This window comes from Drosophila miranda (genome assembly GCF_003369915.1).
Source record: "Drosophila miranda strain MSH22 chromosome Y unlocalized genomic scaffold, D.miranda_PacBio2.1 Contig_Y3_pilon, whole genome shotgun sequence".
NCBI classification, from domain to species: domain Eukaryota; kingdom Metazoa; phylum Arthropoda; class Insecta; order Diptera; family Drosophilidae; genus Drosophila; species Drosophila miranda.
The window spans coordinates 1,923,444-2,043,496 of record NW_022881625.1 but is presented as its reverse complement, the minus strand read 5'-3'; the positions used below and the strand labels follow the sequence as shown (position 1 = coordinate 2,043,496).

Here is a 120,053-nt window from a genome sequence, read left to right as displayed (position 1 = left end):
ACTTTACAAACATATAATACTGCAGCAACGAAACACTTGTAACCTCGAAATAGGCCCGCAGCCAGCAGGGTGGGGGGGGGGGGGGGGGGGGGAGAAAGGGAAAAAGAGAGAGACACAAAATATTCGGCACTTTGACGGAGGGACTAAACTAAACCTCGAACACGTCTCGACTCCACAACGTTCACGACACGACTTTTCCTTTGGACAGAGACCCAGACTCGAGACCAATCCACGATCGGGGCAAAAGGCTCCAAAAGTACGAATTGTCAAGAGGGGGGAGGGGGGACTCGTCAAGTGTGTGTAATAGTGTGTCAAGTGTGTGTGCCTGCTGAGGGCAGACGACTAGGAATGTAGCATGTACATGTGGGCGGGCAGTTTATAGGGGGCGTAATTGTTTTATGCGAAGACTAGCATTTTTGGCTCAATTTAGGCCGTAGTGATGGTGGTGTGGCGGCAACTGATGCTGATTTGAAAGTCGATTTGAAACCGATAATCAATTGTCAGCACCGTTGCCGCCGAAGATTTTTATCACAGATTGTAATATTTTTGTAGTGGGGTGTCGGAGAACCGCACTAATTACGAAAATAACAATGGGGGGGGAAGAAGGGGTTAAAGAAATGAGATCGAAAATTCAGAAAGTGCAGTGTTGCAACACGTAGTCAATTGAGGAATAGATAAAGAGAAAAGGTAAACAATGCAGGTGCTTTGCGTGGAAAATAAAAAAAAAGAGACAAGCACTTGCAGAAATAACAATACAGATAAGTAGTAGACTGGAGTGAAGACGACGGAAAAACAGGTAAAACAGGTAATAAAAGAGATACTACACTGGAACAAAGACGAGACAAAACAGGTACAATTGATTTACGTTTACAATTTTACAATAAACATAACAATTTAAAATAATGTCTATATCTTTTTTTTCTATAATTACAGGGAAGACAAGAAACAGCGGAGCATCGGCCGGCATAGCAAAACACAATGCTTGTAAAGACATTGCGTTGCATACCGGCCGACCCCGTCGTCCCCCCTGGTCGTCGAAATTGGCGTCATCCGAAGTCGTCAGAAGTAGGTGCAATTAGCACCTCGTCGTCGTCGTTGTGGCTGTGGCTGCCCTCTTGGAGAACCAGTGGCACTGGTCCGGCCACCAGCTGGGAGCCAGGAGTAGACGGCACACATATTACTGTGGCGACACGGGTCCGGCCGCCAAAGTGAAATGGATGTGAGTGTGTGTGTGCGTCGGCAATTGTGGCCCTAATGTAGAGCGAGTGGCACTGGTCCGGCCACCAGCTGGGAGCCAGGAGTAGATGGCACACATTTTACTGTGGCGACACGGGTCCGGCCGCCAAAGTGAAATGGATGTGAGTGTGTGTGTGCGTCGGCAATTGTGGCCCTAATGTAGAGCGAGTGGCACTGGTCCGGCCACCAGCTGGGAGCCAGGAGTAGATGGCACACATTTTACTGTGGCGACACGGGTCCGGCCGCCAAAGTGAAATGGATGTGAGTGTGTGTGTGCGTCGGCAATTGTGGCCCTAATGTAGAGCGAGTGGCACTGGTCCGGCCACCAGGTGTGGGCAATGGCGGACAACGACACACATAACTCGAACGGCACAGGTCCGGCCGCCCAAGTGTTTGTGTGTGTGTGTCTGAATGGCTGGCGGTAAGTATTTTGAGAGCCCTTTTTTTTCGTATGTGTGGCTGATGGATTTTTTTCCTTTTCCAGGACCATAGGGCACTCTGAATGCCATGGCACTGGATCCGGCCACCAACTAAGGACGATGGCGGACACGACACACATAACTCGAACGGCACAGGTCCGGCCGCCCAAGTGTAATGGATGTTTGTGTGTGTGTGTGTATTTCCATTCCAGGTACACATGGCACTCTGAATGCTTTGATGGCGGCAGCGTCCGTTGTTCATTTTTGTTGTGGCATGCGAGTGATATGCATTTGTCATTTAATCCAATGCAGTGGCAGAGATGTGTCCAATTAGTACACAGCGTTCCAGGATATCTGGTGGTACCTCATGTCATCCATGGAGTCGTCATCTGTCCACATCTCATCGTCATCATTTTCTTCATCCATTTCAGGATCCGTCTCTGGAATGGCGGCTGGCGTTGGCCCTAACGTTTTTTGTGGTGGCTGTGATCGTGGTGGTTTCTTTGACCGCCTGGCTGCTGGAGCTGGGGCAACCACTGTTGCTGCTGCCATTGTTGGTGGATTTTCCGATGTAACTGCAACTGCTGGAGTTGCCGTCACTGCCTGGGATTGGATGAGCGAGGTGAGTAGTGACATCGTCACTTCCAGCCTCTTTTCCAATCGCGTCATCCTCTGCGTATTCTCCAACAGTGCCTGGCTGCAGGATCCCTCGAAAGATTGGCGTTTCGGCTGCATCTTCTGCCGGGAGCGGTTGTTGGCAAACTGCTGCTGCTGCTGCTGTCGCTGTTGTTGTTCGCGCTGCGGCTGCTGTTGCAGCTGCTGTAGCTGCTGCTGTTGTGGTGCCTGGGAACGGCTCAATGGCTGCTCTGGACGTCGTCGCCCAGTGCGTGGGCCAGAGGCAGCAGGCGTCTGTTTTTTTTTTTTTGAGGTAATTTTGATGCAAGTGCACGCCTACGTTGCGCACACTCGCCCGCCAGTTTTGCTACTGACGGAGTTTATTTACAGCTTTTTCTTATTACCTAGGACATGGCAATTTACATTTAAGCTTAACTTACAACAATAATGCGATTTTAAAATTGGCGGGCTGTTAACATTAACATTACATTGACATTAGCATTACATTAACATTAACATTGTAGCATGAAACTAATGATCTGGCAGCCCTTATGTGTCAATCACAGGATTCACGTACATAAATCAGCAAGTGGTCACAAACAGATAAGTATTGACAATATTTGAACAATTATTTAGATTTTAATCTAATTTAATTATATTTTATTTCTATTTGCAGGTACTGGATCATCGTCGTCGTCTGGAGCAGTGTGTTTGGCACGGTGCGCAACCGTACGGCGCTGGATGAGCGCGTGTGTAAGGTGCGGCAGGAGACGTGGACAAAGCACAGCGCCGTGCAGAGTGGATGGAGCTATCGCCGTGGTCCTCCAGGTGGCCCGGGATTCGGCCAAATTTGTGTGGCGATGGTTGCCAGCAGCCATGAAGTGCAGGAAAACCACCCCTGCGTGGATTCGGATGCGCCATGTATGCAGCGCAAGCGTGTCCAAATTTGCATTCATGGCCAACCAGCAGCCGTGATGACTCTCGTCCGCGGAGCCCTTCTGGAGGCCGGATGCCGTGGTGACGCCCATGAGGAAGGATCAGAGGAGCAACTAGGGGTGTCGCCCGGTGTCGCAAGCGTGTTTGTACACGCTTCAGGTGAATTTTGTGCCGTTTTAAATTGCTCTGTGGAGGGGATAATTTTGCAAATTTTAATGTCATTTTTACATTTACCAGGTACAACGACAATGTCCACCACAGGAATATTGGACTTGCTGCGGCCGGATTGCGGCGTCCCAATAATCGGCGACTTGCTGCACCAAAGTGCGGAGTGACTGTGGCGGTGTGTGCAATGTGCCGGCCGGCATCATCGTCGTTGTTGTGGTCGTCGTCATCTGAGATGGATTGGACATCGGTGATGATTTGGACATCGTCGTCGTCGTCATCGGTAATGATTTGGACGTCGTCGTCGTCGTCGTCGTCGACCACCCGTTCAAGGCGCCGTCGGACTTGCTCCAGTCCGTGGTCCAGAAGTGCCTCTTGCGGATTGCGTCGATGGCTGTCGTCCAGGGTGCGTGAGCTGCTGCTTGCAGCCCGTGTCTGGCAACGATAATCTGCTGCTGGGTATGCTGCTGCGTCACTGGATCGGGATCCCCCTCGTAATCTGGCAGGATTATCCTTTGGACAGATAGTGGCTGGCCAAAGATAAGAGCCACTATTCTTTCTCGGGGAGTTTGGCCGCTGAGGTATCGTTTCCTGAAGCAATTTATCATCGAACCGTTGAACCTTTCGGGGTTCGGATTGATGATATTTTGTTGTTGGATTCTTCTTAATTGCCTGGCGTCTGATTCCTCCTGTCTCTTTCTTTTCAGCTCCTCCTCTTCGAGACGGACCAGCGCTGGAAGCGATTCCTCGGAGATGGCCGGATCTGGATGTTGTTGTTGATGGCTGCTCCGATCCTGATTTTGAGGCTGCAGCGGGCGGAAGTGTTGGAGCAGCTGTTGCAGATATCGTGGCCTCTGCAATCGCTGTGGCTCATACGGCTGCAGTAATAGTTTCCGAGCCTCCGGATTGACATGGCAAGCCAAGGAGTTGGCGAAGCGCCCACTTGCCGCATGGAACACTTCGTCAATTGTGTCTAGATTGTGAGTCTGCCTTATGGCATCGTTCCTGGTGAACCTTGTCGCCTTCATTGCCCGTCTAATGATTTTATTTTGTAGGCTTTGCACCCGTCGCAGCTGGGAATCGGATGTAAGTGCGCCCCAAACCGGAAGACCATATTGCCAAATGGGCATGATGAGCTGCTTGATGACGATAGCCTTGATTTCGTTAGGCAGCCGGCTTTTTGGGCCAGCAAGCCACTCCAGTTTGGCCGCTCTTGATCGGAGTTTTGTGCAGTGCGTCGTGATGTGTGAGCTTAGGGTGATTTTTTTGTCAATTTTTATGCCCAGATATGTGTGTGATTTGTCAAGTGGCACAGCCTGTCCATTTATAGTCGGCGTTTGCCTTAAGTCCGTTGATCTAATTGTCCTCAGTGTGAATATTACATGTCCGGTTTTTTTTGCATTTATGTTAATGCACCACTTCTTGGCCCATATAGAGAAGTGTTGTAGGTACCGCTGGTTATTTTTGACTGCCACATTTGGGATTGCAGATGCGCTCATTATCACCGTGTCGTCGGCATACGTGGACAGCAGCATTGATTCCCGTTCTGGATGTCCGAGGCATAGATCGTGTATAGTATTGGCCCAAGTACACTACCCTGCGGGACTCCAGCTGATATTTTTCCGATTCTTGACAGATCATCGTCTCCGCAGCTCACGCAAAAAGTGCGTTCAGCCAGGTAGCTCTCCAGAATGCAGTACAAATTTAAAGGCAGCAGCTTCTTCAACTTGTACAGCAGCCCTTCATGCCATACTCGGTCAAAAGCTTCGGATATGTCCAGAAAAATTGCCGAGCAAACTTGTTTTTTCTCATACGCCTTGAGGATATATTGTGTGACTCGAGCCAGCTGCTGCTCAGTGCCATGCTCCCGCCGAAATCCAAATTGGTAATTGGGTACGGCCTTGGCAAAATTCTCCACCTCAAACAATCTCGCCATCAGCAATTTTTCAAAGATCTTTGAAAGGCCAGATAATAGACTGATTGGCCGGTAGGAACACATGTCGGCTGTGTTTTTGCCCGGCTTTAAAATCATTTTAATGTGGGCATGTTTCCACTGACTTGGAAAGTGGCCCAGTCTGAAAATGGAGTTATAAATTAATATTAAATATAATAGCGCTTTTTTTGGCAAATTTTTAATCAGTTTGTTATTGATTTTGTCGCCCCCAGGTGATTTGGACAGCTCCAATGCATCAACAATCTGCATCAGCTCAGTCAGTGTGACTGGTCTGAAGGGAATCCTGATTTCCTGGTCTGGTTGTAGCTGCTTCTGCCGTTTTGACTGCTCACGCTCTCTGTTGATTGCGGTCCGCTCTTCATCTGAATTGGATAGTATCGGGCTGAATCTCTCCTCCAGGTGAGTAGCAAAGGCATCGGCTGTCTCGGCTGTTGACTTTGTCCACGAGACACTTGCCTTGCCTCCAGTCATAGTTGGCAGCCTCAGTGGCCAGTTTGGCTCCGGCTGTCTTTTGATTGTGCTGGTCAGTTTCCAAAGTTTCTGCATTTGATAGCGGTCTTTGTTGTCAATCCCTGTGAACAGTTTGTTGATATTTTTGTTTTTCAGGATTGTGAGCCCCTTATTAAGACGATTTTGCGCCGCCCTGTAGTTTCGTCTGGCTTCGATGGTGCGAGTCGCCAGCCAGATCCTCTTGCACTGCTGTTTGTTGGAAAGCAGCTCGTGCCGGTGATGTTGCTGTGACCGCGGCTGATGTTGATGCTGTCGCTGCTGTGGCCATCTTCGATGTGAGTTTGGATGCTGCTGTTGATGTTGTGTTGTTGCTGCTGCTGCTGCTACCCGTATATTGTCCAAAAAAAAGTCAACGACGTCATCAATGTCCTGCGCTATTCTAATCTCGGTGTTGAGATTGATCAACCGTTCCAGCGACTTTTGAAACAGGCTGATATTGGCACGTGCTGGGACCAGATGTTTCCTGGCTGTGGGCGTAGGATGTCTACGTCCACCGCTGCCGATCGTCAACTCCACCCTGAGTTTTGGCCTCATCTGGCCGGCGATCTCTCATCTGGCTGCGGGCCTAGTCGAGGTTACAAGTGTTTCGTTGCTGCAGATTATATGTTTGTAAATTAATGTGCCATCAAATGTACTAGTGTGTGTTTGAGTGTCGTTTAAAGTTGAATTGTAAAACAAACACAAAAATGTACATAAATTAAATTAAGACATATACTGCCCACAAATATTAATAAAGCAACGCGCTTGGTTGCTGGCGGCTCACACCCCAGCCTCTCAGCACTGAGAGCCCTCAACCCAAAGAGGCTCGTTGCTCGTTGCTCGTTTGAGAAGTCGAAAGGTTTACCCAGGAGACGGAAAAGCCGGAAAAAGATACGAGAAATGCCTGCAAAGAAAAAACTTGAAGGCAAAGCTAAAGGTAAAGGAAGTACTCGGTTCTGCGGCCATCGGACAGTCGTAACTCATTTCTCATTTCGTCTCATTTCAGCCGGGAGTATACTGGGGGATACAGGATCTGTGGCAACCGCGACTATGGTTCGGCGCCAAATGCCGCCGCGCGCCTGCAAGAGCAAGAGCCAGAGCGCCGCCAGGCCCAGCCGCCTGGCCAAGAAGCCCAGCCTGACGCCGACCACCGGTTCTCAGGCGCCATCGCAGACCATCGCAAAGTCGAGGCCCACCGGTCTCGAGACGATTTTTGAACGGCCCGGCAATGAGGACGACGGGCCCACCAGCAGCCATGCCGTGGCATTCGGCGAGTGCCAGCGCCGCGTCCTCGCCCTGGGTACGGGCGAAAAAAAAAGAACCCTGTCGCAGAAGAGCTGCCTGAAGGTGCGCAACACCTTGGGCGAACGCAGCACCCGGCACATGATGACACTGCGGGCGTCCCTCACTACTTTGGACAGCGTAATGCTCGGGGGCTCGGACGATGAAGGCGAGTCGGTCGGAGTCGCTCCCGCAGTCGCTCCCGTAGCTGCTCCCGAAGTCGTTCCCGCTGGAGGAAATGCCGGTACAAATCAGCCGGCACCATTCGTGCTGCGCACCAGCAGGAGGCTCAAGAGTCTGCCTCCGTTTTAGATTGTTGCACCTTCCACCCTCCAAATGAAAGAAAAAGAATAAAGAAAAGAAAAGCAAAGAAAAGAAAAACCCTCTACAGAATGTCTCTTTTGCTCTCATTGTAAATTGAAGCGCCTCTTTCGGCGGAACCTACCCCAAGAGCGGAAAGCGGAGATCAATTAGAATTGTGAACCCCAAAGCGAGCGATTGATACGATACACTCACGAGTACTCATGTCCAAGCCCGAGTACTCTGTTCAGCATCCACATCGGGGAATCAACATAAATGGGTGGCTCCGCGGACGGTGTTCCAGCAGTCGCGCTTGGGCGGTCCGAGTGAGCAGTAACGGATCTTCTGCAGAAATCAGTGCATAGATACAGTATCTGAAGGATCAAAGTGTTGAAAATCAATTAAAAGGTGATCATCCATCCCACGACAAGGAGAGGGGGCAGGGGGCGAATGGCGCCACACAGATTTCTGTACGGGCCTCTGAAAGGGAATCGAATCGAATCGCTCCAAATAGGCGTTGGAATGTCCAATAATAAACGGTAGATTCTATTACTCGTTAACCCCGCGGGTCAATGAGAGAGAACTATGGCAAAAGATACAAAGTAGCTGCTGTACCCTTGCCACAGCCACAGATACAGATACATGCCTCTGAGAGTGTGGCAGTAATTGAATTAACCTTTGCGTGCCGTCTGTCTCTGTCCGTGTCTGTGAATAAATCGCGGGTCTTGGCTCGAGTAACACTATTCCTCCGTCCTTCGTCGTACCGATAGATGGACGAGGCTTCTGGCACGACGACAACCGATGGCAAGTCCCTGGATGAGGCGCCGGTGGCCGCAGGACTGGAGCCCACACAGCCGATCGGCTTCCTGCAGCTCTTCCGCTTCTCCACCTGCGGGGAGATCGCGTGGCTCTTCTTTGGGTTCCTCATGTGCTGCGTCAAGGCGTTGACCCTGCCCGCAGTGGTCATCATTTACAGCGAGCTCACAGCAGTGAGTACCGGGCACAGATACTCCCGCAGATGCAGATTCAGATACTCCAACCACAATCTCTCTCCCTTCGATTCTCGATTCCGTAGCCCTCTCCGCTGCCACGAACATCACCACGCTGTCGTTTCCCTTCACGATGGCCAACAGCAGCGGCGGCGGGTACACCATTCCCACGGGGACCCTGAGCATCCTTCCCATCGCGGCGAACGCCCAGCTGCCGACCATCACGACAACGGCCAGTGGCTACGAGCCCAATGACGTCATCACCACGATCCCCGTCTCGCTCTCCATTCAGCGCTTCCCCTCGTCCCTGTCCATCGTGGACCTGGCCCAGGAGCAGGACGGCTACAGCAAAAGTGGATCCAGCAACGGCATGACCGTGGGGCCGGGTGCGGGCGGCGGCGGCGGCATCACCACCACGGCCCTCCTGTCCGTGAAGCCCCTGAACGGCAGCGTCAACGGCAACATTTCGCGGAACAACAGCTTCAGTCTGAGCTTCAACCTGCAGGACCCCACAGTGCGCTCCTCGGTGCGTTCGGCAGGAGCCCCCACAGTGGATACAGTGGACAACTCTTCATCCGGTGGCACGATCGCCCTGCCCCAGAGCGGCGCCACGGCAACGGCAACGGCTACCTACCCCGAGTGCTACCTCAACCCTCGCCAAACACAGTCCCGAGGCCAAGACAGGAGAGGTCTATGTCTGAGCGGAGGAACAGGACACCTATTCCGACCCATCCACTGGATTATAGCTTTCGTCGTAGGTTTAAGCACCCCCTTCCAGAACCACTGATACGATATTATCATCTAGGAAAGAGAACAAAACAAGAGTAATCCTCTCTTCGGATTGTACATACATATGCACACATCAATATACATACATATATAGCCCACAGACGATATCATATCGTAATGGGTCGTATCGTACGGCACACGCGAGTCTTTCTCGATAGTTGGACGAATAAATTACGAATAAAATCTTTACCAAGAGAATCTCCATTATATTACCCGTGCAAACATTGGACCGTGTAAATACTTTGGAACCCTCCCCCTATGTGATATGCGATTATTGTATGTGTTTTTTTTTTTTTTGTTCAAGCTATAAAATTTGTGCATCTTTAGGATTAATGTGGAACCAATCCATGTAGAGGATGGTAGAAGAACACAGATCTAAGAAATTCTAGGCTCCTTTGTACAGATACAGAAACAGTTACAGATGATCGACGAGGCAGATGAAGCGGTGTGACACGTCGGGCGACTAACGAGCCCCTTAACTTGTTTGCCGCCCAACTAAACTGTTAAAAATTCTTAATTAACGCCAATAAGGAATACATTAAAATGCCGACGCCAAGCCAAGCAGCCATTTTCCCAACTCGCCCCACACACATTCACATTCCCCTTCCAAACCACTACCGACAAGCTTAATTTCCTCTTTCTCGCCAATGTAAATTAAAATTCTGTGCGCCACTAGCACCTCGTCGTCGTCGTTGTGGCTGTGGCTGCCCTCTTGGAGAACCAGTGGCACTGGTCCGGCCACCAGCTGGGAGCCAGGAGTAGACGGCACACATATTACTGTGGCGACACAGGTCCGGCCGCCAGAGTGAAATGGATGTGAGTGTGTGTGTGCGTCGGCAATTGTGGCCCTAATGTAGAGCGAGTGGCACTGGTCCGGCCGGCACAGGTCCGGCCGCCCAAGTGTTTGTGTGTGTGTGTCTGAATGGCTGGCGGTAAGTATTTTGAGAGCCCTTATTTTTCGTATGTGTGGCTGATGGATTTTTTTCCTTTTCCAGGACCATAGGGCACTCTGAATGCCATGGCACTGGATCCGGCCACCAACTAAGGACGATGGCGGACACGACACACATAACTCGAACGGCACAGGTCCGGCCGCCCAAGTGAAATGGATGTTTGTGTGTGTGTGTGTATTTCCATTCCAGGTACACATGGCACTCTGAATGCTTTGATGGCGGCAGCGTCCGTTGTTCATTTTTGTTGTGGCATGCGAGTGATATGCATTTGTCATTTAATCCAATGCAGTGGCAGAGATGTGTCCAATTAGTACACAGCGTTCCAGGATATCTGGTTGTCAAGATGGTACCTCATGTTGCGGGCGTAGGCCTTAATGTCATCCATGGAGTCGTCATCTGTCCACATCTCATCGTCATCATTTTCTTCATCCATTTCAGGATCCGTCTCTGGAATGGCGGCTGGCGTTGGCCCTAACGTTTTTTGTGGTGGCTGTGATCGTGGTGGGGCAACCACTGTTGCTGCTGCCATTGTTGGTGGATTTTCCGATGTTTCTGGAACTGCTGGAGTTGCCGTCACTGCCTGGGATTGGATGAGCGAGGTGAGTAGTGACATCATCACTTCCAGCCTCTTTTCCAATCGCGTCATCCTCTGCGTATTCTCCAACAGTGCCTGGCTGCAGGATCCCTCGAAAGATTGGCGTTTCGGCTGCATCTTCTGCCGGGAGCGGTTGTTGGCAAACTGCTGCTGCTGCTGTCGCTGTTGTTGTTCGCGCTGCGGCTGCTGTTGCAGCTGCTGTAGCTGCTGCTGTTGTGCCTGAGAACGGCTCAATGGCTGCTCTGGACGTCGTCGCCCAGTGCGTGGGCCAGAGGCAGCAGGCGTCTGTTTTTTTGTATGTATTGGCTGCTGCTGCTTCTGCTTCTGCTGATGTTCTTGTTGTTGTCCTCTTCGTCGCCCAGGAGAGGAGACATTGAGTGGCGTCCATGCTGCCTGCTGCTGCTGCTGTCCGCGCCAGGGATTGGCTGGCGTTTGAGCTGGCTGTTGCTGCTGCTGCTGTCGGCGCCCTGGATGTGCTGGTGTTGTTTTTGCTGGTGGCTGCTGCTCTGGCAATGGCTGCAGAAGCGAGCTGCGCTTGCGACGCAACTCCTGCATGGCCACTCGGTGCGACAGAAGGCGGCCCCTTGCTGCCTTGAATGCCGGACATCCCTTGTAGGCGCTGATGTGGGCGCCCTGGCAAATGGCGCATTTAGGGGCGTCTGCCCTTGGCTTGGCACATGCCGTGGACGCGTGGGCACCCGCACACTTCATACAGACGAATGAACGCCTGCAGTAGGTGCGGGTGTGCCCAAAAGCCTGACATCTGTGGCACTGGGCTGGGTCCACTGGCTTGGCCTGCCTCTCAACGATCACCAACTGGTTGCCCAGCTGGGTTAATTGGAGGACATCGTGGTGGCTTTCATCCGGCTTGGGGGCTATCTCCAACTCGAACTGGTCGAGTGGCTGTCCATCGGATCTCGCTTTAATGGCTCTAATAAATTTAACTGAATAGCCCAGTTCGGCCATCTGATTTGTTATTAGTTGGGTGCTTGTGGAGTGGTGGAGATCTCGCACGACGATCCGTAGCCCACGGTCACTCTTGTGCTAGTGTGTGTAGTGGCCAGTCATCGCCTCGCTGCCGCCGCCATCGCCCAGGATTGCCATGATGGCATCCCTGGTAGCCATGTCGCGGGCCTGGATACGGACACCATTGCGGCTGATGAGCTTGGTGTGATAGCTACTGTTGCCCACCCTCGGGTCATTCTGCAGCTTGTCCAGAATGGGCATAATGTCGGGGACAGCTGGCAGAATGATGGGGGGGAAATAATTGTCGTTGGTTGGTGCTGTCGCTGCAGCATCCGAATTTGTCTGGCATTGGGCATACTCAGGGAGGGCAGCTGGAGCAGCCCAACGCCGCCGCCGCTGCTGCTGCTGTGGGTTCCTGTGCCGCAACTACTAGTTGCATTTGCAGGTGAGTGAGGTAGAGCTAGTGGAGCATTGGCAGTGGCAGTGGCAGTGGCAGGGGCAGGGGCAGGGGCGGGGGCAGGGGCATTTTGTGTAATTGTCCGCTGATGTTGTTGCTGGTTTGATTGTTGGTGATGATGGGGATGGTTTTGAATTTGGGGGATATGGGATTTGCTTGCCTGTTTGTTGGTATCGGTGGACATCACTGTCATCATCGTCATCATCATCATCCACCTCGGCGCGGACGCGCTTCAGTGGCGAACGGGCCGCTGCTGCAGCAGAGGTGGATGGTATATCATCGGTATTGGCTGTGTTTGTTGCCGTTGGCTGATGTTGTTGTTGTTGATGTTGATGTGTTTGCTGCTGCTGATGTTCCTCTGGCGGCGGTGGTGGGGGGGGGGTCCGCCTGTTAACATTGCTGTTAACAGGCATCGTCGTCTGGCTGCCGACGTAACTGTAGTTGTCGTTTTTGTGTTTGATGTCGCTGTTTGTGTGCTGATGTATGTCATCATTGTATTTGTGGTTGTGGTATTGGCTGTGTGCATTGCATTTGGAACCGAGTTCGAACTCGCTCCCGAACGGGCACTCGAACACGAATCTTTTGTTGGCTGCTGTTCGTGCAGAGGCTGCTCGAGTGCCCTCTCGTACTGTCGCTGGTACGAGGTCGTTACCCACTCTCTCTTTGCGCCTTCTCTCGCTCCTTGCTGTTTCCGGCTCTCTCCACACGATGCATCGGCATACGGTGCATCGATACGTGTCTGTGGGTGTTGGAGTGTGGGAAGCGGAATTATTGGCGCGCTTGGTACCGCTTGGCTTGGCTTGGCTTGACATTGCGGTGCTTTGGCTGACGCCGCTGCCGCTGCCGACGCCGCCAATGCCTCAAGCCGGCGACTACCGCTGCTGCTGCTGATGGTCTGCTGCTGCTGCTGCTGCTGCTGGCGTTCCTGGGTATGGACCGCCTCCACCCAGTCGCCGATCTGGAACTGCTCCTGGCTGGTGAGATTGGGAATGGCCGCCCAGCTGTTGGGGCAGGGCAGGTCGGGGTCGGGGGTGTTGCTTGTGGCCGGAGTGGCCGTGATGGTGGTGTCGGCATGGTGTGTGGTCCTCACATACCCGGTAATGGTGGCTGGAGCCGGTCCAGGAAAGGGACAAAAAAGAGAGACACAAAATAGTCGGCACTTTGACGGAGGGACTAAACTAAACCTCGAACACGTCTCGACTCCACAACGTTCACGACACGACTTTTCCTTTGGACAGAGACCCATACTCGAGACCAATCCACGATCGGGGCAAAAGGCTCCAAAAGTACGAATTGTCAAGAGTGGGGAGGGGGGACTCGTCAAGTGTGTGTAATAGTGTGTCAAGTGTGTGTGTGTGTGTGTGTGGTGTGAGTCAAGAAAGTAAAGTGGGGCCACGCTCAAAAGTATGCTGTCTCTTCCCTTTGTAATTCCCCCTAACTTATAAATTTGATTTGCAATCCCCTGTGAGTTCGTCAACTTGATGTTTTGTTGGCTGTAATGCGGTGTGTGGTCTTCAGTCCCCTCTACTCCCCTTGCCGCCTGCTGAGGGCAGACGACTAGGAATGTATCATGTACATGTGGGCGGGCAGTTTATAGGGGGCGTAATTGTTTTATGCGAAGACTAGCATTTTTGGCTCAATTTAGGCCGTAGTGGTGGTGGTGTGGCGGCAACTGATGCTGATTTGAAAGTCGATTTGAAACCGATAATCAATTGTCAGCACCGTTGCCGCCGAAGATTTTTATCACAGATTGTAATAATTTTGTAGTGGGGTGTCGGAGAACCGCACTAATTACGAAAATAACAATGGGGGGGGAAGAAGGGGTTAAAGAAATGAGATCGAAAATTCAGAAAATGCAGTGTTGCAACACGTAGTCAATTGAGGAATAGATAAAGAGAAAAGGTAAACAATGCAGGTGCTTTGCGTGGAAAATATAAAAAAAAGAGACAAGCACTTGCAGAAATAACAATACAGATAAGTAGTAGACTGGAGTGAAGACGACGGAAAAACAGGTAAAACACGTAATAAAAGAGATACTACACTGGAACAAAGACGAGACAAAACAGGTACAATTGATTTACGTTTACAATATTACAATAAACATAACAATTTAAAATAATGTCTATATCTTTTTCTATAATTACAGGGAAGACAAGAAACAGCGGAGCATCGGCCGGCATAGCAAAACACAATGCTTGTAAAGACATTGCGTTGCATACCGGCCGACCCCGTCGTCCCCCCTGGTCGTCGAAATTGGCGTCGTCCGAAGTCGTCAGAAGTAGGTGCAATTAGCACCTCGTCGTCGTTGTGGCTGTGGCTGCCCTCTTGGAGAACCAGTGGCACTGGTCCGGCCACCAGCTGGGAGCCAGGAGTAGACGGCACACATATTACTGTGGCGACACGGGTCCGGCCGCCAAAGTGAAATGGATGTGAGTGTGTGTGTGCGTCGGCAATTGTGGCCCTAATGTAGAGCGAGTGGCACTGGTCCGGCCACCAGCTGGGAGCCAGGAGTAGATGGCACACATTTTACTGTGGCGACACGGGTCCGGCCGCCAAAGTGAAATGGATGTGAGTGTGTGTGTGCGTCGGCAATTGTGGCCCTAATGTAGAGCGAGTGGCACTGGTCCGGCCACCAGCTGTGGGCAATGGCGGACAACGACACACCTACTCGAACGGCACAGGTCCAGCCGCCCAAGTGTAATGGATGTTTGTGTGTGTGTGCGTCGGCAATTGTGGCCCTAATGTAGAGCGAGTGGCACTGGTCCGGCCACCAGCTGTGGGCAATGGCGGACAACGACACACATAACTCGAACGGCACAGGTCCGGCCGCCCAAGTGTTTGTGTGTGGGTGTCTGAATGGCTGGCGGTAAGTATTTTGAGAGCCCTTTTTTTCGTATGTGTGGCTGATGGATTTTGTTCCTTTTCCAGGACCATAGGGCACTCTGAATGCCATGGCACTGGATCCGGCCACCAACTAAGGACGATGGCGGACACGACACACATAACTCGAACGGCACAGGTCCGGCCGCCCAAGTGTAATGGATGTTTGTGTGTGTGTGTGTATTTCCATTCCAGGTATACATGGCACTCTGAATGCTTTGATGGCGGCAGCGTCCGTTGTTCATTTTTGTTGTGGCATGCGAGTGATATGCATTTGTCATTTAATCCAATGCAGTGGCAGAGATGTGTCCAATTAGTACACAGCGTTCCAGGATATCTGGTTGTCAAGATGGTACCTCATGTTGCGGGCGTAGGCCTTAATGTCATCCATGGAGTCGTCATCTGTCCACATCTCATCGTCATCATTTTCTTCATCCATTTCAGGATCCGTCTCTGGAATGGCGGCTGGCGTTGGCCCTAACGTTTTTTGTGGTGGCTGTGATCGTGGTGGGGCAACCACTGTTGCTGCTGCCATTGTTGGTGGATTTTCCGATGTTTCTGGAACTGCTGGAGTTGCCGTCACTGCCTGGGATTGGATGAGCGAGGTGAGTAGTGACATCATCCCTTCCAGCCTCTTTTCCAATCGCGTCATCCTCTGCGTATTCTCCAACAGTGCCTGGCTGCAGGATCCCTCGAAAGATTGGCGTTTCGGCTGCATCTTCTGCCGGGAGCGGTTGTTGGCAAACTGCTGCTGCTGCTGTCGCTGTTGTTGTTCGCGATGCGGCTGCTGTTGCAGCTGCTGCTGTTGTGCCTGAGAACGGCTCAATGGCTGCTCTGGACGTCGTCGCCCAGTGCGTGGGCCAGAGGCAGCAGGCGTCTGTTTTTTTGTATGTATTGGCTGCTGCTGCTTCTGCTTCTGCTGATGTTCTTGTTGTTGTCCTCTTCGTCGCCCAGGAGAGGAGACATTGAGTGGCGTCCATGCTGCCTGCTGCTGCTGCTGTCCGCGCCAGGGATTGGCTGGCGTTTGAGCTGGCTGTTGCTGCTGCTGCTGTCGGCGCCCTGGATGTGCTGGTGTTGTTTTTGCTGGTGGCTGCTGCTCTGGCAATGGCTGCAGAAGCGAGCTGCGCTTGCGACGCAACTCCTGCATGGCCACTCGGTGCGACAGAAGGCGGCCCCTTGCTGCCTTGAATGCCGGACATCCCTTGTAGGCGCTGATGTGGGTGCCCTGGCAAATGGCGCATTTAGGGGCGTCTGCCCTTGGCTTGGCACATGCCGTGGACGCGTGGGCACCCGCACACTTCATACAGACGAATGAACGCCTGCAGTAGGTGCGGGTGTGCCCAAAAGCCTGACATCTGTGGCACTGGGCTGGGTCCACTGGCTTGGCCTGCCTCTCAACGATCACCAACTGGTTGCCCAGCTGGGACATCGTGGTGGCTTTCATCCGGCTTGGGGGCTATCTCCAACTCGAACTGGTCGAGTGGCTGTCCATCGGATCTCGCTTTAATGGCTCTAATAAATTTAACTGAATAGCCCAGTTCGGCCATCTGATTTGTTATTAGTTGGGTGCTTGTGGAGTGGTGGAGATCTCGCACGACGATCCATATCCCACGGTCACTCTTGTGCTAGTGTGTGTAGTGGCCAGTCATCGCCTCGCTGCCGCCGCCATCGCCCAGGATTGCCATGATGGCATCCCTGGTAGCCATGTCGCGGGCCTGGATACGGACACCATTGCGGCTGATGAGCTTGGTGTGATAGCTACTGTTGCCCACCCTCGGGTCATTCTGCAGCTTGTCCAGAATGGGCATAATGTCGGGGACAGCTGGCAGAATGATGGGGGGGAAATAATTGTCGTTGGTTGGTGCTGTCGCTGCAGCATCCGAATTTGTCTGGCATTGGGCATACTCAGGGAGGGCAGCTGGAGCAGCCCAACGCCGCCGCCGCTGCTGCTGCTGTGGGTTCCTGTGCCGCAACTACTAGTTGCATTTGCAGGTGAGTGAGGTAGAGCTAGTGGAGCATTGGCAGTGGCAGTGGCAGTGGCAGGGCCAGGGGCAGGGGCGGGGGCAGGGGCATTTTGTGTAATTGTCCGCTGATGTTGTTGCTGGTTTGATTGTTGGTGATGATGGGGATGGTTTTGAATTTGGGGGATATGGGATTTGCTTGCCTGTTTGTTGGTATCGGTGGACATCACTGTCATCATCGTCATCATCATCATCCACCTCGGCGCGGACGCGCTTCAGTGGCTAACGGGCCGCTGCTGCAGCAGAGGTGGATGGGATATCATCGGTATTGGCTGTGTTTGTTGCCGTTGGCTGATGTTGTTGTTGTTGATGTTGATGTGTTTGCTGCTGCTGATGTTCCTCTGGCGGCGGTGGTGGGGGGGGGGGGGGGGGGGTCCGCCTGTTAACATTGCTGTTAACAGGCATCGTCTTCTGGCTGCCGACGTAACTGTAGTTGTCGTTTTTGTGTTTGATGTCGCTGTTTGTGTGCTGATGTATGTCATCATTGTATTTGTGGTTGTGGTTGTGGTATTGGCTGTGTGCATTGCATTTGGAACCGAGTTCGAACTCGCTCCCGAACGGGCACTCGAACACGAATCTTTTGTTGGCTGCTGTTCGTGCAGAGGCTGCTCGAGTGCCCTCTCGTACTGTCGCTGGTACGAGGTCGTTACCCACTCTCTCTTTGCGCCTTCTCTCGCTCCTTGCTGTTTCCGGCTCTCTCCACACGATGCATCGGCATACGGTGCATCGATACGTGTCTGTGTGTGTTGGAGTGTGGGAAGCGGAATTATTGGCGCGCTTGGTACCGCTTGGCTTGGCTTGGCTTGACATTGCGGTGCTTTGGCTGACGCCGCTGCCGCTGCCGACGCCGCCAATGCCTCAAGCCGGCGACTACCGCTGCTGCTGCTGATGGTCTGCTGCTGCTGCTGCTGCTGCTGGCGTTCCTGGGTATGGACCGCCTCCACCGATCTGGAACTGCTCCTGGCTGGTGAGATTGGGAATGGCCGCCCAGCTGTTGGGGCAGGGCAGGTCGGGGTCGGGGGTGGGGCTTGTGGCCGGAGTGGCCGTGATGGTGGTGTCGGCATGGTGTGTGGTCCTCACATACCCGGTAATGGTGGCTGGAGCCAGTCCAGGAATTGGAGGAAGTGCCTCCACCCAGGTGGCGGAGTCGGTGGATTGGCGTCTCAGTATCGCTGCGTTTGCCACGGTGACGGTCGCTGCGCTGTCAGCGCTGGCTTCGCCGTCGGCGGCGCTGTCGGAGCTGGCAGTGGAAATGGCTGATTTGGGGCGATCCCTGGCTGTGACGCCGTGTGGTCCTCGTCGTCGTCGTCCTCTTCTGGCAGTGGAGCCGCGTGGCATAGCTGCGCTGGATTGGCTTTGGTTGGATTTGGTAATAAATTTTTCGACCGACGCGAGTGGAGTTTTTGTCAAGCCAAATTATTCACACAGTTTTTTATTGGATTTTTTTCAATATATACCCGCTTTGGGTTGAGGGCTCTCAGTGCTCCAACAGGGGAGGGGCTGAGAGGCTGGGGTGTGAGCCGCCAGCAACCAAGCGCGTTGCTTTATTAATATTTTTTTGGGCAGTATATGTCTTAATTTAATTTATGTACATTTTTTGTGTTTGTTTTACAATTAAACTTTAAACGACACTTCAAACACACACTAGTACATTTGATGGCACAATAAACTTTACAAACATATAATACTGCAGCAACGAAACACTTGTAACCTCGAAATAGGCCCGCAGCCAGCAGGGTGGGTGGGGTGGGGGGGGGGGGAAAGGGACAAAAAAGAGAGACACAAAATATTCGGCACTTTGACGGAGGGACTAAACTAAACCTCGAACACGTCTCGACTCCACAACGTTCACGACTCGAGACCAATCCACGATCGGGGCAAAAGGCTCCAAAAGTACGAATTGTCAAGAGGGGGGAGGGGGGGCTCGTCAAGTGTGTGTAATAGTGTGTCAAGTGTGTGTGTGTGTGTGTGTGGTGTGAGTCAAGAAAGTAAAGTGGGGCCACGCTCAAAAGTATGCTGTGTCTTCCCTTTGTAATTCCCCCTAACTTATAAATTTGATTTGCAATCCCCTGTGAGTTCGTCAACTTGATGTTTTGTTGGCTGTAATGCGGTGTGTGGTCTTCAGTCCCCTCTACTACCCTTGCCGCCTGCTGAGGGCAGACGACTAGGAATGTATCATGTACATGTGGGCGGGCAGTTTATAGGGGGCGTAATTGTTTTATGCGAAGACTAGCATTTTTGGCTCCATTTAGGCCGTAGTGGTGGTGGTGTGGCGGCAACTGATGCTGATTTGAAAGTCGATTTGAAACCGATAATCAATTGTCAGCACCGTTGCCGCCGAAGATTTTTATCACAGATTGTAATAATTTTGTAGTGGGGTGTCGGAGAACCGCACTAATTACGAAAATAACAATGGGGGGGGTGGGGGGGGAAGAAGGGGTTAAAGAAATGAGATCGAAAATTCAGAAAATGCAGTGTTGCAACACGTAGTCAATTGAGGAATAGATAAAGAGAAAAGGTAAACAATGCAGGTGCTTTGCGTGGAAAATATAAAAAAAAGAGACAAGCACTTGCAGAAATAACAATACAGATAAGTAGTAGACTGGAGTGAAGACGACGGAAAAACAGGTAAAACACGTAATAAAAGAGATACTACACTGGAACAAAGACGAGACAAAACAGGTACAATTGATTTACGTTTACAATATTACAATAAACATAACAATTTAAAACAATGTCTATATCTTTTTCAATAATTACAGGGAAGACAAGAAACAGCGGAGCATCGGCCGGCATAGCAAAACACAATGCTTGTAAAGACATTGCGTTGCATACCGGCCGACCCCGTCGTCCTCCCTGGTCGTCGAAATTGGCGTCGTCCGAAGTCGTCAGAAGAAGGGGCAATTAGCACCTCGTCGTCGTTGTGGCTGTGGCTGCCCTCTTGGAGAACCAGTGGCACTGGTCCGGCCACCAGCTGGGAGCCAGGAGTAGACGGCACACATATTACTGTGGCGACACGGGTCCGGCCGCCAAAGTGAAATGGATGTGAGTGTGTGTGTGCGTCGGCAATTGTGGCCCTAATGTAGAGCGAGTGGCACTGGTCCGGCCACCAGCTGGGAGCCAGGAGTAGATGGCACACATTTTACTGTGGCGACACGGGTCCGGCCGCCAAAGTGAAATGGATGTGAGTGTGTGTGTGCGTCGGCAATTGTGGCCCTAATGTAGAGCGAGTGGCACTGGTCCGGCCACCAGCTGGGAGCCAGGAGTAGATGGCACACATTTTACTGTGGCGACACGGGTCCGGCCGCCAAAGTGAAATGGATGTGAGTGTGTGTGTGCGTCGGCAATTGTGGCCCTAATGTAGAGCGAGTGGCACTGGTCCGGCCACCAGCTGTGGGCAATGGCGGACAACGACACACATAACTCGAACGGCACAGGTCCGGCCGCCCAAGTGTTTGTGTGTGTGTGTCTGAATGGCTGGCGGTAAGTATTTTGAGAGCCCTTTTTTTTCGTATGTGTGGCTGATGGATTTTGTTCCTTTTCCAGGACCATAGGGCACTCTGAATGCCATGGCACTGGATCCGGCCACCAACTAAGGACGATGGCGGACACGACACACATAACTCGAACGGCACAGGTCCGGCCGCCCAAGTGTAATGGATGTTTGTGTGTGTGTGTGTGTATTTCCATTCCAGGTACACATGGCACTCTGAATGCTTTGATGGCGGCAGCGTCCGTTGTTCATTTTTGTTGTGGCATGCGAGAGATATGCATTTGTCATTTAATCCAATGCAGTGGCAGAGATGTGTCCAATTAGTACACAGCGTTCCAGGATATCTGGTTGTCAAGATGGTACCTCATGTTGCGGGCGTAGGCCTTAATGTCATCCATGGAGTCGTCATCTGTCCACATCTCATCGTCATCATTTTCTTCATCCATTTCAGGATCCGTCTCTGGAATGGCGGCTGGCGTTGGCCCTAACGTTTTTTGTGGTGGCTGTGATCGTGGTGGTTTCTTTGACCGCCTGGCTGCTGGAGCTGGGGCAACCACTGTTGCTGCTGCCATTGTTGGTGGATTTTCCGATGTAACTGCAACTGCTGGAGTTGCCGTCACTGCCTGGGATTGGATGAGCGAGGTGAGTAGTGACATCGTCACTTCCAGCCTCTTTTCCAATCGCGTCATCCTCTGCGTATTCTCCAACAGTGCCTGGCTGCAGGATCCCTCGAAAGATTGGCGTTTCGGCTGCATCTTCTGCCGGGAGCGGTTGTTGGCAAACTGCTGCTGCTGCTGCTGTCGCTGTTGTTGTTCGCGCTGCGGCTGCTGTTGCAGCTGCTGTAGCTGCTGCTGTTGTGGTGCCTGGGAACGGCTCAATGGCTGCTCTGGACGTCGTCGCCCAGTGCGTGGGCCAGAGGCAGCACGCCTACGTTGCGCACACTCGCACGCCAGTTTTGCTACTGACGGAGTTTATTTACAGCTTTTTCTTATTACCTAGGACATGGCAATTTACATTTAAGCTTAACTTACAACAATAATGCGATTTTAAAATTGGCGGGCTGTTAACATTAACATTACATTGACATTAGCATTACATTAACATTAACATTATAGCATGAAACTAATGATCTGGCAGCCCTTATGTGTCAATCACAGGATTCACGTACATAAATCAGCAAGTGGTCACAAACAGATAAGTATTGACAATATTTGAACAATTATTTACATTTTAATCTAATTTAATTATATTTTATTTCTATTTGCAGGTACTGGATCATCGTCGTCGTCTGGAGCAGTGTGTTTGGCACGGTGCGCAACCGTACGGCGCTGGATGAGCGCGTGTGTAAGGTGCGGCAGGAGACGTGGACAAAGCACAGCGCCGTGCAGAGTGGATGGAGCTATCGCCGTGGTCCTCCAGGTGGCCCGGGATTCGGCCAAATTTGTGTGGCGATGGTTGCCAGCAGCCATGAAGTGCAGGAAAACCACCCCTGCGTGGATTCGGATGCGCCATGTGTGCAGCGCAAGCGTGTCCAAATTTGCATTCATGGCCAACCAGCAGCCGTGATGACTCTCGTCCGCGGAGCCCTTCTGGAGGCCGGATGCCGTGGTGACGCCCATGAGGAAGGATCAGAGGAGCAACTAGGGGTGTCGCCCGGTGTCGCAAGCGTGTTTGTACACGCTTCAGGTGAATTTTGTGCCGTTTTAAATTGCTCTGTGGAGGGGATAATTTTGCAAATTTTAATGTCATTTTTACATTTACCAGGTACAACGACAATGTCCACCACAGGAATATTGGACTTGCTGCGGCCGGATTGCGGCGTCCCAATAATCGGCGACTTGCTGCACCAAAGTGCGGAGTGACTGTGGCGGTGTGTGCAATGTGCCGGCCGGCATCATCGTCGTTGTTGTGGTCGTCGTCATCTGAGATGGATTGGACATCGGTGATGATTTGGACATCGTCGTCGTCGTCATCGGTAATGATTTGGACGTCGTCGTCGTCGTCGTCGTCGACCACCCGTTCAAGGCGCCGTCGGACTTGCTCCAGTCCGTGGTCCAGAAGTGCCTCTTGCGGATTGCGTCGATGGCTGTCGTCCAGGGTGCGTGAGCTGCTGCTTGCAGCCCGTGTCTGGCAACGATAATGTGACGTCTGCAGGTTGCTGCTCGCCAGAATTTGCTGTGTCTGCTGCTGGGTCCGCTGCTGTGTCTGATGCTGGGTCCGCTGCTGCGTCTGCTGCTGCCTGTTGCTGAGTCTGCTGCTGCGTCTGTTGCTGAGTCTGCTGCTGGGTATGCTGCTGCGTCACTGGATCGGGATCCCCCTCGTAATCTGGCAGGATTATCCTTTGGACAGATAGTGGCTGGCCAAAGATAAGAGCCACTATTCTTTCTCGGGGAGTTTGGCCGCTGAGGTATCGTTTCCTGAAGCAATTTATCATCGAACCGTTGAACCTTTCGGGGTTCGGATTGATGATATTTTGTTGTTGGATTCTTCTTAATTGCCTGGCGTCTGATTCCTCCTGTCTCTTTCTTTTCAGCTCCTCCTCTTCGAGACGGACCAGCGCTGGAAGCGATTCCTCGGAGATGGCCGGATCTGGATGTTGTTGTTGATGGCTGCTCCGATCCTGATTTTGAGGCTGCAGCGGGCGGAAGTGTTGGAGCAGCTGTTGCAGATATCGTGGCCTCTGCAATCGCTGTGGCTCATACGGCTGCAGTAATAGTTTCCGAGCCTCCGGATTGACATGGCAAGCCAAGGAGTTGGCGAAGCGCCCACTTGCCGCATGGAACACTTCGTCAATTGTGTCTAGATTGTGAGTCTGCCTTATGGCATCGTTCCTGGTGAACCTTGTCGCCTTCATTGCCCGTCTAATGATTTTATTTTGTAGGCTTTGCACCCGTCGCAGCTGGGAATCGGATGTAAGTGCGCCCCAAACCGGAAGACCATATTGCCAAATGGGCATGATGAGCTGCTTGATGACGATAGCCTTGATTTCGTTAGGCAGCCGGCTTTTTGGGCCAGCAAGCCACTCCAGTTTGGCCGCTCTTGATCGGAGTTTTGTGCAGAGCGTCGTGATGTGTGAGCTTAGGGTGAGTTTTTTGTCCATTTTTATGCCCAGATATGTGTGTGATTTGTCAAGTGGCACAGCCTGTCCATTTATAGTCGGCGTTTGCCTTAAGTCCGTTGATCTAATTGTCCTCAGTGTGAATATTACATGTCCGGTTTTTTTTGCATTTATGTTAATGCACCACTTCTTGGCCCATATAGAGAAGTGTTGTAGGTACCGCTGGTTATTTTTGACTGCCACATTTGGGATTGCAGATGCGCTCATTATCACCGTGTCGTCGGCATACGTGGACAGCAGCATTGATTCCCGTTCTGGATGGAAGCCAGTGCTGTCAGGGATGAGGTGAGGCATGGGTATGTCCGAGGCATAGATCGTGTATAGTATTGGCCCAAGTCCACTACCCTGCGGGCCTCCAGCTGATATTTTTCCGATTCTTGACAGATCATCGTCTCCGCAGCTCACGCAAAAAGTGCGTTCAGCCAGGTAGCTCTCCAGAATGCAGTACAAATTTAAAGGCAGCAGCTTCTTCAACTTGTACAGCAGCCCTTCATGCCATACTCGGTCAAAAGCTTCGGATATGTCCAGAAAAATTGCCGAGCAAACTTGTTTTTTCTCATACGCCTTGAGGATATATTGTGTGACTCGAGCCAGCTGCTGCTCAGTGCCATGCTCCCGCCGAAATCCAAATTGGTAATTGGGTACGGCCTTGGCAAAATTCTCCACCTCAAACAATCTCGCCATCAGCAATTTTTCAAAGATCTTTGAAAGGCCAGATAATAGACTGATTGGCCGGTAGGAACACATGTCGGCTGTGTTTTTGCCCGGCTTTAAAATCATTTTAATGTGGGCATGTTTCCACTGACTTGGAAAGTGGCCCAGTCTGAAAATGGAGTTATAAATTAATATTAAATATAATAGCGCTTTTTTTGGCAAATTTTTAATCAGTTTGTTATTGATTTTGTCGCCCCCAGTTGATTTGGACAGCTCCAATGCATCAACAATCTGCATCAGCTCAGGCAGTGTGACTGGTCTGAAGGGAATCCTGATTTCCTGGTCTGGTTGTAGCTGCTTCTGCCGTTTTGACTGCTCACGCTCTCTGTTGATTGCGGTCCGCTCTTCATCTGAATTGGATAGTATCGGGCTGAATCTCTCCTCCAGGTGAGTAGCAAAGGCATCGGCTGTCTCGGCTGTTGACTTTGTCCACGAGACACTTGCCTTGCCTCCAGTCATAGTTGGCAGCCTCAGTGGCCAGTTTGGCTGCGGCTGTCTTTTGATTGTGCTGGTCAGTTTCCAAAGTTTCTGCATTTGATAGCGGTCTTTGTTGTCAATCCCTGTGAACAGTTTGTTGATATTTTTGTTTTTCAGGATTGTGAGCCCCTTATTAAGACGATTTTGCGCCGCCCTGTAGTTTCGTCTGGCTTCGATGGTGCGAGTCGCCAGCCAGATCCTCTTGCACTGCTGTTTGTTGGAAAGCAGCTCTCTAGTAGCCACGTCCAGCTTAAGGTGATGGTGCCGGTGATGTTGCTGTGACCGCTGCTGATGTTGATGCTGTCGCTGCTGTGGCCATCTTCGATGTGAGTTTGGATGCTGCTGTTGATGTTGTGTTGTTGCTGCTGCTGCTGCTACCCGTATATTGTCCAAAAACAAGTCAACGACGTCATCAATGTCCTGCGCTATTCTAATCTCGGTGTTGAGATTGATCAACCGTTCCAGCGACTTTTGAAACAGGCTGATATTGGCACGTGCTGGGAGCAGATGTTTCCTGGCTGTGGGCGTAGGATGTCTACGTCCACCGCTGCCGATCGTCAACTCCACCCTGAGTATTGGCCTCATCTGGCCGGCGATCTCTCATCTGGCTGCGGGCCTAGTCGAGGTTACAAGTGTTTCGTTGCTGCAGATTATATGTTTGTAAATTAATGTGCCATCAAATGTACTAGTGTGTGTTTGAGTGTCGTTTAAAGTTGAATTGTAAAACAAACACAAAAATGTACATAAATTAAATTAAGACATATACTGCCCACAAATATTAATAAAGCAACGCGCTTTGTTGCTGGCGGCTCACACCCCAGCCTCTCAGCCCCTCCCCTGTGGAGCACTGAGAGCCCTCAACCCAAAGAGGCTCGTTGCTCGTTGCTCGTTTGAGAAGTCGAAAGGTTTACCCAGGAGACGGAAAAGCCGGAAAAAGATACGAGAAATGCCTGCAAAGGAAAAACTTGAAGGCAAAGCTAAAAGTAAAGGTACTCGGACAGTCGTAACTCATTTCTCATTTCGTCTCATTTCAGCCAGGAGTATACTGGGGGATACAGGATCTGTGGCAACCGCGACTATGGTTCGGCGCCAAATGCCGCCGCGCGCCTGCAAGAGCAAGAGCCAGAGCGCCGCCAGGCCCAGTCTTAGTCCCAGCCGCCTGGCCAAGTCCCAGCCTGACGCCGACCACCGGTTCTCAGGCGCCATCGCAGACCATCGCAAAGTCGAGGCCCACCGGTCTCGAGACGATTTTTGAACGGCCCGGCAATGAGGACGACGGGCCCACCAGCAGCCATGCCGTGGCATTCGGCGAGTGCCAGCGCCGCGTCCTCGCCCTGGGTACGGGCAGAAGAGCTGCCCTGTCGCAGAAGAGCTGCCTGAAGGTGCGCAACACCTTGGGCGAACGCAGCACCCGGCACATGATGACACTGCGGGCGTCCCGCACTACTTTGGACAGCGTAATGCTCGGGGGCTCGGACGATGAAGGCGAGTCGGTCGGAGTCGCTTCCGCAGTCGCTCCCGTAGCTGCTCCCGAAGTCGTTCCCGCTGGAGGAAATGCCGGTACAAATCAGCCGGCACCATTCGTGCTACGCACCAGCAGGAGGCTCAAGAGTCTGCCTCCGTTTTAGATTGTTGCACCTTCCACCCTCCAAATGAAAGAAAAAGAATAAAGAAAAGAAAAGCAAAGAAAAGAAAAACCCTCTACAGAATGTCTCTTTTGCTCTCATTGTAAATTGAAGCGCCTCTTTCGGCGGAACCTACCCCAAGAGCGGAAAGCGGAGATCAATTAGAATTGTGAACCCCAAAGCGAGCGATTGATACGATACACTCACGAGTACTCATGCCCAAGCCCGAGTACTCTGTCCAGCATCCACATCGGGGAATCAACATAAATGGGTGGCTCCGCGGACGGTGTTCCAGCAGTCGCGCTTGGGCGGTCCGAGTGAGCAGTTACGGAACAGAAATCAGTGCATAGATACAGTATCTGAAGGATCAAAGTGTTGAAAATCAATTAAAAGGTGATCATCCATCCCACGACAAGGAGAGGGGGCAGGGGGCGAATGGCGCCACACAGATTTCTGTACGGGCCTCTGAAAGGGCATCGAATCGAATCGCTCCAAATTGGCGTTGGAATGTCCAATAATAAACGGTAGATTCTACTACTCGTTAACCCCGCGGGTCAATGAGAGAGAACTATGGCAAAAGATACAAAGTAGCTGCTGTACCCTTGCCACAGCCACAGATACAGATACATGCCTCTGAGAGTGTGGCAGTAATTGAATTAACCTTTGCGTGCCGTCTGTCTCTGTCCGTGTCTGTGAATAAATCGCGGGTCTTGGCTCGAGTAACACTATTCCTCCGTCCTTCGTCGTACCGATAGATGGACGAGGCTTCTGGCACGACGACAACCGATGGCAAGTCCCTGGATGAGGCGCCGGTGGCCGCAGGACTGGAGCCCACACAGCCGATCGGCTTCCTGCAGCTCTTCCGCTTCTCCACCTGCGGGGAGATCGCGTGGCTCTTCTTTGGGTTCCTCATGTGCTGCGTCAAGGCGTTGACCCTGCCCGCAGTGGTCATCATTTACAGCGAGCTCACAGCAGTGAGTACCGGGCACAGATACTCCCGCAGATGCAGATTCAGATACTTCAGATATTCAGGCCATATATGGTTGGAGAACCACAATCTCTCTCCCTTCGATTCTCGATCCCGTAGCCCTCTCCAATGCCACAAACATAAACACGCTGTCGTTTCCCTTCACGATGGCCAACAGCAGCGGCGGCGGGTACACCATTCCCACGGGGACCCTGAGCATCCTTCCCATCGCGGCGAACGCCCAGCTGCCGACCATCACGACAACGGCCAGTGGCTACGAGCCCAATGACGTCATCACCACGATCCCCGTCTCGCTCTCCATTCAGCGCTTCCCCTCGTCCCTGTCCATCGTGGACCTGGCCCAGGAGCAGGACGGCTACAGCAACAGTGGCTCCAGCAACGGCATGACCGTGGGGCCGGGTGCGGGCGGCGGCGGCGGCATCACCACCACGGCCCTCCTGTCCGTGAAGCCCCTGAACGGCAGCGGCAACGGCAACATTTCGCGGAACAACAGCTTCAGTCTGAGCTTCAACCTGCAGGACCCCACAGTGCGCTCCTCGGTGCGTTCGGCAGGAGCCCCCACAGTGGATTCAGTGGACAACTCTTCATCCGGTGGCACGATCGCCCTGCCCCAGAGCAGCGCCACGGCAAAGGCAACGGCCACGAGTGCTACCTCAACCCTCGCCAAACACAGTCCCGAGGCCAAGACAGGAGAGGTCTATGTCTGAGCGGAGGAACAGGACACCTATTCCGACCCATCCACTGGATTATAGCTTTCGTCGTAGTTTTAAGCACCCGCTTCCAGAACCACTGATACGATATTATCATCTAGGAAAGAGAACAAAACAAGAGTAATCCTCTCTTCGGATTGTACATACATATGCACACATCAATATACATACATATATAGCCCACAGACGATATCGTATCGTAATGGATCGTATCGTACGGCACACGCGAGTCTTTCTCGATAGTTGGGCGAATAAATTACGAATCGTTAACAAGAGAATCCCCCTTATATTACCCGTGCAAACATTGGACCGTGTAAATACTTTGGAACCCTCCCCCTCCCCCTCCCACTCTCCACAAAAAACATAATATGTGATATGCGATTATTGTATGTGTTTTTTTTTTTTTGTTCAAGCTATAAAATTTGTGCATCTTTAGGATTAATGTGGAACCAATCCATGTAGAGGATGGTAGAAGAACACAGATCTAAGAAATTCTAGGCTCCTTTGTACAGATACAGATACAGTTACAGATGATCGACGAGGCAGATGAAGCGGTGTGACACGTCGGGCGACTAACGAGCCCCTTAACTTGTTTGCCGCCCAACTAAACTGTTAAAAATTCTTAATTAACGCCAATAAGGAATGCATTAAAATGCCGACGCCAAGGCAAGCAGCCATTTTCCCAACTCGCCCCACACACATTCACATTCCCCTTCCCAACCACTACCGACAAGCTTTATTTCCTCTTTCTCGCCAATGTAAATTAAAATTCTGTGCGCCACTAAACATATATTCAAATCACAAACCACAAAGAGAATCATAAAACACAAAGATTTCTTAAACCACACACAACTACTGTCAACGCGGCTTCGCCTGTGTAAAGTGCGGTGGTTTCGTCCACCGCACCCAGCTAAATGCGAAAATTGCGGCGGTTTAACAACTTCTGTCAACGCGGCTTCGTCTGTGTAAAGTGCGGTGGTTTCGTCCACCGCACCCAGCTAAATGCCAAAGTTGCGGCGGTTTAACAACTTCTGTCAACGCGGCTTCGTCTGTGTAAAGTGCGGTGGTTTCGTCCACCGCACCCAGCTAAATGCCAAAGTTGCGGCGGTACGCACCCAGCCAACTACAGGGCCTATGCTGATGCTGATATGAGGATCAGCCTTGCGCCGCCACTTATATGAAGCCCGCTCCGAGGACGGGAACGGACTGAAAAGACGCAATCCATTGTAAAAGAAAACACATGTTAATGTTAAGTCTAGTGTTACCTTAACTTTTGTAAGGAAGCGATCCTGGGCTGGGGTACATATCTCAGTCTACTCCAGGGTCGAAATTACAGCAATATTTATAATTTGCCGGGACTCCGTATTTCGGACCGACGATGGGGGACGGGGCCGCAGTCCCGCGGACGGGGGCGATCGTAGCGTGGGACGGAGCAGTTGGTTTCACCGAGAACACTCCGGTTATCGCCGAATAGCGCCTTCAGGGCCCCACCGAACTCAGAATCAATACGGAGGTCTTTACTATGTGATAATACCGACAGGTGTCGCCGAGAGTACCTAGGCTATCGCCGGACAGTACTTACGGGACCCCGCCGGCCTGAGAGTTACTACGAAGTGGAAAGGGGGACTATGCTATGCGGGAATACCGACAAGTAACGCCGAGAGTACCTAGGCTATCGCCGGACGGTACTTACGGGACCCTGTCGGCCTAAGAATTACTACGACGCGGAAAGGAGATTTTGCTATGCGGAAATACCGGCAAGTATCGCCGAGAGTACCTAGGCTATCGCCGGACGGTACTCACGGGACCCTGTCAGCCTAAGAATTACTACGACGCGGAAAGGGGAACTTTGCTATGCGGGAATACCGACAAGTATCGCCGAGAGTACCTAGGCTATCGCCGGACGGTACTTACGGGACCCTGTCGGCCTAAAAATTACTACGACAAGGAAAGGGGACTTTGCTATGCGGAAATACCGGCAAGTATCGCCGAGAGTACCTAGGCTATCGCCGGACGGGAATCACGGGACCCTGTCGGCCTAAGAATTACTACGACGCGGAAAGGGGAACTTTGCTATGCGGAAATACCGACAAGTATCGCCGAGAATGCCTAGGCAATCGCCGGATAGCACTAACGGGACGCCGCCGAACTAAGAATTACTACGGGGGTCGGGGATATCGACAGGCATCGCCGAGAATGCCTAGGCAATCGCCGGATATCACTTACGGGACGCTGTCGAACTAAGAATTACTACGGAGGTCGGGGGTACCGACGCGTATCGCCGAGAGCGCTTAGGCAATCGCCGGATAGCACTCACGGGACACTATCGGGCTAAACATTACGGCGAAAATCTTTATCATACGGGGCAGGTATGCATATCACTCGCATGCCACAACAAAAATGAACAACGGACGCTGCCGCCATCAAAGCCATTAAATAAAACATAAACGAATAAAAATGCTGCCATACACACTTGCAAAACATACGGCCTGACAAATTCAAATCGAATGCAGTGCGTTGGTGATTGCTAGAATAGCCAAAAACAGACACACATGTAGCGGGCCTGAAGCGACGTAGAAGAAGTCGATAGGTTTGGCGGGAAGGATTAATCGGCTAAGATTTGAAAGAAAAATTGAAAGTCAAGACCATGATATCGATCTCGAGGCCAGGGATGCATGCTGCCACCCTTTGACAGGCACAGGGTTACTTTGACCTGTTAACAGGCGCAGGGTTACTTTGACCTGTTAACGCGCAGAGATGCTTTGGACATCTGACAGGCCATGTCAAATTCCTTTTCCGGTTAAAGATCTCGTCGAGAACGGGTGTGCGCGCAAACGAATCTTTTGTAAGAAGTGCCATCATAGGAAAATTCCATTGTGAAACAACTCGACACGGTACGGAAAAGACATACCTTTCGGTTGATCGCGATATTTTGGGTGAGTGCGATTGGAAAAATCCACAGAACAGGTTTTCATCTGATTTTCTGCAGCTCACGCAACCGCTGATTCCCTTGCTCGTACAAGTGGAGTGACGGGGCACGAGAGTCTCGCGACAGATCCTGCTCGGAGGAAAGACGCCACAGCTTCAAAGATCGGACGGTCTTTCGCTTATTGCGTGGGGCAGCGACCCACGCTATTTAAACGCACCCCATCGTCCAGTCGCCGGCTAAGTAAGCCGCAGAGCGCAGTCAGCCGGGGGCTGGAATAAGCAAACGCCTTCCCGCTTGGGACCCTTCGCCTGCGAGGAGCACCCTAGACAGGGTTAAACAGCAGCGCGCGCCAAGGCGCGTGAAGAAGAAGCAGGAGCAAATCAGGGATGCTGCAATGCTAAAGCCACCTGCGGCCTTCGTTTTCTCGGTTGCCCGAGCGCAGACCATGCTGCAGTGATGAAGCCAACTGCGGCCATCGTCTTCCTGGTTGCCCAATCGTCGGCCAAACAGAGGCAGAATTCTCCGCCTTCGGCTGTCCTCTTCGCCCCGACTCTGTCCAGGATTCCTCTTCCAGCAGCTTCAGGGAGCACAGTTCACCAAATCATAGGGTTCAGCGGAGGCTAGCCTCGTCTATTACCATCCTAATGTTTAAAGTATAAAAATCTCACAAAATTTGTATATTCATGAAGAATAATTATCAGCCAACCTCATTAACGTTCAAGTTCCCCCTGGGAGTTCGGGAAATGTGTTCAGAATTTGCAGTTATAAGTATTGTTAAGACATCGCTAGTTTAATTCATTTTCGTTACACATTCGTTAAACTCATATCATGCTTAAGCAATCTTTACAAATATTCACAAGCTATTGTTGTCAGTTAAGTTCGGATTGAATTGTCAGGGAGAAAATTCCCCCAAAAGTTCTGTGGCTCCACATACAAGGAGTAGGTCGAAGTTGGGAATTCTGAGTTGTAGCAAGAGATAGAGTCTTCGTACTGTAAACCACCTTTCCGAATTAACGCTTGTTTTCAGCCTACGCCGGAAGATCGATCTTTCGTCGTTGGAAATTGAACAGTGAGTGAGTAAGCATACCTTCCAAAAGTTGAAATGTACGTAGTTTTGAAAACCAACTGATCCTTGCCCAACCTCGCGAACAGTGAGTGAGTAAGCATACCTTCCAAAAGTTGAAATGTACGTAGTTTTGAAAACCAACTGATCCTTGCCCAACCTCGCGAATTTGAAACCTCTGGCGCCTGGCTATTGAGGCTTTGCCTTGAGCGATCTGATCGTTGGCTAATTAGAGATGCCATCTGCATCCAGTCATCGACTGAACTCCGCATAGGAGATCACGTTTTGTCAGCCAGACCGCCTCTTTGATTTTCGACGCATTCCGAAGTTAAAAGATTTAATGATTTTTCCACATTTGTGCGAAAAGCGAAAGTAACGAACTTAAAGTATTCAATGATTTTCCCATGTTATGCGAAAAGCGAAATTTATGAATATAATTAGAATTTAACTCGAATTACAGTCTTATTATATATTTACTCAATACATTATCAAATATCTTTATATACCCAACCATTACGAATCACCTATTTTTAGTAGTTATTAAGATCATTTACTATGTTGCCATATCGGATTTAATTTTTGTGTTGAGGAAATAATGTTGAAGTTTAGATAAAAGAACAAAATGGACTCAATGCTAGCTCGCGCGTTTTCGTAAAAGGTCAAAAGGGGTCATCGAAGAACGGCTATTCCGTGAGGATGACCAATGGCAGGGTGGGTTCAGACTCCGCATAACATCTGCGGACATATACACCGATGTCTCTCCGTTTTCCTTGGTTCTCACTTCCCTTTCCTCTTTATCCTTCTTTCCTTTCGCTTCCCTCTCTCTTCCTGTTCTCTATCCTCTTTAGCTTCGTATCTTCTTCTCGTCAAATCTACCGTTCTAGCACAAGTCGCAGCACGCTAAATTCTGGCAATATTATTGGTAATTGAAGCCTCGAGTCTGGGTTGATCTGAGGGAGCAACAACTCCAACCCCAAAGCCGACGAGCTAGAGCCGGATGATTATTAGCGTGCCCAGCTCTCTCAAATCGTAACGCCCGTTTTCGAACAGGACTCGTTGCACGTTACAGTTATAATTATTAATAATTTTAAAAGTGGCGCCCAACGTGGGGCCCCAGTGGGTACTTCGAAATATTCCACGAGGACTCCTGGATGATTATATAGATTCTTTCATTTTTTCCCTTTTCTAAATTTTCCGCTTTTATTTTCCGGAGGAGTTATTGCCGTGTTAGAGTCCGCTTGGAAGACAGATAGAGAGAATACCCGTATTCCCTTCTGACCGCGGATTACTGGTTCGGTGACGATTTTTCCAAATATGCAAGCGACGTTAGGCCACTTTAAGCAGAGGAATTGCAGGACGAGATCGACTCCGGTTGACCACCTGACCCTGTAGAGAGTGCCGCGTCATTGGCTTATTGGTGTTCAATGTTAGATTGGTTCTTTTACGCTGCCGCGTCGGAAAATAAATAGACAGCTTTCGAGAGTCTCTTTATCCACGGTCGCTGGAGAAAATCTTCGGTTGATTTTTCTGAAGAAGCATTAGAGGTAGCCATCGAAAGCTGGAAAACCGACAAACCGTTGTTGAACAGTTGTCTGTCCGCTGCGGTGTGAGCTGCTGACGGGAACATCGTTCGTTTTGAGGAATAAGTCTGGAGATTCCTGACTGCCCACGACCAAGCGATTTACTTGAGAGTAGTAACTCTAATCTTTTTCCGTGGTGAGGGAGATATCGGTTGTATGATTAGGACCTTACGATTCGCTGCGTAGCTGCATTGAGTTCAAGCTAGTCCAAGTTAGTTAAAGTTAGTTAAAGTGAGTTCAAGTTAGTCAATTGAGTTCATCATTGGTATTAAAGTTATTATCGGAATTGTAGGTGAATACAACAAAGTTAGGAAGAATTATAGGCACGACTTTGAGTATAGTATTTCTGGCCATGGGTTTGGACAGATCTCCCGGAAAGGAAGCCCAAGGGGCAGGTGAAGGCGTCAGCCCGCTGTGCGCGCTGTGCCAGAAAGCCATACTGACCACGGATGAGGTATTCCGATCGGTTTGCGAGCACGTGTTCCATCTTCCCTGTATGACCACCCATTTAAAGACTAGCAATGTTTGCCCAGTATGTAAAGGCAGGTGTAGAACTGTAAGCGGGGCGGTGCCGAAGGTAGTAGCGCAAAATACTCGCGCTCAGTCTAAGGAACGTGCCAAAGGGGGAGAAGAAGCGAGTTCTTCTAAAAATATAGATCTGGTGGCAATGGAACAGAGATTGCTCACTTCACTAAGCAAACGAATGGCAGAACTGATTCAAAGCTCGGTAGTTGATTCAATGCAACAGTTAACCCGAACCTCAAGTCAGTCCACTGTCACCGCAGCTTTAGACCGTTCTTCAACGCCGTTGTCCGAGCAGTTGCAAGCAACCAACTATGGTGAGGGAACTAGTCCTGGCCATAGACTAGAACCCCAAAGCATAGCTCATCCGTCACTATTGAGAAGCGGTTTTTCTGATTTATCCCAGAGACCGGACAAAGTAGTCCATATACTTAATGGCTGGAAAATTAAGTTCTCGGGAGTCGGAGTATCGATAGATAACTTCATATATAGAGTAGAGGCATTGACCCATCAAACTTTGGAAGGAAATTTTTCCGTGCTTTGCCGGAATGTGAGTGTTTTGTTTGAAGGCAAAGCTAACGAGTTCTACTGGCGACATCACAAGGCCGTAGTTGAAGTTCAATGGAATACTTTATGTGCTGCCTTACGACTTCAGTTTCGCCAAGAAAAAGATGACGTCGACATCGAAGAGCTGATCCGAAACCGAAAGCAAAGGGCAAGCGAGACTTTCGATAGTTTTTACGATACCATCTCTAACTTGACCGATCAGTTGGAAGTACCCTGGACCATTCGGAAGTTGGTCCGTGTATTAAAGAACAACCTGCGTCCGGAAATTTGCCATGAGCTGTTGAATATCGATTTAAAAAGTGTACAGGAGCTCAGGGAAGTGTGCCGCAGGCGGGAGATGTTTTTAGAAGACGTCAAAAGTACGAATGGGTATACCAAAGCTGTTCCATTTCGACGTGAAGTATCAGAACTACTGCTAGATCGGGAGCTACGAGAAGACTCAGACACCGAGAGGGAGTTGGCGGTAGAAGCCATCTCGTTAATCTGCTGGAACTGTCATCAGACCGGTCACAGATATCAAGATTGCGTTTCAGAACGAAAAGTTTTTTGTTACGGCTGTGGAGCCGCGAACACTTATAAACCAAGTTGCGAAAAGTGTACAAAAAACTCCAAGTCCAGCACGCCGAAGTCGCAGTACAAACTGAAGACTTCGAGTGTGCTTCGCCATCAAGGCACAAACACCGATAAACTTCGGAGCCAACAACAGTGACATCACTGATGATTACACCGGACTTTCAAAAAAGCAACAATGATTTAGCGTTGGATTGCAAACTCGGATCAAAAAAAATTTTAACTGGCTGTGAATTACCAGAGACCGTAGGGAAGAATAAATCTCGGGGAAAGAAGCGAATGATTCGATTCTGGCAAGAAGTAAAGAAGAGTAAATCAGGTGTGGCGTATCTAAGCGCTCTCTCTGAAATGGCTAGAGATCCTCGTCCGTTTTTACCGATTCAACTGTTAGACCGCACAGTATACGGTTTGCTGGATTCAGGAGCGTCCATCAGCTGTATAGGAGGTAACTTAGCGAGCGAAGTGATGTGTGGAAACATTCCTTACAAGAGAATCACGGAAAAGGCTAATGGAAGAGCACAACGGATAGCAGGGAAAATGAGGATAGACATCGAATACGGAGGTGATAAAAAGTCACTAGAGATTTATTTGATTCCTTCATTGAAACATGACCTATATCTCGGAATTGATTTCTGGAATTTATACGATTTACTGCCTAGTAGGTTGCGGGTATCAGAAATAGACGCTCCGCCAACGAAAGATAGTGAGGAACAACATTCGTTAACCAGAACCCAAAAGGACCAACTGTCCAAGGTCATAGACGCTTATCCCTCGTTCGCTGTAAATGGCTTAGGTAAAACGAACTTAATCACACACGTGATCGACGTAGGAAATGCCAAGCCAGTAAAACAAAGGCATTTTCCTGTTTCGCCAGCCGTTGAAAAGGCCATGTATACCGAAATAGACCGGATGTTACAGTTAGGTGTGATTGAGGAATCGGACAGTCCGTGGTCCTCACCGATAGTAATGGTTACTAAGCCCGGAAAGGTTCGGATCTGCTTAGATTGTCGAAAGGTAAACGGTTTCACAGAAAAGGACGCTTATCCTTTGCCTCAGATTAGTGGCATTCTTAGCTGACTGCCGAAGCCAGAATACATCACGAGTCTCGATTTGAAGGAGGCCTACTGGCAAGTACCGTTACAGCTCAAGTCTCGTGATAAGACCGCGTTTACGGTTCCGGGTAGGCCTCTGTACCAATTCAAGGTAATGCCGTTTGGATTGTGTAATGCCACCAGCACCATGTCTCGCTTAATGGATAAAGTAGTTCCAGCCCGGTTGCGGAACGAAGTATTCGTTTATTTAGACGATTTATTAGTTGTTTCCTCGAATTTTGAAAAGCACCTAGAGGTTTTGTCAGAGATATCTAGGCATCTGAAACAAGCAGGATTGACGATCAATATTGCTAAAAGTCATTTTTGCATGCGACGAGTGCGTTACCTAGGTCATGTCATAGGAGATGGGGGTATCCGGACAGATCCCGAGAAGATCAAGGCGATCACCAGTTATCCCTTACCCAAAACTCTAAAGGGACTGAGAAGTTTTATGGGTTTATGTGGATGGTATCGTAAATTCGTACCAAATTTCGCTTCGCTCTCTGCTCCATTAACGGACGTCATGACCACCAAACGGAAATTCACTTTGACGGATGAAGCGGTAAAAGCTTTTGACGCCTTGAAGCAATGTCTCTGTGAAGCCCCGGTACTGAGAAGTCCAGATTTTACAAAACCTTTCTACATTCATTGCGACGCCAGCAAAACAGGAGTGGGAGGAGTATTAGTACAGTTGTCCAAAGAGGGAGACGAATGCCCTATTGCCTTCGTTTCAAAGAAGTTGAACAGAGCGCAATGTAATTACACTGTGACGGAGCAGGAATGCTTGGCGGCAATAGTATCTTTGAAGAACTTCAGAGCATACGTGGAAGGTCATGAGTTCACGATCATAACCGAACACGCCTCGTTAAAATGGCTTATGTCCAACACAGATATAAGTTCCCGGTTAGCTCGTTGGGCCATTGCTCTGCAGAGGTATCGATTCAAGATCGAACATCGTAAAGGTGCGCAGAACGTAGTACCCGATTTTTTGTCCCGGGTCAACGAAGCTGAAGTAGCAGCTTTGGATTCACCTGATGGGTCGTTGGTCGATTTATCTTCTAAACACTTCTTATCGTCCGAATATACGGATTTAGTACAGAAGGTCCAGGCTAACCAGGACCAGCTGCCTGACTTAAAAACGGATAAGGGATTTGTGTACCGTCGCGCTGAACATCTGACCGGAGAACAAGTTCACGACGAGTACGCTTGGAAGCTGTGGATACCAAAGATAATGGTTCCCGACGTGCTTGCGCGCGCTCACGACAATTCGTTAGCGTCCCACGGAGGAATCCACAAGACTATTGAACGCATAAGGCGACATTATTTCTGGCCTGGTCTAGTATCCGACGTAAAAGCACACGTCAATGCTTGTCTCGTGTGTAAGACGACCAAAGCCCCGAATTATGTTCTTCGACCTCCGTTAGGGAAAGCGCCGGAGAGTCAGCGGTTCTTTCAAAGACTGTTCGTGGATTTCCTGGGACCTTATCCCAGGTCGAGAGGCGGAAACATAGGCATTTTTATCGTACTGGACCACTTCTCGAAATACATCTTCCTGAAGCCCGTCAAGAAAATAAGCGCTGACGTGGTGGTTAAGTATCTCGTTTGGTGTTCCCGAAACAATCGTATCTGATAATGGATCCCAGCTCCGATCCGAAACGTTTCGAAAGCTTTTAAGTCGGTTTGAAATAACACACACTTTAACGGCCGTGCATTCACCGCAAGCGAACGCCTCTGAGCGTGTGAACCGGTCAGTGATTAGCGGGATCAGGGCGTACCTACGAACCGATCAGAAGGATTGGGACAAGCACCTAAGTCGCATTTCATGTGCGCTAAGATCCGCGTCTCATGCTAGTATAGGGACTACCCCGTACTACATGGTGTTTGGCCAGCATATGGTCACCGCCGTGTAGTGGTCGCTTGTCGGGCGGATAGGAAAGCATATTTGTGTTCTTCGCCTGAAAGTATGCCCGATGGTATTTGTACAATTTATATATTTATGTACATAATATATATATAAATATATTTATATATATTATATTATTTATACAAGTATATATCACACCTCACCGAGATACTTATTAATTATTAAGTTTAGTCCCCATAGTTAGTGTATAGTTAGGTTGGCTTAATTTCTTGTTGTGGTGTTACATGTTAAATGTTCCTGGTCGTGTGAGGGCTAGCGCCATCTAGGGTTGACATTAAGAATATGCTTAAAAACGAACAAAAATCTCCCCACCATGTCCATAACCATTCAAGGTGAATGGCGAAGGATCGTGCAAAGGCAGATCCGGAGAACAAAATTTTTGTTGGTCAGTAGATCCGCCCAAATCTTTCTTTCTCCTCGTGGCCGTACAAGCATTCAGTTGCGCGGTGAGAAAAAAAAAATAATAAAAATAAAATTAAACCGCCGTAAATAACCGTGGTGTGAAACCAAAGTGCACTCGATCGGGAAAAAAGAACCCAAGAAAGCATATTGGGCTCTAATCGAAAACGTGAGTACCGGCCTTCGACAGTGCTAGGAGCCTCGAAGTTAGATTTTCCGACTTTCTCTGTAGATTCCGCTTTGAGGTGAGCAGCCCCAACACAAAAAAAAAAAAAAACACCTGGAGAAAGAAGGAATTAGCACCTCAACCCCATCCCCCTATTTTCGCAGTGCCAGTTCCAACCGGGTAAATATGTGCATGGAGTAACTGTTAGAAAAAGTAGCCTGATCAGTATTTTCAAATTCCTCATTAGAATCGGCACTTAGTTTGGGAATTATCCAAAAGCTGCAGCCCGAGCTTTAAGCCCCCGCACTACGAACCAGCTGATCCACCAAGTCGCGGGCAGTGAACTTTGGCTGCGCGAGACGAGGACAGCCGTCTGAACGGGCTTAGTGCGGCGAAGTGGCGTAACCGTTTCGCATTCAAAACCGGGCCAAGAAACGGAAACCGGTGCTTGCAGTCAGCGTAGGCCCGAAGCCGCTTAAATGTTCCTACCGGGCGGGAAAAAATAGTGCACCACGTGTGTACATAACCTCCCGGCGACCCCTAGTGGTATCGCCTCTCTTGTTCTTCTCGTGATTCGGCCTTACTGTTCCAAACGTTTATTTAAAGTGCAGTGGAGGCCAGCTTTTGTCTTATGTGCACGTTAGTGTCATTATGTAGGCTGAATGAAAACTGTAAGAGATGTGCTCACATACATATGTATACACCGCCCACTGAAAGCCACTGAGGCCAGTAAGATCCCACCGTGACTCGCATTCCCTTGACCCTCGCAGTCCGTTGATATGTCTGTTTTTGTGTAGTTGGATATACTTAGTGTTAATTGTAACAGAAAAAAAAAAACCAGAAAAAAACCCACCAACACATGGAAAGTTTGAAAATGCATTTGATAAAAGCTTAAAAGTTTGAGCTTAAAAGCGTCCGCTCGGCCGGGTCCCCTCCGCGAGCTTATGCCATGCAGCACGCGCTGTACGATTTTGTTTTTGGTTTGCAGGTAAAAGTTTAATGCACCCACACACAGCCACACGCCCAGCTACGAAAGATCTTTCGCCGCGGGAACACAAACAAGAACTGAGTGAGCTTTATAATATACCAACAACATTACATTTTATTGCCTCCCAAAATTCCGCGAGCGTGGCAAAAGCTTCGTTCTTTTTTGCTAGAGCTGTTTGTCGGTCGTTGACCTCACACTTTTAAAGTAGTCACAGCTGATTGGCCTTCTGCCTTTACAATACGCTTGGTAGAACGAATAGTATGTCCAACTACTCCCTGAAGCCGATGTGCTGGGACATGTGTACCTATATTGCGCTATAGTATTATCTTTCTATCTAAGGAAAAATCATTAGTTTATATCGCACTATAAAATATCGTATATGCACTTATAACTATTTACACTTATCGTATTTATTTATCTAAATATTCCCTAGTAATAATAGCTATATCTCTTGTGACGCTTTTCGTTCCTCCTTTTGTCCATTTAGCCTTGTCTTGGAGTTCTCGGTTAGTGTTTCTTTTTTCTTGTAACATGAATATAGTATCTGAATATAGTTTCTAATAAAATGATTGTTAAGATGAATATGTGCTAGACGTTACCGCATTTGGGGGAACCATGCCGCTCGTGAGCGAAATAGGATGACCAATACCGGACACTCCAGGGATCCTGATATTATTATTGGCTCTTTCAGGATCATGGTAGGGTGGGCGTGGCACGACTCCGTGCCAGCAAAACAGAGATGTCCGCCGCGGTGGTAGATCCCTACTCCTTCTCTGCACTATCTTTGCCCCACTATACTTTCCGTACCCCTAACGATCCTTTCCTTGTCTGTCCCCCTCCCATTACCAAAAAGAGTACGCGAATTTTAATAAAATAATACCAGCAGGAGCGAAGCAACCTAACTGGAGGGTTACCCCAAAGAACCCATCCCCATTTCCGACCAGAGATCAGCCGTGGAAGCGAGCGCGTACTCCTTCTCAGTTAGCCGACCACCAGCTTCATCGTGCGAAGATTCTCTTCGTTACTCGTTACAGTAATATTTATTTTATTTGGCGCCCAACGTGGGGCCGAAAGGCCTGAAGGTCAGGTTTGACGTAATTGTAAACGTTACAAAGCGGAGTTACATTAACTTATATGGTTGTGTGTGACCCCAGCCAAACTTGACCCCGAAGCAGAAAAATTGTTGAGAAAGTCCATAACACCTGCGAGCAGTGCATAGTCATGCACTGGCTTAAGACTTTTGTTCCCTGTTTCCCACCCCCCTTCCTTAAAGCCTTCCTTTTGTCCTGGAATTGGATCCTGTGATAGTGGATGCTTATTAGTTTCCGATAACGGTTAGCCCGCATCGGAGTATGATCCATAACCCTTGCTCGATGGTAAGCTGCTCTGGAATCGATAATAGCTTCACCATAGCTTTATTGCCGAGCAGTATATGCCATAGCAGTGAAATCTAGATGGATTCACTGGTATGTGGAAGTTGGCTGGACACAGGGTTATTAGTGGAGTAAATCTACGACCTGCCGCTATACAGAAGCATATTAGTGAATACATTCGCCCGTATCCCTTGGAAATTGACAGGTACCTTGGGTAGCTTTGGTTCAGTTGTCACCGGAGTCAGCTAGAAGAATCAAAATTATTTTTTGTTGCCGCTCAACTCGAATCGGAGTTATTAGGGTGCCTCCGTCTTTTGTTTCTCTCTCTACTTTCTAGTGATTGGTCTATTCGTGCGCCGTTTTATACAGCAGGTTATCGCCGGCCGAACGTGGTACCCCTGGTGCTGGTGCGTTTCTTCGTGCTACGTTTCCGGCCCGGACCGATAATGGCTGCGAAAAAGGTATAGGTCGTAGCACGCAGAGACTATTACAAACTCCCCGTAACCGCTTCGGTAATGTTTCTTCGATGGGCGGCTGGCGAACACCGTCGTGATCCTGGTATGGGCACGCGGGCAAGAACGTCGTCCGTCCCTATGTTTAGGCGTTCGCCGCAGACAGGAAGGGGCCTAGAGCTACTACTTGGGTCACGATTGCCGAAGATACCTTTTCTTTATTTCCCCCTTTTTCGCTCTACCACGCATAGTTATTGGCAACCTTTCGGAGGGAAAGGGTTGCATGGTTTCCCCCAAAATCTCTATCAAAGATCGTTTTTTTTGCTTTCCCCGTTATTATTGTTTCTTTTTTTGTTAATATTTGTCTGAACTAGATTTATAGGAACGTGCTTAAAGCTAGTTAATATATAGGATAACTTTACAATGCCGGTAGACCGAAGCCCGGATTATAGGATTCAGCCAAAAGAGAGCGAAACCTTTTGCTGTGTATGCACGCAAGAAGTCGAATACCCAGGCCAACTATTAGCTACCAGCTGTAACCATTATTTCCATCACACCTGCTTTAGTGCACGTTCAGGAAATAAGAATGTCTGTCCAGTGTGCAGAACTGCGCTGAGCAAATCGACCCTTAATTTGGCAGAAGAACTAGAAGCAGCTCAAGCCTCGGGCAGCCAACCAGGGGCAGTTGCAGTGACCAGATCCCGTTCGAAAACACTTAAATCACAGCAAAACCAATTATCCGCTGCCAATATGCAGAGTGGGGTCCGAAGTGTTAGCCAACCCGAAGGGCCTAGCGTGTCCGGTCCAATGGCCGCTCCAGATCGTCCTAGAGGCCAACCGCCAAACTCTGCGGCAGCAGTGGTGTCAGCTTCAGCAGCTCGAACGGGTCTGCCAGCCACGGATGGTAGCTTGCAACAGACCATTGCGGACGCAGTGTCAGCCGCACTAGCACAGCACACTCAAATGCTAGCTAACGCGATTGAAGCGGGGTTTCAAAGATTGTCGCTCCAGAATGCAGCTCCAGTTCCAACGGAAAGGGTACACCCAGCCCATAGGCAGTCCTCTCCCGTTAGGTCAAATCAATCCTTTGAGCAACTCTTTAGGTTATCCGCCAGGGAAAACGCAGCATTGCCAAACTCAGCGTCCGAGCGACCGACTAACTTGTCAGCCCCACCCGAGTCGCAGCAATCACATCAGTTGCGCGCGGATCGGATTAGCCAGATAATCGCGAACTGGAAGTTGAGATTCTCAGTGCGCTCTTCTATGTCAATAGATGATTTTTTGTATCGCGTCGAAGCTCTGACCAGCCAGACATTAGATAGCAATTTTGAATTGTTATCTCGCTACGCGAGCAACCTGTTCGAAGGAAGCGCGGGTGAATGGTACTGGAGGTATCATAAAAGCGTACCAAGAGTGCGCCGGATTGATCTCTGTATTGCTCTGAGATCGCAGTTTTCGGACGGCAGAACAGATTTAGAAATCAGAACCGCGATCACCCAGAGGAAGCAGAAAGTCTACGAACCGTTTGACAGTTTTTATGAGGCCATAGTGGCGCTTGCAGACAAGCTCGTGCAGCCGATGACCGAGCAGTCCTTGTTAGAGGTGTTGCGAGCAAATCTGCTCAATGAGATACAACATGAGATTTTATATGTGCCCATACCGAACATTGTGCAGTTGCGACAAGTGGTCCGCAAGCGTGAAAGGTTCATCGAAAATACTGCTAAGCCAATCCCGGCTACTCGACGATTTGTTCCTCGCAATCAGGTGAACGAAATGTCCCTCCATACAGAAGGTCTGGCAGAAGCCGATTCGGAAGAAGCTGACACTTTTGATATCGACGCGATGACGCTTTCTTGCTGGAATTGCAATAAACAAGGCCACCGATATCAAGAGTGCGAAGCAGAGCGTAAAGTATTCTGTTATGGATGTGGTAAGCGGGACACATATAAACCATCGTGCCAAAAATGTAGCTCGTCAAAAAACGAGTTGGCTCGTGCACCGATATCGAGTGCACGCAAGTTAGTGTCGAAGGCAACGAATACGGAGTAACCGGGGCTACGTCAAGCTCACTCCCGCTACCTCCTGACATGATAACGACCACTATGATACCAGTACAGGACGACGATCAGGAAACGACCCCTGCGCCTAGCAAAACTCGAGACCGTAAGCGTAGGAAGCTGTTCCGCACGCAGAGTAAAAATGCGCGCAGAGCATTATTAGCCTCTGTTATTAGTAATATCACTGACCTACGACCCTACGCCAATGTCACTCTGTTTGGCAAGACGATAAGTGGATTAATGGACACAGGCGCCTCAATCAGCTGCCTTGGGGGTAAATTTGCAGAAGAGTTATCTCGAACAAACCCTGAGGTCAAGCCGATGAAGTCAGCCGTGCGAACCGCAGATGGGAAAAAGCAAGTTATTCTAGGTAGGATCTCCACACTCATTTGCTTTCGTGGAAATTCCAAACGACAACCCGATGCAAATACCTTTGTCGGAATTACAGCAGAAGGAACTAGTAGCGATAGTACAGATGTTCCCTTCGTTTGCCGAAAAAGGATTAGGAAAGACAAACTGGCTTACACATGACATAGAAATTTCCGAGACTCGGCCCATAAAACAACGCCACTACGCAGTGTCGCCTGCAGTCGAAAAATGTATATACGAAGAGTTGGACCGAATGTTAGGCCTTGGGGTGATTGAAGAATCAGATAGCCCGTGGTCTTCCCCGGTAGTAATTGTGCGTAAGCCAGGTAAGGTTCGCCTTTGCCTTGATAGCCGGAAAGTTAACGGAGTAACAGTCAAAAATGCTTACCCTATGCCCCTCATTGATGGCATTTTAAGTAGACTTCCAAAAGCGCAGTTCATTTCAAGCATCGATCTTAAAGATGCTTACTGGCAGCTTCCGCTTACTCCAAGGGCTCGGGAGAAGACGGCTTTTGCTGTGCCTGGGAGGCCGCTATATCAATTCACGGTGATGCCGTTTGGTTTATGCAATGCCCCACAGACCATGTCCAAACTGATGGATAAAGTTATCCCACCATCTTTGCGAAATGAGATTTTCATTTATCTCGACGACTTATTGGTGATTTCGGAGTCCTTCGAGAAGCACATGTCCGTGTTGAAAGCGCTGGCCGACCGACTGTCTCAAGCTGGACTGACGATAAACGTAGAGAAGAGCAAATTTTGCCTGAAGGAAGTGAAATACCTGGGCCACGTGATAGGGTATGGGATGATACAAACGGATCCCGAAAAAGTTGCTGCTATTCGGGAGTTTCCAGTGCCACGATCGGTGATGTCACAATCGGACCTAAGTTCTAGATTGGCAAGATGGGCTCTCAAATTGCAGGGGTTCAACTTCAAAATTTTCCACCGCAAAGGTAGCCAAAATGTTGTCCCAGATGCTCTGTCGCGGGTGCACACCGAAGATCTATCGGCATTCAGCTGCGATGGATTGGTAGACCTGCAGTCTGATTGCTTCAAGTCGGCAGAATATTTGGAACTAATTCGAAAAATTAAAGGCAACCAGACACAGATGCCAGACATTAAGGTGATCGATAATCTCATATATCGGCGAGCAGAACACGCGGCTGCTGATCAGATCGCTGACGACCTGTGTTGGAAGCTGTGGGTTCCAACGGAGCTGGTGTCCGATGTACTAAAACAGAGTCACGAACAGTCGCTAGCAGCTCATAGCGGCATTAATAAAACGTTGGAGAGAGTTCGACGTTATTATTATTGGCCAAGTTTAGTAACCGATGTGAGAGCGTTCATAAACAGCTGTTCGGTCTGCAAGTGCACCAAGTACCCGAATCGTTCGTTACGACCCCCATTAGCTCCAGTGAAGGAAGCTCAACGAGTGTTTCAGAAGTTGTTTGTGGATTTCCTGGGTCCGTATCCACGAAGCAAATCCGGAAATATCGGTATCTTCGTTGTTTTGGACCTTATTTCAAAATATCCGTTTTTAAAACCCGTAAAGAAATTTACAGCGGAGGCGATAACTCGATTCATGGAAGAGGACCTATTCCATTGCTTCGGGGTACCCGAAGTGGTTGTGTCCGACAATGGAGTACAATTTAAGTCCCATCACTTCAATTCGCTGTTGAAAAAGTACAATGTGCAGCATTTTTATACGGCTGTGTACGCACCTCAAGCCAACGCATCGGAACGCGTTAACAGATCCGTTATTGCCGCCATTAAAGCTTACATCAAGCCAGATCAAACTAATTGGGATGAGCAGCTTAGTTCTATTAGTTGTGCCTTACGATCTAGTCTGCATTCAGCCCTAAACGACAGCCCCTATCGGGTTGCATTTGGACAGCACATGATCACCAATGGAGACACCTATCAGCTCTTACGAAATTTGCAGGTTTTAGAAGATCGTACCGTGAGTTTTGGTCGGGAAGATTCGTTTGATGTGATTCGAAAAACAGCCCAACGAACAATACAAAAACAACACCAACGAAACGAACAGCAGTACAACCTTCGAAGTCGTGAAGTGGCGTTCAAAGTTGGCCAGGAGGTCTACAGACGCAACTTTCAGCAGAGCAATTTCGTTAAAGGTTTCAGCGCAAAATTAGCTCCTACTTTTGTAAAAGCTAGAATAAAACGTAGGCTTGGTCACAGTTATTACGAGTTGGAAGATCCCCAAGGTAGACTTATTGGAAAATACCACGCTAAAGACATAAAGCAGTGACCATCCTAATACAGGTTAACGGTTTTCCTCCAAGCGTCTATCACCCTTTGATGTGATTAACACCAAAGTGTGATCTTGGCCGGGGGGATTTGTAGTGGTCGCTTGTCGGGCGGATAGGAAAGCATATTTGTGTTCTTCGCCTGAAAGTATGCCCGATGGTATTTGTACAATTTATATATTTATGTACATAATATATATATAAATATATTTATATATATTATATTATTTATACAAGTATATATCACACCTCACCGAGATACTTATTAATTATTAAGTTTAGTCCCCATAGTTAGTGTATAGTTAGGTTGGCTTAATTTCTTGTTGTGGTGTTACATGTTAAATGTTCCTGGTCGTGTGAGGGCTAGCGCCATCTAGGGTTGACATTAAGAATATGCTTAAAAACGAACAAAAATCTCCCCACCATGTCCATAACCATTCAAGGTGAATGGCGAAGGATCGTGCAAAGGCAGATCCGGAGAACAAAATTTTTGTTGGTCAGTAGATCCGCCCAAATCTTTCTTTCTCCTCGTGGCCGTACAAGCATTCAGTTGCGCGGTGAGAAAAAAAAAATAATAAAAATAAAATTAAACCGCCGTAAATAACCGTGGTGTGAAACCAAAGTGCACTCGATCGGGAAAAAAGAACCCAAGAAAGCAGATTGGGCTCTAATCGAAAACGTGAGTACCGGCCTTCGACAGTGCTAGGAGCCTCGAAGTTAGATTTTCCGACTTTCTCTGTAGTTTCCGCTTGGAGGTGAGCAGCCCAACACAAAAAAAAAAAAAAAACACTGGAGAAAGAAGGAATTAGCACCTCAACCCCATCCCCCTATTTTCGCAGTGCCAGTTCCAACCGGGTAAATATGTGCATGGAGTAACTGTTAGAAAAAGTAGCCTGATCAGTATTTTCAAATTCCACATTAGAATCGGCACTTAGTTTGGGAATTATCCAAAAGCTGCAGTCCGAGCTTTAAGCCCCCGCACTACGAACCAGCTGATCCACCAAGTCGCGGGCAGTGAACTTTGGCTGCGCGAGACGAGGACAGCCGTCTGAACGGGCTTAGTGCGGCGAAGTGGCGTAACCGTTTCGCATTCAAAACCGGGCCAAGAAACGGAAACCGGTGCTTGCAGTCAGCGTAGGCCCGAAGCCGCTTAAATGTTCCTACCGGGCGGGAAAAAATAGTGCACCACGTGTGTACATAACCTCCCGGCGACCCCTAGTGGTATCGCCTCTCTTGTTCTTCTCGTGATTCGGCCTTACTGTTCCAAACGTTTATTTAAAGTGCAGTGGAGGCCAGCTTTTGTCTTATGTGCACGTTAGTGTCATTATGTAGGCTGAATGAAAACTGTAAGAGATGTGCTCACATACATATGTATACACCGCCCACTGAAAGCCACTGAGGCCAGTAAGATCCCACCGTGACTCGCATTCCCTTGAACCTCGCAGTCCGTTGATATGTCTGTTTTTGTGTAGTTGGATATACTTAGTGTTAATTGTAACAGAAAAAAAAAAACCAGAAAAAAAACCCACCAACACATGGAAACTTTGAAAATGCATTTGATAAAAGCTTAAAAGTTTGAGCTTAAAAGCGTCCGCTCGGCCGGGTCCCCTCCGCGAGCTTATGCCATGCAGCACGCGCTGTACGATTTTGTTTTTGGTTTGCAGGTAAAAGTTTAATGCACCCACACACAGCCACACGCCCAGCTACGAAAGATCTTTCGCCGCGGGAACACAAACAAGAACTGAGTGAGCTTTATAATATACCAACAACATTACATTTTATTGCCTCCCAAAATTCCGCGAGCGTGGCAAAAGCTTCGTTCTTTTTTGCTAGAGCTGTTTGTCGGTCGTTGACCTCACACTTTTAAAGTAGTCACAGCTGATTGGCCTTCTGCCTTTACAATACGCTTGGTAGAACGAATAGTATGTCCAACTACTCCCTGAAGCCGATGTGCTGGGACATGTGTACCTATATTGCGCTATAGTATTATCTTTCTATCTAAGGAAAAATCATTAGTTTATATCGCACTATAAAATATCGTATATGCACTTATAACTATTTACACTTATCGTATTTATTTATCTAAATATTCCCTAGTAATAATAGCTATATCTCTTGTGACGCTTTTCGTTCCTCCTTTTGTCCATTTAGCCTTGTCTTGGAGTTCTCGGTTAGTGTTTCTTTTTTCTTGTAACATGAATATAGTATCTGAATATAGTTTCTAATAAAATGATTGTTAAGATGAATATGTGCTAGACGTTACCGCATTTGGGGGAACCATGCCGCTCGTGAGCGAAATAGGATGACCAATACCGGACACTCCAGGGATCCTGATATTATGAGGGGCGGCTTCAGGATCATGGTAGGGTGGGCGTGGCACGACTCCGTGCCAGCAAAACAGAGATGTCCGCCGCGGTGGTAGATCCCTACTCCTTCTCTGCACTATCTTTGCCCCACTATACTTTCCGTACCCCTAACGATCCTTTCCTTGTCTGTCCCCCTCCCATTACCAAAAAGAGTACGCGAATTTTAATAAAATAATACCAGCAGGAGCGAAGCAACCTAACTGGAGGGTTACCCCAAAGAACCCATCCCCATTTCCGACCAGAGATCAGCCGTGGAAGCGAGCGCGTACTCCTTCTCAGTTAGCCGACCACCAGCTTCATCGTGCGAAGATTCTCTTCGTTACTCGTTACAGCCGGGTCGACATATTCGCTACTCAGGAAATTAAAGTTACTAGACGATCGATCCTTGGTATTCAACAGACCCGACTCGCTTGAAATCATACGCAAGGGCGCCTGTGTACAAATGCAGAAGATGCACGATCAAAACGAGAAGTGATACAACCTGCGCTCAAGACAAGTAGATTTCGCCGTAGGTCAGGAAGTGTTCCGGAGGAACTTCAAGCAAAGCTGCTTCCAAACAGGGTACAGTGCCAAATTCGGACAAGCGTTTGTGAAGGCTCGAGTTCGAAGAAAGCTTGGCGGTGCGTATTATGAATTGGAAGACTTGCAAGGACGATCTTTGGGGAACTACCACGCAAAGGACATACGACAATGATAAGTCGCTTCATGCGGTATCAGCCTAGGAGATGTAACCACCCCTAGTCTGATCTGGTGGGGGGGCTTTGTAGCGGGCCTGAAGCGACGTAGAAGAAGTCGATAGGTTTGGCGGGAAGGATTAATCGGCTAAGATTTGAAAGAAAAATTGAAAGGTAAGACCATGATATCGATCTCGGGGCCAGGGATGCATGCTGCCACCCTTTGACAGGCACAGGGTTACTTTGACCTGTTAACAGGCGCAGGGTTACTTTGACCTGTTAACGCGCAGAGATGCTTTGGACATCTGACAGGCCATGTCAAATTCCTTTTCCGGTTAAAGATCTCGTCGAGATTTTGTAAGAAGTGCCATCATAGGAAAATTCCATTGTGAAACAACTCGACACGGTACGGAAAAGACATACCTTTCGGTTGATCGCGATATTTTGGGTGAGTGCGATTGGAAAAATCCACAGAACAGGTTTTCATCTGATTTTCTGCAGCTCACGCAACCGCTGATTCCCTTGCTCGTACAAGTGGAGTGACGGGGCACGGGAGTCTCGCGACAGATCCTGCTCGGAGGAAAGACGCCACAGCTTCAAAGACCGGACGGTCTTTCGCTTATTGCGTGGGGCAGCGACCCACGCTATTTAAACGCACCCCATCGTCCAGTCGCCGGCTAAGTAAGCCGCAGAGCGCAGTCAGCCGGGGGCTGGAATAAGCAAACGCCTTTCCGCTTGGGACCCTTCGCCTGCGAGGAGCACCCTAGACAGGGTTAAACAGCAGCGCGCGCCAAGGCGCGTGAAGAAGAAGCAGGAGCAAATCAGGGATGCTGCAATGCTAAAGCCACCTGCGGCCTTCGTTTTCTCGGTTGCCCGAGCGCAGACCATGCTGCAGTGATGAAGCCAACTGCGGCCATCGTCTTCCTGGTTGCCCAATCGTCGGCCAAACAGAGGCAGAATTCTGCGCCTTCGGCTGTCCTCTTCGCCCCGACTCTGTCCAGGATTCCTCTTCCAGCAGCTTCAGGGAGCACAGTTCACCAAATCATAGGGTTCAGCGGGGGCTAGCCTCGTCTATTACCATCCTAATGTTTAAAGTATAAAAATCTCACAAAATTTGTATATTCATGAAGAATAATTATCAGCCAACCTCATTAACGTTCAAGTTCCCCCTGGGAGTTCGGGAAATGTGTTCAGAATTTGCAGTTATAAGTATTGTTAAGACATCGCTAGTTTAATTCATTTTCGTTACACATTCGTTAAACTCATATCATGCTTAAGCAATCTTTACAAATATTCACAAGCTATTGTTGTCAGTTAAGTTCGGATTGAATTGTCAGGGAGAAAATTCCCCCAAAAGTTCTGTGGCTCCACATACAAGGAGTAGGTCGAAGTTGGGAATTCTGAGTTGTAGCAAGAGATAGAGTCTTCGTACTGTAAACCACCTTTCCGAATTAACGCTTGTTTTCAGCCTACGCCGGAAGATCAATCTTTCGTCGTTGGAAATTGAACAGTGAGTGAGTAAGCATACCTTCCAAAAGTTGAAATGTACGTAGTTTTGAAAACCAAATGATCCTTGCCCAACCTCGCGAATTTGAAACCTCTGGCCCCTGCCTATTGAGGCTTTGCCTTGAGCGATCTGATCGTTGGCTAATTAGAGATGCCATCTGCATCCAGTCATCGACTGAACTCCGCATAGGAGATCACGTTTTGTCAGCCAGACCGCCTCTTTGATTTTCGACGCATTCCGAAGTTAAAAGATTTAATGATTTTTCCACATTTGTGCGAAAAGCGAAAGTAACGAACTTAAAGTATTCAATGATTTTCCCATGTTATGCGAAAAGCGAAATTTATGAATATAATTAGAATTTAACTCGAATTACAGTCTTATTATATATATACTCAATACATTATCAAATATCTTTATATACCCAACCATTACGAATCACCTATTTTTAGTAGTTATTAAGATCATTTACTATGTTGCCATATCGGATTTAATTTTTGTGTTGAGGAAATAATGTTGAAGTTTAGATAAAAGAACAAAATGGACTCAATGCTATCTCGCGCGTTTTCGTAAAAGGTCAAAAGGGGTCATCGAAGAACGGCTATTCCGTGAGGATGACCAAAGGCAGGGTGGGTTCAGACTCCGCATAACAACTGCGGACATATACACCGATGTCTCTCCGTTTTCCTTGGTTCTCACTTCCCTTTCCTCTTTATCCTTCTTTCCTTTCGCTTCCCTCTCTCTTCCTGTTCTCTATCCTCTTTAGCTTCGTATCTTCTTCTCGTCAAATCTACCGTTCTAGCACAAGTCGCAGCACGCTAAATTCTGGCAATATTATTGGTAATTGAAGCCTCGAGTCTGGGTTGATCTGAGGGAGCAACAACTCCACCCCCAAAGCCGACGAGCTAGAGCCGGATGATTATTAGCGTGCCCAGCTCTCTCAAATCGTAACGCCCGTTTTCGAACAGGACTCGTTGCACGTTACACACACACACAAACACCCATTGCACTTGGGCGGCCGGACCTGTGCCGTTCGAGTTATGTGTGTCGTGTCCGCCATCGTCCTTAGTTGGTGGCCGGATCATCTGCCATGGCATTCAGAGTGCCCTATGGTCCTGGAAAAGGAAAAATCCATCAGCCACACATACGATTAAAAAGGGCTCTCAAAATACTAACCGCCAGCCATTCAGACACACACACACAAACATCCATTACACTTGGGCGGCCGGACCTGTGCCGTTCGAGTTATGTGTGTCGTGTCCGCCATCGTCCTTAGTTGGTGGCCGGACCAGTGCCACTCGCTCTACATTAGGGCCACAATTGCCGACGCACACACACACTCACATCCATTTAACTTTGGCGGCCGGACCCGTGTCGCCACAGTAATATGTGTGCCGTCTACTCCTGGCTCCCAGCTGGTGGCCGGACCAGTGCCACTGGTTCTCCAAGAGGGCAGCCACAGCCACAACGACGACGAGGTGCTAATTGCACCTACTTCTGACGACTTCGGACGACGCCAATTTCGACGACCAGGGGGGACGACGGGGTCGGCCGGTATGCAACGCAATGTCTTTACAAGCATTGTGCTTTGCTATGCCGGCCGATGCTCCGCTGTTTCTTGTCTTCCCTGTAATTATAGAAAAAGATATAGACATTATTTTAAATTGTTATGTTTATTGTAATATTGTAAACGTAAATCAATTGTACCTGGTTTGTCTCGTCTTTGTTCCAGTGTAGTATCTCTTTTATTACCTGTTTTTCCGTCGTCTTCACTCCAGTCTACTACTTAGCTGTATTGTTAATTCTGCAAGTGCTTGTCTCTTTTTATTTAGTATATTTCCTCTTATTTTCCACGCAAAGCACCTGCATTGTTCACCTTTTCTCTTTATCTATTCCTCAATTGACTACGTGTTGCAACACTGCACTTTCTGAATTTTCGATCTCATTTCTTTAACCCCTTCTTCACCCCCCCCCCCCCCCCCCCCCATTGTTATTTTCGTAATTAGTGCGGTTCTCCGACACCCCACTACAAAATTATTACAATCTGTGATAAATCTTCGGCGGCAACGGTGCTGACAATTGATTATCGGTTTCAAATCGACTTTCAAATCAGCATCAGTTGCCGCCACACCACCACTACGGCCTAAATTGAGCCAAAAATGCTAGTCTTCGCATAAAAAAACTACGCCCCTATAAACTGCCCGCCCACATGTACATGCTACATTCCTAGTCGTCTGCCCTCAGCAGGCGGCAAGGGTAGTAGAGGGGACTGAAGACCACATACCGCATTACAGCCAACAAAACATCAAGTTGACGAACTCACAGGGGATTGCAAATCAAATTTTAAGTTAGGGAGAATTAAAAAGAAGAGACACCATACTTTTGAGCGTGGCCCCTTTTCACTTTCTTGACTCACACCACACACACACACACACACTTGCAAATGGAAAGTCGTGTCGTGAACGTTGTGGAGTCGAGACGTGTCTGAGGTTTAGTCCCTCCGTCAAAGTGCCGAATATTTTGTGGAGCACTGAGAGCCCTCAACCCAAAGAGGCTCGTTGCTCGTTGCTCGTTGCTCGTTGCTCCCAGCCGCCTGGCCAAGAAGCCCAGCCTGACGCCGACCACCGGTTCTCAGGCGCCATCGCAGACCATCGCAAAGTCGAGGCCCACCGGTCTCGAGACGATTTTTGAACGGTCCGGCAATGAGGACGACGGGCCCACCAGCAGCCATGCCGTGGCATTCGGCGAGTGCCAGCGCCGCGTACTCGCCCTGGGTACGGGCGAAAAAAAAAGAACCCTGTCGCAGAAGAGCTGCCTGAAGGTGCGCAACACCTTGGGCGAACGCAGCACCCGGCACATGATGACACTGCGGGCGTCCCGCACTACTTTGGACAGCGTAATGCTCGGGGGCTCGGACGATGAAGGCGAGTCGGTTGGAGTCGCTCCCGTAGCTGCTCCCGAAGTCGTTCCCGCTGGAGGAAATGCCGGTACAAATCAGCCGGCACCATTCGTGCTGCGCACCAGCAGGAGGCTCAAGAGTCTGCCTCCGTTTTAGATTGTTGCACCTTCCACCCTCCAAATGAAAGAAAAAAGAATAAAGAAAAGAAAAGCAAAGAAAAGAAAAACCCTCTACAGAATGTCTCTTTTGCTCTCATTGTAAATTGAAGCGCCTCTTTCGGCGGAACCTACCCCAAGAGCGGAAAGCGGAGATCAATTAGAATTGTGAACCCCAAAGCGAGCGATTGATACGATACACTCACGAGTACTCATGCCCAAGCCCGAGTACTCTGTCCAGCATCCACATCGGGGAATCAACATAAATGGGTGGCTCCGCGGACGGTGTTCCAGCAGTCGCGCTTGGGCGGTCCGAGTGAGCAGTAACGGATCTTCTGCAGAAATCAGTGCATAGATACAGTATCTGAAGGATCAAAGTGTTGAAAATCAATTAAAAGGTGATCATCCATCCCACGACAAGGAGAGGGGGCAGGGGGCGAATGGCGCCACACAGATTTCTGTACGGGCCTCTGAAAGGGAATCGAATCGAATCGCTCCAAATTGGCGTTGGAATGTCCAATAATAAACGGTAGATTCTATTACTCGTTAACCCCGCGGGTCAATGAGAGAGAACTATGGCAAAAGATACAAAGTAGCTGCTGTACCCTTGCCACAGCCACAGATACAGATACATGCCTCTGAGAGTGTGGCAGTAATTGAATTAACCTTTGGGTGCCGTCTGTCTCTGTCCGTGTCTGTGAATAAATCGCGGGTCTTGGCTCGAGTAACACTATTCCTCCGTCCTTCGTCGTACCGATAAATGGACGAGGCTTCTGGCACGACGACAACCGATGGCAAGTCCCTGGATGAGGCGCCGGTGGCCGCAGGACTGGAGCCCAAACAGCCGATCGGCTTCCTGCAGCTCTTCCGCTTCTCCACCTGCGGGGAGATCGCGTGGCTCTTCTTTGGGTTCCTCATGTGCTGCGTCAAGGCGTTAACCCTGCCCGCAGTGGTCATCATTTACAGCGATTTCACAGCAGTGAGTACCGGGCACAGATACTCCCGCAGATGCAGATTCAGATACTCCAACCACAATCTCTCTCCCATCGCGGCGAACGCCCAGCTGCCGACCATCACGACAACGGCCAGTGGCTACGAGCCCAATGACGTCATCACCACGATCCCCGTCTCGCTCTCCATTCAGCGCTTCCCCTCGTCCCTGTCCATCGTGGACCTGGCCCAGGAGCAGGACGGCTACAGCAACAGTGGCTCCAGCAACGGCATGACCGTGGGGCCGGGTGCGGGCGGCGGCGGCGGCATCACCACCACGGCCCTCCTGTCCGTGAAGCCCCTGAACGGCAGCGGCAACGGCAACATTTCGCGGAACAACAGCTTCAGTCTGAGCTTCAACCTGCAGGACCCCACAGTGCGCTCCTCGGTGCGTTCGGCAGGAGCCCCCACAGTGGATACAGTGGACAACTCTTCATCCGGTGGCACGACCGCCCTGCCCCAGAGCGGCGCCAAGGCAACGGCAACGGCCACGAGTGCTACCTCAACCCTCGCCAAACACCGTCCCGAGGCCAAGACAGGAGAGGTCTATGTCTGAGCGGAGGAACAGGACACCTATTCCGACCCATCCACTGGATTATAGCTTTCGTCGTAGGTTTAAGCCCCCCCTTCCAGAACCACTGATACGATATTATCATCTAGGAAAGAGACCAAAACAAGAGTAATCCTCTCTTCGGATTGTACATACATATGCACACATCAATATACATACATATATAGCCCACAGACGATATCGTATCGTAATGGATCGTATCGTACGGCACACGCGAGTCTTTCTCGATAGTTGGGCGAATAAATTACGAATCTTTACCAAGAGAATCTCCATTATATTACCCGTGCAAACATTGGACCGTGTAAATACTTTGGAACCGTCCCCCTCCCCCTCCCACTCTCCACAAAAAACATAATATGTGATATGCGATTATTGTATGTGTTTTTTTTTTTTTGTTCAAGCTATAAAATTTTTGCATCTTTAGGATTAATGTGGAACCAATCCATGTAGAGGATGGTAGAAGAACACAGATCTAAGAAATTCTAGGCTCCTTTGTACAGATACAGATACAGTTACAGATGATCGACGAGGCAGATGAAGCGGTTTGACACGTCGGGCGACTAACGAGCCCCTTAACTTGTTTGCCGCCCAACTAAACTGTTAAAAATTCTTAATTAACGCCAATAAGGAATACATTAAAATGCCGACGCCAAGCCAAGCAGCCATTTTCCCAACTCGCCCCACACACATTCACATTCCCCTTCCCAACCACTACCGACAAGCTTTATTTCCTCTTTCTCGCCAATGTAAATTAAAATTCTGTGCGCCACTAAACATATATTCAAATCACAAACCACAAAGAGAATCATAAAACACAAAGATTTCTTAAACCACACACCACAATGCTAGGCTCTTTTGTACAGATACAGATACAGTTACAGACGATCGACGAGGCAGATGAAGCGGTGTGACACGTCGGGCGACTAACGAGCCCCTTAACTTGTTTGCCGCCCAACTAAACTGTTAAAAATTCTTAATTAACGCCAATAAGGAATACATTAAAATGCCAACTCGCCCCACACACATTCACATTCCCCTTCCCAACCACTACCGACAAGCTTTATTTCCTCTTTCTCGCCAATGTAAATTAAAATTCTGTGCGCCACTAAACATATATTCAAATCACAAACCACAAAAGAGAATCATAAAACACAAAGATTTCTTAAACCACACACAACTACTGCCAACGCGGCTTCGCCTGTGTAAAGTGCGGTGGTTTCGTCCACCGCACCCAGCTAAATGCGAAAATTGCGGCGGTTTAACAACTTCTGTCAACGCGGCTTCGTTTGTGTAAAGTGCGGTGGTTTCGTCCACCGCAACCAGCTAAATGCCAAAGTTGCGGCGGTTTAACAACTTCTGTCAACGCGGCTTCGTATGTGCAAAGTGCGGTGGTTTCGTCCACCGCACCCAGCTAAATGCCAAAGTTGCGGCGGTACGCACCCATCCAACTACAGGGCCTATGCTGATACTGATATGAGGATCAGCCTTGCGCCGCCACTTATATGAAGCCCGCTCTGAGGACGGGAACGGACTGAAAAGACGCAATCCATTGTAAAAGAAAACACATGTTAATGGTAAGTCTAGTGTTACCTTAACTTCCTTTACTCAAAATACTTGCATAAAAAAATACCGAATACCTACCACTACTGTAACTAGTGTTACCTTCCCATTGTTCAGCCAAAAACACTGCAACTACATGTAAAATGTAAAATATGGCATGTTTTATTTGAATTTAGTACATATACAAATAAGTAGATGGCGTATAGGAGCGGTGGCGCTGGAGTTCCTCGGCTGCTGTTTCCCCTCCTTGTAGCGTGGGTATTGGGATCGCTCTCGGCTACCATTTCCCCTTCGTGTGACAAAGGTATGGGATCGCTCCAGCCCTGGCTCTCTCTTGGCTGCGATTTCCCCTTCGTGTGACGTCGGTATTAATGCTAGTGATGCTCGTCGTGGTTCCTGTGGGATCTGGTTCCGGTGTTGCTCCCCCCATTGTTTTAAATGAAAAACTCTCTCTCAGTTTCGCGACGGCGGCCTCTCTCTCGGTCTCCCTTGTAGGCGTTGGCTTCGGGCTGGCCGGGGAGAGTTGTTGATCACATCGGCGTCACTGGTCGGAGTGGGAGAGATCCGACTATTCCCCTCTTCGTGGCTCTTGTTCTGGCTGCTGCTTCTCCTTCGTGTAGCGTGGGTATTGGGATCGCTCTCTCTCTCGGCTGCTGTTTCCACTCCTTGTAGCGTGGGTATTGAGACTCAATAGTTGAATTGTAAAACAAACACAAAAATGTACATAAATTAAATTAAGACATATACTGCCCACAAATATTAATAAAGCAACGCGCTTGGTTGCTGGCGGCTCACACCCCAGCCTCTCAGCCCCTCCCCTGTGGAGCACTGAGAGCCCTCAACCCAAAGAGGCTCGTTGCTCGTTGCTCGTTTGAGAAGTCGAAAGGTTTACCCAGGAGACGGAAAAGCCGGAAAAAGATACGAGAAATGCCTGCAAAGAAAAAACTTGAAGGCAAAGCTAAAGGTAAAGGAAGTACTCGGTTCTGCGGCCATCGGACAGTCGTAACTCATTTCTCATTTCAGCCGGGAGTATACCGGGGGATACAGGATCTGTGGCAACCGCGACTATGGTTCGGCGCCAAATGCCGCCGCGCGCCTGCAAGAGCAAGAGCCAGAGCGCCGCCAGGCCCAGTCTTAGTCCCAGCCGCCTGGCCAAGAAGCCCAGCCTGACGCCGACCACCGGTTCTCAGGCGCCATCGCAGACCATCGCAAAGTCGAGGCCTACCGGTCTCGAGACGATTTTTGAACGGCAATGAGGACGACGGGCCCACCAGCAGCCATGCCGTGGCATTCGGCGAGTGCCAGCGCCGCGTCCTCGCCCTGGGTACGGGCGAAAAAAAAAGAACCCTGTCGCAGAAGAGCTGCCTGAAGGTGCGCAACACCTTGGGCGAACGCAGCACCCGGCACATGATGACACTGCGGGCGTCCCGCACTTCTTTGGACAGCGTAATGCTCGGGGGCTCGGACGATGAAGGCGAGTCGGACGGAGTCGCTCCCGTAGCTGCTCCCGAAGTCGTTCCCGCTGGAGAAAATGCCGGTACAAATCAGCCGGCACCATTCGTGCTGCGCACCAGCAGGAGGCTCAAGAGTCTGCCTCCGTTTTAGATTGTTGCACCTTCCACCCTCCAAATGAAAGAAAAAGAATAAAGAAAAGAAAAGCAAAGAAAAGAAAAACCCTCCACAGAATGTCTCTTTTGCTCTCATTGTAAATTGAAGCGCCTCTTTCGGCGGAACCTACCCCAAGAGCGGAAAGCGGAGATCAATTAGAATTGTGAACCCCAAAGCGAGCGATTGATACGATACACTCACGAGTACTCATGCCCAAGCCCGAGTACTCTGTCCAGCATCCACATCGGGGAATCAACATAAATGGCTGGCTCCGCGGACGGTGTTCCAGCAGTCGCGCTTGGGCGGTCCGAGTGAGCAGTAACGGATCTTCTGCAGAAATCAGTGCATAGATACAGTATCTGAAGGATCAAAGTGTTGAAAATCAATTAAAAGGTGATCATCCATTCCACGACAAGGAGAGGGGGCAGGGGGCGAATGGCGCCACACAGATTTCTGTACGGGCCTCTGAAAGGGAATCGAATCGAATCGCTCCAAATTGGCGTTGGAATGTCCAATAATAAACGGTAGATTCTATTACTCGTTAACCCCGCGGGTCAATGAGAGAGAACTATGGCAAAAGATACAAAGTAGCTGCTGTACCCTTGCCACAGCCACAGATACAGATACATGCCTCTGAGAGTGTGGCAGTAATTGAATTAACCTTTGCGTGCCGTCTGTCTCTGTCCGTGTCTGTGAATAAATCGCGGGTCTTGGCTCGAGTAACACTATTCCTCCGTCCTTCGTCGTACCGATAGATGGACGAGGCTTCTGGCACGACGACAACCGATGGCAAGTCCCTGGATGAGGCGCCGGTGGCCGCAGGACTGGAGCCCACACAGCCGATCGGCTTCCTGCAGCTCTTCCGCTTCTCCACCTGCGGGGAGATCGCGTGGCTCTTCTTTGGGTTCCTCATGTGCTGCGTCAAGGCGTTGACCCTGCCCGCAGTGGTCATCATTTACAGCGAGTTCACAGCAGTGAGTACCGGGCACAGATACTCCCGCAGATGCAGATTCAGATACTCCAACCACAATCTCTCTCCCTTCGATTCTCGATTCCGTAGCCCTCTCCGCTGCCACGAACATCACCACGCTGTCGTTTCCCTTCACGATGGCCAACAGCAGCGGCGGCGGGTACACCATTCCCACGGGGACCCTGAGCATCCTTCCCATCGCGGCGAACGCCCAGCTGCCGACCATCACGACAACGGCCAGTGGCTACGAGCCCAATGACGTCATCACCACGATCCCCGTCTCGCTCTCCATTCAGCGCTTCCCCTCGTCCCTGTCCATCGTGGACCTGGCCCAGGAGCAGGACGGCTACAGCAACAGTGGCTCCAGCAACGGCATGACCGTGGGGCCGGGAGCGGGAGGCGGCGGCGGCATCACCACCACGGCCCTCCTGTCCGTGAAGCCCCTGAACGGCAGCGGCAACGGCAACATTTCGCGGAACCATTTATAGCTTTCGTCGTAGGTTTAAGCACCCCCTTCCAGAACCACTGATACGATATTATCATCTAGGAAAGAGAACAAAACAAGAGTAATCCTCTCTTCGGATTGTACATACATATGCACACATCAATATACATACATATATAGCCCACAGACGATATCGTATCGTAATGGATCGTATCGTACGGCACACGCGAGTCTTTCTCGATAGTTGGGCGAATAAATTACGAACAAAATCTTTACCAAGAGAATCTCCATTATATTACCCGTGCAAACATTGGACCGTGTAAATACTTTGGAACCCTCCCCCTCCCCCTCTCCACAAAAAACATAATATGTAATATGCGATTATTGTATGCGTTTTTTTTTTTTTTTTGTTCAAGCTATAAAATTTGTGCATCTTTAGGATTAATGTGGAACCAATCCATGTAGAGGATGGTAGAAGAACACAGATCTAAGAAATTCTAGGCTCCTTTGTACAGATACAGATACAGTTACAGATGATCGACGAGGCAGATGAAGCGGTTTGACACGTCGGGCGACTAACGAGCCCCTTAACTTGTTTGCCGCCCAACTAAACTGTTAAAAATTCTTAATTAACGCCAATAAGGAATACATTAAAATGCCGACGCCAAGCCAAGCAGCCATTTTCCCAACTCGCCCCACACACATTCACATTCCCCTTCCCAACCACCACCGACAAGCTTTATTTCCTCTTTCTCGCCAATGTAAATTAAAATTCTGTGCGCCACTAAACATATATTCAAATCACAAACCACAAAGAGAATCACAAAACACAAAGATTTCTTAAACCACACACCACAATGCTAGGCTCTTTTGTACAGATACAGCTACAGTTACAGACGATCGACGAGGCAGATGAAGCGGTGTGACACGTCGGGCGACTAACGAGCCCTTAACTTGTTTGCCGCCCAACTAAACTGTTAAAAATTCTTAATTAACGCCAATAAGGAATACATTAAAATGCCAACTCGCCCCACACACATTCACATTCCCCTTCCCAACCACTACCGACAAGCTTTATTTCCTCTTTCTCGCCAATGTAAATTAAAATTCTGTGCGCCACTAAACATATATTCAAATCACAAACCACAAAGAGAATCATAAAACACAAAGATTTCTTAAACCACACACAACTACTGCCAACGCGGCTTCGCCTGTGTAAAGTGCGGTGGTTTCGTCCACCGCACCCAGCTAAATGCGAAAATTGCGGCGGTTTAACAACTTCTGTCAACGCGGCTTCGTTTGTGTAAAGTGCGGTGGTTTCGTCCACCGCAACCAGCTAAATGCCAAAGTTGCGGCGGTTTAACAACTTCTGTCAACGCGGCTTCGTATGTGCAAAGTGCGGTGGTTTCGTCCACCGCACCCAGCTAAATGCCAAAGTTGCGGCGGTACGCACCCATCCAACTACAGGGCCTGTGCTGATACTGATATGAGGATCAGCCTTGCGCCGCCACTTATATGAAGCCCGCTCTGAGGACGGGAACGGACTGAAAAGACGCAATCCATTGTAAAAGAAAACACATGTTAATGGTAAGTCTAGTGTTACCTTAACTTCCTTTACTCAAAATACTTGCATAAAAAAATACCGAATACCTACCACTACTGTAACTAGTGTTACCTTCCCATTGTTCAGCCAAAAACACTGCAACTACATGTAAAATATGGCATGTTTTATTTGAATTTAGTACATATACAAATAAGTAGATGGCGTATAGGAGCGGTGGCGCTGGAGTTCCTCGGCTGCTGTTTCCCCTCCTTGTAGCGTGGGTATTGGGATCGCTCTCGGCTACCATTTCCCCTTCGTGTGACAAAGGTATGGGATCGCTCCAGCCCTGGCTCTCTCTTGGCTGCGATTTCCCCTTCGTGTGACGTCGGTATTAATGCTAGTGATGCTCGTCGTGGTTCCTGTGGGATCTGGTTCCGGTGTTGCTCCCCCCATTGTTTTAAATGAAAAACTCTCTCTCAGTTTCGCGACGGCGGCCTCTCTCTCGGTCTCCCTTGTAGGCGTTGGCTTCGGGCTGGCCGGGGAGAGTTGTTGATCACATCGGCGTCACTGGTCGGAGTGGGAGAGATCCGACTATTCCCCTCTTCGTGGCTCTTGTTCTGGCTGCTGCTTCTCCTTCGTGTAGCGTGGGTATTGGGATCGCTCTCTCTCTCGGCTGCTGTTTCCACTCCTTGTAGCGTGGGTATTGAGACTCAATAGTTGAATTGTAAAACAAACACAAAAATGTACATAAATTAAATTAAGACATATACTGCCCACAAATATTAATAAAGCAACGCGCTTGGTTGCTGGCGGCTCACACCCCAGCCTCTCAGCCCCTCCCCTGTGGAGCACTGAGAGCCCTCAACCCAAAGAGGCTCGTTGCTCGTTGCTCGTTTGAGAAGTCGAAAGGTTTACCCAGGAGACGGAAAAAGATACGAGAAATGCCTGCAAAGAAAAAACTTGAAGGCAAAGCTAAAGGTAAAGGAAGTACTCGGTTCTGCGGCCATCGGACAGTCGTAACTCATTTCTTATTTCGTCTCATTTCAGCCGGGAGTATACCGGGGGATACAGGATCTGTGGCAACCGCGACTATGGTTCGGCGCCAAATGCCGCCGCGCGCCTGCAAGAGCAAGAGCCAGAGCGCCGCCAGGCCCAGTCTTAGTCCCAGCCGCCTGGCCAAGAAGCCCAGCCTGACGCCGACCACCGGTTCTCAGGCGCCATCGCAGACCATCGCAAAGTCGAGGCCCACCGGTCTCGAGACGATTTTTGAACGGCCCGGCAATGAGGACGACGGGCCCACCAGCAGCCATGCCGTGGCATTCGGCGAGTGCCAGCGCCGCGTCCTCGCCCTGGGTACGGGCGAAAAAAAAAGAACCCTGTCGCAGAAGAGCTGCCTGAAGGTGCGCAGCACCTTGGGCGAACGCAGCACCCGGCACATGATGACACTGCGGGCGTCCCGCACTACTTTGGACAGCGTAATGCTCGGGGGCTCGGACGATGAAGGCGAGTCGGTGGGAGTCGCTCCCGCAGTCGCTCCCGTAGCTGCTCCCGAAGTCGTTCCCGCTGGAGGAAATGCCGGTACAAATCAGCCGGCACCATTCGTGCTGCGCACCAGCAGGAGGCTCAAGAGTCTGCCTCCGTTTTAGATTGTTGCACCTTCCACCCTCCAAATGAAAGAAAAAGAATAAAGAAAAGAAAAGCAAAGAAAAGAAAAACCCTCTACAAAATGTCTTTTTTGCTCTCATTGTAAATTGAAGCGCCTCTTTCGGCGGAACCTACCCCAAGAGCGGAAAGCGGAGATCAATTAGAATTGTGAACCCCAAAGCGAGCGATTGATACGATACACTCACGAGTACTCATGCCCAAGCCCGAGTACTCTGTCCAGCATCCACGTCGGGGAATCAACATAAATGGGTGGCTCCGCGGACGGTGTTCCAGCAGTCGCGCTTGGGCGGTCCGAGTGAGCAGTAACGGATCTTCTGCAGAAATCAGTGCATAGATACAGTATCTGAAGGATCAAAGTGTTGAAAATCAATTAAAAGGTGATAATCCATCCCACGACAAGGAGAGGGGGCAGGGGCGAATGGCGCCACACAGATTTCTGAAAGGGAATCGAATCGAATCGCTCCAAATTGGCGTTGGAATGTCCAATAATAAACGGTAGATTCTATTACTCGTTAACCCCGCGGGTCAATGAGAGAGAACTATGGCAAAAGATACAAAGTAGCTGCTGTACCCTTGCCACAGCCACAGATACAGATACATGCCTCTGAGAGTGTGGCAGTAATTGAATTAACCTTTGCGTGCCGTCTGTCTCTGTCCGTGTCTGTGAATAAATCGCGGGTCTTGGCTCGAGTAACACTATTCCTCCGTCCTTCGTCGTACCGATAGATGGACGAGGCTTCTTGCACGACGACAACCGATGGCAAGTCCCTGGATGAGGCGCCGGTCGCCGCAGGACTGGAGCGCACACAGCCGATCGGCTTCCTGCAGCTCTTCCGCTTCTCCACCTGCGGGGAGATCGCGTGGCTCTTCTTTGGGTTCCTCATGTGCTGCGTCAAGGCGTTGACCCTGCCCGCAGTGGTCATCATTTACAGCGAGTTCACAGCAGTGAGTACCGGGCACAGATACTCCCGCAGATGCAGATTCAGATACTCCAACCACAATCTCTCTCCCTTCGATTCTCGATTCCGTAGCCCTCTCCGCTGCCACGAACATCACCACGCTGTCGTTTCCCTTCACGATGGCCAACAGCAGCGGCGGCGGGTACACCATTCCCACGGGGACCCTGAGCATCCTTCCCATCGCGGCGAACGCCCAGCTGCCGACCATCACGACAACGGCCAGTGGCTACGAGCCCAATGACGTCATCACCACGATCCCCGTCTCGCTCTCCATTCAGCGCTTCCCCTCGTCCCTGTCCATCGTGGACCTGGCCCAGGAGCAGGACGGCTACAGCAACAGTGGCTCCAGCAACGGCATGACCGTGGGGCCGGGTGCGGGCGGCGGCGGCGGCATCACCACCACGGCCCTCCTGTCCGTGAAGCCCCTGAACGGCAGCGGCAACGGCAACATTTCGCGGAACAACAGCTTCAGTCTGAGCTTCAACCTGCAGGACCCCACAGTGCGCTCCTCGGTGCGTTCGGCAGGAGCCCCCACAGTGGATACAGTGGACAACTCTTCATCCAGTGGCACGATCGCCCTGCCCCAGAGCGGCGCCACGGCAACGGCAACGGCCACGAGTGCTACCTCAACCCTCGCCAAACACAGTCCCGAGGCCAAGACAGGAGAGGGCTATGTCTGAGCGGAGGAACAGGACACCTATTCCGACCCATCCACTGGATTATAGCGTTCGTCGTAGGTTTAAGCACCCCCTTCCAGAACCACTGATACGATATTATCATCTAGGAAAGAGAACAAAACAAGAGTAATCCTCTCTTCGGATTGTACATACATATGCACACATCAATATACATACATATATAGCCCACAGACGATATCGTATCGTAATGGAACGTATCGTACGGCACACGCGAGTCTTTCTCGATAGTTGGGCGAATAAATTACGAACAAAATCTTTACCAAGAGAATCTCCATTATATTACCCGTGCAAACATTGGACCGTGTAAATACTTTGGAACCCTCCCCTCCCCCTCCCCTCTCCACAAAAAACATAATATGTGATATGCGATTATTGTATGTGTTTTTTTTTTTTTTGTTCAAGCTATAAAATTTGTGCATCTTTAGGATTAATGTGGAACCAATCCATGTAGAGGATGGTAGAAGAACACAGATCTAAGAAATTCTAGGCTCCTTTGTACAGATACAGATACAGTTACAGATGATCGACGAGGCAGATGAAGCGGTGTGACACGTCGGGCGACTAACGAGCCCCTTAACTTGTTTGCCGCCCAACTAAACTGTTAAAAATTCTTAATTAACGCCAATAAGGAATACATTAAAATGCCGACGCCAAGCCAAGCAGCCATTTTCCCAACTCGCCCCACACACATTCCCTTCCCAACCACTACCGACAAGCTTTATTTCCTTTTTCTCGCCAATGTAAATTAAAATTCTGTGCGCCACTAAACATATATTCAAATCACAAACCACAAAGAGAATCATAAAACACAAAGATTTCTTGAACCACACACAACTACTGTCAACGCGGCTTCGCCTGTGTAAAGTGCGGTGGTTTCGTCCACCGCACCCAGCTAAATGCGAAAATTGCGGCGGTTTAACAACTTCTGTCAACGCGGCTTCGTCTGTGTAAAGTGCGGTGGTTTCGTCCACCGCACCCAGCTAAATGCCAAAGTTGCGGCGGTACGCACCCATCCAACTACAGGGCCTATGCTGATACTGATATGAGGATCAGCCTTGCGCCGCCACTTATATGAAGCCCGCTCCGAGGACGGGAACGGACTGAAAAGACGCAATCCATTGTAAAAGAAAACACATGTTAATGGTAAGTCTAGTGTTACCTTAACTTTCTTTACTCAAAATACTTGCATAAAAAAATACCGAATACCTACCACTACTGTAACTAGTGTTACCTTCCCATTGTTCAGCGAAAAACACTGCAACTACATGTAAAATATGGCATGTATTATTTGAATTTAGTACATATACAAATAAGTAGATGGCGTATAGGAGCGGTGGCGCTGGAGTTCCTCGGCTGCTGTTTCCCCTCCTTGTAGCGTGGGTATTGGGATCGCTCTCGGCTACCATTTCCCCTTCGTGTGACAAAGGTATGGGATCGCTCCAGCCCTGGCTCTCTCTTGGCTGCGATTTCCCCTTCGTGTGACGTCGGTATTAATGCTAGTGATGCTCGTCGTGGTTCCTGTGGGATCTGGTTTCGGTGTTGCTCCCCCCATTGTTTTAAATGAAAAACTCTCTCTCAGTTTCGCGACGGCGGCCTCTCTCTCGGTCTCCCTTGTAGGCGTTGGCTTCGGGCTGGCCGGGGAGAGTTGTTGATCACATCGGCGTCACTGGTCGGAGTGGGAGAGATCCTACTATTCCCCTCTTCGTGGCTCTTGTTCTGGCTGCTGCTTCTCCTTCGTGTAGCGTGGGTATTGGGATCGCTCTCTCTCTCTCGGCTGCTGTTTCCACTCCTTGTAGCGTGGGTATTGAGACTCAATAGTTGAATTGTAAAACAAACACAAAAATGTACATAAATTAAATTAAGACATATACTGCCCACAAATATTAATAAAGCAACGCGCTTGGTTGCTGGCGGCTCACACCCCAGCCTCTCAGCCCCTCCCCTGTGGAGCACTGAGAGCCCTCAACCCAAAGAGGCTCGTTGCTCGTTGCTCGTTTGAGAAGTCGAAAGGTTTACCCAGGAGACGGAAAAAGATACGAGAAATGCCTGCAAAGAAAAAACTTGAAGGCAAAGCTAAAGGTAAGGGAAGTACTCGGTTCTGCGGCCATCGGACAGTCGTAACTCATTTCTCATTTCGTCTCATTTCAGCCGGGAGTATACCGGGGGATACAGGATCTGTGGCAACCGCGACTATGGTTCGGCGCCAAATGCCGCCGCGCGCCTGCAAGAGCAAGAGCCAGAGCGCCGCCAGGCCCAGTCTTAGTCCCAGCCGCCTGGCCAAGAAGCCCAGCCTGACGCCGACCACCGGTTCTCAGGCGCCATCGCAGACCATCGCAAAGTCGAGGCCCACCGGTCTCGAGACGATTTTTGAACGGCCCGGCAATGAGGACGACGGGCCCACCAGCAGCCATGCCGTGGCATTCGGCGAGTGCCAGCGCCGCGTCCTCGCCCTGGGTACGGGCGAAAAAAAAAGAACCCTGTCGCAGAAGAGCTGCCTGAAGGTGCGCAACACCTTGGGCGAACGCAGCACCCGGCACATGATGACACTGCGGGCGTCCCGCACTACTTTGGACAGCGTAATGCTCGGGGGCTCGGGCGATGAAGGCGAGTCGGTCGGAGTCGCTCCCGTAGCTGCTCCCGAAGTCGTTCCCGCTGGAGGAAATGCCGGTACAAATCAGCCGGCACCATTCGTGCTGCGCACCAGCAGGAGGCTCAAGAGTCTGCCTCCGTTTTAGATTGTTGCACCTTCCACCCTCCAAATGAAAGAAAAAGAATAAAGAAAAGAAAAGCAAAGAAAAGAAAAACCCTCTACAGAATGTCTCTTTTGCTCTCATTGTAAATTGAAGCGCCTCTTTCGGCGGAACCTACCCCAAGAGCGGAAAGCGGAGATCAATTAGAATATTGAACCCCAAAGCGAGCGATTGATACGATACACGGGCAGGGGGCGAATGGCGCCACACAGATTTCTGTACGGGCCTCTGAAAGGGAATCGAATCGAATCGCTCCAAATTGGCGTTGGAATGTCCAATAATAAACGGTAGATTCTATTACTCGTTAACCCCGCGGGTCAATGAGAGAGAACTATGGCAAAAGATACAAAGTAGCTGCTGTACCCTTTCCACAGCCACAGATACAGATACATGCCTCTGAGAGTGTGGCAGTAATTGAATTAACCTTTGCGTGCCGTCTGTCTCTGTCCGTGTCTGTGAATAAATCGCGGGTCTTGGCTCGAGTAACACTATTCCTCCGTCCTTCGTCGTACCGATAGATGGACGAGGCTTCTTGCACGACGACAACCGATGGCAAGTCCCTGGATGAGGCGCCGGTCGCCGCAGGACTGGAGCGCACACAGCCGATCGGCTTCCTGCAGCTCTTCCGCTTCTCCACCTGCGGGGAGATCGCGTGGCTCTTCTTTGGGTTCCTCATGTGCTGCGTCAAGGCGTTGACCCTGCCCGCAGTGGTCATCATTTACAGCGAGTTCACAGCAGTGAGTACCGGGCACAGATACTCCCGCAGATGCAGATTCAGATACTCCAACCACAATCTCTCTCCCTTCGATTCTCGATTCCGTAGCCCTCTCCGCTGCCACGAACATCACCACGCTGTCGTTTCCCTTCACGATGGCCAACAGCAGCGGCGGCGGGTACACCATTCCCACGGGGACCCTGAGCATCCTTCCCATCGCGGCGAACGCCCAGCTGCCGACCATCACGACACCGGCCAGTGGCTACGAGCCCAATGACGTCATCACCACGATCCCCGTCTCGCTGTCCCTGTCGTCCCTGTCCATCGTGGACCTGGCCCAGGAGCAGGACGGCTACAGCAACGGCATGACCGTGGGGCCGGGTGCGGGCGGCGGCGGCGGCATCACCACGACGGCCCTCCTGTCCGTGAAGCCCCTGAACGGCAGCGGCAACGGCAACATTTCGCGGAACAACAGCTTCAGTCTGAGCTTCAACCTGCAGGACCCCACAGTGCGCTCCTCGGTGCGTTCGGCAGGAGCCCCCACAGTGGATACAGTGGACAACTCTTCATCCGGTGGCACGACCGCCCTGCCCCAGAGCGGCGCCAAGGCAACGGCAACGGCCACGAGTGCTACCTCAACCCTCGCCAAACACAGTCCCGAGGCCAAGACAGGAGAGGTCTATGTCTGAGCGGAGGAACAGGACACCTATTCCGACCCATCCACTGGATTATAGCTTTCGTCGTAGGTTTAAGCACCCCCTTCCAGAACCACTGATACGATATTATCATCTAGGAAAGAGAACAAAACAAGAGTAATCCTCTCTTCGGATTGTACATACATATGCACACATCAATATACATACATATATAGCCCACAGACGATATCGTATCGTAATGGATCGTATCGTACGGCACACGCGAGTCTTTCTCGATAGTTGGGCGATTAAATTACGAATAAAATCTTTACCAAGAGAATCTCCATTATATTACCCGTGCAAACATTGGACCGTGTAAATACTTTGGAACCCTCCCCCTCCCCCTCTCCACAAAAAACATAATATGTGATATGCGATTATTGTATGTGTTTTTTATTTTTGTTCAAGCTATAAAATTTGTGCATCTTTAGGAATAATGTGGAACCAATCCATGTAGAGGATGGTAGAAGAACACAGATCTAAGAAATTCTAGGCTCCTTTGTACAGATACAGATACAGTTACAGATGATCGACGAGGCAGATGAAGCGGTGTGACACGTCGGGCGACTAACGAGCCCCTTAACTTGTTTGCCGCCCAACTAAACTGTTAAAAATTCTTAATTAACGCCAATAAGGAATACATTAAAATGCCGACGCCAAGCCAAGCAGCCATTTTCCCAACTCGCCCCACACACATTCCCTTCCCAACCACTACCGACAAGCTTTATTTCCTCTTTCTCGCCAATGTAAATTAAAATTCTGTGCGCCACTAAACATATATTCAAATCACAAACCACAAAGAGAATCATAAAACACAAAGATTTCTTAAACCACACACAACTACTGTCAACGCGGCTTCGCCTGTGTAAAGTGCGGTGGTTTCGTCCACCGCACCCAGCTATATGCGAAAATTGCGGCGGTTTAACAACTTCTGTCAACGCGGCTTCGCCTGTGTAAAGTGCGGTGGTTTCGTCCACCGCACCCAGCTAAATGCGAAAATTGCGGCGGTTTAACAACTTCTGTCAACGCGGCTTCGTCTGTGTAAAGTGCGGTGGTTTCGTCCACCGCACCCAGCTAAATGCCAAAGTTGCGGCGGTACGCACCCATCCAACTACAGGGCCTATGCTGATACTGATATGAGGATCAGCCTTGCGCCGCCACTTATATGAAGCCCGCTCCGAGGACGGGAACGGACTGAAAAGACGCAATCCATTGTAAAAGAAAACACATGTTAATGGTAAGTCTAGTGTTACCTTAACTTTCTTTACTCAAAATACTTGCATAAAAAAATACCGAATACCTACCACTACTGTAACTAGTGTTACCTTCCCATTGTTCAGCCAAAAACACTGCAACTACATGTAAAATATGGCATGTATTATTTGAATTTAGTACATATACAAATTAGTAGATGGCGTATAGGAGCGGTGGCGCTGGAGTTCCTCGGCTGCTGTTTCCCCTCCTTGTAGCGTGGGTATTGGGATCGCTCTCGGCTACCATTTCCCCTTCGTGTGACAAAGGTATGGATCGCTCCAGCCCTGGCTCTCTCTTGGCTGCGATTTCCCCTTCGTGTGACGTCGGTATTAATGCTAGTGATGCTCGTCGTGGTTCCTGTGGGATCTGGTTTCGGTGTTGCTCCCCCCATTGTTTTAAATGAAAAACTCTCTCTCAGTTTCGCGACGGCGGCCTCTCTCTCGGTCTCCCTTGTAGGCGTTGGCTTCGGGCTGGCCGGGGAGAGTTGTTGATCACATCGGCGTCACTGGTCGGAGTGGGAGAGATCAATCTATTCCCCTCTTCGTGGCTCTTGTTCTGGCTGCTGCTTCTCCTTCGTGTAGCGTGGGTATTGGGATCGCTCTCTCTCTCGGCTGCTGTTTCCACTCCTTGTAGCGTGGGTATTGAGACTCAATAGTTGAATTGTAAAACAAACACAAAAATGTACATAAATTAAATTAAGACATATACTGCCCACAAATATTAATAAAGCAACGCGCTTGGTTGCTGGCGGCTCACACCCCAGCCTCTCAGCCCCTCCCCTGTGGAGCACTGAGAGCCCTCAACCCAAAGAGGCTTGTTGCTCGTTGCTCGTTTGAGAAGTCGAAAGGTTTACCCAGGAGACGGAAAAAGATACGAGAAATGCCTGCAAAGAAAAAACTTGAAGGCAAAGCTAAAGGTAAAGGAAGTACTCGGTTCTGCGGCCATCGGACAGTCGTAACTCATTTCTCATTTCGTCTCATTTCAGCCGGGAGTATACCGGGGGATACAGGATCTGTGGCAACCGCGACTATGGTTCGGCGCCAAATGCCGCCGCGCGCCTGCAAGAGCAAGAGCCAGAGCGCCGCCAGGCCCAGTCTTAGTCCCAGCCGTCTGGCCAAGAAGCCCAGCCTGACGCCGACCACCGCTTCTCAGGCGCCATCGCCGACCATCGCAAAGTCGAGGCCCACCGGTCTCGAGACGATTTTTGAACGGCCCGGCAATGAGGACGACGGGCCCACCAGCAGCCATGCCGTGGCATTCGGCGAGTGCCAGCGCCGCGTCCTCGCCCTGGGTACGGGCGAAAAAAAAAGAACCCTGTCGCAGAAGAGCTGCCTGAAGGTGCGCAACACCTTGGGCGAACGCAGCACCCGGCACATGATGACACTGCGGGCGTCCCGCACTACTTTGGACAGCGTAATGCTCGGGGGCTCGGACGATGAAGGCGAGTCGGTCGGAGTCGCTCCCGCAGTCGCTCCCGTAGCTGCTCCCGAAGTCGTTCCCGCTGGAGGAAATGCCGGTACAAATCAGCCGGCACCATTCGTGCTGCGCACCAGCAGGAGGCTCAAGAGTCTGCCTCCGTTTTAGATTGTTGCACCTTCCACCCTCCAAATGAAAGAAAAAGAATAAAGAAAAGAAAAGCAAAGAAAAGAAAAACCCTCTACAGAATGTCTCTTTTGCTCTCATTGTAAATTGAAGCGCCTCTTTCGGCGGAACCTACCCCAAGAGCGGAAAGCGGAGATCAATTAGAATTGTGAACCCCAAAGCGAGCGATTGATACGATACACTCACGAGTACTCATGCCCAAGCCCGAGTACTCTGTCCAGCATCCACATCGGGGAATCAACATAAATGGGTGGCTCCGCGGACGGTGTTCCAGCAGTCGCGCTTGGGCGGTCCGAGTGAGCAGTAACGGATCTTCTGCAGAAATCAGTGCATAGATACAGTATCTGAAGGATCAAAGTGTTGAAAATCAATTAAAAGGTGATCATCCATCCCACGACAAGGAGAGGGGGCAGGGGGCGAATGGCGCCACACAGATTTCTGTACGGGCCTCTGAAAGGGAATCGAATCGAATCGCTCCAAATTGGCGTTGGAATGTCCAATAATAAACGGTAGATTTTATTACGCGTTAACCCCGCGGGTCAATGAGAGAGAACTATGGCAAAAGATACAAAGTAGCTGCTGTACCCTTGCCACAGCCACAGATACAGATACATGCCTCTGAGAGTGTGGCAGTAATTGAATTAACCTTTGCGTGCCGTCTGTCTCTGTCCGTGTCTGTGAATAAATCGCGGGTCTTGGCTCGAGTAACACTATTCCTCCGTCCTTCGTCGTACCGATAGATGGACGAGGCTTCTGGCACGACGACAACCGATGGCAAGTCCCTGGATGAGGCGCCGGTGGCCGCAGGACTGGAGCCCACACAGCCGATCGGCTTCCTGCAGCTCTTCCGCTTCTCCACCTGCGGGGAGATCGCGTGGCTCTTCTTTGGGTACCTCAAGGCGTGGACCCTGCCCGCAGTGGTCATCATTTACAGCGAGTTCACAGCAGTGAGTACCGGGCACAGATACTCCCGCAGATGCAGATTCAGATACTCCAACCACAATCTCTCTCCCTTCGATTCTCGATTCCGTAGCCCTCTCCGCTGCCACGAACATCACCACGCTGTCGTTTCCCTTCACGATGGCCAACAGCAGCGGCGGCGGGTACACCATTCCCACGGGGACCCTGAGCATCCTTCCCATCGCGGCGAACGCCCAGCTGCCGACCATCACGACAACGGCCAGTGGCTACGAGCCCAATGACGGCATCACCACGATCCCCGTCTCGCTCTCCATTCAGCGCTTCCCCTAGTCCCTGTCCATCGTGGACCTGGCCCAGGAGCAGGACGGCTACAGCAACAGTGGCTCCAGCAACGGCATGACCGTGGGGCCGGGTGCGGGCGGCGGCGGCGGCATCACCACCACGGCCCTCCTGTCCGTGAAGCCCCTGAACGGCAGCGGCAACGGCAACATTTCGCGGAACAACAGCTTCAGTCTGAGCTTCAACATGCAGGACCCCACAGTGCGCTCCTCGGTGCGTTCGGCAGGAGCCCCCACAGTGGATACAGTGGACAACTCTTCATCCGGTGGCACGATCGCCCTGCCCCAGAGCGGCGCCACGGCAACGGCAACGGCCACGAGTCCTACCTCAACCCTCGTCAAACACAGTCCCGAGGCCAAGACAGGAGAGGGCTATGTCTGAGCGGAGGAACAGGACACCTATTCCGACCCATCCACTGGATTATAGCTTTCGTCGTAGGTTTAAGCACCCCCTTCCAGAACCACTGATACGATATTATCATCTAGGAAAGAGAACAAAACAAGAGTAATCCTCTCTTCGGATTGTACATACATATGCACACATCAATATACATACATATATAAGCCCACAGACGATATCGTATCGTAATGGATCGTATCGTACGGCACACGCGAGTCTTTCTCGATAGTTGGGCGAATAAATTACGAATAAAATCTTTACCAAGAGAATCTCCATTATATTACCCGTGCAAACATTGGACCGTGTAAATACTTTGGAACCCTCCCCCTCTCCACAAAAAACATAATATGTGATATGCGATTATTGTATGTGTTTTTTTTTTTTTTGTTCAAGCTATAAAATTTGTGCATCTTTAGGATTAATGTGGAACCAATCCATGTAGAGGATGGTAGAAGAACACAGATCTAAGAAATTCTAGGCTCCTTTGTACAGATACAGATACAGTTACAGATGATCGACGAGGCAGATGAAGCGGTGTGACACGTCGGGCGACTAACGAGCCCCTTAACTTGTTTGCCGCCCAACTAAACTGTTAAAAATTCTTAATTAACGCCAATAAGGAATACATTAAAATGCCGACGCCAAGCCAAGCAGCCATTTTCCCAACTCGCCCCACACACATTCCCTTCCCAACCACTACCGACAAGCTTTATTTCCTCTTTCTCGCCAATGTAAATTAAAATTCTGTGCGCCACTAAACATATATTCAAATCACAAACCACAAAGAGAATCATAAAACACAAAGATTTCTTAAACCACACACAACTACTGTCAACGCGGCTTCGCCTGTGTAAAGTGCGGTGGTTTCGTCCACCGCACCCAGCTATATGCGAAAATTGCGGCGGTTTAACAACTTCTGTCAACGCGGCTTCGTTTGTGTAAAGTGCGGTGGTTTCGTCCACCGCAACCAGCTAAATGCCAAAGTTGCGGCGGTTTAACAACTTCTGTCAACGCGGCTTCGTATGTGTAAAGTGCGGTGGTGTCGTCCACCGCACCCAGCTAAATGCCAAAGTTGCGGTGGTACGCACCCATCCAACTACAGGGCCTATGCTGATACTGATATGAGGATCAGCCTTGCGCCGCCACTTATATGAAGCCCGCTCTGAGGACGGAAACGGACTGAAAAGACGCAATCCATTGTAAAAGAAAACACATGTTAATGGTAAGTCTAGTGTTACCTTAACTTCCTTTACTCAAAATACTTGCATAAAAAATACCGAATACCTACCACTACTGTAACTAGTGTTACCTTCCCATTGTTCAGCCAAAAACACTGCAACTACATGTAAAATGTAAAATATGGCATGTATTATTTGAATTTAGTACATATACAAATAAGTAGATGGCGTATAGGAGCGGTGGCGCTGGAGTTCCTCGGCTGCTGTTTCCCCTCCTTGTAGCGTGGGTAATGGGATCGCTCTCGGCTACCATTTCCCCTTCGTGTGACAAAGGTATGGGATCGCTCCAGCCCTGGCTCTCTCTTGGCTGCGATTTCCCCTTCGTGTGACGTCGGTATTAATGCTAGTGATGCTCGTCGTGGTTCCTGTGGGATCTGGTTCCGGTGTTGCTCCCCCCATTGTTTTAAATGAAAAACTCTCTCTCAGTTTCGCGACGGCGGCCTCTCTCTCGGTCTCCCTTGTAGGCGTTGGCTTCGGGCTGGCCGGGGAGAGTTGTTGATCACATCGGCGTCACTGGTCGGAGTGGGAGAGATCCGACTATTCCCCTCTTCGTGGCTCTTGTTCTGGCTGCTGCTTCTCCTTCGTGTAGCGTGGGTATTGGGATCGCTCTCTCTCTCGGCTGCTGTTTCCACTCCTTGTAGCGTGGGTATTGAGACTCAATAGTTGAATTGTAAAACAAACACAAAAATGTACATAAATTAAATTAAGACATATACTGCCCACAAATATTAATAAAGCAACGCGCTTGGTTGCTGGCGGCTCACACCCCAGCCTCTCAGCCCCTCCCCTGTGGAGCACTGAGAGCCCTCAACCCAAAGAGGCTCGTTGCTCGTTGCTCGTTTGAGAAGTCGAAAGGTTTACCCAGGAGACGGAAAAAGATACGAGAAATGCCTGCAAAGAAAAAACTTGAAGGCAAAGCTAAAGGTAAAGGAAGTACTCGGTTCTGCGGCCATCGGACAGTCGTAACTCATTTCTCATTTCGTCTCATTTCAGCCGGGAGTATACCGGGGGATACAGGATCTGTGGCAACCGCGACTATGGTTCGGCGCCAAATGCCGCCGCGCGCCTGCAAGAGCAAGAGCCAGAGCGCCGCCAGGCCCAGTCTTAGTCCCAGCCGCCTGGCCAAGAAGCCCAGCCTGACGCCGACCACCGGTTCTCAGGCGCCATCGCAGACCATCGCAAAGTCGAGGCCCACCGGTTTCGAGACGATTTTTGAACGGCCCGGCAATGAGGACGACGGGCCCACCAGCAGCCATGCCGTGGCATTCGGCGAGTGCCAGCGCCGCGTCCTCGCCCTGGGTACGGGCGAAAAAAAAAGAACCCTGTCGCAGAAGAGCTGCCTGAAGGTGCGCAACACCTTGGGCGAACGCAGCACCCGGCACATGATGACACTGCGGGCGTCCCGCACTACTTTGGACAGCGTAATGCTCGGGGGCTCGGACGATGAAGGCGAGTCGGTCGGAGTCGCTCCCGCAGTCGCTCCCGTAGCTGCTCCCGAAGTCGTTCCCGCTGGAGGAAATGCCGGTACAAATCAGCCGGCACCATTCGTGCTGCACAGTCCGCAGGACTGGAGCCCACACAGCCGATCGGCTTCCTGCAGCTCTTCCGCTTCTCCACCTGCGGGGAGATCGGGTGGCTCTTCTTTGTGTTCCTCATGTGCTGCGTCAAGGCGTTGACCCTGCCCGCAGTGGTCATCATTTACAGCGAGTTCACAGCAGTGAGTACCGGGCACAGATACTCCCGCAGATGCAGATTCAGATACTCCAACCACAATCTCTCTCCCTTCGATTCTCGATTCCGTAGCCCTCTCCGCTGCCACGAACATCACCACGCTGTCGTTTCCCTTCACGATGGCCAACAGCAGCGGCGGCGGGTACACCATTCCCACGGGGACCCTGAGCATCCTTCCCATCGCGGCGAACGCCCAGCTGCCGACCATCACGACAACGGCCAGTGGCTACGAGCCCAATGACGTCATCACCACGATCCCCGTCTCGCTCTCCATTCAGCGCTTCCCCTCGTCCCTGTCCATCGTGGACCTGGCCCAGGAGCAGGACGGCTACAGCAACAGTGGCTCCAGCAACGGCATGACCGTGGGGCCGGGTGCGGGCGGCGGCGGCGGCATCACCACCACGGCCCTCCTGTCCGTGAAGCCCCTGAACGGCAGCGGCAACGGCAACATTTCGCGGAACAACAGCTTCAGTCTGAGCTTCAACCTGCAGGACCCCACAGTGCGCTCCTCGGTGGGTTCGGCAGGAGTCCCACAGTGGATACAGTGGACAACTCTTCATCCGGTGGCACGATCGCCCTGCCCCAGAGCGGCGCCACGGCAACGGCAACGGCCACGAGTGCTACCTCAACCCTCGCCAAACACAGTCCCGAGGCCAAGACAGGAGAGGTCTATGTCTGAGCGGAGGAACAGGACACCTATTCCGACCCATCCACTGGATTATAGCGTTCGTCGTAGGTTTAAGCACCCCCTTCCAGAACCACTGATACGATATTATCATCTAGGAAAGAGAACAAAACAAGAGTAATCCTCTCTTCGGATTGTACATACATATGCACACATCAATATACATACATATATAGCCCACAGACGATATCGTATCGTAATGGATCGTTTCGTACGGCACACACGAGTCTTTCTCGATAGTTGGGCGAATAAATTACGAATAAAATCTTTACCAAGAGAATCTCCAATATATTACCCGTGCAAACATTGGACCGTGTAAATACTTTGGAACCCTCCCCCTCTCCACAAAAAACATAATATGTGATATGCGATTATTGTATGTGTTTTTTTTTTTTTTTTTTGTTCAAGCTATAAAATTTGTGCATCTTTAGGATTAATGTGGAACCAATCCATGTAGAGGATGGTAGAAGAACACAGATCTAAGAAATTCTAGGCTCCTTTGTACAGATACAGATACAGTTACAGATGATCGACGAGGCAGATGAAGCGGTTTGACACGTCGGGCGACTAACGAGCCCCTTAACTTGTTTGCCGCCCAACTAAACTGTTAAAAATTCTTAATTAACGCCAATAAGGAATACATTAAAATGCCGACGCCAAGCCAAGCAGCCATTTTCCCAACTCGCCCCACACACATTCACATTCCCCTTCCCAACCACTACCGACAAGCTTTATTTCCTCTTTCTCGCCAATGTAAATTAAAATTCTGTGCGCCACTAAACATATATTCAAATCACAAACCACAAAGAGAATCATAAAACACAAAGATTTCAACGCGGCTTCGCCTGTGTAAAGTGCGGTGGTTTCGTCCACCGCACCCAGCTAAATGCGAAAATTGCGGCGGTTTAACAACTTCTGTCAACGCGGCTTCGTTTGTGTAAAGTGCGGTGGTTTCGTCCACCGCAACCAGCTAAATGCCAAAGTTGCGGCGGTTTAACAACTTCTGTCAACGCGGCTTCGTATGTGCAAAGTGCGGTGGTTTCGTCCACCGCACCCAGCTAAATGCCAAAGTTGCGGCGGTACGCACCCATCCAACTACAGGGCCTATGCTGATACTGATATGAGGATCAGCCTTGCGCCGCCACTTATATGAAGCCCGCTCTGAGGACGGGAACGGACTGAAAAGACGCAATCCATTGTAAAAGAAAACACATGTTAATGGTAAGTCTAGTGTTACCTTAACTTTCTTTACTCAAAATACTTGCATAAAAAAATACCGAATACCTACCAGTGTTACCTTCCCATTGTTCAGCCAAAAACACTGCAACTACATGTAAAATATGGCATGTATTATTTGAATTTAGTACATATACAAATAAGTAGATGGCGTATAGGAGCGGTGGCGCTGGAGTTCCTCGGCTGCTGTTTCCCCTCCTTGTAGCGTGGGTATTGGGATCGCTCTCGGCTACCATTTCCCCTTCGTGTGACAAAGGTATGGGATCGCTCCAGCCCTGGCTCTCTCTTGGCTGCGATTTCCCCTTCGTGTGACGTCGGTATTAATGCTAGTGATGCTCGTCGTGGTTCCTGTGGGATCTGGTTCCGGTGTTGCTCCCCCATTGTTTTAAATGAAAAACTCTCTCTCAGTTTCGCGACGGCGGCCTCTCTCTCGGTCTCCCTTGTAGGCGTTGGCTTCGGGCTGGCCGGGGAGAGTTGTTGATCACATCGGCGTCACTGGTCGGAGTGGGAGAGATCCGACTATTCCCCTCTTCGTGGCTCTTGTTCTGGCTGCTGCTTCTCCTTCGTGTAGCGTGGGTATTGGGATCGCTCTCTCTCTCGGCTGCTGTTTCCACTCCTTGTAGCGTGGGTATTGAGACTCAATAGTTGAATTGTAAAACAAACACAAAAATGTACATAAATTAAATTAAGACATATACTGCCCACAAATATTAATAAAGCAACGCGCTTGGTTGCTGGCGGCTCACACCCCAGCCTCTCAGCCCCTCCCCTGTGGAGCACTGAGAGCCCTCAACCCAAAGAGGCTCGTTGCTCGTTGCTCGTTTGAGAAGTCGAAAGGTTTACCCAGGAGACGGAAAAAGATACGAGAAATGCCTGCAAAGAAAAAACTTGAAGGCAAAGCTAAAGGTAAAGGAAGTACTCGGTTCTGCGGCCATCGGACAGTCGTAACTCATTTCTTATTTCGTCTCATTTCAGCCGGGAGTATACCGGGGGATACAGGATCTGTGGCAACCGCGACTATGGTTCGGCGCCAAATGCCGCCGCGCGCCTGCAAGAGCAAGAGCCAGAGCGCCGCCAGGCCCAGTCTTAGTCCCAGCCGCCTGGCCAAGAAGCCCAGCCTGACGCCGACCACCGGTTCTCAGGCGCCATCGCAGACCATCGCAAAGTCGAGGCCCACCGGTCTCGAGACGATTTTTGAACGGCCCGGCAATGAGGACGACGGGCCCACCAGCAGCCATGCCGTGGCATTCGGCGAGTGCCAGCGCCGCGTCCTCGCCCTGGGTACGGGCGAAAAAAAAAGAACCCTGTCGCAGAAGAGCTGCCTGAAGGTGCGCAGCACCTTGGGCGAACGCAGCACCCGGCACATGATGACACTGCGGGCGTCCCGCACTACTTTGGACAGCGTAATGCTCGGGGGCTCGGACGATGAAGGCGAGTCGGTGGAGTCGCTCCCGCAGTCGCTCCCGTAGCTGCTCCCGAAGTCGTTCCCGCTGGAGGAAATGCCGGTACAAATCAGCCGGCACCATTCGTGCTGCGCACCAGCAGGAGGCTCAAGAGTCTGCCTCCGTTTTAGATTGTTGCACCTTCCACCCTCCAAATGAAAGAAAAAGAATAAAGAAAAGAAAAGCAAAGAAAAGAAAAACCCTCTACAGAATGTCTTTTTGCTCTCATTGTAAATTGAAGCGCCTCTTTCGGCGGAACCTACCCCAAGAGCGGAAAGCGGAGATCAATTAGAATTGTGAACCCCAAAGCGAGCGATTGATACGATACACTCACGAGTACTCATGCCCAAGCCCGAGTACTCTGTCCAGCATCCACGTCGGGGAATCAACATAAATGGGTGGCTCCGCGGACGGTGTTCCAGCAGTCGCGCTTGGGCGGTCCGAGTGAGCAGTAACGGATCTTCTGCAGAAATCAGTGCATAGATACAGTATCTGAAGGATCAAAGTGTTGAAAATCAATTAAAAGGTGATAATCCATCCCACGACAAGGAGAGGGGGCAGGGGGCGAATGGCGCCACACAGATTTCTGAAAGGGAATCGAATCGAATCGCTCCAAATTGGCGTTGGAATGTCCAATAATAAACGGTAGATTCTATTACTCGTTAACCCCGCGGGTCAATGAGAGAGAACTATGGCAAAAGATACAAAGTAGCTGCTGTACCCTTGCCACAGCCACAGATACAGATACATGCCTCTGAGAGTGTGGCAGTAATTGAATTAACCTTTGCGTGCCGTCTGTCTCTGTCCGTGTCTGTGAATAAATCGCGGGTCTTGGCTCGAGTAACACTATTCCTCCGTCCTTCGTCGTACCGATAGATGGACGAGGCTTCTTGCACGACGACAACCGATGGCAAGTCCCTGGATGAGGCGCCGGTCGCCGCAGGACTGGAGCGCACACAGCCGATCGGCTTCCTGCAGCTCTTCCGCTTCTCCACCTGCGGGGAGATCGCGTGGCTCTTCTTTGGGTTCCTCATGTGCTGCGTCAAGGCGTTGACCCTGCCCGCAGTGGTCATCATTTACAGCGAGTTCACAGCAGTGAGTACCGGGCACAGATACTCCCGCAGATGCAGATTCAGATACTCCAACCACAATCTCTCTCCCTTCGATTCTCGATTCCGTAGCCCTCTCCGCTGCCACGAACATCACCACGCTGTCGTTTCCCTTCACGATGGCCAACAGCAGCGGCGGCGGGTACACCATTCCCACGGGGACCCTGAGCATCCTTCCCATCGCGGCGAACGCCCAGCTGCCGACCATCACGACAACGGCCAGTGGCTACGAGCCCAATGACGTCATCACCACGATCCCCGTCTCGCTCTCCATTCAGCGCTTCCCCTCGTCCCTGTCCATCGTGGACCTGGCCCAGGAGCAGGACGGCTACAGCAACAGTGGCTCCAGCAACGGCATGACCGTGGGGCCGGGTGCGGGCGGCGGCGGCGGCATCACCACCACGGCCCTCCTGTCCGTGAAGCCCCTGAACGGCAGCGGCAACGGCAACATTTCGCGGAACAACAGCTTCAGTCTGAGCTTCAACCTGCAGGACCCCACAGTGCGCTCCTCGGTGCGTTCGGCAGGAGCCCCACAGTGGATACAGTGGACAACTCTTCATCCAGTGGCACGATCGCCCTGCCCCAGAGCGGCGCCACGGCAACGGCAACGGCCACGAGTGCTACCTCAACCCTCGCCAAACACAGTCCCGAGGCCAAGACAGGAGAGGCTATGTCTGAGCGGAGGAACAGGACACCTATTCCGACCCATCCACTGGATTATAGCGTTCGTCGTAGGTTTAAGCACCCCCTTCCAGAACCACTGATACGATATTATCATCTAGGAAAGAGAACAAAACAAGAGTAATCCTCTCTTCGGATTGTACATACATATGCACACATCAATATACATACATATATAGCCCACAGACGATATCGTATCGTAATGGAACGTATCGTACGGCACACGCGAGTCTTTCTCGATAGTTGGGCGAATAAATTACGAACAAAATCTTTACCAAGAGAATCTCCATTATATTACCCGTGCAAACATTGGACCGTGTAAATACTTTGGAACCCTCCCCCTCCCCCTCTCCACAAAAAACATAATATGTGATATGCGATTATTGTATGTGTTTTTTTTTTTTTTTGTTCAAGCTATAAAATTTGTGCATCTTTAGGATTAATGTGGAACCAATCCATGTAGAGGATGGTAGAAGAACACAGATCTAAGAAATTCTAGGCTCCTTTGTACAGATACAGATACAGTTACAGATGATCGACGAGGCAGATGAAGCGGTGTGACACGTCGGGCGACTAACGAGCCCCTTAACTTGTTTGCCGCCCAACTAAACTGTTAAAAATTCTTAATTAACGCCAATAAGGAATACATTAAAATGCCGACGCCAAGCCAAGCAGCCATTTTCCCAACTCGCCCCACACACATTCCCTTCCCAACCACTACCGACAAGCTTTATTTCCTCTTTCTCGCCAATGTAAATTAAAATTCTGTGCGCCACTAAACATATATTCAAATCACAAACCACAAAGAGAATCATAAAACACAAAGATTTCTTGAACCACACACAACTACTGTCAACGCGGCTTCGCCTGTGTAAAGTGCGGTGGTTTCGTCCACCGCACCCAGCTAAATGCGAAAATTGCGGCGGTTTAACAACTTCTGTCAACGCGGCTTCGTCTGTGTAAAGTGCGGTGGTTTCGTCCACCGCACCCAGCTAAATGCCAAAGTTGCGGCGGTACGCACCCATCCAACTACAGGGCCTATTCTGATACTGATATGAGGATCAGCCTTGCGCCGCCACTTATATGAAGCCCGCTCCGAGGACGGGAACGGACTGAAAAGACGCAATCCATTGTAAAAGAAAACACATGTTAATGTTAAGTCTAGTGTTACCTTAACTTTCTTTACTCAAAATACTTGCATAAAAAATACCGAATACCTACCACTACTGTAACTAGTGTTACCTTCCCATTGTTCAGCGAAAAACACTGCAACTACATGTAAAATATGGCATGTATTATTTGAATTTAGTACATATACAAATAAGTAGATGGCGTATAGGAGCGGTGGCGCTGGAGTTCCTCGGCTGCTGTTTCCCCTCCTTGTAGCGTGGGTATTGGGATCGCTCTCGGCTACCATTTCCCCTTCGTGTGACAAAGGTATGGGATCGCTCCAGCCCTGGCTCTCTCTTGGCTGCGATTTCCCCTTCGTGTGACGTCGGTATTAATGCTAGTGATGCTCGTCGTGGTTCCTGTGGGATCTGGTTTCGGTGTTGCTCCCCCCATTGTTTTAAATGAAAAACTCTCTCTCAGTTTCGCGACGGCGGCCTCTCTCTCGGTCTCCCTTGTAGGCGTTGGCTTCGGGCTGGCCGGGGAGAGTTGTTGATCACATCGGCGTCACTGGTCGGAGTGGGAGAGATCCGACTACTTCGGCCTTCGGCCTGCTTCTACTGAGCGTCGGGACTTTGCTGGGTAGAGATCGCCAGAACTACTTCGCCACTCTTCGTGGCTGCTTGGATTACTCGGCATGCATGCTATCGTCCGTATCGGATGCTAGCGTGGGTATTCGGGACCGTCGCCTAAGATTACTCGCGGTACTCTAGCGAAGTATCGCCGAGATGCACCTAGGCAATCGCCGTGCACTTACGGACCCGAACTAGAATTACTACGGGAGGTCGGCGATACGACAGGCATCGCCAGAATGCCTAGCAATCAGCCGGATAGCACTTACGGGACGCTGCGAACTAAGAATTACTACTCGGATACACGCGTATCGCGAGAGCGCTTAGCAATCGCCGATAGCACTCACGGGACACTATCGGGCTAATCATTCGGCGAAAATTGTATCATACGCACAGGTAATGCATATCACTCGCAATGCCACAGACGAAATGTAACAACGGACGCTAGCCGCCATCAAGCGCATTAATTAAAAATAACGAAAAAATCTACCAAAGAATTGCAATATCATACCCGTGCAAACATTGAACCGTGTATCTTGCTAGAATACCCTCAAACTCACTCTCACACAAAAAAACATTAATATGTGATATGCGATTATGTATGTGTTTTTTTTTTTTGTTCAGCTATAAAATTGTCCGCATCTAGATTAATGTGGACCACCATGTGGATGCTAGAAGAACACAGATCTAGAATTCTAGCTCCTTTGACAGATACAGAACAGTTACAGTGATCGACGAGCGATGAACGTGTGACACGTCGTGCGACTAACGAGCCCTTAACTTTGTTTGCCGGCCAGCTACACTGTTATCTTCTTAATTAACGCAATAAGAATACATTAAAAAACACGCAGCCAAGCAGCCATTTTCAACTCGCACACACATTCCGCTTCAACACTACGACAAGCTTTATTTCCTTTTGCTCGCCATGTAAATTAAATTCTGTGCGTCCACTAAACATATATTCAAATCACAACCACAAAGTAGAATCATTAAACTACAAAGATTTCTTGTAACCTACACCATTACTACGTCTGTCAACGCGGCTTCGTCTTTGTAAAGTGCGTGTTTCGTCCACCGCACCCAGCTAAATGCGATTGCCTTAACAATTCTGTCAACGGCTTCGTCTGTGTAAAGTCGTTTTCGTCCACCGCACCCATGCTAAATGCCAAAGTTGCTCGTACGCACCCATTCCAACTACAGGGCATGCTATTACTGATATGAGGATCAGCTTGCGCCCCACTTATATGAAGCCCGCTCCGAGGACGGAACGACTGAATTAAGACGCAATCCATGTAAAGAAAACACATGTTAATGGTAAGTCTAGTGTTACCTTAACTTCTTTACTCAAAATACTTGCATAAAAAAATACCGCAATACCTACCACTACTGTAACTAGTGTACCTTCCATTGTTCAGCAAAAAACACTGCAACTACATAAAAGTAAATATGGCATGTATTATTTGAATTAGTACATATACAAATAAGTAGATGCGTATAGGAGCGGTGCGCTGGAGTCCTCGGCTGCTGTTTCCCCTCCTTGTAGCGTGGGTATTGGGATCGCTCTGCTACCATTTCCCCTTCTGTGACAAAGTATGGATCGCTCCAGCCTGCTCTCTCTTGGCTGCGATTTCCCTTCGTGTGACGTCGTATTAATGCTAGTGATGCTCGTCGTGGTTCCTGTGGATCTGTTCGTGTTGCTCCCCCCATTGTTTTAAATGAAAAACTCTCTCTCAGTTTCGCGACGGCGGCTCTCTCTCGTCTCCTTGTAGCGTTGGCTTCGGCTGGCCGGGGAGAGTTTTGATCACATCGGCGTCACTGGTCGGAGTGGAGAGATCCGACTATTCCCTCTTCGTGGCTCTTGTTCTGGCTGCTGCTTCTCCTCTGTGCTAGGGATGCTCTCTCTCTGCTGTTTCCACTCCTTGTAGCGTGGTATTGAGACTCAATAGTTGAATTGTAAAACAAACACAAAAATGTACATAAATTAAATTAAGACATATACTGCCCACAAATATTAATAAAGCAACGCGCTTGGTTGCTGGCGGCTCACACCCCAGCCTCTCAGCCCCTCCCCTGTGGAGCACTGAGAGCCCTCAACCCAAAGAGGCTCGTTGCTCGTTGCTCGTTTGAGAAGTCGAAAGGTTTACCCAGGAGACGGAAAAAGATACGAGAAATGCCTGCAAAGAAAAAACTTGAAGGCAAAGCTAAAGGTAAAGGAAGTACTCGGTTCTGCGGCCATCGGACAGTCGTAACTCATTTCTCATTTCGTCTCATTTCAGCCGGGAGTATACCGGGGGATACAGGATCTGTGGCAACCGCGACTATGGTTCGGCGCCAAATGCCGCCGCGCGCCTGCAAGAGCAAGAGCCAGAGCGCCGCCAGGCCCAGTCTTAGTCCCAGCCGCCTGGCCAAGAAGCCCAGCCTGACGCCGACCACCGGTTCTCAGGCGCCATCGCAGACCATCGCAAAGTCGAGGCCCACCGGTCTCGAGACGATTTTTGAACGGCCCGGCAATGAGGACGACGGGCCCACCAGCAGCCATGCCGTGGCATTCGGCGAGTGCCAGCGCCGCGTCCTCGCCCTGGGTACGGGCGAAAAAAAAAGAACCCTGTCGCAGAAGAGCTGCCTGAAGGTGCGCAACACCTTGGGCGAACGCAGCACCCGGCACATGATGACACTGCGGGCGTCCCGCACTACTTTGGACAGCGTAATGCTCGGGGCTCGGACGATGAAGGCGAGTCGGTCGGAGTCGCTCCCGTAGCTGCTCCCGAAGTCGTTCCCGCTGGAGGAAATGCCGGTACAAATCAGCCGGCACCATTCGTGCTGCGCACCAGCAGGAGGCTCAAGAGTCTGCCTCCGTTTTAGATTGTTGCACCTTCCACCCTCCAAATGAAAGAAAAAGAATAAAGAAAAGAAAAGCAAAGAAAAGAAAAACCCTCTACAGAATGTCTCTTTTGCTCTCATTGTAAATTGAAGCGCCTCTTTCGGCGGAACCTACCCCAAGAGCGGAAAGCGGAGATCAATTAGAATTGTGAACCCCAAAGCGAGCGATTGATACGATACACTCACGATACTCATGCCAGCCGATACTCTGTCAGCATCCACATCGGGGAATCAACATAAATGGGTGGCTCGCGACGGTGTTCAGCAGTCGCGCTGGGCGGTCGAGTGAGCAGTAACGGATCTTCTGCAGAAATCAGTGCATAGATACAGTATCTGAAGGATCAAAGTGTTGAAAATCATTAAAAGGTATCATATCCACGAAAGGAGAGGGGGGGCGAATGGCGCCACACAGATTTCTGTACGGGCCTCTGAAAGGGAATCGAATCGAATCGCTCCAAATTGGCGTTGGAATGTCCAATAATAAACGGTAGATTCTATTACTCGTTAACCCCGCGGGTCAATGAGAGAGAACTATGGCAAAAGATACAAAGTAGCTGCTGTACCCTTGCCACAGCCACAGATACAGATACATGCCTCTGAGAGTGTGGCAGTAATTGAATTAACCTTTGCGTGCCGTCTGTCTCTGTCCGTGTCTGTGAATAAATCGCGGGTCTTGGCTCGAGTAACACTATTCCTCCGTCCTTCGTCGTACCGATAGATGGACGAGGCTTCTGGCACGACGACAACCGATGGCAAGTCCCTGGATGAGGCGCCGGTGGCCGCAGGACTGGAGCCCACACAGCCGATCGGCTTCCTGCAGCTCTTCCGCTTCTCCACCTGCGGGGAGATCGCGTGGCTCTTCTTTGGGTTCCTCATGTGCTGCGTCAAGGCGTTGACCCTGCCCGCAGTGGTCATCATTTACAGCGAGTTCACAGCAGTGAGTACCGGGCACAGATACTCCCGCAGATGCAGATTCAGATACTCCAACCACAATCTCTCTCCCTTCGATTCTCGATTCCGTAGCCCTCTCCGCTGCCACGAACATCACCACGCTGTCGTTTCCCTTCACGATGGCCAACAGCAGCGGCGGCGGGTACACCATTCCCACGGGGACCCTGAGCATCCTTCCATCGCGGCGAACGCCCAGCTGCCGACCATCACGACAACGGCCAGTGGCTACGAGCCCAATGACGTCATCACCACGATCCCCGTCTCGCTCTCCATTCAGCGCTTCCCTCGTCCCTGTCCATCGTGGACCTGGCCCAGGAGCAGGACGGCTACAGCAACAGTGGCTCCAGCAACGGCATGACCGTGGGGCCGGGTGCGGGCGGCGGCGGCGGCATCACCACCACGGCCCTCCTGTCCGTGAAGCCCCTGAACGCAGCGGCAACGGCAACATTTCGCGGAACAACAGCTTCAGTCTGAGCTTCAACCTGCAGGACCCCACAGTGCGCTCCTCGGTGCGTTCGGCAGGAGCCCCCACAGTGGATACAGTGGACAACTCTTCATCCGGTGGCACGATCGCCCTGCCCCAGAGCGGCGCCACGGCAACGGCAACGGCCACGAGTGCTACCTCAACCCTCGCCAAACACAGTCCCGAGGCCAAGACAGGAGAGGTCTATGTCTGAGCGGAGGAACAGGACACCTATTCCGACCCATCCACTGGATTATAGCTTTCGTCGTAGGTTTAAGCACCCCCTTCCAGAACCACTGATACGATATTATCATCTAGGAAAGAGAACAAAACAAGAGTAATCCTCTCTTCGGATTGTACATACATATGCACACATCAATATACATACATATATAGCCCACAGACGATATCGTATCGTAATGGATCGTATCGTACGGCACACGCGAGTCTTTCTCGATAGTTGGGCGAATAAATTACGAATAAAATCTTTACCAAGAGAATCTCCATTATATTACCCGTGCAAACATTGGACCGTGTAAATACTTTGGAACCCTCCCCCTCCCCCTCCCCTCTCCACAAAAAACATAATATGTGATATGCGATTATTGTATGTGTTTTTTTTTTTTTGTTCAAGCTATTAAATTTGTGCATCTTTAGGATTAATGTGGAACCAATCCATGTAGAGGATGGTAGAAGAACACAGATCTAAGAAATTCTAGGCTCCTTTGTACAGATACAGATACAGTTACAGATGATCGACGAGGCAGATGAAGCGGTGTGACACGTCGGGCGACTAACGAGCCCCTTAACTTGTTTGCCGCCCAACTAAACTGTTAAAAATTCTTAATTAACGCCAATAAGGAATACATTAAAATGCCGACGCCAAGCCAAGCAGCCATTTTCCCAACTCGCCCCACACACATTCACATTCCCTTCCCAACCACTACCGACAAGCTTTATTTCCTCTTTCTCGCCAATGTAAATTAAAATTCTGTGCGCCACTAAACATATATTTAAATCACAAACCACAAACCACAAAGAGAATCATAAAACACAAAGATTTCTTAAACCACACACAACTACTGTCAACGCGGCTTCGCCTGTGTAAAGTGCGGTGGTTTCGTCCACCGCACCCAGCTAAATGCGAAAATTGCGGCGGTTTAACAACTTCTGTCAACGCGGCTTCGTCTGTGTAAAGTGCGGTGGTTTCGTCCACCGCACCCAGCTAAATGCCAAAGTTGCGGCGGTTTAACAACTTCTGTCAACGCGGCTTCGTCTGTGTAAAGTGCGGTGGTTTCGTCCACCGCACCCAGCTAAATGCCAAAGTTGCGGCGGTACGCACCCATCCAACTACAGGGCCTATGCTGATGCTGATATGAGGATCAGCCTTGCGCCGCCACTTATATGAAGCCCGCTCCGAGGACGGGAACGGACTGAAAAGACGCAATCCATTGTAAAAGAAAACACATGTTAATGTTAAGTCTAGTGTTACCTTAACTTTCTTTACTCAAAATACTTGCATAAAAAATACCGAATACCTACCACTACTGTAACTAGTGTTACCTTCCCATTGTTCAGCCAAAAACACTGCAACTACATGTAAAATGTAAAATATGGCATGTATTATTTGAATTTAGTACATATACAAATAAGTAGACGGCGTATAGGAGCGGTGGCGCTGGAGTTCCTCGGCTGCTGTTTCCCCTCCTTGTAGCGTGGGTATTGGGATCGCTCTCGGCTACCATTTCCCCTTCGTGTGACAAAGGTATGGGATCGCTCCAGCCCTGGCTCTCTCTTGGCTGCGATTTCCCCTTCGTGTGACGTCGGTATTAATGCTAGTGATGCTCGTCGTGGTTCCTGTGGGATCTGGTTCCGTTGTTGCTCCCCCCATTGTTTTAAGTGAAAAACTCTCTCTCAGTTTCGCGACGGCGGCCTCTCTCTCGGTCTCCCTTGTAGGCGTTGGCTTCGGGCTGGCCGGGGAGAGTTGTTGATCACATCGGCGTCACTGGTCGGAGTGGGAGAGATCCGACTATTCCCCTCTTCGTGGCTCTTGTTCTGGCTGCTGCTTCTCCATCGTGTAGCGTGGGTATTGGATCGCTCTCTCTCTCGGCTGCTGTTTCCACTCCTTGTAGCGTGGGTATTGAGACTCAATAGTTGAATTGTAAAACAAACACAAAAATGTACATAAATTAAATTAAGACATATACTGCCCACAAATATTAATAAAGCAACGCGCTTGGTTGCTGGCGGCTCACACCCCAGCCTCTCAGCCCCTCCCCTGTGGAGCACTGAGAGCCTTCAACCCAAAGAGGCTCGTTGCTCGTTGCTCGTTTGAGAAGTCGAAAGGTTTACCCAGGAGACGGAAAAAGATACGAGAAATGCCTGCAAAGAAAAAACTTGAAGGCAAAGCTAAAGGTAAAGAAAGTACTCGGACAGTCGTAACTCATTTCTCATTTCGTCTCATTTCAGCCGGGAGTATACCGGGGGATACAGGATCTGTGGCAACCGCGACTATGGTTCGGCGCCAAATGCCGCCGCGCGGCTGCAAGAGCAAGAGCCAGAGCGCCGCCAGGCCCAGTCTTAGTCCCAGCCGCCTGGCCAAGAAGCCCAGCCTGACGCCGACCACCGGTTCTCAGGCGCCATCGCAGACCATCGCAAAGTCGAGGCCCACCGGTCTCGAGACGATTTTTGAACGGCCCGGCAATGAGGACGACGGACCCACCAGCAGCCATGCCGTGGCATTCGGCGAGTGCCAGCGCCGCGTCCTCGCCCTGGGTACGGGCGAAAAACAAAGAACCCTGTCGCAGAAGAGCTGCCTGAAGGTGCGCAACACCTTGGGCGAACGCAGCACCCGGCACATGATGACACTGCGGGCGTCCCGCACTACTTTGGACAGCGTAATGCTCGGGGGCTCGGACGATGAAGGCGAGTCGGTCGGAGTCGCTCCCGCAGTCGCTCCCGTAGCTGCTCCCGAAGTCGTTCCCGCTGGAGGAAATGCCGGTACAAATCAGCCGGCACCATTCGTGCTGCGCACCAGCAGGAGGCTCAAGAGTCTGCCTCCGTTTTAGATTGTTGCACCTTCCACCCTCCAAATGAAAGAAAAAGAATAAAGAAAAGAAAAGCAAAGAAAAGAAAAACCCTCTACAGAATGTCTCTTTTGCATTCATTGTAAATTGAAGCGCCTCTTTCGGCGGAACCTACCCCAAGAGCGGAAAGCGGAGATCAATTAGAATTGTGAACCCCAAAGCGAGCGATTGATACGATACACTCACGAGTACTCATGCCCAAGCCCGATTACTCTGTCCAGCATCCACATCGGGGAATCAACATAAATGGGTGGCTCCGCGGACGGTGTTCCAGCAGTCGCGCTTGGGCGGTCCGAGTGAGCAGTAACGGATCTTCTGCAGAAATCAGTGCATAGATACAGTATCTGAAGGATCAAAGTGTTGAAAATCAATTAAAAGGTGATCATCCATCCCACGACAAGGAGAGGGGGCAGGGGGCGAATGGCGCCACACAGATTTCTGTACGGGCCTCTGAAAGGGAATCGAATCGAATCGCTCCAAATTGGCGTTGGAATGTCCAATAATAAACGGTAGATTCTATTACTCGTTAACCCCGCGGGTCAATGAGAGAGAACTATGGCAAAAGATACAAAGTAGCTGATGTACCCTTGCCACAGCCACAGATACAGATACATGCCTCTGAGAGTGTGGCAGTAATTGAATTAACCTTTGCGTGCCGTCTGTCTCTGTCCGTGTCTGTGAATAAATCGCGGGTCTTTGCTCGAGTAACACTATTCCTCCGTCCTTCGTCGTACCGACAGATGGACGAGGCTTCTGGCACGACGACAACCGATGGCAAGTCCCTGGATGAGGCGCCGGTGGCCGCAGGACTGGAGCCCACACAGCCGATCGGCTTCCTGCAGCTCTTCCGCTTCTCCACCTGCGGGGAGATCGCGTGGCTCTTCTTTGGGTTCCTCATGTGCTGCGTCAAGGCGTTGACCCTGCCCGCAGTGGTCATCATTTACAGCGAGCTCACAGCAGTGAGTACCGGGCACAGATACTCCCGCAGATGCAGATTCAGATACTCCAACCACAATCTCTCTCCCTTCGATTCTCGATTCCGTAGCCCTCTCCGCTGCCACGAACATCACCACGCTGTCGTTTCCCTTCACGATGGCCAACAGCAGCGGCGGCGGGTACACCATTCCCACGGGGACCCTGAGCATCCTTCCCATCGCGGCGAACGCCCAGCTGCCGACCATCACGACAACGGCCAGTGGCTACGAGCCCAATGACGTCATCACCACGATCCCCGTCTCGCTCTCCATTCAGCGCTTCCCCTCGTCCCTGTCCATCGTGGACCTGGCCCAGGAGCAGGACGGCTACAGCAACAGTGGCTCCAGTAACGGCATGACCGTGGGGCCGGGTGCGGGCGGCGGCGGCGGCATCACCACCACGGCCCTCCTGTCCGTGAAGCCCCTGAACAGCAGCGGCAACGGCAACATTTCGCGGAACAACAGCTTCAGTCTGAGCTTCAACCTGCAGGACCCCACAGTGCGCTCCTCGGTGCGTTCGGCAGGAGCCCCCACAGTGGATACAGTGGTCAACTCTTCATCCGGTGGCACGATCGCCCTGCCCCAGAGCGGCGCCACGGCAACGGCCACGAGTGCTACCTCAACCCTCGCCAAAAACAGTCCCGAGGCCAAGACAGGAGAGGTCTATGTCTGAGCGGAGGAACAGGACACCTATTCCGACCCATCCACTGGATTATAGCTTTCGTCGTAGGTTTAAGCACCCCCTTCCAGAACCACTGATACGATATTATCATCTAGGAAAGAGAACAAAACAAGAGTAATCCTCTCTTCGGATTGTACATACATATGCACACATCAATATACATACATATATAGCCCACAGACGATATCGTATCGTAATGGATCGTATCGTACGGCACACGCGAGTCTTTCTCGATAGTTGGGCGAATAAATTACGAATAAAATCTTTACCAAGAGAATCTCCATTATATTACCCGTGCAAACATTGGACCGTGTAAATACTTTGGAGCCCTCCCCCTCCCCCTCTCCACAAAAAACATAATATGTGATATGCGATTATTGTATGTGTTTTTTTTTTTTTGTTCAAGCTATTAAATTTGTGCATCTTTAGGATTAATGTGGAACCAATCCATGTAGAGGATGGTAGAAGAACACAGATCTAAGAAATTCTAGGCTCCTTTGTACAGATACAGATACAGTTACAGATGATCGACGAGGCAGATGAAGCGGTGTGACACGTCGGGCGACTAACGAGCCCCTTAACTTGTTTGCCGCCCAACTAAACTGTTAAAAATTCTTAATTAACGCCAATAAGGAATACATTAAAATGCCGACGTCAAGCCAAGCAGCCATTTTCCCAACTCGCCCCACACACATTCACATTCCCCTTCCCAACCACTTCCGACAAGCTTAATTTCCTCTTTTTCGCCAATGTAAATTAAAATTCTGTGCGCCACTAAACATATATTCAAATCACAAACCACAAAGAGAATCATAAAACACAAAGATTTCTTAAACCACACACAACTACTGTCAACGCGGCTTCGCCTGTGTAAAGTGCGGTGGTTTCGTCCACCGCACCCAGCTAAATGCGAAAATTGCGGCGGTTTAACAACTTCTGTCAACGCGGCTTCGTCTGTGTAAAGTGCGGTGGTTTCGTCCACCGCACCCAGCTAAATGCCAAAGTTGCGGCGGTTTAACAACTTCTGTCAACGCGGCTTCGTCTGTGTAAAGTGCGGTGGTTTCGTCCACCGCACCCAGCTAAATGCCAAAGTTGCGGCGGTACGCACCCATCCAACTACAGGGCCTATGCTGATGCTGATATGAGGATCAGCCTTGCGCCGCCACTTATATGAAGCCCGCTCCGAGGACGGGAACGGACTGAAAAGACGCAATCCATTGTAAAAGAAAACACATGTTAATTTTAAGTCTAGTGTTACCTTAACTTTCTTTACTCAAAATACTTGTATAAAAAATACCGAATACCTACCACTACTGTAACTAGTGTTACCTTCCCATTGTTCAGCCAAAAACACTGCAACTACATGTAAAATGTAAAATATGGCATGTATTATTTGAATTTAGTACATATACAAATAAGTAGACGGCGTATAGGAGCGGTGGCGCTGGAGTTCCTCGGCTGCTGTTTCCCCTCCTTGTAGCGTGGGTATTGGGATCGCTCTCGGCTACCATTTCCCCTTCGTGTGACAAAGGTATGGGATCGCTCCAGCCCTGGCTCTCTCTTGGCTGCGATTTCCCCTTCGTGTGACGTCGGTATTAATGCTAGTGATGCTCGTCGTGGTTCCTGTGGGATCTGGTTCCGGTGCTGCTCCCCCCATTGTTTTAAATGAAAAACTCTCTCTCAGTTTCGCGACGGCGGCCTCTCTCTCGGTCTCCCTTGTAGGCGTTGGCTTCGGGCTGGCCGGGAGAGTTTGTTGATCACATCGGCGTCACTGGTCGGAGTGGGAGAGATCCGACTATTCCCCTCTTCGTGGCTCTTGTTCTGGCTGCTGCTTCTCCTTCGTGTAGCGTGGGTATTGGGATCGCTCTCTCTCTCGGCTGCTGTTTCCACTCCTTGTAGCGTGGGTATTGAGACTCAATAGTTGAATTGTAAAACAAACACAAAAATGTACATAAATTAAATTAAGACATATACTGCCCACAAATATTAATAAAGCAACCGCGCTTGGTTGCTGGCGGCTCACACCCCAGCCTCTCAGCCCCTCCCCGCACTGAGAGCCTTCAACCCAAAGAGGCTCGTTGCTCGTTGCTCGTTTGAGAAGTCGAAAGGTTTACCCAGGAGACGGAAAAAGATACGAGAAATGCCTGCAAAGAAAAAACTTGAAGGCAAAGCTAAAGGTAAAGAAAGTACTCGGACAGTCGTAACTCATTTCTCATTTCGTCTCATTTCAGCCGGGAGTATACCGGGGGATACAGGATCTGTGGCAACCGCGACTATGGTTCGGCGCCAAATGCCGCCGCGCGCCTGCAAGAGCAAGAGCCAGAGCGCCGCCAGGCCCAGTCTTAGTCCCAGCCGCCTGGCCAAGAAGCCCAGCCTGACGCCGACCACCGGTTCTCAGGCGCCATCGCAGACCATCGCAAAGTCGAGGCCCACCGGTCTCGAGACGATTTTTGAACGGCCCGGCAATGAGGACGACGGGCCCACCAGCAGCCATGCCGTGGCATTCGGCGAGTGCCAGCGCCGCGTCCTCGCCCTGGATACGGGCGAAAAACAAAGAACCCTGTCGCAGAAGAGCTGCCTGAAGGTGCGCAACACCTTGGGCGAACGCAGCACCCGGCACATGATGACACTGCGGGCGTCCCGCACTACTTTGGACAGCGTAATGCTCGGGGGCTCGGACGATGAAGGCGAGTCGGTCGGAGTCGCTCCCGCAGTCGCTCCCGTAGCTGCTCCCGAAGTCGTTCCCGCTGGAGGAAATGCCGGTACAAATCAGCCGGCACCATTCGTGCTGCGCACCAGCAGGAGGCTCAAGAGTCTGCCTCCGTTTTAGATTGTTGCACCTTCCACCCTCCAAATGAAAGAAAAAGAATAAAGAAAAGAAAAGCAAAGAAAAGAAAAACCCTCTACAGAATGTCTCTTTTGCTCTCATTGTAAATTGAAGCGCCTCTTTCGGCGGAACCTACCCCAAGAGCGGAAAGCGGAGATCAATTAGAATTGTGAACCCCAAAGCGAGCGGTTGATACGATACACTCACGAGTACTCATGCCCAAGCCCGAGTACTCTGTCCAGCATCCACATCGGGGAATCAACATAAATGGATGGCTGCGCGGACGGTGTTCCAGCAGTCGCGCTTGGGCGGTCCGAGTGAGCAGTAACGGATCTTCTGCAGAAATCAGTGCATAGATACAGTATCTGAAGGATCAAAGTGTTGAAAATCAATTAAAAGGTGATCATCCATCCCACGACAAGGAGAGGGGGCAGGGGGCGAATGGCGCCACACAGATTTCTGTACGGGCCTCTGAAAGGGAATCGAATCGAATCGCTCCAAATTGGCGTTGGAATGTCCAATAATAAACGGTAGATTCTATTACTCGTTAACCCCGCGGGTCAATGAGAGAGAACTATGGCAAAAGATACAAAGTAGCTGCTGTACCCTTGCCACAGCCACAGATACAGATACATGCCTCTGAGAGTGTGGCAGTAATTGAATTAACCTTTGCGTGCCGTCTGTCTCTGTCCGTGTCTGTGAATAAATCGCGGGTCTTGGCTCGAGTAACACTATTCCTCCGTCCTTCGTCGTACCGATAGATGGACGAGGCCTCTGGCACGACGACAACCGATGGCAAGTCCCTGGATGAGGCGCCGGTGGCCGCAGGACTGGAGCCCACACAGCCGATCGGCTTCCTGCAGCTCTTCCGCTTCTCCACCTGCGGGGAGATCGCGTGGCTCTTCTTTGGGTTCCTCATGTGCTGCGTCAAGGCGTTGACCCTGCCCGCAGTGGTCATCATTTACAGCGAGTTCACAGCAGTGAGTACCGGGCACAGATACTCCCGCAGATGCAGATTCAGATACTCCAACCACAATCTCTCTCCCTTCGATTCTCGATTCCGTAGCCCTCTCCGCTGCCACGAACATCACCACGCTGTCGTTTCCCTTCACGATGGCCAACAGCAGCGGCGGCGGGTACACCATTCCCACGGGGACCCTGAGCATCCTTCCCATCGCGGCGAACGCCCAGCTGCCGACCATCACGACAACAGCCAGTGGCTACGAGCCCAATGACGTCATCACCACGATCCCCGTCTCGTTCTCCATTCAGCGCTTCCCCTCGTCCCTGTCCATCGTGGACCTGGCCCAGGAGCAGGACGGCTACAGCAACAGTGGCTCCAGCAACGGCATGACCGTGGGGCCGGGTGCGGGCGGCGGCGGCGGCATCACCACCACGGCCCTCCTGTCCGTGAAGCCCCTGAACGGCAGCGGCAACGGCAACATTTCGCGGAACAACAGCTTCAGTCTGAGCTTCAACCTGCACGACCCCACAGTGCGCTCCTCGGTGCGTTCGGCAGGAGCCCCCACAGTGGATACAGTGGACAACTCTTCATCCGGTGGCACGATCGCCCTGCCCCAGAGCGGCGCCACGGCAACGGCAACGGCCACGAGTGCTACCTCAACCCTCGCCAAACACAGTCCCGAGGCCAAGACAGGAGAGGTCTATGTCTGAGCGGAGGAACAGGACACCTATTCCGACCCATCCACTGGATTATAGCTTTCGTCGTAGGTTTAAGCACCCCTTTCCAGAACCACTGATACGATATTATCATCTAGGAAAGAGAACAAAACAAGAGTAATCCTCTCTTCGGATTGTACATACATATGCACACATCAATAGCCCACAGACGATATCGTATCGTAATGGATCGTATCGTACGGCACACGCGAGTCTTTCTCGATAGTTGGGCGAATAAATTACGAATAAAATCTTTACCAAGAGAATCTCCATTATATTACCCGTGCAAACATTGGACCGTGTAAATACTTTGGAACCCTCCCCCTCCCCCTCCCCCTCTCCACAAAAAACATAACATGTGATATGCGATTATTGTATGTGTTTTTTTTTTTTGTTCAAGCTATAAAATTTGTGCATCTTTAGGATTAATGTGGAACCAATCCATGTAGAGGATGGTAGAAGAACACAGATCTAAGAAATTCTAGGCTCCTTTGTACAGATACAGATACAGTTACAGATGATCGACGAGGCAGATGAAGCGGTGTGACACGTCGGGCGACTAACGAGCCCCTTAACTTGTTTGCCGCCCAACTAAACTGTTAAAAATTCTTAATTAACGCCAATAAGGAATACATTAAAATGCCGACGCCAAGCCAAGCAGCCATTTTCCCAACTCGCCCCACACACATTCACATTCCCCTTCCCAACCACTACCGACAAGCTTTATTTCCTCTTTCTCGCCAATGTAAATTAAAATTCTGTGCGCCACTAAACATATATTCAAATCACAAACCACAAAGAGAATCATAAAACACAAAGATTTCTTAAACCACAGACAACTACTGTCAACGCGGCTTCGCCTGTGTAAAGTGCGGTGGTTTCGTCCACCGCACCCAGCTAAATGCGAAAATTGCGGCGGTTTAACAACTTCTGTCAACGCGGCTTCGTCTGTGTAAAGTGCGGTGGTTTCGTCCACCGCACCCAGCTAAATGCCAAAGTTGCGGCGGTTTAACAACTTCTGTCAACGCGGCTTCGTCTGTGTAATCATCGGTATTGGCTGTGTTTGTTGCCGTTGGCTGATGTTGTTGTTGTTGTTGATGTGTTTGCTGCTGCTGCTGATGTTCCTCTGGCGGCGGTGGTGGGGGGGGTCCGCCTGTTAACATTGCTGTTAACAGGCATCGTCGTCTGGCTGCCGACGTAATCGTAGTTGTCGTTTTTGTGTTTGATGTCGCTGTTTGTGTGCTGATGTATGTCATCATTGTATTTGTGGTTGTGGTTGTGGTATTGGCTGTGTGCATTGCATTTGGAACCGCTGCTGTGGCCGATCGAGCGGGGTTTGTGCCATGGCTGTGGTTCGAGTTCGAACTCGCTCCCGAACGGGCACTCGAACACGAATCTTTTGTTGGCTGCTGTTCGTGCAGAGGCTGCTCGAGTGCCCTCTCGTACTGTCGCTGGTACGTGGTCGTTACCCGCTCTCTCTTTGCGCCTTCTCTCGCTCCTTGCTGTTTCCGGCTCTCTCCACACGATGCATCGGCATACGGTGCATCGATACGTGTCTGTGTGTGTTGGAGTGTGGGAAGCGGAATTATTGGCGCGCTTGGTACCCCTTGGCTTGGCTTGGCTTGACATTGCGGTGCTTTGGCTGACGCCGCTGCCGCTGCCGACGCCGCCAATGCCTCAAGCCGGCGACTACCGCTGCTGCTGCTGATGGTCTGCTGCTGCAGCTGCTGGCGTTCCTGGGTATGGACCGCCTCCACCCAGTCGCCGATCTGGAACTGCTACTGGCTGGTGAGATTGGGAATGGCCGCCCAGCTGTTGGGGCAGGGCAGGTCGGGGTCGGGGATGGGGCTTGTGGCCGTGATGGTGGTGTCGGCATGGTATGTGGTCCTCACATACCCGGCAATGGTGGCTGGAGCCGGTCCAGGAATTGGAGGAAGTGCCTCCAACCAGGTGGCGGAGTCGGTGGATTGGCGTCTCAGTATCGCTGCGTTTGCCACGGTGCCGGTGGCTGCGCTGTCGGCGCTGGCTTCGCTGTCGGCGGCGCTGTCGGAGCTGGCAGTGGAAATGGCTGATTTGGGGCGATCCCTGGCTGTGACGCCGTGTGGTCCTCGTCGTCGTCGTCCTCTTCTGGCAGTGGATCCGCGTGGCATAGCTGCGCTGGATTGGCTTTGGTTGGATTTGGTAATAAATTTTTCAACCGACGCGAGTGGAGTTTTTGTCAAGCCAAATTATTCACACAGTTTTTTATTTTTTTTTTTCAATATATACCCGCTTTGGGTTGAGCGCTCTCAGTGCTCCAGCAAGGGAGGGGCTGAGAGGCTGGGGTGTGAGCCGCCAGCAACCAAGCGCGTTGCTTTATTAATATTTTGTTGGGCAGTATATGTCTTAATTTAATTTATGTACATTTTTGTGTTTGTTTTACAATTAAACTTTAAACGACACTTCAAACACACACTAGTACATTTGATGGCACAATAAACTTTACAAACATATAATACTGCAGCAACGAAACACTTGTAACCTCGAAATAGGCCCGCAGCCAGCAGGGGGGGGGGGGGGAAGGGAAAAAGAGAGAGACACAAAATATTCGGCACTTTGACGGAGGGACTAAACTAAACCTCGAACACGTCTCGACTCCACAACGTTCACGACACGACTTTTTGTTTGGACAGAGACCCAGACTCGAGACCACTCCACGATCGGGGCAAAAGGCTCCAAAAGTACGAATTGTCAAGAGGGGGGAGAGGACTCGTCAAGTGTGTGTAATAGTGTGTCAAGTGTGTGTGTGTGTGTGTGTGGTGTGAGTCAAGAAAGTAAAGTGGGGCCACGCTCGAAAGTATGCTGTCTCTTCTTTGTAATTCTCCCTAACTTAAAATTTGATTTGCAATCCCCTGTGAGTTCGTCAACTTGATGTTTTGTTGGCTGTAATGCGGTGTGTGGTCTTCAGTCCCCTCTACTACCCTTGCCGCCTGCTGAGGGCAGACGACTAGGAATGTAGCATGTACATGTGGGCGGGCAGTTTATAGGGGGCGTAATTGTTTTATTCGAAGACTAGCATTTTTGGCTCAATTTAGGCCGTAGTGATGGTGGTGTGGCGGCAACTGATGCTGATTTGAAAGTCGATTTGAAACCGATAATCAATTGTCAGCACCGTTGCCGCCGAAGATTTTTATCACAGATTGTAATATTTTTGTAGTGGGGTGTCGGAGAACCGCACTAATTACGAAAATAACAATGGGGGGGAAGAAGGGGTTAAAGAAATGAGATCGAAAATTCAGAAAGTGCAGTGTTGTAACACGTAGTCAATTGAGGAATAGATAAAGAGAAACAGGTAAACAATGCAGGTGCTTTGCGTGGAAAATAAGAGGAAATACACTAAAATAAAAAAGAGACAAGCACTTGCAGAAATAACAATGTGATAGCTACTGTTGCCCACCCTCGGGTCATTCTGCAGCTTGTCCAGAATGGGCATAATGTCGGGGACAGCTGGCAGAATGATGGGGGGGGGGGAATAATTGTTGTTGGTTGGTGCTGTCGCTGCAGCATCCGAATTTGTCTGGCATTGGGCATACTCAGGGAGGGCAGCTGGAGCAGCCCAACGCCGCCGCCGCTGCTGCTGCTGTGGGTTCCTGTGCCGCAACTACTAGTTGCATTTGCAGGTGAGTGAGGTAGAGCTAGTGTCCGTCCAGATGGATTCCCTAATGCAGCACTAAAATGCATAACTAGAGCCCATCCGGAAGCATTCGCCACAATGTACACCCAGTGCCTAGCGGAGCGGACAGTCCCACGAGCATGGAAACGGCAAAGGCTGGTTCTGATACCCAAGCCAGGCAAAGAGCTCAACGACCCATCGTCATACCGGCCGCTGTGCATGCTGGATACCATGGGCAAGATTTTCGAGAGGATGGTATGTAACCGACTGGAGGCGGAACTGGCTGAGCGTCGCGGACTTTCCGACCTCCAATTCGGGTTCCGCAAGCAGAGGAGCACCACTGACGCCATCGAGATGGTGACAAACCTTGCCAGGGAAGCCATGGCAGGAACGCGATGGGCTGGAGGCGACAAAAAGTACTGCCTAGTATGTACACTAGACGTACGAAACGCCTTCAACTCTGCCAGCTGGTAGAGCATCCTAGAGGCCCTGACCAGGAGGGGTATATCTGAGCAAATCACACGGACTCTGCGAAGCTATTTCACGGACCGCGTCCTGATCTACGACACGGAAGAAGGAGCAGAACATCACCAAATCACCGGAGGCGTCCCACAGGCCTCGGTCCTAGGGCCGATACTGTGGAACGTGACGTATGACGATATCCTGCGGCTTACATTACCGGAAGGGTGCACCCTGGTGGGCTTCGCCGACGACATAGCACTGGTGACAGTGTCGAAACACGTAAGAGACGTAGAGGAGAAAACCAACGTAGCAGTCGGGATGATACCACTATCATCCCGACTGCTACGTTGGTTTTCTCCTCTACGTCTCTTACGTGTTTCGACACTGTCACCAGTGCTATGTCGTTGGCCTGGCTCGCAGCCAACGGGCTAGCATTGGCGGAGAAGAAGACGGAGGCTGTGCTAATGAGCAGCAGAAAAAAGGTCGAGCAGGCATGCGTGAGAGTCGGTAGCACGATCATCAGGACCAAGGGTAATGATGGACCAGAGGCTGAACTTCAAGGCCCACCTGGAATACGCCAGCGCAAAAGCGACTGCAGCAACGGCGGCCATAAGCAGGATGATGGCCAATACAGGGGGACCACGGCAGCGTAGCAGGCAGCTCATCGCTGGGGTGGTCACCTCCATAATCTTATATGGATCAGCAGTGTGGGCACCAGCAATGATGGTTTCCACATACAGCAGAGACTGCAGAAGCGCATACCGACGCTGTGCCCTGAGGGTTACATGCTGCTTCCGGACGGTGTCTGAAGACGCCGCACTTATTGTGGCAGGCATGGTCCCACTGGATCTCCTGGCAGCTGAGCGGCAGAGCGGAGTGGAGGTAGCCAGCGAGCGGCGAGAGCGCACTATAGCCCTGTGGCAACGGCCCTGGGACCAAGCGGCAAAAGGGAGGTGGACCAGACGTCTCCTTCCCCAGCTTAGCCCATGGCTGCGAAGAAGGCACGGCCAAATGGACCATTATTTGGGCCAACTGCTGACGGGGCATGGCTGCTCCAAGCAGTACCTGCATCGCTTTAGGCATGCTGACGACCCGTGTAGCAGCTGCTGCGGGCCTGGAGTCGACGAGGATGCAGAGCACGTCTTCTTTGTATGCCCCCGCTTCTCGCAAGAACGAACGAGGCTAGGGGAGACGCTTGCAGAAGTGAGTGTGGACACCCTCACCGACCAGATGCTAGCCGATGAGCAATCTTGGAACGCGGTCGCCTACATGGCAGCAAGCGTGATCAAGGAGCTGCGCAGGCTGGAGCGAAGCCGGACAAACTAAGCCAGAAGGATGACCCCACAGCCCGCACCGCGAAGTAATGCCTAGCGGCAGTCCCGCGGGAGCAAAATCGGCCAAACGACGACTCCGGGAAAGTACCAACCAACAGGCAAGCAAATCCCATATCCCCCTAATTCAAAACCATCCCTATCATCACCAACAATCAAACCAGCAACAACATCAGCGGACAATTACACAAAATGCCCCTGCCCCCGCCCCTGCCCCTGCCCCTGCCACTGCCACTGCCACTGCCACTGCCAATGCTCCACTAGCTTTTCCGATCTTCAGCTTACCCGTGGCTTCCAGTACTTCTCTGGCAGTGATGATGGTGGTGGTGTCCCTCAGGCTAGCTCCTTCTAGCCTAGCTTCCTCTTGTAAGGGTGGTTGTCTAGGGAATAGGGTGCCGACTATCTCTCTCATATGCACCGGATCCTTGGGCATAGGCTGTCTGTTTAATCTCCCCATGACTAGTTTGTATGCTCCACCAAAAGGTTCCGCATCGGCCGCATCGCAGAGCTCCTTGAAGCATTTGAGTTTGCTGCTTCTGATGGCCTCCTTCAGCTCTTTTCTTTTGGCCTTGAATGCCGCGCCATTTCTGCCAAATTGGGCGGAGCCTCTTGCTCGCTGGTAGGCACGCCGAGCTGCGCAGCACTCCCTCCTGGCCTTGGCAATGTGCTCATTCCACCACGGTACTGGCCGGTGCCTGCTTCCTCCGATCTTTCTTTTTTTCATGGCTGCATCACAGGCCGCTTTGACGGTCCTGTAAACGGCAAGCGCGGATGCTTCAGCATCCCCGGCGGCGCTTAGGTTTTCTGCTGCCGAGAGGAGCGCGGCTCTGCTCAGGCTTTCCTCCTTGTACCCGGCCTGGAGCGCCCGCTGTATCCTTGTTGTGTTCCTGGGTGCAAAGGTTTCCGTCATTACGGCTAAGTGGTCGCTATGGGTGTAAGCACTCAGCACTTGCCACTTCGCGTGGCGTGCGAGCTCTGGGCTTGCAAAGGTGAGGTCTATAATAGACTCCCGCCCTGCTTTGCTGAACGTTGGTGTGGTTCCTGTGTTGAGGAGACAGACGTTCAGGCTTGCAAACTCGTCCAGGAGCGATGTCCCACGGGGTGTGTTCTTGGCGCTGCCCCAAGTCGTGGCCCAGGCGTTAAAGTCGCCCGCTATCAGGACCGGCGATTTGCCTCGTGCGTCGTTAGCGATGTTGCTGTTGATCGCCTCATACTCCTGCTGCGTGAACCTTGGTGCTATGTAGCAGCTGTAGACAAAAGTGCCGCTGTGCTTAGCTCTCACATATCCCACTCTGGATGCTCTGTGGGTAAGCTGGCCTGGTTGTGGGCCACAGCTCCAGATTGCTGCTCCTCCGTCTGAGCTTTGCTGCCAGACTCCTTCGTGTTTTTTGCCGTACGGCTCGCTGAGTAGCGCTATGTCGATCTTCTGCTCCAGGACTGTTTGCGCCAACAGATCCTGAGCAGCTCGGCAGTGGTTTAGGTTGAGCTGCAGGAGCTTAACCATCAACCAGTTTTGCTAGTGCCTTCTTATACTCAGGGCAGCTGCGGCTGAGGGCCGAGTGGGCTGCTGAGCGGACGTCTCCTGGCTTGCCAGCGCATAGTATGCACATTGGCGGGTTGTTGCACTGGTTGTGCTTGTGCCCCTCCCCACCACATTTGTAGCATGCATTGCTTGACACAGGCCGCTTGGATCTGCACCTGGCTGCAGTGTGTCCATAGGCCATGCACTTGAAGCAGCGGGTTGGCGCAATCCGTTGCCGCACGCGGCAGACAACCCAGCCGATTCGAACTTTTCCGAGCTCCAGGAGCTTCTTTGCGAGTGCGTGCTGAAGGTTCAGCGTAGCTACCTGCGTTGCGCCATATGCTTTCCGCATGTACGGCACTGCTCCTTGTGTTAAGTCGCCGTCGATCGCTGCAGCTATGGCCTCACATACCTCGTCGCCTGTCGTGAGCTCGTCTATGTTGAGTACCTCAACCGCGACTGTCTCCTGCATGGCCTTCACGGCTGCCTTGTTCCCAAGCGCTGCCTGGATGGCCATCTGCAGCTCCTGGGTGGCGGGGTCTGAGGATTGTTGCATCCTTAGAAGCAGCTCGCCCGAGGCTGTCTTCCTGATGCCCTGAACCTTGTTTTTGAGGCTCTGGAGCGTTGGTGCTGCCTTCACCAGTTTGAGGATGTCGGCGTATGATGCCTCCTCGGTGCATTTGACCAGCACTGCGTCTGGTCGGCCTGTCTGCTTGCGTTTCGCACGCCTGCCTCTCACCTCACTCCACTTCTGTGTAGGGTTGGTGTCTTCCGCCTTGCCGCACTGCATCTTGGTTTCCTCTTGTCGAGTGGCGTCAGCTTGGTGTCCTTGCCTGGGCCTTCCGCGCGCGCTCTTCTCCTCAGTTCGGGGTTTTGCTTCGCTCTTGTGGGCTCCTGATGCCGTTTGCGTCGCCTTAGTCGCACTGGGCTTGGTCATCCTGGGTGGGGGGCCAGTTGGGCCTGCAGTGTGATCATGGCACTGGCATCCTCCTGGCGCTGCCCTTTTATCCTCTGGCGCCTGCAGATGGGATTTGACTTCCACTTGCAACTCCTTCATGCGTGCTACCATCTTCTTGATGGCCATGTTGATCGACCTCTGGCCCTTCTCGTTCATCTGGTAGAGTAGGTCGTCCAGGATTGCGCCAATCTCGTCTATGTCCTGTAAGCAGTTCCTGCTTCGCTTGGGGGGGGGTTTTTCTCCCGCTACTCGATGGTGTAGGGGGTCCCTCGGCCTCTTCAGAGTATCAGTGCCCTTGCCGCCGTCCTGCGTGGCCCCACTGGCAAAGCTGTGCAACGACCTCTGCTTCATTGGCGGTGTTAAAGCTGCTTGTGGCGGTGTTCGGGCCCTTGGCCACCATTGCTCCTTGGCTTGTAGCGAATTTTGCTTCGTCGGCCAAGTGTGCCACCGGCGAAGCAGGATTCGGGGGAACATCTCTCAGGGCCTCCAGGGTCCGCGCCCCGGCCACGGGATTCCTCCACGCGTGTGAATTTGGGATGGAACTTATGCGTAGGTGTATGTGCGGTTTGCAAGTGATCCCGCCTAGGAGTTAGGCAGTACCTTCCCTCAGGTGCGGTCGCTGACAGAAGCTAGCTGCTGTGGGCGCAGTTATCCTTCGCAGCGGGCTCTGTCGAGGGCTGGATGCTTTGGCACCTAGTGCCCCTTCACCGCACTGCAGTCGATCAGCTGGTTAGTGGCCTGCACTATCCAGCCCTGGTACCCCAGTCGATCAGCTGCGAGGCCTGGAGTGAAGAAGAAGAACGGGAGAACCGGCCCAAAGGAGAGAAAGGATGAAAAAAGGTGGGAATCTCCAAGTGACGAGTGAAAAGCGCCGTCCAAAGCACTCACGGTGGGCCCCAGCGCCCCTGGCCCCTTTGGGTGACCGTGGAAGTGCAACGCGCAGCCCGGATCTGAAGCCAGTCGGGGTGAGACTCGATCCTCCCAGGTGAGCACGCGGTGTCAGCAAGAGCTTGAGCTAATTTCGGGTATTTTTTTCCAGGTATCTTTCGCGATTTGTCTGTGTCTCGCAGAGCAGCTGTTTGGCGCGTCCGCACTCGAAAAATTCGCGGGTGTGTCAAGTGTGTGTGTGTGTGTGGTGTGAGTCAAGAAAGTAAAGTGGGGCCACGCTCGAAAGTATGCTGTCTCTTCTTTGTAATTCTCCCTAACTTAAAATTTGATTTGCAATCCCCTGTGAGTTCGTCAACTTTATGTTTTGTTGGCTGTAATGCGGTGTGTGGTCTTCAGTCCCCTCTACTACCCTTGCCGCCTGCTGAGGGCAGACGACTAGGAATGTAGCATGTACATGTGGGCGGGCAGTTTATAGGGGCGTAATTGTTTTATGCGAAGACTAGCATTTTTGGCTCAATTTAGGCCGTAGTGATGGTGGTGTGGCGGCAACTGATGCTGATTTGAAAGTCGATTTGAAACCGATAATCAATTGTCAGCACCGTTGCCGCCGAAGATTTTTATCACAGATTGTAATATTTTTGTGGTGGGGTGTCGGAGAACCGCACTAATTACGAAATAACAATGGGGGGGAAGAAGGGGTTAAAGAAATGAGATCGAAAATTCAGAAAGTGCAGTGCTGCAACACGTAGTCAATTGAGGAATAGATAAAGAGAAAAAGGTAAACAATGCAGGTGCTTTGCGTGGAAAATAAGAGGAAATACACTAAAATAAAAAAGAGACAAGCACTTGCAGAAATAACAATACAGATAAGTAGTAGACTGGAGTGAAGACGACGGAAAAACAGGTAATAAAAGAGATACTACACTGGAACAAAGACGAGACAAAACAGGTACAATTGATTTACGTTTACAATTTTACAATAAACATAACAATTTAAAATAATGTCTATATCTTTTTCTATAATTACAGGGAAGACAAGAAACAGCGGAGCATCGGCCGGCATAGCAAAACACAATGCTTGTAAAGACATTGCGTTGCATACCGGCCGACCCCGTCGTCCCCCCTGGTCGTCGAAATTGGCGTCGTCCGAAGTCGTCAGAAGTAGGTGCAATTAGCACCTCGTCGTCGTTGTGGCTGTGGCTGCCCACAAGTGTTTGGTTACAAGTGTTTCGTTGCTGCAGTATTATCTGTTTGTAAAGTTTATTGTGCCATCAAATGTACTAGTGTGTGTTTGAGTGTCATTTAAAGTTGTATTGTAAAACAAACACAAAAATGTACATAAATTAAATCAAGACATATACTGCCGAAAAAAAAAAAAAAATATATATATTAATAAAGCAACGCGCTTGGTTGCTGGCGGCTCACACCCCAGCCTCTCAGCCCCTCCCCTGTTGGAGCACTGAGAGCCCTTAACCCAAAGCACCGCAATGTCAAGCCAAGCCAAGCCAAGCGGTACCAAGCGCGCCAATAATTCCGCTTCCCACACTCCAACACACACAGACACGTATCGATGCACCGTATGCCGATGCATGGTGTGGAGAGAGCCGGAAACAGCAAGGAGCGAGAGAAGGCGCAAAGAGAGCGGGTAACGACCTCGTACCAGCGACAGTACGAGAGGGCACTCGAGCAGCCTCTGCACGAACAGCAGCCAACAAAAGATTCGTGTTCGAGTGCCCGTTCGGGAGAGAGTTCGAACTCGAACCGCAGCCATGGCACAAACCCCGCTCGATCGGCCACAGCAGCGGTTCCAAATGCAATGCACACAGCCAATACCACAACCACAACCACAAATACAATGATGACATACATCAGCACACAAGCAGCGACATCAAACACAAAAACGACAACTACAATTACGTCGGCAGCCAGACGACGATGCCTGTTAACAGCAATGTTAACAGGCGGACCCCCCCCACCACCGCCGCCAGAGGAACATCAGCAGCAGCAAACACATCAACATCAAAAACAACAACATCAGCCAACGGCAACAAACACAGCCAATACCGATGATATCCCATCCACCTCTGCTGCAGCGGCCCGTTCGCCACTGAAGCGCGTCCGCGCCGTGGTTGATGATGATGACGATGATGATGACAGTGATGTTATGGTTGTTGAGTTTGATGACGACGATGACGACGACAATTTGGATGCCAGTCATGCATCGGCCAAACGACGACTCCGGGAAAGTACCAACCAACAGGCAAGCAAATCCCATATCCCCCAAATTCAAAACCATCCCCATCATCACCAACAATCAAACCAGCAAAAACATCAGCGGACAATAACACAAAATGCCCCTGCCCCCGCCTCCGCCCCTGCCCCTGCCCCTGCCCCTGCCACTGCCAATGCTCCACTAGCTCTACCTCACTCACCTGCAAATGCAACTAGTAGTTGCGGCACAGGAACCCACAGCAGCAGCAGCGGCGGCGGCGTTGGGCTGCTCCAGCTGCCCTCCCTGAGTATGCCCAATGCCAGACAAATTCGGATGCTGCAGCGACAGCACCAACCAACAACAATTATTCCCCCCCCATCATTCTGCCAGCTGTCCCCGACATTATGCCCATTCTGGACAAGCTGCAGAATGACCCGAGGGTGGGCAACAGTAGCTATCACACCAAGCTCATCAGCCGCAATGGTGTCCGTATCCAGGCCCGCGACATGGCTACCAGGGATGCGATGACTGGCCACTACACACACTAGCACAAGAGTGACCGTGGGCTACGGATCGTCGTGCGAGATCTCCACCACTCCACAAGCACCCAACTAATAACAAATCAAATGGCCGAACTGGGCTATTCAGTTAAATTTATTAGAGCCATTAAAGCGAGATCCGATGGACAGCCACTCGACCAGTTCGAGTTGGAGATAGCCCCCAAGCCGGATGAAAGCCACCACGATGTCCTCCAATTACCCCAGTTGGGCAACCAGTTGTTGATCGTTGAGAGTCAGGCCAAGCCGATGGACCCAGCCCAGTGCCACAGATGTCAGGCTTTTGGGCACACCCGCACCTACTGCAGGCGTTCATTCGTCTGTATGAAGTGTGCGGGTGCCCACGCGTCCACGGCATGTGCCAAGCCAAGGGCAGACGCCCCTAAATGCGCCAATTGCCAGGGCGCCCACATCAGCGCCTACAAGGGATGTCCGGCATTCAAGGCAGCAAGGGGCCGCCTTCTGTCGCACCGAGTGGCCATGCAGGAGTTGCGTCGCAAGCGCAGCTCGCTTCTGCAGCCATTGCCAGAGCAGCAGCCACCAGCAAAAACAACACCAGCACATCCAGGGCGCCGACAGCAGCAGCAGCAACAGCCAGCTCAAACGCCAGCCAATCCCTGGCGCGGACAGCAGCAGCAGCAGGCAGCATGGACGCCACTCAATGTCTCCTCTCCTGGGCGACGAAGAGGACAACAACATCAGCAGAAGCAGAAGCAGCAGCAGCCAATTCAGACAAAAAAACAGACGCCTGCTGCCTCTGGCCCACGCACTGGGCGACGACGTCCAGAGCAGCCATTGAGCCGTTCCCAGGCACCACACCAGCAGCAGCTACAGCAGCTGCAACAGCAGCCGCAGCGCGAACAACAACAGCGACAGCAGCAGCAGCAGCAGCAGCAGTTTGCCAACAACCGCTCCCGGCAGAAGATGCAGCCGAAACGCCAATCTTTCGAGGGATCCTGCAGCCAGGCACTGTTGGAGAATACGCAGAGGATGACGGATTGGAAAAGAGGCTGGAAGTGACGATGTCACTACTCACCTCGCTCATCCAATCCCAGGCAGTGACGGCAACTCCAGCAGTTGCAGTTAAATCGGAAAATCCACCAACAATGGCAGCAGCAACAGTGGTTGCCCCAGCTCCAGCAGCCAGGCGGTCAAAGAAACCACCACGATCACAGCCACCACAAAAAACGTTAGGGCCAACGCCAGCCGCCATTCCAGAGACGGATCCTGAAATGGATGAAGAAAATGATGACGATGAGATGTGGAAAGATGACGACTCCATGGATGACATTAAGGCCTACGCCCGCAACATGAGGTACCATCTTGACAACCAGATATCCTGGAACGCTGTGTACTAATTGGACACATCTCTGCCACTGCATTGGATTAAATGACAAATGCATATCACTCGCATGCCACAACAAAAATGAACAACGGACGCTGCCGCCATCAAAGCATTCAGAGTGCCATGTGTACCTGGAATGGAAATACACACACACACACAAACACCCATTACACTTGGGCGGCCGGACCTGTGCCGTTCGAGTAGGTGTGTCGTGTCCGCCATCGTCCTTAGTTGGTGGCCGGATCCAGTGCCAACGGCATTCAGAGTGCCAAAGGAGCTGGAAAGGAAAAGCAAGAAATTAATCAGCTGCAATTACGATTAAAATGACACCGACAATACTCTCCGCTACACAGACGCACACACACAAACATCCATTAGAGCTCAGATTGAGTTTGAGTTTCCAAGTGCGGTCGTGTTTGCAAGCGAGCTCCGAGTTTTTCTACAAACAAAATCCGTATCACGCCTGGAATCAAAACAGAAGACGGCTCAAGTCAGGCTTTCAGCGTCCCGTACTCACTGCGCATGGTGGCTGGCGGCGGAGACTTCCCAGTTGGTTGCAGGGGCAAACGCAGACGTGCAGATAGGCCAGGGGGGGTGATCGTTGGTTTTGGCGCATTTCTCTATCCATCGTGTTGGTGGTAGGAAAATAAAAACAACTCTCACTCAAATCGCTTCACTTGCCTCGATTTATATTCACGGATCAGCTGATCGAGCAGAGGTGCTTACAGCACGGAGTTGCCGGACAGCGTAGGAGAGTCATAGGGTTGCCAGATAGGGCCAACCAGTTTGAAAGTTGAGCGCCAAGCGGAAAATCGCGCGGGCCCCAAATTTCAAATTTTAAATTTTAAATTTTAAATTTCTAATTTCAAAATCGTATTTGGCAGTTACAAACAGGAAGAATGGAGGAGGAGGAAAAGCGGGTCTTTGAGAGGAGAACTAGCCTGCAGCGTTCCCCACCACAGTGGCAGACGCCCCGAGGCATTTGGCCCAGGGAGCAGGCAGTTGAGAAGCCGGCCCAGCTAAGCCTTGGTACCGGAACTCCACTTAAGGCGCCCCTTAGAGTGCTGCCAGCACTGACTGTGTCTGCACCAGCAGAAGTCCCTGTCAATCCCTTTGACTTCAGCAGTGCTTCCACAGACAAAAGCGGTACAGGACCAAAGGCCGACGGAGATCTGCGGTCGATCCTGGCTTCGCTGGTAGAAAAGTCGACGGAATTGGCGAAGATGCTGAGGGACGCCCGTTATCTCAACAAGGAGATGAAAGAGTTGGCGCAGAACGTGGTGAGGATGCAAAAGTCCGCGCTTCACAGCTTCGACGCAAAGTTTCAGAGGAAGGAGAGGGTGGAGCGGCGTGATCAGGAGACGCAGTGCTCCCCTCAACGCGATGCGCCGAAAAGGAAGCTGGACAAGCCGACGAGGAGCTCGCCGAAGAGGAGAAACAACATGAGTGGCCATCCCACGTTGCAGTCCCGCGAACAACCGGCAAGGAAGACCGAATCAGCTGCACCTACCGAAGGTGAATGGGAGAAGGTGAAGAGCAGAGCGCACGCCCGGAAGCCAAGGCCCCGTCCGGATGTTATTATCATCGAGCCAAAAGGGGAAATGACTTACGCGGAGATCCTTAACCTCGTCACCCGCAACCAGAGCGAGAAGATGAAGAAGGTCGGCGAGAGTGTGAGCAGAGTGAAGCGAACAGCCAAAGGTGCTCTTCTATTGGAGCTCAAAGACGCCTCGAAGGAGACCGCGCAGCTGCTTCGCGAGGACATAGGCACTGTCCTAGGAGGCAAGGCGGAGGCGCGAGCACTCACCCAGCAGACGAGGCTAGAGATGCTCGACTTGGATGAGATGGCTACCTCGGAGGACGTGAGGAAGGCCTTCAGCGAGCAAATGGGGATTACACTCGATGTGGACGCCATTAAGAGTTTGCGCCCAGGCTTTGGTGGTACCCAGCGGGCTATTATTTGCCTGCCGGCGACCCTTGCGACGAAGGCGCTATCCGTTGGTAAGGTTAAAGTGGCATGGTCCGTCTGCCGCATACGGGAGCGAAATCTGCCGTTAAAGTGCTTCAGGTGCCTTGAGATCGGCCACGTTGCACTTAATTGCAAAAGCTCTGTAGACAGAAGCGGGTGGTGCTTCCGCTGTGGGTCTGAGGAGCACAAGATAAGCGACTGCCACAATGAGGCAAAATGCTTCCTCTGTGTCGGAAAGGGCAAGCCCCACTCACACGTAGCTGGTAGCCACAGGTGCCCCATGGCACCCAAAGAGAAGGCAAGTCAAAACGCTGGACATGGTTAGGTTTTACCAAATAAACCTAAACCATTGCGAGGCTGCCACAGATCTGCTCTCTCAGTCGGTGCGTGAAATGAGATCGGACGTTGCAATAATTAGCGAACCATACATTTCCCCCGAGGATGGATTCTGGGTCCAAAGCTCCTCAGGAAAAGCAGCAATATGGGCTTGTGGTAAGCCTCCTCTGCGGCCCTCAGTGTGCGCTGAGTTCCGACATTTCGTCAGGGCAAAACTGGGGAACTTATGGATTTACAGCTGCTATCTCCCCCCAAGCTTGAGCCGTCATAGCTTCGCTGCGGCGATGGACGAATTGGCCGACGACGCCAGGCACCACAAACCAAATGTGATTGCTGGCGACTTCAATGCTTGGGCCCAGGAGTGGGGCAGTGACATCTCCAGAAGCAGCAGCTCGGACGCCATATACAAGGGACACGTACTGCTTGAGGCCTTCGCTGCGTTGGACGTAGCATTGCTGAATCAGGGGACCGCGAATACCTTCAACAGGGGTGGCTCTGGGTCAGTCATCGACCTTACATTCGCCTCTAGCAGCCTTTCCCCTCTGTCCACCTGGCGCCTGGGGAACCACTATACGGCCAGCGACCACGAGGCAGTGGTGTTCTCGATAGGCGGAGAAGGTGGTTGCAGACTGACCAGGGCAACGCAGACAAACCGGAGAGCAGCCTACAATCCCGAATCAATGCGGATTCCAAGGTTCTTGGAGGCGCTGAGGAATATGGAGGTCGGAGGCTCAGCTCAACAGATGGTCAACCAGCTTCTGGAGTCCCTACTGCTCGCATGCGATGCCAGTATGAGTCGCAAGAGGCCATTCAAGGGTAAGCAATCGCCGACCTATTGGTGGAATGACGAGATCCAGGAGGCCAGACGCACTTGCCTGTCAGCTAGAAGGCGATATCAACGGGCTCGCAGAAGGAGTGGCACTAGCTGGCCAAGGCTACAGGCGGAGTACTGCGGAGCTAGAAAAGCCCTAAAGAACGCCATCAAGGAGAGCAAGAGGGAGTGCTTCCTGCAGCTTTGCGACTCAGCCGAGAAGGATCCGTGGGGACGTGCCTACAAGACGGTAATGAAGCGAATTCATGGCAGCAACGCGGGGTCGCCGTCTGACCCAGACCAGTTGCGGACGATTGTTGAGGCATTGTTCCCATCCGGGGCTCACGGTCTTGCCAGCAGTGCCGTCGCACACCAGCCTGCATACTCGGTCGAACCGGTCACGGAGGACGAAATCGTCGCCCTGGCCCAAAGCTTAAAGGCCAAGAAGGCTCCAGGCCCTGATGGAATCCCCAACCGTGCGGTAAAACTGGCGATGGCATACAACCCGCACGAGTTTGCTAAGGCATTCACGCAGTGCCTGCGGGAAGGACTATTTCCGCCGCAGTGGAAGTTGCAACACCTGGTGCTCTTGCCAAAGCCAGGAAAGCCGCCGGACGATCCCTCCTCGTTTCGACCGATTTGCTTAATCGACTCGCTGGGGAAGACTCTGGAACAGATAATCCGTAGAAGACTAGACAACGCCGTCGAGGATGCTGGGGGACTTTCACCAAACCAATACGGCTTCAGGAGTGGGAGGTCAACGGTGGACGCCATAGGCAGGGTAGTTGACATAGCCTCCAAGGCAGTGGAGGGAACTCGATGGAAGGGCGGCAAGAAGGAATACTGCCTGATTGTCACCCTAGACATCAGGAACGCCTTCAATACGGTGAAGTGGGAGTGCATCCTGGACTCACTTAACCGGCGCGGTGTACCCCAATACCTTCAGGCAATCGTAAGGAGCTACTTCGCGGGAAGACTGCTGGAGTATAATACGGAGGCCGGCGCGCAGACTCACGGCATAACGGCAGGAGTTCCCCAAGGATCAGTGATGGGTCCCCTATTATGGAACATTGCCTACGATGGAGTCATGAGATTAGCTCTTCCAGGCGGATGTCAGCTAACCTGCTACGCAGATGATGTCGCCCTGACGGTGGTGGCCAAGCACCTGGACGTCGTCGAAGCAAATTGTGACACCGCAATCCAGCTGATTGCAGACTGGCTCCGCTCTGCGGGACTAGAGATAGCCGCTCATAAAACCGAGGCAGTATTGGTGAGCACCCGTTCGACTGTGGAGACCGCTCACATCAGGGTTGGCGACCAGAGACTATCGTCGAAACGAGCCATTCGGTATCTGGGCGTGATGATCGACACCAGGCTCAGTTTCCGTGAACACCTAAGCTACGTCCAGGAGAAAGCGGCAAACACGAGTCGGGCGCTGTTCCGAATACTGCTGAACACCCGTGGCCCGAAGCAGGAGAGGAGGATTCTGCTGACCAGTGTAGTCCGCTCAGCCATGACCTATGCAGCAGACGTATGGGCGGATGGAATTAAAGTTGCCAGCTACGCTAGGGGCGTAAAAGCCACTCATCGCCTCTGCGCGCTCCGGATCTGCTGCGGCTTTCGGACCATATCCGACGACGCTGCCCTAGTCCTGGCGGGTGTCCTTCCAATTGACCTTCTGGTGCTTGAGGAGAGGGCCGTGGCCGAGGCCATCCGGGCCGGCGCGGCAAGGAGAGACGCGCGCAAGCAGGCCCGTGAAGGAAGCCTCAGAGCATGGCAAAGCCGCTGGGACGGCTCTGATAAAGGACGGTGGACACACCGCCTGATTCCGTATGTCCGATATTGGATCGGCAGGCGACACGGTGTGGTCAATTTCCATTCCACACAGCTTCTGAGCGGACACGGCTGCTTCAGCCATTACCTTTGGAGGTTCGGCCACGAGAACTCGCCGAACTGCTCGTGGTGCGGCGACGCCACTGAAGACGCTGAGCACATCATTTTTCAATGCGGGCGCTTCTCACTTATTAGGGAGGAGTTGTGGCGAGCCGCCGGCGGGCAGCTCACGCCGAACAACCTGATCGAGAAGATTGTGGAAGACCCCATGGTATGGTCGGCCTGGAGCAACTTTGCAGCCGGCGCCATGAAGGAGCTGCGTAGGTGCGAGCGCCGTAGGAACGAGAGTGGCTAGGAGGAACCATGGTCCCTGCGAAGCAATGCTTTGCGGCCGTCCCGCAGAGACCCGGAACTTCCTGCCGGTCTCTCCAACTCAATACAGCTCCCTGTCTAGCTTTAGTTAAGTCCCAGGCTTATAAAATTTAATAAACAAACATCCATTACACTTGGGCGGCCGGACCTGTGCCGTTCGAGTAGGTGTGTCATGTCCGCCATTGCCCTCAACTGGTTGCTGGAACCAGATGCCGTGGCATTCAGAGTGCCATGTGTACCTGGAATGGAAATACACACACACACACAAACATCCATTACACTTGGGCGGCCGGACCTGTGCCGTTCGAGTAGGTGTGTCGTTGTCCGCCATTGCCCACAGCTGGTGGCCGGACCAGTGCCACTCGCTCTACATTAGGGCCGCAATTGCCGACGCACACACACACTCACATCCATTTCACTTTGGCGGCCGGACCCGTGTCGCCACAGTAAAATGTGTGCCATCTACTCCTGGCTCCCAGCTGGTGGCCGGACCAGTGCCACTCGCTCTACATTAGGGCCACAATTGCCGACGCACACACACACAAACACCCATTACACTTGGGCGGCCGGACCTGTGCCGTTCGAGTTATATGTGTCGTTGTCCGCCATTGCCCACAGCTGGTGGCCGGACCAGTGCCACTCGCTCTACATTAGGGCCGCAATTGCCGACGCACACACACACTCACATCCATTTCACTTTGGCGGCCGGACCCGTGTCGCCACAGTAAAATGTGTGCCATCTACTCCTGGCTCCCAGCTGCTGGCCGGACCAGTGCCACTCGCTCTACATTAGGGCCACAATTGCCGACGCACACACACACTCACATCCATTTCACTTTGGCGGCCGGACCCGTGTCGCCACAGTAATATGTGTGCCGTCTACTCCTGGCTCCCAGCTGGTGGCCGGACCAGTGCCACTGGTTCTCCAAGAGGGCAGCCACAGCCACAACGACGACGACGAGGTGCTAATTGCACCTACTTCTGACGACTTCGGATGACGCCAATTTCGATGATCAGGGGGGACGACGGGGTCGGCCGGTATGCAACGCAATGTCTTTACAAGCATTGTGTTTTGCTATGCCGGCCGATGCTCCGCTGTTTCTTGTCTTCCCTGTAATTATAGAAAAAAAAAGATATAGACATTATTTTAAATTGTTATGTTTATTGTAATATTGTTAACGTAAATCAATTGTACCTGTTTTGTCTCGTCTTTGTTCCAGTGTAGTATCTCTTTTATTACCTGTTTTTCCGTCGTCTTCACTCCAGTCTACTACTTACCCGCATTGTTATTTCTGCAAGTGCTTGTCTCTTTTTTTTATTTTCCACGCAAAGCACCTGCATTGTTTACCTTTTCTCTTTATCTATTCCTCAATTGACTACGTGTTGCAACACTGCATTTTCTGAATTTTCGATCTCATTTCTTTAACCCCTTCTCCCCCCCCCACCCCATTGTTAGTTTCGTAATTAGTGCGGTTCTCCGACACCCCACTACAAAATTATTACAATCTGTGATAAAAATCTTCGGCGGCAACGGTGCTGACAATTGATTATCGGTTTCAAATCGACTTTCAAATCAGCATCAGTTGCCGCCTTACCACCACCACTACGGCCTAAATTGAGCCCAAAATGCTAGTCCTCGCATAAAACAATTACGCCCCCTATAAATTGCCCGCCCACATGTACATGATACATTCCTAGTCGTCTGCCCTCAGCAGCTACGCTGAACCTTCAGCCCGCACTCGCAAAGAAGCTCCTGGAGCTCGGAAAACTTCGAATCGGCTGGGTTGTCTGCCGCGTGCGGCAACGGATTGCGCCAACCCGCTGCTTCAAGTGCATGGCCTATGGACACACTGCAGCCAGGTGCAGATCCAAGCGGCCTGTGTCAAGCAATGCATGCTACAAATGTGGTGGGGAGGGGCACAAGCACAACCAGTGCAACAACCCGCCAATGTGCATACTATGCGCTGGCAAGCCAGGAGACGTCCGCTCAGCAGCCCACTCGGCCCTCAGCCGCAGCTGCCCTGAGTATAAGAAGGCACTAGCAAAACTGGTTGATGGTTAAGCTCCTGCAGCTCAACCTAAACCACTGCCGAGCTGCTCAGGATCTGTTGGCGCAAACAGTCCTGGAGCAGAAGATCGACATAGCGCTACTCAGCGAGCCGTACGGCAAAAAACACGAAGGAGTCTGGCAGCAAAGCTCAGACGGAGGAGCAGCAATCTGGAGCTGTGGCCCACAACCAGGCCAGCTTACCCACAGAGCATCCAGAGTGGGATATGTGAGAGCTAAGCACAGCGGCACTTTTGTCTACAGCTGCTACATAGCACCAAGGTTCACGCAGCAGGAGTATGAGGCGATCATCAGCAACATCGCTAACGACGCACGAGGCAAATCGCCGGTCCTGATAGCGGGCGAGTTTAACGCCTGGGCCACGACTTGGGGCAGCGCCAAGAACACACCCCGTGGGACATCGCTCCTGGACGAGTTTGCAAGCCTGAACGTCTGTCTCCTCAACACAGGAACCACACCAACGTTCAGCAAAGCAGGGCGGGAGTCTATTATAGACCTCACCTTTGCAAGCCCAGAGCTCGCACGCCACGCGAAGTGGCAAGTGCTGAGTGCTTACACCCATAGCGACCACTTAGCCGTAATGACGGAAACCTTTGCACCCAGGAACACAACAAGGATACAGCGGGCGCTCCAGGCCGGGTACAAGGAGGAAAGCCTGAGCAGAGCCGCGCTCCTCTCGGCAGCAGAAAACCTAAGCGCCGCCGGGGATGCTGAAGCATCCGCGCTTGCCGTTTACAGGACCGTCAAAGCGGCCTGTGATGCAGCCATGAAAAAAAGAAAGATCGGAGGAAGCAGGCACCGGCCAGTACCGTGGTGGAATGAGCACATTGCCAAGGCCAGGAGGGAGTGCTGCGCAGCTCGGCGTGCCTACCAGCGAGCAAGAGGCTCCGCCCAATTTGGCAGAAATGGCGCGGCATTCAAGGCCAAAAGAAAAGAGCTGAAGGAGGCCATCAGAAGCAGCAAACTCAAATGCTTCAAGGAGCTCTGCGATGCGGCCGATGCGGAACCTTTTGGTGGAGCATACAAACTAGTCATGGGGAGATTAAACAGACAGCCTATGCCCAAGGATCCGGTGCATATGAGAGAGATAGTCGGCACCCTATTCCCTAGACAACCACCCTTACAAGAGGAAGCTAGGGGAGAAGGAGCTAGCCTGAGGGACACCACCACCATCATCACTGCCAGAGAAGTACTGGAGGCCACGGGTAAGCTGAAGATCGGGAAAGCGGCAGGTCCAGATGGAGTCCCTAATGCAGCACTAAAATGCATAACTAGAGCCCATCCGGAAGCATTCGCCACAATGTACACCCAGTGCCTAGCGGAGCGGACAGTCCCACGAGCATGGAAACGGCAAAGGCTGGTTCTGATACCCAAGCCAGGCAAAGAGCTCAACGACCCATCGTCATACCGGCCGCTGTGCATGCTGGATACCATGGGCAAGATTTTCGAGAGGATGGTATGTAACCGACTGGAGGCGGAACTGGCTGAGCGTCGCGGACTTTCCGACCTCCAATTCGGGTTCCGCAAGCAGAGGAGCACCACTGACGCCATCGAGATGGTGACAAACCTTGCCAGGGAAGCCATGGCAGGAACGCGATGGGCTGGAGGCGACAAAAAGTACTGCCTAGTATGTACACTAGACGTACGAAACGCCTTCAACTCTGCCAGCTGGAAGAGCATCCTAGAGGCCCTGACCAGGAGGGGTATATCTGAGCAAATCACACGGACTCTGCGAAGCTATTTCACGGACCGCGTCCTGATCTACGACACGGAAGAAGGAGCAGAACATCACCAAATCACCGGAGGCGTCCCACAGGGTTCGGTCCTAGGGCCGATACTGTGGAACGTGATGTATGACGATATCCTGCGGCTTACATTACCGGAAGGGTGCACCCTGGTGGGCTTCGCCGACGACATAGCACTGGTGACAGTGTCGAAACACGTAAGAGACGTAGAGGAGAAAACCAACGTAGCAGTCGGGATGATAGTGGCCTGGCTCGCAGCCAACGGGCTAGCATTGGCGGAGAAGAAGACGGAGGCTGTGCTAATGAGCAGCAGAAAAAAGGTCGAGCAGGCATGCGTGAGAGTCGGTAGCACGATCATCAGGACCAAGCCTGCGCTAAAGTACCTAGGGGTAATGATGGACCAGAGGCTGAACTTCAAGGCCCACCTGGAATACGCCAGCGCAAAAGCGACTGCAGCAACGGCGGCCATAAGCAGGATGATGGCCAATACAGGGGGACCACGGCAGCGTAGCAGGCAGCTCATCGCTGGGGTGGTCACCTCCATAATCTAATATGGATCAGCAGTGTGGGCACCAGCAATGATGGTTTCCACATACAGCAGAGACTGCAGAAGCGCATACCGACGCTGTGCCCTGAGGGTTACATGCTGCTTCCGGACGGTGTCTGAAGACGCCGCACTTATTGTGGCAGGCATGGTCCCACTGGATCTCCTGGCAGCTGAGCGGCAGAGCGGAGTGGAGGTAGCCAGCGAGCGGCGAGAGCGCACTATAGCCCAGTGGCAACGGCGCTGGGACCAAGCGGCAAAAGGGAGGTGGACCA

The 120,053-nt window shown here is 51.0% G+C and overlaps 16 protein-coding genes and 2 long non-coding RNA genes across 21 annotated transcripts; all 18 read left to right on the top strand.

The window, feature by feature from the left end:
* The first annotated feature begins 6,693 nt into the window (after nucleotides 1–6,693).
* On the top strand, nucleotides 6,694–7,607 carry LOC117194349 (protein tantalus-like). Its single transcript, XM_033398918.1, has 2 exons — nucleotides 6,694–6,751; nucleotides 6,821–7,607. The coding sequence occupies exons 1-2, from the start codon at nucleotides 6,715–6,717 to the stop codon at nucleotides 7,405–7,407; spliced, it is 624 nt and encodes a 207-aa protein (XP_033254809.1). The 5' UTR covers nucleotides 6,694–6,714; the 3' UTR covers nucleotides 7,408–7,607.
* A 608-nt stretch (nucleotides 7,608–8,215) lies between these two features.
* On the top strand, nucleotides 8,216–9,293 carry LOC117194352. The gene is made up of 2 exons (XM_033398921.1): nucleotides 8,216–8,384; nucleotides 8,471–9,293. The coding sequence occupies exon 2, from the start codon at nucleotides 8,518–8,520 to the stop codon at nucleotides 9,169–9,171; it is 654 nt and encodes a 217-aa protein (XP_033254812.1). The 5' UTR covers nucleotides 8,216–8,384; nucleotides 8,471–8,517; the 3' UTR covers nucleotides 9,172–9,293.
* A 16,427-nt stretch (nucleotides 9,294–25,720) lies between these two features.
* LOC117194350 lies at nucleotides 25,721–54,658 on the top strand. Its single transcript, XM_033398919.1, has 3 exons — nucleotides 25,721–25,830; nucleotides 25,882–26,014; nucleotides 53,633–54,658. The coding sequence occupies exons 1-3, from the start codon at nucleotides 25,794–25,796 to the stop codon at nucleotides 54,084–54,086; spliced, it is 624 nt and encodes a 207-aa protein (XP_033254810.1). The 5' UTR covers nucleotides 25,721–25,793; the 3' UTR covers nucleotides 54,087–54,658.
* On the top strand, nucleotides 49,898–51,586 carry LOC117194353. Its single transcript, XR_004474803.1, has 2 exons — nucleotides 49,898–49,975; nucleotides 50,029–51,586. It is a non-coding gene; the product is annotated as an uncharacterized LOC117194353 (long non-coding RNA).
* Nucleotides 54,659–55,604: 946 nt separating the features above from the next.
* Nucleotides 55,605–60,340, top strand: LOC117194354. Its single transcript, XR_004474804.1, has 2 exons — nucleotides 55,605–55,688; nucleotides 60,285–60,340. It is a non-coding gene; the product is annotated as an uncharacterized LOC117194354 (long non-coding RNA).
* A 2,376-nt stretch (nucleotides 60,341–62,716) lies between these two features.
* On the top strand, nucleotides 62,717–63,486 carry LOC117194351 (protein tantalus-like). The gene is made up of 2 exons (XM_033398920.1): nucleotides 62,717–62,750; nucleotides 62,820–63,486. The coding sequence occupies exon 2, from the start codon at nucleotides 62,864–62,866 to the stop codon at nucleotides 63,416–63,418; it is 555 nt and encodes a 184-aa protein (XP_033254811.1). The 5' UTR covers nucleotides 62,717–62,750; nucleotides 62,820–62,863; the 3' UTR covers nucleotides 63,419–63,486.
* A 747-nt stretch (nucleotides 63,487–64,233) lies between these two features.
* Nucleotides 64,234–65,310, top strand: LOC117194793. Its single transcript, XM_033399282.1, has 2 exons — nucleotides 64,234–64,382; nucleotides 64,469–65,310. The coding sequence occupies exon 2, from the start codon at nucleotides 64,516–64,518 to the stop codon at nucleotides 65,074–65,076; it is 561 nt and encodes a 186-aa protein (XP_033255173.1). The 5' UTR covers nucleotides 64,234–64,382; nucleotides 64,469–64,515; the 3' UTR covers nucleotides 65,077–65,310.
* Nucleotides 65,311–67,139: 1,829 nt separating this feature from the next.
* LOC117194561 (protein tantalus-like) lies at nucleotides 67,140–67,829 on the top strand. Its single transcript, XM_033399107.1, has 2 exons — nucleotides 67,140–67,173; nucleotides 67,243–67,829. Exon 2 carries the CDS (start codon nucleotides 67,287–67,289, stop codon nucleotides 67,827–67,829), a length of 543 nt encoding a protein of 180 aa, XP_033254998.1. The 5' UTR covers nucleotides 67,140–67,173; nucleotides 67,243–67,286.
* A 3,515-nt stretch (nucleotides 67,830–71,344) lies between these two features.
* LOC117194743 (multidrug resistance protein homolog 65-like) lies at nucleotides 71,345–73,685 on the top strand. Of its 4 annotated transcripts, none has more exons than XM_033399239.1 (3): nucleotides 71,345–71,424; nucleotides 71,494–72,488; nucleotides 72,851–73,685. In XM_033399239.1, the coding sequence occupies exons 1-2, from the start codon at nucleotides 71,388–71,390 to the stop codon at nucleotides 72,090–72,092; spliced, it is 636 nt and encodes a 211-aa protein (XP_033255130.1). In that variant the 5' UTR covers nucleotides 71,345–71,387; the 3' UTR covers nucleotides 72,093–72,488; nucleotides 72,851–73,685. The 4 variants fall into 4 exon arrangements, with proteins under 4 accessions (XP_033255130.1, XP_033255129.1, XP_033255128.1 ...); XM_033399238.1 differs by having other exon boundaries at nucleotides 71,383–72,488; nucleotides 72,851–73,057; nucleotides 73,144–73,685; XM_033399240.1 differs by lacking the exon at nucleotides 71,345–71,424 and having other exon boundaries at nucleotides 72,130–72,488; nucleotides 72,851–73,057; nucleotides 73,144–73,685.
* A 2,212-nt stretch (nucleotides 73,686–75,897) lies between these two features.
* On the top strand, nucleotides 75,898–77,648 carry LOC117194560. Its single transcript, XM_033399106.1, has 4 exons — nucleotides 75,898–75,931; nucleotides 76,001–76,564; nucleotides 76,608–76,724; nucleotides 76,811–77,648. Exons 2-4 carry the CDS (start codon nucleotides 76,045–76,047, stop codon nucleotides 77,542–77,544), a joined length of 1,371 nt encoding a protein of 456 aa, XP_033254997.1. The 5' UTR covers nucleotides 75,898–75,931; nucleotides 76,001–76,044; the 3' UTR covers nucleotides 77,545–77,648.
* Nucleotides 77,649–79,531: 1,883 nt separating this feature from the next.
* On the top strand, nucleotides 79,532–80,128 carry LOC117194559 (protein tantalus-like). Its single transcript, XM_033399105.1, has 2 exons — nucleotides 79,532–79,565; nucleotides 79,635–80,128. Exon 2 carries the CDS (start codon nucleotides 79,679–79,681, stop codon nucleotides 80,126–80,128), a length of 450 nt encoding a protein of 149 aa, XP_033254996.1. The 5' UTR covers nucleotides 79,532–79,565; nucleotides 79,635–79,678.
* A 913-nt stretch (nucleotides 80,129–81,041) lies between these two features.
* Nucleotides 81,042–81,974, top strand: LOC117194558. Its single transcript, XM_033399104.1, has 2 exons — nucleotides 81,042–81,196; nucleotides 81,283–81,974. Exon 2 carries the CDS (start codon nucleotides 81,330–81,332, stop codon nucleotides 81,972–81,974), a length of 645 nt encoding a protein of 214 aa, XP_033254995.1. The 5' UTR covers nucleotides 81,042–81,196; nucleotides 81,283–81,329.
* A 3,829-nt stretch (nucleotides 81,975–85,803) lies between these two features.
* On the top strand, nucleotides 85,804–86,690 carry LOC117194705. The gene is made up of 2 exons (XM_033399214.1): nucleotides 85,804–85,837; nucleotides 85,907–86,690. The coding sequence occupies exon 2, from the start codon at nucleotides 85,951–85,953 to the stop codon at nucleotides 86,386–86,388; it is 438 nt and encodes a 145-aa protein (XP_033255105.1). The 5' UTR covers nucleotides 85,804–85,837; nucleotides 85,907–85,950; the 3' UTR covers nucleotides 86,389–86,690.
* Nucleotides 86,691–86,923: 233 nt separating this feature from the next.
* Nucleotides 86,924–87,740, top strand: LOC117194706 (multidrug resistance protein homolog 65-like). The gene is made up of 2 exons (XM_033399215.1): nucleotides 86,924–87,447; nucleotides 87,534–87,740. The coding sequence occupies exons 1-2, from the start codon at nucleotides 87,229–87,231 to the stop codon at nucleotides 87,627–87,629; spliced, it is 315 nt and encodes a 104-aa protein (XP_033255106.1). The 5' UTR covers nucleotides 86,924–87,228; the 3' UTR covers nucleotides 87,630–87,740.
* Nucleotides 87,741–90,437: 2,697 nt separating this feature from the next.
* Nucleotides 90,438–90,992, top strand: LOC117194556 (protein tantalus-like). Its single transcript, XM_033399103.1, has one exon. It carries the CDS (start codon nucleotides 90,438–90,440, stop codon nucleotides 90,990–90,992), a length of 555 nt encoding a protein of 184 aa, XP_033254994.1.
* A 308-nt stretch (nucleotides 90,993–91,300) lies between these two features.
* LOC117194749 lies at nucleotides 91,301–92,999 on the top strand. The gene is made up of 3 exons (XM_033399250.1): nucleotides 91,301–91,388; nucleotides 91,751–91,969; nucleotides 92,056–92,999. Exon 3 carries the CDS (start codon nucleotides 92,103–92,105, stop codon nucleotides 92,655–92,657), a length of 555 nt encoding a protein of 184 aa, XP_033255141.1. The 5' UTR covers nucleotides 91,301–91,388; nucleotides 91,751–91,969; nucleotides 92,056–92,102; the 3' UTR covers nucleotides 92,658–92,999.
* Nucleotides 93,000–94,749: 1,750 nt separating this feature from the next.
* Nucleotides 94,750–95,666, top strand: LOC117194682. Its single transcript, XM_033399193.1, has 2 exons — nucleotides 94,750–94,843; nucleotides 94,898–95,666. The coding sequence occupies exons 1-2, from the start codon at nucleotides 94,807–94,809 to the stop codon at nucleotides 95,494–95,496; spliced, it is 636 nt and encodes a 211-aa protein (XP_033255084.1). The 5' UTR covers nucleotides 94,750–94,806; the 3' UTR covers nucleotides 95,497–95,666.
* A 125-nt stretch (nucleotides 95,667–95,791) lies between these two features.
* Nucleotides 95,792–97,501, top strand: LOC117194798. The gene is made up of 2 exons (XM_033399284.1): nucleotides 95,792–96,473; nucleotides 96,560–97,501. Exon 2 carries the CDS (start codon nucleotides 96,607–96,609, stop codon nucleotides 97,165–97,167), a length of 561 nt encoding a protein of 186 aa, XP_033255175.1. The 5' UTR covers nucleotides 95,792–96,473; nucleotides 96,560–96,606; the 3' UTR covers nucleotides 97,168–97,501.
* Nucleotides 97,502–120,053: the final 22,552 nt, after the last annotated feature.

What these genes read in the sequence shown, in the direction of transcription:
- LOC117194349 (XM_033398918.1), top strand. Translation starts at nt 6,715, where the DNA reads ATGCCTGCAAAGAAAAAACTTGAAGGCAAAGCTAAAG. An exon ending in ACTTGAAGGCAAAGCTAAAG is followed by an intron (nt 6,752 to 6,820) that starts GTAAAGGAAGTA and finishes GTCTCATTTCAG; the next exon opens with CCGGGAGTATACTGGGGGAT.
- LOC117194352 (XM_033398921.1), top strand. Translation starts at nt 8,518, where the DNA reads ATGGCCAACAGCAGCGGCGGCGGGTACACCATTCCCACGGGGACCCTG.
- LOC117194350 (XM_033398919.1), top strand. Translation starts at nt 25,794, where the DNA reads ATGCCTGCAAAGGAAAAACTTGAAGGCAAAGCTAAAA. An exon ending in ACTTGAAGGCAAAGCTAAAA is followed by an intron (nt 25,831 to 25,881) that starts GTAAAGGTACTC and finishes GTCTCATTTCAG; the next exon opens with CCAGGAGTATACTGGGGGAT. An exon ending in AGTCCCAGCCGCCTGGCCAA is followed by an intron (nt 26,015 to 53,632) that starts GTCCCAGCCTGA and finishes CCGCCTGGCCAA; the next exon opens with GAAGCCCAGCCTGACGCCGA.
- LOC117194351 (XM_033398920.1), top strand. Translation starts at nt 62,864, where the DNA reads ATGGTTCGGCGCCAAATGCCGCCGCGCGCCTGCAAGAGCAAGAGCCAG.
- LOC117194793 (XM_033399282.1), top strand. Translation starts at nt 64,516, where the DNA reads ATGGCCAACAGCAGCGGCGGCGGGTACACCATTCCCACGGGGACCCTG.
- LOC117194561 (XM_033399107.1), top strand. Translation starts at nt 67,287, where the DNA reads ATGGTTCGGCGCCAAATGCCGCCGCGCGCCTGCAAGAGCAAGAGCCAG.
- LOC117194743 (XM_033399238.1), top strand. Translation starts at nt 71,388, where the DNA reads ATGCCTGCAAAGAAAAAACTTGAAGGCAAAGCTAAAGGTAAAGGAAGT.
- LOC117194560 (XM_033399106.1), top strand. Translation starts at nt 76,045, where the DNA reads ATGGTTCGGCGCCAAATGCCGCCGCGCGCCTGCAAGAGCAAGAGCCAG. An exon ending in GGCACCATTCGTGCTGCACA is followed by an intron (nt 76,565 to 76,607) that starts GTCCGCAGGACT and finishes GGCTTCCTGCAG; the next exon opens with CTCTTCCGCTTCTCCACCTG. An exon ending in TTTACAGCGAGTTCACAGCA is followed by an intron (nt 76,725 to 76,810) that starts GTGAGTACCGGG and finishes TCGATTCCGTAG; the next exon opens with CCCTCTCCGCTGCCACGAAC.
- LOC117194559 (XM_033399105.1), top strand. Translation starts at nt 79,679, where the DNA reads ATGGTTCGGCGCCAAATGCCGCCGCGCGCCTGCAAGAGCAAGAGCCAG.
- LOC117194558 (XM_033399104.1), top strand. Translation starts at nt 81,330, where the DNA reads ATGGCCAACAGCAGCGGCGGCGGGTACACCATTCCCACGGGGACCCTG.
- LOC117194705 (XM_033399214.1), top strand. Translation starts at nt 85,951, where the DNA reads ATGGTTCGGCGCCAAATGCCGCCGCGCGCCTGCAAGAGCAAGAGCCAG.
- LOC117194706 (XM_033399215.1), top strand. Translation starts at nt 87,229, where the DNA reads ATGGACGAGGCTTCTGGCACGACGACAACCGATGGCAAGTCCCTGGAT. An exon ending in TTTACAGCGAGTTCACAGCA is followed by an intron (nt 87,448 to 87,533) that starts GTGAGTACCGGG and finishes TCGATTCCGTAG; the next exon opens with CCCTCTCCGCTGCCACGAAC.
- LOC117194556 (XM_033399103.1), top strand. Translation starts at nt 90,438, where the DNA reads ATGGTTCGGCGCCAAATGCCGCCGCGCGGCTGCAAGAGCAAGAGCCAG.
- LOC117194749 (XM_033399250.1), top strand. Translation starts at nt 92,103, where the DNA reads ATGGCCAACAGCAGCGGCGGCGGGTACACCATTCCCACGGGGACCCTG.
- LOC117194682 (XM_033399193.1), top strand. Translation starts at nt 94,807, where the DNA reads ATGCCTGCAAAGAAAAAACTTGAAGGCAAAGCTAAAG. An exon ending in ACTTGAAGGCAAAGCTAAAG is followed by an intron (nt 94,844 to 94,897) that starts GTAAAGAAAGTA and finishes GTCTCATTTCAG; the next exon opens with CCGGGAGTATACCGGGGGAT.
- LOC117194798 (XM_033399284.1), top strand. Translation starts at nt 96,607, where the DNA reads ATGGCCAACAGCAGCGGCGGCGGGTACACCATTCCCACGGGGACCCTG.